Raw genomic sequence first — 144,179 nt, 5'->3', positions numbered from 1 at the left:
CCTAGTCAAGCAGAACAAGCTGTTGGGGCACGCTGGGAATTGTAGTCTTACAAAAGACAGCCTCACCAAGGAGATCAAGACTTCAAGCTGTTCAAAAATTTATTTCTGGGAAAGCTGGGTGACAACTAATATGGCCGCTATTACAACAGGTATCAGACCCTTGGAGATCTACTAAGTTATACAATGATTTGCCACTGTGACGCTTAGTTGTTTTATCCACTTTACCCACTTACTGAACATCTGAACCACGAAGGACACCTGGCCCCTGCTAATCTGCAGAGTATTGGCTGCACTTCCCCGTAAGTAAACTTCTGACACGGAATACGTCTGTCTGCTTGTGTTATCCTCTCATTAAGTGTGTGTAGAAGGTTTCACTCCACTCCATGCCAACTCCTATCTTTGGCACCATAAAGCGTGAGGTGTCATTAGTGCTCACTCTAAGGGAAAGGAGCCAATTGGCACAAGAATGAAGGAAACCACACAATATGAAAATATAATAATGCATGCAAATAATAAGAAAAAAACATAATAAATCCAACCTCCTATCATTACGAGTTTCAGGCCGCATTCACACTTCAGTTAGAATTCCGTCGCCATGTTCCGCTTTTTTGAGCAGAGAAACAGAATAAAAAAGGAAATAAATGTTTCCTTTTTTCCCAGATGATTTCAATGGGTTTAAAAAAGAAAAAAGGGGTGGGGGGGAAGCTTTCAGTTTGCGAACAGAGAGCCAGAAGTAGAACTGGCAGCCCTAACTGGGGTGTGAATGCCTGTGCGGAAACTTCCTTGCGGTGCGGAATTCAAATCCGTAACATGTCAAGTGTATCGCTGTCTTTGCTGCAGAGCTCACCCCCTTTCAATGCACCAAATGAACAGGCATTCCGCAGCTGATCTGCAGCTGGATGTCCGCTGCAGACATTCCACTGAACATTCCGCTGGCAATTCTGCCCTACGGGAACCCAGCCTTCCTCTGCTTTTACGCAGGAAGATCATTGCTAGTGAATGAATGCAGAGTGGGCCAAAGATCGTTCTGGCCAACCCGCCTCCATTCACAGTAAACAGGCAGTCACTCATAGATGAACGACTGCCTGTTTACACGGACCAATTTGTCGTTCAGTTTTTATGCATACAGAAACTGAACAACGAATGACGTTATTGTTGGTCGTTCATTCATGCATGCATTTAGACTGAACAATAATCGCTTAGATTCTCGCTGATTGCAGAAATCAGAATGATTTCTTGGCCCATTGAGAAGGGCGCTAACACACAATTGGGCAAAAAGACAATAAAGTATGTATCTATGGTCACAGCTAGATTGGACTTTGGACGCAAATATTGATCCGCTCAGCTGAGGTAAAATCTCATTCCCATAGAAGGTTACATAGACAGACGAAAAGGTTACTAAGATGACTTGTGGCTCTCCAGCTGTGCAGAATAACAACTCTCAGCACATTGCTGCCAGGATATGCTGGGAGTTGTACTTTTGCAATAGCTTAAGAGGCACATAGGTGGCTATAGGTGTAAGAGGAATACATAGGTATGGATAATAGCATGAGTAAAAGGGGCCTTTTCCCCAGTGTCTTCCCTGTCAGTGGCCACCCCTATGGTCAAAATTACAATTTAGAAGTATCACTGGATGCTATTATTATTTGGGTACTACTTAGTACTGTATGGCACTATTATGTAAGCATCTAATGGCAATATTATGGGCAGTGTGTGGACTATAATTGGCAGTATGTGGCACTGTTATTAGAGCAATGTTATGACAATATTACTCTTAATTACCCACTTTCCAAAACAAAAAAAAAGTTCAGATCCCACATTGTCCTGGGGTCCCTGGGCGATTTGTTAACTGGCACCATTTCGTTGTTAGCATGTAAAGGCACTGCTTCCAATTAAAGGGGCTACATGGATTTGTTCAGTTAGGTTATGTCAATGCACACCAATTCCAATGTGTACCAGTTGTGCAGTTTTAGGGCGTGATGTGGTTGTAACTGAACCAGGACCCAGTCCAAAAAAGTCCATGGGCCCCTCTGCGACATAGGACGACATCAGTATTGTAAGCGGTACATGATGGCCGAGGAAGCCCCTGGCTCTGATTTTGCTTTGGGACCACACTATTTCCCCTTTATATGCTTCTTATAGACAGATCAACTCTTTCACTTACAAGTATATTTGGGTTGGCAGAAGAGGATGAGCCGGATACTCTACTACTTATCTCCTAGAGAAACAGTATGATTGGACAAGAAGGGTTATTGGTGGGTGCTGGGTACGGTCTGGCAGCCCATAATGACATTAGATGCCCACTAGACTCTATGGTCATCCTTATGCAGGGATGTCCCATTTAATAGATGGCTATGACTAGTAACCGTATGTCCCAATTATCTGACCGTGCCGTAAAACCATGTAGCTACAAAATCCAAACCATATCAACTTGAACATCAGTAAATTACGCAGCGAAAAGAGAAACAAATGTTTCTCTTCACAGGGGTGGGAAAATTGGGCGATTTTTGAGCAATGCAAGAGTGTGAGAAAATGCTGAATTATGAAACCCATGCTGTTCAATGACTTCATCTCATCTGTTGTATTTTCTATCATAATTTGATTGTTCTCAGCAAGAGAAACCAAGTAATCTTGTAGATATGATACCTTTTAATGGCCAACAAAAATACATGATGTTATAGCGAGCTTTTGAACCTACTCAGATCCAAAGAGGCATATTTTATATATAACAAGGCACAGATGTTGAGAGTTTTTTAAATCGCAGCATGTCCTATATTTCTGCGTTTTGCTTTTTTTTCTCCTCCATCTTTGCCTATGCAGCCTCCGATTTATCGCATCGCAAAGCACGAACTTGCGATGTTCGTGCGATGCGTTTTTAACAGCAATACCTGCCGTCATCTAACGTGCAAGAAAATCGCAGGCTGCAATGTGATGTGTTCCTAGGAAGAAGCATTGCTGATGCTCAAACATCGCATGAACAAAAATGCAATACTGCCGCGATTTTCTCGCAGCGATAGGGCGCCAGTGTGAAGGAGCCCTCAGAATTACAGAGTGGCAGAATATTACATAAGACAGGGTGAGCATGTTGTGCCGGGTCTGACTGCTCTTTATTCTTTATTTCTCTGCAGTTTTCTTCCTGTTGACTTAAATGTTATTCAGTAACTTCTAGATAGATTGCAGTTCGGCGCGGCGGCCTGTTAGATCTGCCCGTGCTGCTTCCAGCCTGTGAATCTGACTTTTCCCAAGATTACTGAGAGCAGTGATGGCTGGGAGAGGAGAGCGGCGCAGGGCAATAGCGACTGATCCAAAGGCAGACTAAAAATAAACATGTTCCCTGAAGGGCTGGACTCACTTCCAAATCACTGAGCAGAATCCACTCTGCAGGAAGCTATGCATCATACATACTAGAAACACATGGATGGAATGTACACAGCAGTACATGGCATATACACAGAACACTATCTACTAACAACACACTAAAATAATACCCACCACACATCATACACCACAAATCTTTAACCTTTAAGGACCTGGCCTACTTAAAGGATACAGTGGTTTGTTTATTTTCGTCAATGCGAATGAACCTCTCCACCACATCCCATAAATGCTTGATTGGGCTCATGTTGAGCGAGCGTGCAGGTCATACCCTTCATAAGAACTCTCCAGAATGCTCCTTGAACCAATTCTGGGCAACCCATGGCACACAGCATTATCCTGTTGGAGTATCCTATCATTGTGGGGTACATGAAGGGCTGCAAATAGTCATCAAGCAGTGAAATGTAGTGAGCAATAGGTAATGACATGTTTAGACAGACCAGGGGACCCAACCCATGCCATGAGAACACACTTCACACCAGTATGGAACCACCACCAGCCTGCATAGTTGCCAACTGGGGTCCATGGGGTCTGTGCCACATACAAACACTACCATCAGTCCAAAACAACTGGTACCATGAATCATTGGAGCGTGCCACATGTTGCCAGTCATCTTGGGTCCAGTTAGCAATTTCACAAACCCAAGTGAGGCGTTGTGTTTGGTGTCATAGTGTTAACAGAGGCACTCACCACATCCCATGGAAGCTGAATAATGCTGCATTCACCTGCAGGATATGAGTGTGGGACTTCCTGCACTGACCTGCTGGATATGAGTGTGGGACCTCCTGCACTAACCTGCGGGATATGAGTGTGGGACCTCCTGTACTGACCGGCGGGATATGAGTGTGGGACCTCCTGCACTGACCGGCGGGATATGAGTGTGGGACCTCCTGCACTGACTGGCGGGATATGAGTGTGGGACCTCCTGCACTGACTGGCGGGATATGAGTGTGGGACCTCCTGCACTGACCTGCAGTATATGGGTGTGGGACCTCCTGCACTGACCTGCGGGATATGAGTGTGGGACCTCCTGCACTGACCTGCAAGATATGAATGTGGTCCCTCCTGCAAGCTATGAGTGTGGGACCTCCTGCACTGAATGTGGACGTGGTTTCTACCAGAGTTGCTTGTGTGTTCACACAGAAAGTTTTAGCCAGATGTCGCCTATCATAATCATCAACCCTTTGAGGCTTTTGGATGTACATGTACACCCTCCAGCGTTGGGGTTTGTATGCCCCGATTGGCCCCCTGCAATGACATCATGAGGTGCCGTTCAGTTGATATGACAGCCCAGGGCCAATGGGAGAAGATCGCGATCCCCTGCCACTGCTGTGACAGCTGCGGTGGGAGATTCCTTCAGACCTGCAGGGATGCAAAACTGTCACATCCAAGGACTTCCACATGTCTTCAATGTGGCTGGTGGCAGCAGAGCCGGCCCTATTGAAAACAATGGGAGAACACCATGATCTCCTGCCCCGGCTGTGACAGCCGCGGTGGAGATGAAGGGAACCCCCACAGTGATGCGAGGTGGTTTCCTTTTGAAAACGCCTCACACCCAGGGGTTTTCAGAAAAACTGCAAGCGCGATATCGCCCTCGCTAGTGTGCAGGAGCTCTAAGAGGCTAGTTTCACACGGGCGATCACGATATTGCCGCGAGAAAATTGCAGCTTTTTCCCCGCGATTCTTGAGTGTCAGCACTGCTTTTTTCACAAAAACATCGCAGCCACTTGTGATTTTCTTGCACATTTTTTCACGCGATTTTACTGCGATTTTTTTAATAGCAAAATTACATAGGATTTTCTAATGTTAAAAACGCATCGCCTGAAACTCACAAGTTCATGCTTTGCGATGTGATAAAAGGGAGGCTCCATAAAGAAACATAGGAGATAGAGAAAATAATCGCGGCATGCCCTATCTTTCTGCGATGTGCGATTATTTTTTTCTATCTCCCGTGTGTCTCTATGGAGCCTTCTTTTTATCGCATCACAAAACACAAACTTGCGATTTTCATGCAATGCGTTTTTAGTATTAGGAAATCTTATTGACTTTTGCTCTTAAAAAAAAAGAAAAAAGAAATCGCAGCAAAATCGCTCAAAAAAAGCGCTCAAAAATCACAAGTGGCAACGATGTTTTTGTGAAAAAAGGAGCACTGACGCTCAAAAATCGCAAGAAAGAAGTCAATTTTCTCACAGTGATATCGTGATAGCCTGTATGAAGGAGCCCTAAGAATTGGTTGCGGAAGCCCACTCCTGTGATGAGCTGATGTCATTTTCAGAGGTGATGTTTTTTGGGAATTTTGCTTTTTTCAGTTGCCACAGCAAAATGTAAGAAGTCTGTCAAGCTGTTGCATGATTTTAAGGCCGCCTGCACACGGGCGGGTCAGACCCCGAAGGCGGGATTCCCGCAGCAGAGTTCGACCCGGTGCCCGGCTGGTGACCCCTGCGTACCAGTCTGGCGTCTTCTTTCTGTGCTGCATAGAATCATAGAATGGTAGACCCCTCCAGGGTCATCGGGTCCAACCCCCTGCTCAGTGCAGGATCACTAAATCATCCCAGACAGATATTTGTCCAGTCTTCGTTTGAACATTTCCATTGAAGGAGAACTCACCACCTCCTGTGGTAATTCTGTCACGCATGCACAGTAGGCGCGGGCGCTCGGCGATGAAGCGGATCCCGCAACACTTCTGCAGTGCTCACAGCGGAAGTGCCACGGGACGGACGGCTTCCATTGAAGTCAATGGAAGCCGTTTGTGCGTAGCTGCGATTTCTCCTCCGCGAGCGGAAAATCACAATCGATTTCCGCTCGTGGAGAATAAATCCCGTATTTCAATAGCATGCTATGGTGCGGTAATTGCTGCGGAGTCCAGAGGTGGAGGCTCACCTCCGCAATGCAAATCAGGAGGCTTAATACATTTTCTACATTTTGCACTAGTGTAGAGAAAAAGAGCAGAGCAAAAAGTTTGGGTGGAGATAACTGTTGCTGAAGGATGACCTACAGGTTGTTGGATTCAAGAGTTGACGTACTTTCTCTCCCTGCACAGACATGGAGCTTACAACTATTTGTATGCTGTTAGTTTAGATTGCGTTTATCTAGAATTGTCACTTGGATAACAATCAGACCACATTTTATTAGTAATAATACATAAATCCTAGCAATTCCAAAAAGAGCATTAACTTTTTGTTGAAACTTTACATCTTCCCCAATATTTCCTGTGTGTGAAGCCATCTTTACATCGCGGCCGAAAATCGAATGAACAAGAGATAGCTGCAACAAAGTCGTGGCTAAATCTCACGTTTTCTCGCCCATTCACACAGCCTGGTGCGGTGTATATACGTCGCAGCCCGGAATTCTGCCAATCAAGGGGGAGATACTTTAGCAATGCTAAACTCGCCTTCCTCAGTTATAGCTGGGGATACACCTTGTGGTAGCTGTTGGTATGTGCATGGTGTACCAGACAGAGAGACAGAGTGTCTTTTTATAAAACGCTTGTGTGAATAAAGACTTAGGCATTGTGTACTGCTGTTTTGCAATAAGGGCGAAAACACACTGCTGTGGGCGCACCTACTCTCCCAGTATGGAGTATAGTTGCGCCTGAACAAGGAGAATTTCTTCTCCCATGCGGGCAGTTCAAACTCTACACCAGAGCACAGAAGTTTGAAAATAACAGCGGAAGACAACGGATGCCCGATCTACCCCACATGATCCATCCATTACGTGCGGGGAAGATAGAGCAGGTCCTTTCTTTTCTCAGCCGTAGTATTCACGGCCGAGAATTCTCAATAGTGAAAACAAAACCGGTGAACTCCTATAGAGATCAGTGGTTTGGTTTTGTCCTATTATACGGCAGTATAAGGAGAGAAAAGCACGGCCAGCAGCTGTCAGTCCTTACCAGAGGCGGTCAACATACCGCGAAAGACGAGGTGCTGATGGGGGCCTTACGTGGGTGTTCCTTCCCACTCTGGCCAACCAATCCATGTCTCCACCCCTAGTTCCGGTGGAGACATAATACACCAGTACCATTTCAACGTTTAGCCTCTGTCAGTATTCTAAGATTCTAGCAATGCCCTTACCTGCTAGAGTTGCATCGATGGGCTTCTTAAGTGACCCAACGATGCAGAGGAAAGTTGTGGGAGGGCCCCCATACTGAACTTTTACATCTGGGTCCCTGAGCATTTAGCTACGCCTGATTTGGATGCAGCATTTTTTGCCATAAAAAAAAGCCACTGCTTCAAAATGCAGTGGTTTTCCAAAAAAAAAAGACTACTGGGCCAAACTATTAAGACCGGTATGGTTTTAATATGCACCGGAAGATGAGCCTAATATGATAAGAAGTGGATGCCTCTTAGGGTGCGTTTATACTGAGTACCGTAATTAGCCCTTAAAGGAGTGGTCGGGGTTAGAAAAACATGGCTACTTTCTTCCAAACACAGTGCTGCCCTTGTATGTGGGTTGTGTCTGGTATTGCTACTCAGCACCTATTCACATGAATTAGCTGAGCAGCAATACCTCATGCAATCCTATGGACAAGGGTGGCTCTGTGTTTGGAAGAAAGCACCCATGTTTTTCTAACCCTGGACAACACCCTGATATTAGGCGAATCTCGGGCTTCCTGTATAGCCAAATAAATCAAGATCATCAATGACAATTAATTAGAGATGAAAGTCACCACCCTCAACACTAACATTCTGAATATACACTGCAGGAAAAGGGGCTCAGTGATACTGTGGGTTTGGATAGGTGAATCACAGCCTAGCTTCAACTGGAAAGTGATGAGCGTCACAATACAGAAGCTTTAGAATACCTGAACCAATAGCTTATCTTAAAGCAATCATAATTCTGCTGGTTGTCTTAGAAACAGTCAGCAAGCTTGTACAGTATACCGACACCCACTATGAGCTCAGCTGAACTCCTATGATGCAGAAGGGTGCTACAGAACAGTAGACTACTGTATAGTGCCTGCTGCAAAGATGACATCTCCTGTGTCTGCATATATCTTGTTCTGGTCATTTGTATTTAGGAGGAGTTATGTAATGTAACGTATACACAGTGACTCCACCAGCAGAATAGTGAGTGCAGCTCTGGAGTATAAGGGACACAAGATGGAATATTCTGCAGCAGCGTTGCACAATATGTCCTCCTGCACAATATTTAACATCTAAATCTGCACTGCTAATGTGTGGATTTGGATGCAGAATTAGGAATAGCAGAATCCTGACGGCAATTCTGCATCAAAATCCACAATTAGCAGTGAGGATTTTGGCGCAGGATTCCGGGACAGCATATTCCACAACATCATTGAGAACTATTCTGTCCCGTTTACCCGGTCACATAGGGTGGCTTCCCAGCAATGTATGTGCGATTGCGCATACTGCAGCGCAACGCATTAGCGCTATATACGAGGTAGTTTGGCGTGTATCGGCGCATTTTAATGTACAGTTTTTGCGTGTTGGACGTGTTAATTTGCACACGGCAGACAAACACTGATTTAAATGGCTATTTAGTCTAATGAGGTCCAGAAATGTTCTTTTTTTTCATGCACTTGTCATGCAGTCTATTGCGTATCTGTGCACCTCCCATAGACTTCTATGGGGTCATTTGGCGCGCAAATGTGTACAAAAATAGAGCATGCAGTGTTTTTTCCATTCGCGCGAAATGCGCATGTAGAAATTACGCAGGGGCAAGCGTATTGCGATATACACTCGTCTCTTTAACCCCTTATACAGGATGTAACTCAGGATCAGTATAGGATAAGTTATGTATGTACACAGACATTCCACCGCAGAATGCTGAGCAGAATTAGTTGTCCAAAAAGGTGGGATATGCACATGATATATTAATGTGGAGAACGCAAAAGTGAATAAGGAAACAAACAGTGGGGGAACGGGAAATCTGACCCTAACTGCTAACCCAATGTGACTCTACCTAAATGCAGAGCACTCGCCCTAATGAGGGTGACCCCATGTTCTGAACCTTGAGTGCCCCTGATTCTCCATAGTTGGAATACAGGGATACAGAAACTACACAGAATAGGGGGATACAGTTTAGAGGCTTGCACACAAGGATCCTAATGAAATGCAATAGCAATGTAGTCAGGGATTAGAGGACACAGCACCCTAGAATCCTATACACTGAACACACTTCTCTAACAATAGAGCATGAGAGGAGCCACCATTGTGACCAGAAACACCATCATACTAGAGGTATAACTGGCGACCTCCAGGAGGAGGAGCCGGAATAAATGTGTATAGAGAGGAGCTGATTGGCTGGCTAGGACACATCTCCAAACTGACCAATCCGTCCGCACATCCACAGGGAAGAGCTCATGTTAGTGTCTAGCACTGAAATGACACTAAGCATGCGCCAGCATGTGGATCACGTCCCCCTGAACCTGATCGCCACGGTGGCATACGCTGGTTCTCCTGCTCATGACACAACTTGCACAAATCCTTTAATCACCCTACAAATAAACGTTTAATGAATTCTGGATTATTAGGTTTATTTAAAAATATTCTGCTGATCCTTTTCCTATTCAGGCAGCCGGTACCTGCAGTTACTGTATGGTCTGTACCGCCTAGAACAATGGGAACTATTTAGGACAAGCTCCTCCTTGTCACAGACAGACTTTATTGTTACTGGGGACATTCCTACTCCTACTCTCATTCTCCCCTTCCCCCATAGATGCTGGTGCTACAGGTCACTGACTTCTTCAATAGACTTCAAGCCTTGGGGTAACACAGGGAGGCCGCAGACGAAGATGATCACCCCAGTGGAGGTGTCTGCTGACTGCTCCGTGACCTGCAGGCCTAGACTAATGTCAGCTCTGTATTATACAAACATTCCCTATAACCATCCAGGAAACAATACAGGCGTGGAAAAACAACCTAAAACAAACAGACACGGTTGCAGTCACATACAGCAAGCAAGATGGCTGCAGTCACATACAGCAAGCACTCGTCCTGGATGGCATCTGGTTGCTATGGGTTACTGCACATGTATCGGCCTCTAAATAGTTACATTTAAGGGGATTTTTTGTATGATGAAAACTTCTGCAGCTTTCTAATATACTTTGTGTTTCGACTTCTCATCTTTTACAATATCTCTGCTTGCTTTCAGTGAATGAGAAAATTCTTGTCTGCATGCAGAGTGTGAAAACCCTTATAAATCTAGGAGTGGTTTCACACCTGCGTACAAGGTTCCATTTTCCTGCTCCATAGGGGAGCAAGAAAGAGGAGCCCCCTGGCCGAACAACTTTGTCTTAGTACAGAACCGAGTAGTGACAAATGGACCCCATTGACTATAATGGGGTTCATTCACTTTCAGCTCAGCTGACAACTTTTAGCCAGAAGAAAAAGTACCATATGCACAGATGTGAAACTAGCCTTAGGGCTTCTTCACATGACCATGCGGGAAACTCCCAGGCACAATACGCGGAGAATAGAACCCATTGATTTCAGTGGGTTAATTCTCAATTCTTTTATTAGCGCGCAGTTCTCTTGGGCACAAGAAAATAGGACCTGCTCTATAGGGAATCAGAGCCTAGGGATCTATGGGAGGTGCGCAAACAGGCACACTGGCACCTCAATTGGCTTATTAGTCATTTAAATCAGGGCGTGGGTGGTTCTCCCACTTATGTAAACTACCAGTTTCTGCGCAAATACACGCATGCGCAAAGTACCCTCATTCACTGCGCAAAAAAAGTGTGCAGGAAGGAGCGTATTTCGCAATACGCCCCTGTGAAGTCGCCCTTTTACTTCTCTTAGCTGAGGGTTTGCTACAATTGTACCTAGTCTTAACAATCCCTTGTTAGGGTGCTTTCATATGAATATTGTGTAGAACGCTGTGGAATATTTTGCTGTGCAAAAACATCTGCATTAAAATCTGCATGTTTGGGGCTCATTCACATGTGCAAAAAAAAGTGACTATTTGAACCAATGGTTTCATATGGAAAGATTCGGATGAAGGAATTTTTGGTTCACAATAAAAAAAATTTAAAAAGAGAGAAAAAAAACGCACCTAAAAAGATAGCGACTGAAATTCAGTAACTAAAATTCCCTGCTGTGCCAAAATATAGGTTGTGCCCTATCTTTGGTGCGCAGTGTGCAGGAGTGTCCTATGGGAAGAAGTTCTGCCGTGCCACTAAACCCAGAAGCACTGTGTCTCCACATGGATGAAGGGAAGCCCCGTGGCGGGGGAACCCCTTCATCTTCCCAGGTGTTCTCTTCATCAGAGGGAGAGGGGACCCCTCGGGGAGACGAATGGAAGCCCCGGCAGGGATGTAGGCAGTCCCTGGCAGGGTTCCCTTTATCACTCCCGAGGACTCCCTTCATACCCACCAGGGACTAACAGGAGCTTACAGCGGGACATTTAAAAAGTGAAAACGTGCCGTTCCGAGGGACTTCAGGGCTGCTTCTACGATCTCTCTTTCTCGTCCCTGAACAATAGCGTATTTTTCAGTCGCACATCAGTGTTGTTTCAATGCTGATACAGCTCGCGAGTTCATCGCGGAAAAATCATCCATTCATGTGCTTTTTTGCGCAGTTAACTGCGTTTTTATTGCGTGGAGAATTTTTGTGCGATTAGGTCCCTCGTGTGAACGAGCGGGTATGGATATAAAATTGAAAATGGCAGAATTCTGCAAGTATTTCCATTTCAAAATCTGCATTTAGATCTGTCAGGACTGGAAACAGATTTGTCCTGCTGAGGTGTTTATTTCACATATAGTGTATTGGTGAATACATGGAGATTCCTTAAATCAGGCATTCCAATTCAGGATGTCAATCAGGCAAACAACTGGGATGTAATGTGGAATCTCAGGGGACCAGAATCAGAAGACGGAGCAGAGAGCAGCAATCAGTGAGTCTGACACCCCCGCTCTATATGGATGTGGCCCATATTGGTTTTTATTTACTTCTCTAATATACAAATATATTTTTTACAAAAACCATTCCCCTATATTTATCTTAACCCTTTCCTAATCTCCCAATCCCTTCTGTGTCTCGTTCTCTATCAATTTAGTTACAGCTTTACTTATTGACATTTTGAACATCCAGTAAACAATGAAATGGATCCAGGGAATGAACTCTATAACATTTTCCTTATGACAGGATGCAGGATAGGTGTCAGATCTCTGGGGGTCTGCCCACTGAGACCCCCAGCAATCCCAAAATGTGTGGCAGCCAAATCCTCCATGAGTGGAAGCATCTGTGACCACCAGTCCATTCACTTCTATGGGATGGAGGAAAGTAGCACAATGCATCGATCTCCCTCTGTCCCATATGCATTCTCACGGAAGATTCGGAGCGCACAGATTTCAGGATTGCTGGGAGTCTCAGTGGTCGGACCCTCAGCGTTCAGACATTGATCCCCTATCAAGTGGATAGGGAACAGAGCAGGAGAGCGGAACCCCCAATGGAGGTCTGAAAAGGGGTTGCATCCTATTAGAAATCCTAGCTTTGCTAAACATGGCTGTTTTCTTTCAGAAACAGTGCTACACCGGTCTAGGGGTTGCATCTGTTATTGCAGCTTAGAGTGAACAGTGCTAAGCTGCAATACCACAGATAACCTGTAGGCTTGAAAGCGGCCATGTTTTTCTAATCCTAAAGCATAAACGTGCGATTTTTGGGCAATGCATTTTTAACCCTTTTCAATCCAATTTTGGATTCAGGGTTTCCTAAAAGGCTTTCTCTTTTTGCTGTTATACAGCGGTGCCATCTGCTGGCTAAAGCCAGTGTGTGTGCGCCGGAGTGGCTGGGAAAGGACGGTAAGAATACCCTGTTGGACGTCTTCTGACATTGGAGCTGTACAAGCTTTAATTAGAATGTAGGAAGACGTCAGACATTGGATTGGAAAGGGTTAACATTACAAAGTCCTATTGATATTTGCGTTTAAAAAACGCAGTGCTATCGCGATCGCAAGTGTGGAGGCCTCCTTGAGCCCCCAGCCTCATTAGATTACAGCTGCCGATTTTAGTATGAAAGATCAAGCATGTTGAATTTCAACAGCCGATCCTTTCGCCTCCCCTGGACATAAGCTGAGGGGTCTGTCTGCGGCGCTCTTCACACTCGCCATGTAAAACGTGAATGCTTGGGCGAACCAAGCGCTCAGTGTTTGGGGGAGTCGCGGAAAATGGCTGTCAGCCTAGCAAGTGTTCAGCCGACAGCTACTGAAGGCGCAAGACCACCTTTATATATTTTAGACAATTTATACAGGCCTCAGAAAAGTAGCCCAGCACCATATTCTTACGAAAGCTGTCTAAAAGAAAATATTTGTTGCCCATAGCAACCAATCACAAAGCAGCTTTCAATTTACCTCAGCAGTACATCGCTTACTGCACACAGGCAAGAGCAACAACGGGCAAAGACACTCGGCCCAATATGGCACTTGTCAATGTGCGTTCTACCCAACGATGCAAGGCATTTTGTTTTTTTAGGTAAAAACGCCTTGCATCGCTTCTATGAAATTCCAATCCTCTCACGCAAGTTTCACGCGCTATACCGGATTGGAAGCGTTTCCCATTGATTTCAATGAGAAACCTCGTATCGCACGGCCATGTGATGTATTTTAGGTCCCATTGAAATCAATGAGCGATGTGTTCTGAGGAATGCAAAAAATAGAACATGCCACGATTTTTTTCCTGTGAGGGAAAACATCACTTATGTGTATGACGCCATTCAAAAGAGTGGAGTTCATATTCGCGCATCTAGGAATACACAAAACTTGCGCGAGATTAGCGCTCGTGTGATACCGGCCTAGGGAACGGAAGCTGCACTCTGTTGCCCATAGCAACCAATCACAGCACAGCTTTCGTTTTACCTCAGCAGCATAAGAAATGAAAGCTGCTCTGTGATTGGTTGCTATGGGCAACAAAGGCAGATTTTCTTTTAGACAGCTTTCAATGTGGGTCAGTTCACTGTACAAGATAATTAATGGTGTTTCTTAAGACGTCTCCTCTCGTCGGGGTAAAATCTTCATGTCATTGGTCATTTTTTTATGACCCCGAATACTTGCATGTTGCTCGGCGGGCCTATGACCGTTGTCAGGCACCAATAACCTAGGATGGCAGTGCCCCTAAACCCGCCTGTACCACTCGCAAACAACCTCTTTGATGTCTCTAGGAACAATCTGTATAAACCAGACGGCGAGGGTCACGGCCTACTTAACCCTTCACAGCGGGGTGCACACAACACAACGATGGCCTGAAACTACCGGGCAGATTTACTAAGCAAATGTGAGGAAAAAACTGGCATACATGGCGAGCACCGGATTTATTACGCCTTTTTGAGCCTTGAAAAGAGTCCAGAATAGGGACGTGCCTATGAGTTTTGAAAGGTGTCAGATTTATTAATGGTGCCTGCCACAATATTGGCACCAAATACTGGTCTAAAGTACAGTAAGCCAACCAAGAAGTGGCATGAAGAAAAGTACTTAACATGTCAAGGTGTCAAAGATGGGACAAGTCTGTCACGCAGCGGGCAACAACTGTGACAAATTTGGCGCCTCTTCTGCCTGGTCGAGTTTTATGCTGTCTAATTTACAGACAGTAATAATAAATCTGCCCTGAGCGTCCGTCCTTTATGTGTTACTGATGGAGAGCGACCAGTACAAGCATCCACAGCGACGCTATCACTGGGAATGCTGGGTGACTATTACAGCCTCCATTGGGGTTGTCACCAAAATATGGCTTTTCGAGAAATAAATATAACAAAAAAATGATTTAATGGAAATTGTAAGAGTTTGACAGAAGAGGACGACTGCAGCGGTGGAGTAATCTCTGAACTTGGTATTAGGGCTTACTCACACGAACACATTTGCGCAGTGTAATGCACACACCATACGCAGTAAATAGAAGCCTCTGATTTCAATCGGTTCGTTCACATGAGCAGATTTTCCGCGTGCATTTAAGTCGCACATAAAGATATGCATGTTCTAATTTTGTGTGTGTTACACACAAACAGCACATATTAAACTAGCTTAATTGCCCATTGAAGTCAATGGAATCCCGTTTGCATGATTTTTTGCAAAAAAATACAGAAAAACACGTATCGGCATGTGCAAAAACGAAACACTCATCGTGGAAACACACAGCACTAATGCGCTTACGCCAATGTGAAGCTAGCCTTAGGCTGAAGATCACATGATCTCCTTTGACGAGCACCTCCATTATCATTTGCTTCAGGTATTTCAGGAATAACTTCAGGTTTCCTTTTTCAAGGTGTTATAAACTTGTCAGCAGATCCCTGTAAACATGGCGCCCGGGGGAGAAGAAACTTGGCAAGAGGTGACTGACCTCTGTCTGTGCATCTGCCTTAACAATCAGGTAAAAAAACTGTTGTTATCAAGTGTCAGTGGAACTACAACTCCCATCATGGCATAGATAAATACAATATATCTGACTGATTGTGGGACCCATGGCTGAGTTCCCCAGCTTGGTCGTTGGCGCCCCTGGCTCACAAGTGACAGCAAGTTGCAGAAGGAGCTCAGGCTAGAAGTAGATAAGGGACCTTTAAATGGATGAGTATTGTTCAGATAGTCGCTTGTAGCGTACAAACAACATGTATTCATTTGCTTTATACAGAGATGATTGCTCATTAGCTGTTTGCCAAGATATTTTTAATTGAGGGGTTCAAATACGAATGATTGGGACTTTACACCAACTTTTGATCAACAGCGACTATTTTTTTTCGTAAGCTGAAACAACGCGACTTATTGGTGTGGGTGGCCATGTTTACACTGAGCGACTATCGTTTGATTTCACTCTTTGGAAGATTATTTATCAATAATTGCCCTGTGGTAAGGCACTGTTAGATGGCTATAATGTCCCATGTCTATATGTACTATGCTGGGAGTTGGCGCTGCACAGCAGGTTGGGCATAAACTAGTGGAGACCCCCTATGATGGGCAGCTATAGTCCCCCTCAACAGCAAGCATGCCCAACAGCTGACATTCCATTGGGTTCTAAGGGGTGATCAACAAAGTTGTGCAAAACTTATGTAGCCTGACAGGAAGTCGCTCCACATGTGACTGACAGTTCTGAGGCTAAAGAGCTTCTGCAGCAGCAGTGCCCAGTAACAAGACACATTGTAATATTACATGTATTACAGTGAAAAAAAACCCTCTACCCTGTCTTTTGAGGTACTACAACTCCCAGCATGATAAGGTTCCACAGCTGGGGATCCACAGGTGGTCAAAGCATAACAGACCTTATAATGATTAATTAGAGTATTTGTAAGATAATAATAACCCATGAACTGCTAACAAACTGGTTAGAATGTAGGAAGCACCAGAGAAGGGAAGCAGCTGAATGATGAGAATGTGACGAGCTGAGAGTGACGGGATGATTGACGGGTCAGTGCCTGAGGATGTTCTGCAGCAGCTGTACCCATGAGCTGTGGGTAGTAATCTGTATGGTAGTGGTGATGATGATGGCTAACCCCGGTTTCTGTATTGGGGGCGGGATAATGTGAAGCCCCCCACCCCCACCGCAGATTAGGGGGTCTGTACCTTGCAGATTCTGCACCCTGATGTCACTGATCTGTCCTATCAGCTCTTCTCGCTGGAACCAGTCCCATTCGTGCCCGGCCATGGGTGGGGGCAGCTGCTGGGCGCAGGGCAGCGGATCCACCCGCGATGTCCGCAAAGCACCCGGCACAACGATGACTCTCCAGCCGACAAGTTCACCGAGGAAGTGGAGAGACGAGCGGAGGGAGAGCAGCTCCTCCTCCCCAGTCCTGAGTGGGCAGGAGGAGGAGAGATTCCACGTGTGCCCGGCCTCCTCTGCCAGCTGTGCCCGCAACTCTGCGTGCCCCCCTACATGCCCTGGCACAGACCAGTGACCCTCTTATTACCAGGCATCCCACATACCTCTCAGGAAGCTGACCCCATTAGCTTTTAGCTGCATGCCTCCCCTAGACATGTAGTCTGATGAACGGAGAGGGGTGCTGTACATGGCCGGCAGGGCAAGAATTTCACTTCCCAGGAAGAAGCAAGACTGGCTATCGGCAATGGTGTGAGTCACCTGTACATGCCCATAGACACAACGGTACACTATCCTACCAGAAGTAATTGGACACCTGAGTGACAATCAAAAGTAGTATTTATTTCCATATGACAGTACTTAGTGGGTAATATTGTGGCCCTAAGGACATTGCATAGTCTCAGTGGCATGCTTTCTGCTAGCATCTGATACACTTCAGCAGCTCTTTCCCTCCATTCATCCTGCAAAGGTCTGGGGATTCCTTTTAAAGAAGATGCATTGGCCCGTCTACAATGGTGCAAGAGTGTCATCATTGGATAGTTGGAGCTATTAAAGAACTTTCTGTGGAGTGATGAATTGCGTTACTCCATCTTCAAATCAGATGGATGTACCTGGGTTTGGAAGATGCCCGGGGAAGCTTTTTACCTGAGTGTGTTGTGGCGATAGTTAAAGGGAACCTGTCACATCCCCACAGCACCATAAACTAAGTTCTGGGGCTATTAGGGGACGTGACAGGGAGTTAGGTGATGTATTTTGTTATACTCACCTGCTCCCATAATCCAGTGCTGTCACTCAGTGACGTCCGTACGGCGCACGAAAGTCTCTTCTCATATTCCCAAAGACTTGTAAGGAACATGGCGCACACAGGATTTTTAGGAGGATAATGTATAAGATGTGTGTTCAAAAAGTATCCAACCTTAATTTTTTGAGTGTAAACACATAGCATATAGAAATGTAATGGTCACATGGTAAAGTGGGACTACAAAAAAAAGTTTATTAGAGTGTGAAAAATCTAAAAAAAAATTAAAGGGAAAAAAATGACCACCTTCCCTTTATGCATCACATTATTTATGTAAAAAAGTAAAACAAAAAGACACAGTTGGCATCTGTGAAGCGAACTCATTTTTTATCCTGTGTGCTAAATGCAGTAAAAAAAACAAAACAATGGTCAGCATCAGAGTGGCTGTCTTATGGTTACCTTGCCTCCAAAAAAATGAGAAGAAAAGGAGATCAAAAAGCTGTTAGAATCCAAAAATGGCACTAATAAAAGCTGCAGCTCACCCAGCAAACAATAAGCCACCAAACAGCACTATCGATGGAAAAATAAAAAAGATATGGTTCTGTGAATATAGCGATGCAAAAAAAAAAAATTTCTATTAAAAAATGCTTTTACTATGGAGAAGTAGAAAGTAAAAAAAACCAACACTATATACTTTTGGTATTGTGGTAATCCTACTAAGGGAACATGCTATTCATACACAATGGCGTAAAATGTAATATGGAAAAGAAAAAGAAAATTGCTGATATTTTCCATTAAACCATAAAGAGTTAATAAAAGTTAGTCATTAGGTTATAGGTACCCCAAAATGGTGCCACTGACTAACACAACTAATCCCATAAAACCATGCTCTGGTATGGCTGTGTCACTGAAATAATAAAAACGTTACGGCTTTCAGAATGTGACAAAAAAAAAAAAGAAAGCAAAAAGCAGTGCCACGTTGGAAAAGGGGTTTTCTAGGACAAGGTCATCAAGAGTTGATTGTCGGAATCCACCACTAGGGATCCCCCCAGAACAGCTGGTCACCTGACTCGCTGTCAAGCCGGCTGCACACAAATGGATTTGTTGCTGCGGAATCCGTAGTTGGGTTTCCGCATGGAGGACCCGCAGCAAATGCCGTTCAAAGCATGCTATGTAAACGCGCTTATTAATTGCCATTTCCGCAAGCGGAGGAAAAATTGCAGTATGTTCTGCTTTGCTGAGGACTTTGTGCAGACGGCTTCCATTGAAGTCCATTGGAGCTGTCTGATCCGCAGCCCATCCGCAATTCACATTGCAAATAAGCCACGGGTACCCACGTCATCATCTAGCGACAATGCGGGAAAATCAAACATTTTTAAAAAAATCTGTACTGCGCATGACCAACGAAGAGCATTTGCCGTCATCCGTAGTACAGAAGAATCTGGTACGCGGGGTCTCCGGCCAGGTTCATAGCCGGAATCTGCTGCAGAATCCAGCTCTGCCATGTGCATGGGGCATAAGTGTGAACAGAGTCGGAGGCAGACAGCTCTGTCCACACTGCAGTGGCCTGGGTTGGTATTGCTGGCATAGCTCCCAGTGTAAGTCATATGTTGTTATGTGTAGTGCATCATGCAGGCTTACAGCCTATTAAAGGGGTTGTCCAGTTACAAACTGACCATTTAAAATGAGATCCAAATGAGTTAAAACAATACAACTAATGTTATTTACCTTCCCTCAGCCCTAGTGATCCAGCCTGCAGCCCTGTGATCTTCTTGGTCTGTGTTGACAGCAGAAGTCAGGGGACTGCAACCAGCCAATCAGAGGCTGCAGTGTCACTACTCATTATGATGGCATTAGCGCTCATATCCTGGGTACTATGATGCTGCAGCCTTTGATTGGCAGCCAGTGATCAGCTGACCTACTGTTACCAAAAATCAGGAGGATCGCTGGGCTGCAGGCTGGTCGCCAGGGCTGGGGACAGGTAAATACGGTTTGGCTAAAAACTGACTTTTTTTTAAAGTTAAATCCAAATGAGTTAAAACAATAAAAAAGACAACCTCTTTAATGACGCCCATGCTATTAGATCAACAGGTTGTCCTGCACCTTATAGGTGAAGCACACAAAGTGTCTGTCAGATCCCATAGTTTGGGTGTCACTTATAGAATGTAAGCCGCCATCACTACACATATCAGTGGTACAGGCGCCATTTATATGCTTCGTCTGTGTGCAAGTATAACATATGCAGCGTTTTACGCATACCGCTGTGTGAATGGTGCAAGTATAATACTAAGCAGCCAACACCTAATATTTCATAGGCCCAATGTCCACAGGCGGATGTGATCCGCAATTCAAGGCGCCCATGGGGAAGCATTGGCGTCCGCACCTGAATTAGAGCGTGCAGATTTGTTTTGCAGATATTTTGATGCGGCAAACAAATCGCAGCATGCTCCATTTCATTGCAGTTCCCGCAAGGACGGCTTCCATTGAAGTCAATAGAAGCTGTCCGATCTGCAACCCATCCGCAGAACGGGCCGCGGAAAGTGCAGATTTTGAAAAAAAAACAACTGTACTGCGCATGTCCGACAGCGAGCCGTGTGGACCATCCACAGCACAGATGTCCGTGAAGAATAGGGAAACGTATGGACGCAGCCTGCAGACACAGGTACGCAGGGTCGCTGGCCACGGGCAGGGTGGAATCCAACCGCCCGTGGGCATGAGGCTTTAGGTATGTGAGTGGTTGTTCATCAGTGCCATCTCCCCCATATAGCAGGCTGCTGGGAAGTGGTGTTTGTACCTGCCCTTGTATCTCGGTATCAGTATGGCCACCTGCTATGAAACCAGGACAGAACCACATGGATGAATATGATCTCTGTCTCAGGTAGTTTCCATCTTTGTCAGTCTTTTAAGCTGTACAGAAAAGCACTGAGGACGTGCAAAAATATAGACGCCTGCGGTGCCATCTAGGTTCCATCGCTGTGCGGTTTTTCAGGAACTGGATTGTAAATACAGAAGGAGGAGATTTAATAAGACCGCTGTTTCATACAGTGGCCTTACTAGTATCCCTGCTGGCCCACAATGTGCCGAACATACAGAGTTATTAACTATGATCTTCCCAAACACTCATAACTCACGTTTCATGACACTCAGATACATAAGCTTTATATTAGATTTCAGATTGGTTTCCACCTTCATCTGTACAAAACCAACTGAAATCTTTTAGGGTGCAAAAATGCTGGTAATTAAACAAAAACAGAAACAAAACTAAAATAATGTTGTTGTATAAATTTATACATACTAATACTTTGTTGATGAACCCTTTGACTTTATGACAGTCAAAGCATTCTTTCAATTTTTTGGGGTAGGTGTCTATCAACATGGTACAATCTTTGCCCACTCTTCCTTGCAAAAGCGCTCCAAATCTACCAGATTGCAAGGCCATCTCGTGTGTAGTGCCCTCTTCAGGCCAACCCATGGTTTTTGAGATGGATTCCGGTCTGGGCCAATCCAAAACCTTGATTGTCTTCTGGCAAAGCCATGACCAGGGTATGCCAGACTCACCCCTAGCACCTTCCCACTTACGATACCAAAAATTAGACTGGACAATTACGGAGAGAAGGCCCTTGGAGACACAACCAAAAAACTAAGGGTCTGATGCTTTGAAACATAAAACCGGACCTTGTGTCCAAACCGAACTCCCAGCTCGGAGATACCACTAGCCCCCATTCCCCACTGTGAGGCTAGAAAATCAAAATTTGCTCCGGGCCACCCGGGATGGCTTCCCTGGCCTTCCCTAATGCACCAGACCCAACCACGATACCAACAGGGTGGGAATTCTTCTAGGTGAGGCCGCCCCCACCATAATTCCTTCCACCCAATATAAAACCCGCCTCCAAGGACCCCCCCACAGGCTGCTAGGACATTATGAACAATCTTTTAAAACACTTACTGTACCCTTTTAAATTCCTACCTTTACCAAACCCTTATTCATTATTTTATTATAGGGAGGATCGGTGGGACTCTCTCAGATTTCTTTCACAATATAGCACTCCCGCCTAAACTGTCCCGCTTTTAACCCTTTCTCTCCCCTCACCCCATAAGTGCTGCACCAATCCCCCTCTGCCACGTCACCTGGCCACTCCCCTTCACCCTCTTCCCTTCTCCTACACTATTAACCCCTTATTGCCTCTCTTGTCTCCCTGACAACCCTGTCATGCAGGGCCTACACTTATGGGCCTCTTTTTAGGGGCCACGGTTCCAGCCCTGTACTTGACCAGGGTATGCCAGACTCACCAATGGCACCTTCCCACTTACTACGATCCACACACACACACACACTGGGAGGCTAGGAAATCAAATGATTTCACTCATGATTGGTACACATAGCGATATTTAAGAGTGAGTGATATCCACGTTAGTTTTCTGCAATAGTAAGAATGGAACACATCGAATGTGTTCCATGTTATTCTATATTGCAGCGCATGCTGCGTTCCAATATATCATATACACCAATCCCTGGAACCTAAAATTATTTACCCCGGACCCTGTGAGCGCAGAATCTCCTTTTTACTTTGGACCTTATGGGTTTAAATGTGATTGGCCAATTCTGAACAGGACCACATCCCCAAATATAAGAGGGTGTTCACACTTCTGCAACCACATTATTTTTTTTCCACCCTAAAAGATTTAAAATGGTTTTTCAATGGAATTATGCAGATAATGGGTCACATTGAAGATGGCAAAAAATCTGAAATCCCTCTTTGTCAGATGTTTTAACATGACGAGGCGTGGCATTTTACCGGGTGTGTAGACTTTTTATATCCAAGTGTGCATGCGTCTGTCACGCTTTCACTTTTCCTGCGCAGTGTCATTTCACAGAACTGTAGATAAATGAAGAGATAATTCCATGTTTCTGAAATCTGTCATCTTCATCAATGCTCAAGTCGTTAACAAGTAGGAGATGATGGGTATATTTTTGGCAAACAAACTGAAATACCAGGACAGTCCTGCACATTACCAATCCCTCTTATTTATGACTTGGCTCTATGTCACTGGTCTGCCAATTTTGGCTCTCAAGCTGCTGTGAGACTACAACTCTCAGCATGCCCTTATAACCCACTGGCAGAGTATACTCTAGTTTAGCAGCTGCTGGTCAGGTTGCCACAGGTTGCAAACCATTGCTGTATGCTGTGGTTATCGCTATGCCATGCGGCCTAATATTGTATTCCATGTACATAGCTTGACTCCCTCTGATCAGATCATTAATTTATTAGGCTGGGAAGGAGAAGACACCAAAATGCTGAGACTGATAGAAAACAGGAATCATACTTCAGTCCAACACTTAAAGGGTAAGTCCACATTGTCACATTCCGCAATTCAAATCTACATAACTTGATGTATTAGACTCCAGTCATATCCAAAGCTGCATAAAAAAATCCATAGAGTTTCTGTTAGCAGGGTGAACTGCATTGTGGGAGCTAAGATCACAGTTAAGATTTGTAAGATTACAAGTCTCACTAGGTGGCAATAAACCACTGTTTTCAAAGACAAGCAGCATTGTGATTGCAGCTCTGGATGTCATTGGAGTTAAATGGGGTGTACCAAGTTATTTCATGTCTGTAGGATAGGGAATGACTTTACGATTAGGAGAGATCTAGCCACTGGGACCCTAATGATTCCCAAAAACGGGGGGGAGCGGTAGGTCCGCTAGTGAATGGAGTGGAGATCGTGCAGGCGGGTCACCGCCCCATTCACTTCAATGACAGTGCCAAAGATTGTCGAGTTTAAGCGCTCTGGCAATCTTGTAATTCAAGTGAATGGAGCAGCAAGGATCTACCAGGGCTAGCATTTCGGGATTGGTAGGGGTGCCAGCAGCCGGACCCCTACCAATCATAAAGTTATCCCCTATCCGTGGATAACTTTATAACTTGGTACAACCACTTTAACCCTTTGAGGGCCCAGGGACATATTTATCCCACAGTTTATAACTGTTTCAAATTCGATTGAATTACTGTTCTGAAAGAGTTAAAAACTTGATGTAACACAAGATCCATTCAGTGGATTTGCGGTTCATAGCTTCCAAGGTGGTTTAGATTCTTTGTGTGAAGGAATTCTTATCTTGACACTTGCCTTCTTGTCCTTGTTTCTTACTGTATTTAGTAGTGTTGAGCGGCAACCACTAAAGGCCGCCATACAGGGGCGTAACTAAAGGCTCAGGGACCCTGATGCCAAATGTGAGCTGGGGCCCCCCCTCTATCTGCTTCTGCACCCGTACCCATACCTAAACAATACTGCACAGAGACGTAACTTGAAGCTTTTGGGCCTCAATGCAAAACTGTAACAGGGCCCCCAACTATAATGCTTTATTCATAGTACTGGGCTCCCTATATGGAGAGGAGAGACCCTATGGGCCCCCTAAGGCTCCTGGGCCCGGGTGCAACCGCATCCCCTGCACCATCTATAGTTACACCCCTGCCGCCTTAACAGGATTCGTGGGGTTTTCACCCATTTTTCAAGTTGTTGGGTAATATTTCTCTTACTGTCACTAATCGTTCGGCTCAACTGAAGTAAATTTTAGTCTTTTCTTTAATTATTCCATTTGTAAACCAGGAGGCTCTGGATGAACAGCAGTAGAGCCCCCTCCCAAGGACAGATGGAGAACATATTTTTATGAAACCGTAGAATTACCATGAATGCAGTAAACAGTGAAGACCTCCTGGAGTTGTCCTTCCAACAATATTGGTATGCCTATTCTCTTCTCACAGGGTATTCTACTAGGGCAGCTAGAATGAAGAGTTCTCTCCCTGTTCACAGTCAGAATAGTCCGCCGTCATATAAAGACTAAGAGATAAGATTTACGCAGCAACAAGTTTCTAGTGCGATTTCCAGAGTGGCCGTTCGCCTTCCCTCAGCCACTTCTCAGCAGTAATGAAGTCGGCGTTTCTTCATCTTTGCTTAGCATTGCCCCAGGGTATCCATCAGAATGTGAGTTACATTGTCAGGAGAAAAACTGCGATTGCTGGAAATTTACTGTAATGACCTATATAAGAGAAATGCCCCTTATTTCTCATAAAGCAGGTGTAAAGAATAACAATGCTGAGGAGGCTAATTTTTATAGAGTCATTACAGGTACAGACAATATAGATTACATGTTTTCTTGTGTATTCTGATATGGAAATGCTGATATAACCTGGGCATCTTCTGGTATATAAAGATATACGTACAGCTGTTATAGTATGTTATACATCTTGTATATAGTCATATGAACCATGCTGGTATATTCTAGGTGTCATCTATATATAATTATATATGCACAGCTGGTATAAGTTATACATCTAATTGTATATAGTGATATGGAGCATGCTGGTATAACCTGGGAATCTCCTTTACATAATTATATATGTACAGCTGTTATAGTATGTTCTACATCTTGTATATAGTGATAGGAACTATGTTGGTATAACCTGGGTATCTTCTGGTATATAATGGTGTATGTACAGCTATTATAGTATATTATACATTTGTATATAGTGATATGAACCATGCTGGTATAACCTGGGCATCATCTATATATAAATGATATATGTACAGCTGGTAGAAGATATATAGCTAGTTGTATATAGTGATATAGTGCACGCTGGTATATCCTAGATATCTCCTGTATATACAGTAAATATATATGTACAGTGGGTATAATGTATACATTTTCTTGTATACAGTGATATTGACCATGTTGGTATAACCTGGACATCTTTTATATATAATTATATATGTACAGCTGGTATAAGTTCTACATTTACTTGTATATAGTGATATGAACCATACTGGTATAACCTAGGCATCTTCTATCTATTCATATAATTATATGTACAGCTGGTATAAGATCTATATATTTTTGTATATAGTTATATAGACCATGCTGATATAACTTGGGTATCTTCTATACATAATTATATGTGTACAGTTTATATAGGTTCTGTTTCTACTTGTATATAGTGATATGGACCATGCTGGTATAACCTAGGCATCTTCTATCTATGCATATAATTATATGTACAGCTGGTATAAGATCTATATATTTTTGTATATAGTTATATAGACCATGCTGATATAACTTGGGCACCTTCTATACATAATTATATATGTACAGTTGGTATAGGTTCTATATCTACTTGTATATAGTAATATGAAGCATGCTGGTATAACCTGGGCATCTTCTGGTATATATGTACAGCTGGTGTAAAGTAAGCATCATCTACTAATAATAGATAGATGAGACTGTATGCATTATCTTCCTGAAATATATGCACAAGTCTGAAGACCTACAAATAAACAAGAAGAAAGCTCTGACTGCGTCTGCCTTTGAGAAGTGATGAGCGCAGCTGGGAAGTGAGGAAGATGTTATGTCGGCTGAGACGTGTGGACAGATAATATATGTAAATATGCAGATGAGGAGACAACCAGAGGAGTGCAGGGTCAGCAGAATCTGAGGGATCTGCGTGAAGTTCAGGTGAGTACATTTTAGGTATAGGGTGAGCTAGTTGTTATAAGGTGAGTGTATATATACTATATACTGTGTATAGAGCCTCTGAGGCTGCACCAGCAATAAGTTAATATGTAACAAGCAGGTTTCCAGCCAGGAGAGGACCTCACCCCTTATAAATGCCAGGGCCAAGCAGAGCCTCTTTAATAGACATTGGTGCATTTTATTACTTCTAATAAAACCATTATACACAGAAGGTCCCATGTCACCCATTCTGGCCTGTTATAGGGAACTGTCATTGTGGGGCACGTTATATAGTCCATAACATAAGTATTATAATATACCGCATTATGTAACCATCTCCAGGGACAGTGTGATACCTTTTTGCTGTGGCTATGCCACTCATGTGTGATACTGTCCAGGTGTATCTAGGCCTATGATGTGTGATAGACTTTTATGCAATAGATCTGTATCATTTGTACCTTTGTCCTTGCGGATCTAAAGGGCCTTTTACACAGCTTAACAATCGGGCACAGTTTCCTGATCACCAGGCTGTGTAAATGTGCCAACAAATGAGCAAACGCTCAGTCATTGGCTGAACAGCTTGGCTAAGTCCCGCCCCTTCCGATTGCAAGAAGTGGTGAGGGGCGGAGAGGGGGCGGGAGCTCAGTGCACTGCTCCCGGTCCCGCCCGCCTCCTCTCCCCGCAGAGAGACAGCGTATATCGGCCGGGCGTGAAAGCCTGGCTGATATACGCACGTCGGAATAAGCCCAAAAAGAGCGCTCTGTGCGCTTTTTTTGTGCAAACAAACTGCGCAAACGCTTACGTGAACGAACCCATTGAAATCAATGGGTTCTAGTTACTGCATATTACAATTGCAAATTTTTTGTGCGTAATATGTTACGCAAATACTTTGTGTGAAACTAGACTTAGGCTGCGCTCACACGAGCATGTGATAAGATGCTGCGTGTATAAAGCAGCAGTTTACCGCTATGTGAGCTGGCGTATCGCTGCGTATGGCAGCAGTTTTGTATCTCACGCACACTGTCATGTGTAGTCTTCCTTGTTTCATTTTTTGCGTATGCACAGTGTTTATTATGTACATAGAACTCTATTGCATGTAATAAGAAATAAAATAGAACATGCTGCATTCTTTTTACACGCGTATTATACGCAATGAATATACGCAAATGTCCACGGATCAATGAAAATCAATGTACTCTCATTGACTTCATTCACGCGTATAATGTGTACGTATATTGCGCGTGTAATATGCAATGAAATTACACTCATCTGTGCCTGCCCTTAAGCACACGTCGAGGCCTTGTTCACACGAGCGCTGGTTGTGCGCATTAGAGGTACGCACAGAACATGCTTCTATTAGAACCAATGGTTTCCTATAGAAGCGTTCACATGAAGGAATTTTAGATGCGCTAAATACTCACACCAAAGATAGGACGTGCGGCTGCAATGCCCGCATCTAAGGTCCATGCTGCGAGAAAAGAAAGAACCTGACCTATCTTTGGTGCGTGCTTCCCATAGACACCTATGGGAGCTGGAAAACACGCACCACGCAACTCCGACCGTGTGAACTGGCTAATTACAATAGCTGAAATTCACCCGTACACGCGATCTTATTGCAGTATAGCCGTGATCTTTTCATGCGTCTATACTGCGTGCAGACAGCACTCGCGTGAATGAGCCCCAGAGGGGGCCAGTAAATAACATGTCTGGGGATATGCTGCTATCCTGTTTTCTTTCTTGATAATTCCATCTTGTTGTTACTTCTCTCTCCTCTTTGGCTATGGAGCAGTGTAATATGTACTGGTTATGAGGTTAACAGAACTGTAGGTAGCATATGCATTTCCTATTTTTTTCCCCTGATTCTTACATATTGGTGTTACAGTAAACCCTTGAGTAGAATTGCTCTTAAGTAAAGCTGTTTTCAACTAAAGTCGATGTGTCAGGGCAGCGGTGGTCCCTCAAATAAAGTTGCATTCCTCAGATAAGGGCGCCGACCGCTCCATGACCCCGGGCGCAGCTCAGTGAGCGGTCGCACAGCTGATGCCGGTCTCTTCCTGCTTCTCCTGCATCAGTGTGTGCCTACTCCTCCCCCTCCCCTCTTCACAGTGCACAGAGTCGGCTGAACGTTGCTGTGTCTGCCTGCCTCCTGACACAGTACAGCAGCTGAATCCCCAAAGTGCCGGCTGAACGCTGCCTGCCTCCTGAATCCCCACTGTACTGCAAAATGTAAGTACAGTACAGTAAAGAAACGTTTGCAAATAAATTCTGCAGTCCTATGTCAAAGCACAGATAATACAGTGATAAGTACTGCTATAATGATGTTCCTGCAGTCCTATGTCAAAGCACTATATGCTAAAACCTGTTAAATGTTAATTTATTCTTTACAGTTGTGTTTTATATTCATTCGGTATTGTTATTGTTTTTGGTATTAAAGACCAGAGTTATTCTCTATTAAACGGGGTTTGGTGTGTTTTTTGGAAAGTCTAGAACCAATTAATTGGATTTACATTAATTCCTATGGAAATAATGTCATCAACTAACATTGATTTCTACTAAAGTCCATTGCTTCTGGACGGATTAATGACGTTAGATGAGGTTCTACCGTATTTATTTTCAAACTGTTTACATATATGGATTTACTAGCTGATATACCCGGTTTCGCCCGAGTTAATTTGGTACTGGTGTTTATCTGGTGTTCACACGGAAAATCTTATGAAGCCGTGGTTACTTTAGAGATACCGGAAAAACATATGTTCACCATTTTGCATGGTTCTTTGCGTTACCCAGGAAACACCATGTGGAGGTAACCATGCAACGTTTCCTTTATATAAAATGACATTGGGAAGTGAGAGAATTAGATTCCGTACGTAAAATTTGGATGCTAATTCTTTTGCGCTTAGAATTGAATAATCGAGTTGGAACCCATTAACTTTTCCAATGTATGACATAATCAATGCCTGTGCCAAATTTCAAGTTTCTATGACACCAGAAAGTGAGAGAATTAGATTCCGTACGTAAAATTTGGACGCTAGTTCTTTTGCACTTGAATTGCATAATCGAGTTGGGACCCATCAACTTTTTTTTATTTATGACATAATCAATGCCCGTGCCAAATTTCACGTTTCTATGACACCGGGAAGTGAGAGAATAAGATTCCATACGTAAAATTTGGACGCTAATTCTTTTGCGCTTAGAATTGAATAATTGAGTTGGGACCCATTAGCTTTTCATATTTATGACACAATCAATGCCCGTGCCAAATCTCCAGTTTCTATTATACCAAGAAGTGAGAGAATTAGATTACGTACGTAAAATGTGGACGCTAATTCTTTTGCGCTTAGAATTGAACAATCAAGTTGGGACCCATTAACATTTCCTATTTATGACATAATCAATGCTCGTGCCAAATTTCAATTTTTTATGACATAGGGAAGTGAGAGAATTAGATTACGTACGTAAAATTTGGACACTAATTATTTTCCGCTTAGAATTGAATAATCGAGTTGGGACCCATTAGCTTTTCCTATTTATGACATAATAATCAATGCTTGTGCCAAATTTCAAGTGAGAGAATTAGATTACGTACGTAAAATTTGGATGCAAATTCTTTTGCGCATAGAATTGAATTATCGAGTTAGGACCCAATAACTTTTCTAATTTATGACACAATCAATGCTCGTGCCAAATTTTGAGTTTCTATGACACCGGGAAGGGAGAGAATTAGATTCCGTACGTAAAATTTGGATGCTAATTCTTTTGCACTTAGAATTAAATAATCGAGTTGGGACCCATTAGCTTTTCCTCTTTATGGCATAATCATTGTCCGTTCCAAATTTTGAGTTTCTATGACACCGGAAAGTGAGAGAATTACATTCCGTACACAAAATTTGGACGCTAATTCTTTTGCGCTTAGAATTGAATAATCGACTTGGGACCCATTAGCTTTTCCTATTTATGACACAATCAAGGCTTGTGGCAAATTTCAACTTTCTATTACACCAAGAAGTGAGAGAATTAGATTCCGTACGTAAAATTTGGATGCTAATTCTTTTGCACTAGAATTAAATAATCGAGTTGGGACCCATTAGCTTTTCCCCTTTATGACATAATCAATGCCTGTTCCAAATTCCACGTTTCTATGACACTGGAAAGTGAAAGAATTACATTCCATATGTAAAATTTGGACGCTAATTCTTTTGCACTTAGAATTGAATAATCAAGTTGGGACCCATTAGCTTTTCCTATTCATGATACAATCAATGCTCGTGCCAAATTTGGAGTTTCTATGACACCGGGAAGAGAGAGAATTAGATTTCGTACGTAAAAGTTGGACGCTAATTCTTTTGCTCTTAGAATTGAACAATCGAATTGGGAGCCATTAACTTTTCTTATTTATGACATAATCAATGCCCGTGCCAAATTTCAAATTTCTATAACATTGGGAAGTTGGAGAATTAGATTCCGTACGTAAAATTTAGACGCTAATTCTTTTGTGCTTAGAATTAAATAATCGAGTTGGGACCCAATAGCTTTTCCTATTTATGACACAATTAATGCTCGTGCCAAATTTTAAGTTTCTATGACATTGGGAAGTGAGAGATTTAGATTATGTACGTAAAATTTGGACGCTAATTCTTTTGCGCTTAGAATTGAATTATCGAGTTGGGACCTCTTTACTTTTCCTATTTTGGACATAATCTATGCTCTTAGCAAAATTTCATGTTTCTACGACATCGGGAAGTTGGAGAATTAGTTGCGAGTCAGTCAGTGAATCAGTGAGGGCTTTCATCTTTATATATATAGGTTTATTTATTGACTGGTATTTTATGTGTATTTATGTATTCAAAGCATTATATGTTTATTATTGCTTGAAAGCGCTGCGGAATAAGTTGGTGCTATACAATTAAAGATTATTATTATTACTTTTTGGTAATTGCTGTGATGACATTTTCTGTCTCTAGCATTTTTTTTTTGAGAGACCTTGTGTTTGGGATTCATTATGTGGTTTAAAATTTTCGTGTAATAAAGATTTACATTATTTATCAGTTAGGTCTCCTGCCCATGGCCGCGTCGGATTCTGCCTGCAAAATCTCGCAGGAGAATCAGACTCTGCCCCCCCCCAGAGACCCTATACTCACCTGTCCAGATCCGTGGTGAGAGTCTTGTCCTGTGAGCCGGCACGCATTCGCAGTGCATGACATGCTGGCGCTGGGCTGTAACGCGGATTCTCGCGATACTTTAGCAGTGCTCACAGCGGAAGAATCGCGGGATGGACGGCTTACATTGACTGCATAGAAGCCGCCTGTGCGATTTTTTCCAGACAAAATAAAACATGCTGCAATTCTCTCCCGCGAGCGGAAAATCACAGTTGATTTCCGCTCGTGGGCAGGGGAGAATTGTTTAACATGGCATGTCTGCCAGCGAATTTCGCAGCGATAATCCGTCCGTGGGCATTCGGCCTTATGGTGTTCAGTTCTTTGTAGGTAGATAAAAATGTCTGTATGTCAAATTCAGCAGATATCAGTTGTGGCCAGGGTAAAAAATCATGGCGGTCTGGGCTGGATGAAAAAGTCGGGAGAAGTGAACAACTCCAGTCAGAGGGGATGCCACCTGTGATCACTGAATACAGTGGTACTGCAAACACTTATAAAGTCTGTAGAGCACAGCTGTAGAACTAGTGTCAATCACTATGTAGTCACTATATGGGGAAATACTAGTCTGTGTATAGTGTATTTATGTAGTCATGGTGTGGGGTATTATTTGGACCTCATAGTATTATTATCGGTAATATTGATCTTTGTAGTTGTCTGTATTCAGTAACAGTATGGAGGTAATATGAATGGTGATATTTGAACTTTGTATATATATATATATATATATATATATATATATACTTTATATAGTATGCAATTTAATTTGGGGCTCTGGTCTGGGGTTTGAATGAATTTAGGTAAGATGTTAGTGCACTGCTGTAAAGGCCCATTTAGACGGGACGAGTGTTGGGCACACGATGCCCGACACTCGTCCCTGCACATACTCGCTCCTGTGCTGCTGTACAGGAGCTAGTATCACTGGCTCACAGCTCCTCACGCTCCCTCGCCTCTAGTCCATTGGCTTAACATAGCGGCTGTTCAGTACTGAATGGCTGCTATTTTCACTGAGTGATCAGCTCATTATCTATCGTTTGCACCATTCAGGGGGATGTTGAAGGGCAGCGGGAGGGGGGGGGGGGGAGAGATCTCTCTCACTCCCCCCCCTCCCCCCGCATGGTGCTTGGTCGAGTAATCAGTTACTTAAACGAGCGTGCTCGCTCATCTCTAATAGTAAATCTCTAATAGTTCCTATAGAAGCACTTTCTATGCGCAGCTATACTACGCACCAACAGCGCTCGTGTGAACAAGCCCTTATGGTTAGCAGACATCTAGTAATGGGGGTCCCATGTCTGTTTTGGCTGTGGGGCCCCCACAGTTATATGAATAATTCTAAGGAGCCCCACTTAGTAGGTCTGGTAAGAAGAAGAAGTTTTATGATAATTCTGAGAGTATATGTCAATGTAGGATGAAGGGGCTGCGGATGTCAAGCTAAAATTGTTATACAAGGTACCATGCCAAGCCTCTTAACATACACAAGATGCATCTATACATATTTATATTCACCTCACAGAAGGAGGACGTATCCAAGAAAATCACTGCCAGCAGCCGTACTTACTAATATACTGCTACAAAGTAGCAGGGCAGCTGTAGAACCACATCCCTCAGCATGCCGACAGCCAAATTGCATTACGGAGGAGCGTTGCACAGGTGCAAAATACTGATGAGCAACCACTCACATACCTACAATGTATCAGTTGGTCTGGCACCCTTTGTATGCCTTATCTATGTGCAAGTATAATACTAACAATATCTGCTCGGTATGTGAGTGGCTGATCATGAGTATTTTGCACCTATGCAATGCTCCTGCATATGCAATTTGGCTGTCTGCATGCAGAGGGATGTGGTTCTGCACCTGCCCTGGTCCTTTGTATTAGTTTATCAGTAAGTATGGCCGCTAGCAGTGGTATACATATTTCTAGGAGTAAGGGTGCGGGCAGACGAGCGTAGGCGTATTTACGTTCGCACGAGCGCAACGTATAATCGCCCGAGCGATCGTTTTTCACCGATCACGACCAGAGCTAGAAAGCGTATTTTCGTTTGTTCCTACTTTGCAAACGGTCTTTTCGGCGATCGAATATGCGTTGGCGCGTATTTCGGTCACATATGTTCCGTTTTTTTTCGAATTGCCGTTTTTACGCGCCGTAAAATCGCCCATGTGAATGAATACATTCAAAACCATTGCCTCAGATGGCCACGTATATACGTTTGGTCGCAAAAACGCGCCGTTTATGCGCTCGTCTGCCCGCACCCTAATAAAGAGACAGCAGTATCTGGATCCAGGACTGATTTGGGGACAGGGAATTGGTTTTTATCCGTTTTACATTACATCCCTTTAAATGAGTGTATGCTGCTGTTCTCATTATAGGGCAATGTGACCATATTGTGGCTTTGTGTCTATTCCTAGATACTTCTTTTCTTACAGTCTCGTTCCACTGCACAAACACTTTACATGTGCGGAATGCAAAGAGCAGAAGATGCAAAGCAATCGTTACTGACTGAAATCACAGATAAATGGCCACAACGCCAGGATAATCCAACTAATAGATGGGAACAATTTTCTTCGTGTTCTGTAAAGTCATAATTCTCTGTTGCTGCTGCAAACATAAAAATACAAGATAATTAATGGTAATTATTAATCTGTAATGTAATATAGATGGTATCACTGCAATAATTAGTGCAATTATGAGAAAAGAAGCAGCGACAAAAAGGAATGTCCATCATGTAAGACAAAATGACATGTAGCTTTAATATTACCAATTACAAAAATATACGGGAAAAAGGGAAAAATATAACAAAAATTTAGTGCAATTATATTCGTATCCATAGGAGGCCTGCTACAGTAGTTTAATTCCTATCCACATGGGAGACAGCATTATAGTAGTTATATTCGTGTACATAGAGGGCAGCATTACGCTTGGTACAAGTAGTTTGCACAACCGGAAGTGACAAGTTACAGAGAAACAGACAAGATCGGACCAGTAAATGATAATAAATGATCAGAATTTATGCCAACCAAGAGATTTTTTCACTAATACGTCACACGACGAGAAAATTATCATTAAGCTCGGGAGTTGATCGTGGCTTTTCATTCATGCAATTTTCACCCATGCATGACAAAGACCGCTCTCTCAGTCGAAACGTTGCATGTATTTTATTTTACAAAATTCTCTGATTGAGGCTGCATTCACACGAACGTATATCGGCTTGGTTTTCACGCCGAGCCGATATACGTTGTCCTCATGTGCAGGGGGGAGAGGATGAAAGAGCCAGGAGCAGTACTCTGAGCTCCCGCCCCCTCTCTGCCTCTTCTCCACCCCTCTGCACTATTTGCAATGGAAGGAGGTGAGTGGGGGTGGGGCTAAGTTCTGAGAATTAGCCCCGCCCTGCCTCTCCCCATTGCAAATAGTGCAGAGGGGCGAAAAGGAGGCAGAGAGGGGGCGGGAGCTCAGTTCCTGCTCCTTGCTCTTCCATCCTCCACCCTCTGCACATGAGGACGACGTTTATCGGCTCAGCGTGAAAACCAAGCCGATATACGTTCATGGGAATGCAGCCCACGTTCCTGAGTGCTGCACCTATCTACATGATTGGACGCGATTTCCGCCCGCATGAAAACACAAACGCTTGTGTGAAAAAGGCCTTAATCTAATAATTCACAGCAAAATTGGATGTTAAGAGCTGGGACATTCAATTGGGTATCATGTGACATAGTAACATAGTATGGAAGGCCACAAAAAAAACATAAGTCCATTCATTTCAACCTATTACCCCCTCTCCACCCCTCCCCTCCCCCAATGTTGATCCAGAGGAAGGCAAAAAAAAACAATGAGGTAGAAGCCAATTCTCCCCATTTAAGAGAAAAGTTTCCTTCCCAACTCCAATCTTGCCATCGGAATAATCCCCAGATCAGCAAACCTTCTGAAGTAATTGGTGACTATAACCTGTAATATTGTATCACGCAAGGAAGACGTCCCGGCCCTCTTGAACTTTTTTAGTGAGTCCCCCATCACCATGTCCTCAGGCAGAGAATTCCATAGTCTCACTGCTCTTACAGTAAAGAACTCCCTTCTATGTTCAATGTAGAAACCTTCTTTCCTCTAGACGCAGAGGGCGCCCCCTTGTTACAGTCCTGGGTATAAACAGATCAAGTGAGAGATCGCTGTATTGTCCTCTGCTATATTTGTACATCGTTATTAGGTCGCCATTCAGCTGTTTTTTTAGTAAACTAAATAACGCCAATTTTGATAACCTCTTTGGGTATTGTAGTCCGCCCGTTCCATTTATTACTTTAGTTGCCTGCCTTTTTACCCGTTCAACCTCTGATATGTCCTTCTTGAGTACCAGTGCCCAAAACTGTCCACAATATTCCATGTGTGGTCTGACCAGTGACTTGTAAAGAGGAAGAACAATGTTCTTGTCATGTGCCTCATGACCTCTTTTGATGCACTCCATGATCCTATTTGCCTTAGCAGTAGCTGCCTGACACTGGTTGCTCCAGTTAAGCTTCCAGTTAACTAACATCGCCAAGTCGTTTTCCATGGCTGTTTTGCCCAGTGGTTTTCCCATTTAGTGTTTAATGGTGACATGTATTTCCCTGCCCATGTGCAGAACCTTACATTTATTTACCATTTACCACTTTTCTGCCCAAGACCCCAACTTATCCAGATTCATTTGCAACCACATTCTGTCCTCTTGTGTTAATTACTTTACATAGTTTTGTGTCATCTGTAAATATTGCTATTTTATTGCACAATCCTACCAGGTCATTAACCCTTTCCAATCCAATTTGTATCCTGGTTTTCCTAGGGGGCTTACTCTTTTTTTGCAGTTACAGAACAGCGCTATATGCTGGCTAAAGCCAGTACTGCATGAGGTGACACACTGGATAGGCTCCAACAGCAGAGAGGCTGGCAATATACAGTAAAAGAACCCCGACGGACGTCTTCCAACATCGGAGCTGTACAGCCTTAAATCATCATGTCTTTAGAGGTCAGACAGTGGATCGGAAAGGGTTAATAAATATATTAATAAGAATAGGGCTCAATGCTGACCCCTGTGGTACCCCACCAGTAACGGGGACCCAATCAGAGTATGTATCATTTATAATCCACCTCGTTTTTTTATCACTAAGCCAGTTATTTACCCACTTACACATATTCTCCCCCAGACCAAGTATTCTCATTTTATACACCAACCTTGTATGCAGCACAGTATCACACACTTTGGAAAAGTCCAGATACACAAGATCCAATGACTCTCCCCGGTCCAGTCTAAAACTTACCTCCGCATAGAAGCTGATCAGGTTGGTGTGACAGGAGTGATCTCTCATAAACCCATCCTGATATGGAGTTATACAGCTATTTTCCTTGAGGTCCTCCAGGACAGCATCTCTTAGAAACCCCTCAAACATTTTACCCACAATAGAAGTAAGACCTACCGGTCTGTAGTTTCCAGGTTCACTTTTTGAACTCTTTTTGAATATCGCCACCATATTGGCTATGCACCAATGACCACTGCCTAAACTCAGTAACCCTTTACTGGTCCTTTATCCTGCCAGAGAGTATGAATTTTACTTTTGGCTTAGGTTAAATGATCACGATCATCATAAAATAATCCCGAAAAGCGAAAAAATGATCAACTGAGGTTAATGCTGCTGAAGTGGGGGTATGGGAGAAAGCCAGGCTTGAGGATCCCCCCGTAATGCTTCATTTACATGGGCGAGCGTGATATCAGGCAACGAAACTTGGCCCGGCATTGTGCTTGCCAATGTGCGTTTCACACGCTGATGCGAGATGTTTTTTATTCAAAAATTCCTCAGATCACTTCTGTGAAATTGAGAACCTTAGGCGCGTGTTTCACAGGCATCAGAGGATCGCAAGTGTTTCCCACTGTTTTCAATGGGAAACATCACAAAGCACTCACATGCACACTGTACAGAACGCCAGTACATGCGATGTCTTTAAAGGTTCCATTGAAAACAATGTGCGAGGTGTTCCTAGAGAACGCCAAAAAAATAGGACATGCAGCAACTTTTAAACTCGCAGCATCGCTGTGAAGGAAAAAATTGTTCATATTTGCGTGTCTTGCAACACACAACTCACGTGAGATTCGCATTTGTGTGCATGTAGCCTAACTGAGATAATTAATTCCACCCCCTGGGCATTATCTTCTGATGATAGTGGGTTTTAACCTAAAGTAAAGCGTACAGGACTACCGGAATGTCACAAAGCCCTGATGCTTCCCAGAAAAGCAATCCGGGGGATCCCTGGAGATGGTACTGGTCAACCTAGATGGCACTGATTGAGAAAGCTTACTATTTAATACCCACCACTTCAATAGTTAAAGCTTGTAATTACTTGGCTAACACTTGGATTGGATCCATAGCCAAACAATGACTTTTGTTATGGCCGATTATAATATCACATCTGGTAAGAGTAGTTTGCACAATTGGAGGTGACAGGTTACGGAGAAGCAGAAAAGTTGGCACTAGTAACTGAGTACCCAGGTCTTTTATAGCTAACGTAGCATATCAGGATTAAGTATTGCCAAATATAGAGAACAATACACATAAGTTTGCCAGAACTACCCGTACCAAACCAATCCATCAAGCAGAGCACTCGCCTTAAAAAGGGCGACCCCCCCCCCCCCCACTACAGGAGAGAGATCAGTCCTGGAGACGCAACTGGCAACTACTGAACTGAACACTAAATCTCTGATCCTAGCTGACCAGAACTAACCAGAAGAAATAAACTGACTAAAACCCTAAAAACTGAGTACTAGAAAAACAGAACTTTTAATGCCAAATTATCTGGCACAGCAAATGGCCAGCATACAAACAATATAACCGTCACTCTTAGAACCAAGGGGCAGGTTCATGTACACTACAATAACAATTGATAGGCTGGAAGACAACCCAGCCAGCCTATCAGTACTGGGATCAGATGAAGATGTTACTCCCTCACTGTCTAGGGCTAAATAACAGCACACATGTGCTGCGTGTAGCATAACATGGTTCGGGGCAACATGCTGACGCCGCCCTGAACCCCGTCTGTGAACCTGGAAGTCACGGTGCATTGGGTGTCATCACAATATTCTTGTGTATAGGGGACAATATTAACCCCTACACCCTGCAATCAGTTTTGACCTTCCTGACCAGGTGATTCCTGACCAGGACCTTCCTGACATGATGATTTAAAATCTGACACGTGTCACTTTAAGTGGTAATAACTTTGGAATGCTTTTATTTATGCAAGTGATTCTGAGCTTCTTTTTCCACGACACATTGTACTTGTTAGTGGTGAATTTTGGCCATTATGTTTTGTGTTTAGTTCTAAAAATCCTAAATTTACAGAAATGTTTGAAAAATTCGCAATTTTCAAACATTGAATTGTTCTGCTTATAAAAGTGCCTACCCTGTAGCGATATTTTTTCTAGCGAACGAGAGCGACTGCCTCGCAGTGCAGAGAAAACTCTGCATCATCCCTCATTGTCTGTACAATGGGGCCGGCGGCAGCAGCACCAGCCCCATTGAAAATATAGGGAGTACATTGCGGACCTCTGCCACAGCTGTGACAGCTATGGCAGGGGATTCCTTCATCTCTGCCACAGCTATCACAGCTGCGGCAGAAGTCTGTGATGCTATCCCATTGCTTTCAATTGGGTCGGCACTGCTGCGGCCCCATTGAAAGCAGTGGGTTGCAAGCAAATCCCCAAAGCGATGGTTTTCGGTGAAGGGCTTGAAATACAAGCCCTTCCCTGAAAATCATCCCTTGCTGTAAAAAAAAGTAAAAAAAAAAAAAAAATTACACTCACCCAGAAGAGCCGTCTGGCTCTTTTCTATGGTGCCGGCTGTCTTCTTCTGTGTTCTAGAGGCTGGGGATTGAAAAATCCCCGCCTCCAGAAAGCGCTGGGCTCATTCGCTGAGTGCTCAGCCAATCACAGGCAGCGCTCAACCATTGAATGACAGCTGAGTGCTGCCTGTAATTGGCTGAGCGCTGTGACCAATGACAGGCAGCACTCAGCTACCATTCAATGGCTGAGCGCTGCCTGTGATTGGCTGAGTGCTCAGCCAATGAGACCAGGGCTTTCTGCGGGTGGGGTTTTTACAATCCCCAGCCTCTAGAACACAGAAGAATACAGCTGGGGCCGTAGAGAAGAGCCGGACGGCTCTTCTGGGTGAGTATAATTTTTTTTTCACAGCTATGGATGATTTTCAGGGAAGGGCTTATATTTGCGGGGGTTGTCTTCAGCCCATTGCTTTCAATGGGGCAGCAGTGCCGACCCATCAAAAGAAATTGGATAGCATTGCAGACTTTTGCCACAGCTGTGACAGCTGTGGCAAAAGTCCGCAATGTAATCCCTATGTTTTCAATGGGGCTGGCGATGCTGCTGCCAGCCCCATTAAAAACACTGAGCGATATCACCGATTTTTTTCTCTGTGCTTTTTTTCTCAAGGCTTGAGAGTAAAAATCGCAAATAAGTATGAAGCAATTGAAAATCATTGGTTTCATAATCAGCGCTCTCGCATCGCATGAAAAAAATCGCTAGTGGGTAGGCACCCGTAGGCAGATATTCATGCCATGCAAAATAGCTAATAACTCACAATTACCGTATGTGCACTGTATGCTGGTACCATTTTAAAAGTGTCCTTTTATTTATTTTGGATATCAGGAAGCGTTGCTTTTGTGGCTTCCCTCTTATTGGGACATTTTTTTATTCCTCTATTCAGAGAACCATAATTTTTTTATTTTTCCATCTATGATGCTATGTGAGGCCTTTTTTTTTTGCGGGATAAGCCAACATTTTTATTGGTACCATTCTGGGGTGCAGACATTTTTTGATCAGTTTTTATTACGCTTTTAGTAGACAAGCTTATTAGACGCAATTTACCATTATTTTTAAATCTTTTTTGGAATCCGTTGACCGTGCGGTATAAAGTGATGTTATCCATATTTTGCAGGTCAGTCTAGTTGTAGCAATACCAAATTTATATATTTTACTACTTACACACAATAAAGGCATTTTCTATAAATTTCTCTCCTCGCACTGCCATATCCAGAGACACATAACTTAAAATTTTTTTATCTGCAGAACTGCATGAGGGCTTGTTTTTTGTGGGACTAGGTAACATGTTCATTGGTACAGTTTGGGGTGCACCCCATGACCAGCTCACGGAAGTTTCGAGGGAGTAAAGCAGAGATCCCTCTCCCTCGCCTCCCTCTAGATGCCACTGAATGCATTGACAGCAGCATCTAAAAGGTTAAATCACTGAGATCGTAGCTCAGCTCCATCCCAGTTGTTGCAGTGGAACTGTGGCTGTTAAGGCCCATTTACCTGCAACGATTATTGCTTAAAATTCATTAAAACAATGTCATAAGAGCGATAATCGTTGAGTGTAAATGCTACCATCATGCACTTTTCGTCTGAACGATGATTTTTAGGTGAGTTTAAAAACCATTGTTCAGACCGCACGCTGTGTTCTCCACGGGAGCTACAGATAACATTGTATTCTCTCTGCAGTCCATGCCACAACAATGCAGCTGATTGCAGAGCTCAGGAAACCTGCTGAGTTCCTGCAAGCAGCTCCAGGAGGCTCATTTACACACAAATGAAGCTGATAAAGTACTAATGGGCATTAGTGTCCATTAATACTTTATGCAAAACAATCATTAAAACTTTCAATTGTTTGAAAGATTATCTTTGCAATTAGCCATGTTACAGTTGTGATCCCAGTCCAGTTACTGGGGACTGAGCTTCTGAGCCTACTGGTAATGAGCTCTGTACATAATAATTATAATAATAATCTTTATTTGTATAGTGCCAACTTATTCTGCAGCGCTTAGTACATGTACTGCATGTGTCAGGGAGGGGTTATAGTATTTGTATTCTTGTTTGTATTGGCGATATTATAGTAGATATGTTCATGTACATAAGAGCATTATTATACAAATTATGTATATTCTTCTAGATGGGGGGCAATATTATAGTAGTTATATTCTAGAGGGGGGGGCAGTATTATAGTAGTTATGTTCTTGTAATAGGGGGCAGTATTATAGTAGTTATATTCTTGTACATAGGTGGCAGTATTATAGTAGTTATATTATTGTACATAGGAGGCGGTATCACAGTAGTTATATTCCTGTATATAGCAGTCAGTATTATAGTAGTTATATTCTTCTACATAGGGGGCAGTATTATAGTAGTTATATTCTTGTACATAGGGTGCAGTATTATAGTAGTTATATTCTTGTACATAGGAGGCAGTATTATAGTAGTTATATTCTTGTACATAGGGGGCACTATTATAGTAGTTATATTCTTGTACATAGGGGCAGTATTATAGTAGTTATATTCTTGTACATAGGGGCAGTATTATAGTAGTTATATTCTTGTACATAGGGGCAGTATTATAGCAGTTTTATTCTTTGGACATAGTGGACAGTATTATAGTAGTTATATTCTTGTACATAGGGGCAGTATTAAAGTAGTTATATTCTTGTACATAGGGGGCAGTATTATAGTAGTTATATTCTTGTACATAGGGGTGGTATTATAGTAGTTATATTCTTGTACATAGGGGGCAGTATTATAGTAGTTATATTCTTGTATATAGGGCGCAGTATTATAATAGCTATATTCTTGTACATAGAGGGCAGTATTATAATAGATATATTCTTGTACATAGGGGGCAGTATTATAGTAGTTATATTCTTGTACATAGGGAGGCAGTATTATAGTACTTATGTACAAGAATATAACTCATATAATACTGCACCCCTATGTGCAAGAATATAACCACTATAATATTGCCTTCTATGTACAACAATATAACTACTATAATACTTCACCCTATGTACAATAATATAAATACTATAATACTGCACCCCTATGTACAAGAATATAACCACTATAATATTGCCTTCTATGTACAAGAATATAACTACTATAATACTTCACCCTATGTACAATAATATAACTACTATAATACTGCCCCCTATGTACAAGAATATAACCACTATAATATTGCCTTCTATGTACAAGAATATAACTACTATAATACTGTCCCCTATGTACAAGAATATAACTACTGTAATACTGCTCCCTATATACAAGAATATAACTACAATACCAATGTCTCCTATGTACAAGAGTATAACTACTATCATACTGCCCCCTATGTACAAGAATATAACTACCGTATTTTCCGGCGTATAAGACGACTAGGCGTATAAGACGACCCCCCAACTGTCGACTTATACGCCGGGAATACAGTGTAGGAAAAAAAAACAATACTCACCTCCTGACGCCACTTGAGTTAGCCAATCACAGCCAATCAATGATGTCATTGAATGGCTGTGATTGGCTAATGCAGCTCCAGCTTTCATTGGCTGAGGATGGCCTGAATTAGCCAATCAGAGCATTAGCTTTCTGGAGGCGGCGATATAAAGCCCCACATCCAGAAAGCAATGCTCTGTCGCAAGGAGGAGGGAGCGACAGCCTGCAGCAGCGCCGGGAAACGCTGCGGTAGGTGAGTATTGTTTTTTTTGTCCTACACTGTATTCCCGGCATGTAAGTCGATAGCCGGCTTTTATACGCCCAGTCGTCTTATACGCCAGAAAATACAGTAGTTACTGTATATTCTTGTACATAGGGGGCAGTATTATAGTAGATATAATCTTGTACATAGGAGACATTGGTATAGTAGTAATCTTGTACATAGGGAGCAGTATTACAGTAGTTGTATTCTTGTACATAGAAGGCAATATTATAGTAGTTATATTCTTGTACATAGAGAGCAGTATTATAGTAGTTATAGTCTTGTACATAGGGGCAATATTATAGTAGTTATATTCTTGTACATAGGGGGCAGTATTATAGTAGTCATATTCTTGTACATAGGGGGCAGTATTCTAGTAGTTATATTCTTGTACATAGGGGGCAGTATTATAGTAGTTATATTCTTGTACATAGAGGGCAGTATTATAGTAGTTATATTCTTGTACATAGGGGGCAGTATTATAACAGTTATATTCTTGTACATAGGGAGCAGTATTCTAGTAGTTATATTCTTGTACATAGGGGGCAGTATTATAGTAGTTATATTCTTGTACATAGGGGGCAGTATTATAGTAGTTATATTCTTGTACATAGAGGGCAGTATTATAATAGTTATATTCTTGTACATAGGGGGCAGTATTATAACAGTTATATTCTTGTACATAGGGAGCAGTATTATAGTAGTTATATTCTTGTACTTAGGAGGCAGTATTATAATAGATATATTCTTGTACATAGGAGGCAGTATTATAATATTTATATTCTTGTACAAAGGAGGCATTATTATAGTAGTTATATTCTTGTACATAGGGGGCAGTATTATAGTAGTTATATTCTTGTACATAGGAGGCAGTATTATATTAATTATACTCTTGTACATAAGGGGCAGTTTTACATTAATTATACTCTTGTACCTAAGGGGCAGTATTATAGTATATTCTTGTACTTAGGGAACAGTATTATAGTAGTTATATTCTTGTACATAGGGGGCAGTATTATTGTAGTTATATTCTTGTACATAGGGGGCAGTATTATATTAATTACTAGCGTACCCGTCGCACGTTGCTGCGAAGACAGACATACATACATACTTCGTAATTGCTTTCATGATTGTGTCATATACAATGCGTTGTTCTGGAACCAATTTTGGAAGATTCTTTTCAACAAATGTACCCAAATCATCGACATCGAAGTGTGTTTCACGTTGCAAATCACAATCATAAGCGTTATTTGCAGCTCGATTCGGTGCACACATTCCCAACTGCACCAATCCATTGTTAGCGATTGCCAAACATATATCCTCGATCGAAACTAACGCCTCATTATACACGTTTGTTGTGAATTGCATGTCCGGATTCGTTGCTCGCAAACGACGTAGGATGTCTTCACTCATGTAATCTTTGTATTTTTCCCAAAGATCTTTCGGATTGGATGGGAAACACGTTGTCAATATTATCGCAAATAACGTGCGTATTTGCTGTGGTTGAGCAGTATTCGATGCATCATTGAGTGCTGTGTCCCAATGGGCATCGTTTTCAATAAGCTTTAATTGTTGGCAAGCTTCTCGATAGGTCGCACATACTTCACCATTTACTGTTTCGGTCCACGCACCCGTCGCGCGTTGCTGCGAAGACAGACATACATACATACATTCGTTTTTATATATCTAGATGATGGCAGCAGCGACCACTGAGGTTTTGTAGGCCGCTGCTTCCCCCTTGCAGGCTGAATAAAATAGCCGTTGTGTGGAACATCCAATTTATCCGGCTGCTGTGGCTTCTTGGGAAGATATCCTAGTACTTGTTTACCCACTTCCAACTCCAATGGTAATTGGCTGGCGTGCTCTAGTGGTTCCAAGCTGTACGTGTCATAATAGAGCCTTAATGACATCACAATGCAGCTTTATAGAACATGTTGGACGCTAATTCTTTTGCGCATAGAATTGAATAATCGAGTTGGGACCCATTAGCGTTTCCTATTTATGACATATTCAATGCCCGTGCCAAATTTCAAGTTTCTATGTGAGAAAATTACATTCCGTACGTAAAATTTGGAGCCTAATTGTTTTCTCGAATAATCGAGTTGGGACCCATTAGCGTTTCCTAGAGGAGGAGGTCGTCTGTTTAATATATTAGTATATGAGCAGGAGGTCTCACAATGCAGCTTTATAGAACATGTTGGGGCATGTTCAAGGGCGTCCGATGTTGATGACATCAGTGATGACATCACAATAGCAGGTGGCTTACTTATTCGATCTACGTGGGGGGGGTCGTAACTTTCGACGACGCTCGCGAGCCATTTATCGTAGGATATTTGTACTATGCCTATAATCTTCCCAGGAGTGTACTCAGCAACTTCCCAAAGTTTCATGGCGATCGGATGAATGGTGTAGTAGCGCATAAAGGACAAACAGACACGCAGACACGCACGCAGACAGACATACATTCAATTTTATATATATAGATACTCTTGTATATAAGGGGCAGTATAAGGCCTCAGTCAGACGGGCGTTTTTTCGCGCGTTTTGTGCATCGCATGTCGGATGCGCATGCGCAAATCGCGTGACCGGAGGCGAAAAATCGCGGGAAAAATCTGCACCTACCCGCGTTTATCGTCGCTGCAAAACGCCCGTCTGACCGGAGAAAAATCACCGTGCGCATCAAAATGCGCATGAAACTTCGTCTGACCGGCGAAAAAAATGATTTTGGTGCGCACATAAAACGGGCGAACGCAGATAGGCGCGATTTGCGAATCGTCGTGTCCTATAATTTTTCGCAAAAGCGGACATGTGACCGATATCATAGCGAACTATTGGTTCTATATATGCGCGAAACGCATGCGCATGCGCAAAACGCGCGAAAAAACGCCCGTCTGACTGAGGCCTTATAGTAGCTATATTCTTGTACATATGAGGCAGTATTGTAGTAGTTATATTCTTGTACACAGGAGGCAGTATTCTAGTAGTTATATTCTTGTACATAGAGGGCAGTATTATAGTAGTAATATTTTTGTACATGGGGGGCAGTGTTATAGTAGTTATATTCTTGTACATAGGAGGCAGTATTATTGTAGTTATATTCTTGTACATAGGGGGCAGTATTATATTAATTATACTCTTGTACATAAGGGGCAGTATTATAGTATGTTCTTGTACTTAGGGGGTAGTATTACAGTATTTATTTACCCATAAAGTATACTTAGCTTATTGTTCTATTAGTTCATCATCAGTTTATCAGTGTAAATATTTTCTGTTGTGAATCTTCATACTCCTACAATGATTTTGATCTTTTCTCCAGTAATGCTGGTACTTTGGTTGTCAGTAAAGTTATTTAAAACATATTTTCAAAAAGCTGTAACTTTATTTATATAAGTGCCTATTCACTATATGTCAGATATTTATTTTCCTTACAGCTGAGGTTCACAGTAATACTAGAGAAATCTCAAATTTCCGTTTTTTTCTCTCTGCAGTTGTTTGATTTTCCACTTATTGAGAAAAGGAAGTGATTTTGTCCCATGTCACCTGATCAGGTTTATTTTCTACCCCTCTGCAGACCATAAAATCATCCATTTGGGTCGTAACATTTACTTTGTGGCAACTTTCAGCCTGATCTATAGGATTACAAGGGCATAAAATGTTTAATGTACGGTGCACAGAATTATGTCAAAACATTTAAATACGGCCACAAAAAAACGAGCAATCAGGGTAATCCCGACCTTAATAATATTTGTAATACATGGCCGTAAAGATGTCACGTCTTAGTCTGGAAACAGAAGATTGAATTTAACGTGCGCTCGGGTTATTTCATCCTCCGTGAGGCTCGCTGAGCTCAAACAATGCACAATGTGGTGATTATTGGAATGATTGAGTTATGGCACAAAACCTCCATTCACCGCCAATCACACACCATCTAAAAATGACTAAAAAGCAATGTAAATTTTACGAGTCCCAATTCCATCTGCATTTGTAACATGCCACACGTTGCCAGTAACGCAGCCTACACAAATACTCAATGCTTGTCCATCTAAGAACACAGAAATTTCTACTTTATCAGATGAATGCTACAATATACTGTATATATAACATAAAAATAATAAAGTACTACCCCACATATACAAGATTATAACTACATGCATCCTGAGCCCTATTTACAAGAATAATGCTAATATATTACTGCCACTATGTACAAGAATATACCTACTATAATACTGTACCCTATGTACAAGAATATAACTACTATAATACTGCCTCCTATGTACAAGAATATAACTGCTATAATACTGCCCTGTATGTACAAGAATATAACTGCTATAATACTGCTCCCTATGTACAACAATATAACTACTATAATACTGTCTCTATGTACAAGAATATAACTACTATAATACTATCTCTATGTAGAAGAATATAACTACTATAATACTGCCCCTATGTACAAGAATATAACTACTATAATTCTGCCCCCTATGTACAAGAATATAACCACTATAATACTGCCCCTATGTACAAGAATATAATTACTATAATACTGCCCCCTATGTACAAGAATATAACTTCTATAATACTATCCTCTATGTACAAGAATGTAACTACTATAAAACTGCCCTCTATGTACAAGAATATAACTACTATAATACTGCTCCTATGTACTAGAATATAACTAATATAATGCTGCCCCCTATGTACAAGAATATAACCTCTATAATAGTGCCTCCTATGTACAAGTATATAACCACTATAATACTGCCCCCTATCTACAAGAAAATAACTACTATAATACATCTCCTATGTACAAGAATATAACTACTATAATATTCCCTCCTATGTACAAGAATATAACTTCTATAATACTGCTCCTATGTACAAGAATATAACTACTATAATACTGTCCCTATGTACAAGAATATAACTACTATAATACTGCCTCCTATGTACAAGAATATAACTACTAAAATACTGCCTCCTATTTACAAGAATATAACTACTATAATACTGCCCCTATCTACAAGAATATAATTACTATAATACTGCCCCCTATGTACAAGAATATAACTTCTATAATACTATCCCCTATGTACAAGAATGTAACTACTATAAAACTGCCCTCTATGTACAAGAATATAACTACTATAATACTGCTCCCTATGTACAAGAATATAACTACTATAATACTGACCCCTATGTACAAGAATATAACCTCTATAATAGTGCCTCCTATGTACAAGTATATAACTGCTATAATATTACCTCCTATGTACAAGAATATAACTTCTATAATACTGCCCCTATGTGCAAGAATATAACTACTATAATACTGTCCCTATGTACAAGAATATAACTACTATAATACTGCCTCCTATGTACAAGAATATAACTACTAAAATACTGCCCCCTATGTACAAGAATATAACTACTATAATACTGCTCCCTATGTACAAGAATATAATTACTATAATACTGCCCTCTATGTACAAGAATATAACTACTATAATACTGCTCCTATGTACTAGAATATAACTAATATAATGCTGCCCCCATATGTACAAGAATATAACCTCTATAATAGTGCCTCCTATGTACAAGTATATAACTACTATAATACTGCTCCCTATGTACAAGAATATAACTTCTATAATACTATCCTCTATGTACAAGAATATAACTACTATAAAACTGCCCTCTATGTACAAGAATATAACTACTATAATACTGCCCCTATGTACAAGAATATAACTACTATAATACTGTCCCTATGTACAAGAATATAACTACTATAATACTGCCTCCTATGTACAAGAATATAACTACTAAAATACTGCCTCCTATGTACAAGAATATAACTACTATAATACTGCCCCCTATGTACAAGAATATAACTACTATAATACTGCTCCCTATGTACAAGAATATAACTACTATAATACTGCCTCCTATGTACAAGAATATAACTACTATAATACTGCCTCCTATGTACAAGAATATAACTACTATAATACTGCCCCCTATGTACAAGAATATAACTACTATAATACTGCTCCCTATGTACAAGAATATAACTACTATAATACTGCCCCCTATGTACAAGAATATATCTACTACAATATTGCCCCCTATGCACAAGAATATAACTGCTATAATACTGCCTCCCTATGTACAAGAATATAGCTACTATAATACTGCCCCCTATGTACAAGAATATAACTACTATAATACGGCCTCCTATGTACAAGAATATAACTACTATAATACTGCCCCCTATGTACAAGACTATAACTTCTATAATACTGCCTTCTATGTACAAGAATATAACTTCTATAATACTGCCTTCTATGTACATGAATATAACTACTATAATATTGCCTCCTTATGTACAAGAATATAAATACTATAATACTGTCTCCTATGTACAAGAATATAACTACTATAATACTGCCTCCCTATGTACAAGAATATAACTTCTATAATACTGCCTTCTATGTACAAGAATATAACTACTATAATATTGCCTCCTTATGTACAAGAATATAACTACTGTAATACTACCTCCTATGTACAAGAATATAACTGCTATAATACTGCCTCCCTATGTACAAGAATATAACTACTATAATACTACCTCCTATGTACAAGAATATAACTGCTATAATACTGCCTCCCTATGTACAAGAATATAACTACTATAATACTGCCCCCTATGTACAAGAATATAACTACTATAATACTGCCCCCTATGTACAAGAATATAACTACTATAATACCAGCCCCTATGTACAAGAATATAACTGCTATAATACTGCTCCCTATGTACAAGAATATAACTGCTATAATACTGCCACCTATGTACAAGAATATGACTACTATAATACTGTGCCCTATGTACAAGAATATAACTACTATAATACTGTCCCCTATGTATAAGAATATAACTACTATAATACTGCTCCCTATGTACAAGAATATAACTACTATAATACTGCCACCTATGTACAAGAATATGACTACTATAATACTGTGCCCTATGTACAAGAATATAACTACTATAATACTGTCCCCTATGTATAAGAATATAACTACTATAATACTGCTCCCTATGTACAAGAATATAAATACTATAATACTGCCACCTATGTACAAGAATATGACTACTATAATACTGTGCCCTATGTACAAGAATATAACTACTATAATACTGTCCCCTATGTATAAGAATATAACTACTATAATACTGCTCCCTATGTACAAGAATATAACTACTATAATACTGCCTCCTATGTACAAGAATATAACTACTATAATACTGCCTCCTATGTACAAGAATATAACTACTATAATACTGCCCTCTATGTACAAGAATATAACTACTATAATACTGCCTCCCTATGTACAAGAATATAACTACTATAATACTGCTCCCTATGTACAAGAATATAACTACTATAATACCAGCCCCTATGTACAAGAATATAACAACTATAATACTGCTCCCTATGTACAAGAATATAACTACTATAATACTGCTCCCTATGTAAAAGAATATAACTGCTATAATACTGCTGCTATGTACAAGAATATAACTACTATAATACTGCCTCCCTATGTACAAGAATATAACTACTATAATACTGCCCCCTATGTACAAGAATATAACTACTATAACACTGCTCCTATATACAAGAATATAACTACTATAATACTGCTCCCTATGTACAAGAATATAACTACTATAACACTGCTCCTATGTACAAGAATATAACTACTATAATACTGCTCCCTATGTACAAGAATATAACTACTATAATACTGCCCCCTATGTACAGGAATATAACTACTATAATACTGCCCCCTATGTACAAGAATATAACTACTATAATACTGCCTCTTATGTACAAGAATATAACTACTATAATACTGCCTCCTATGTACAAGAATATAACTACTATAATACTGCCTCCTATGTACAAGAATATAACTACTATAATACTGTCCCTATGTACAAGAATATAACTACTATAATACTGCCCCCTATGTACAAGAATATAACTATTATAATACTGCTCCCTATGTACAAGAATTTAACTACTATAATACTGCCCTCCTATGTACAAGAATATAACTACTATAATACTGCTCCTATGTACAAGAATATAACTACTATAATACTGCTCCTATGTACAAGAATATAACTGCTATAATACTGCCTCCCTATGTACAAGAATATAACTACTATAATACTGCCCCCTATGTACAAGAATATAACTACTATAATACTGTCCCCTAAGTATAAGAATATAACTACTATAATACTATCCTCTATGTACAAGAATATAACTACTATAATACTGCCCCCTATGTGCAAGAATATAACTTCTATAATACTGCCTCCTATGTACAAGAATATAACTATTATAATACTGCCCCCTATGTACAAGGATATAACTACTATAATACTGTCCCCTATGTACAAGAATATAACTACTATAATACTGCCCCCTATGTACAAGAATATAACTTCTATAATACTGCCTCCTATGTACAAGAATATAACTACTATAATACTGCCCCCTATGTACAAGAATATAACTACTATAATACTGCTCCTTATGTACAAGAATATAGGTATAGATCAGGTCTTGGTGCTTCAGCAATGTCTTCCAGTATGTTGGTCATTCAGGTCAGAGGTCGGGATCTTTTCTTCCTGGATTATTATTAGTAGCTGAGATCAGAATGTATACTCAGTTTCCAGTTGAACAGCTTTCTATTTATACCAATTTTGCACATTACGGGCCTCTCCCTCCGTGTTTAAATAGAGCTGGATGTTCCGGTATTGTCATGTTACTGAGAAAACTGTTTAAAAACACTCACTGGAGGAGAAGATCTTGCTGTACAAGTCTGAAAGGTGGCTATGTCTGATTATTCCTACAAGGATATTTCGACTCCACTTCTTTCAACGTTGTTAGAGCACAAGAATGTTGCTAAATCTAGTTATACATACTGTATATGGCGACCTTGATTACTTCATGACTATGACCAGGTGGGAGCATGCACCACCTGTAAGGGGTAGAGGAACCCACTGGTGTTCTGTGCTGTAATGCCAGCATTGTACTTAAATTTGTGGCGAGATTCCTATAAAGGTTCTGCTTTATTTTATAGTGAAGCATGATGACCCTCTGGTATGACAGGTGGTGGATGAACCAACATGGCACTAAGAAAGTCCAAGCGTAAATGCCATAGGTGTTGGGGGCCAGTTGCTCATAGGCCCCGAATAGCACAAGTGTGCTCTTGTGCAGTTGCACTGCTTCTCACATGGAACATGTGGCATAACTCTATATAAAGGACAGCTTTTCCAACTGGTAGGAGAGTATTGGGGGTGCTGGTTCACCGGCCATACTAGTGTCCAGCGCTGTCAACTATAATCATCTGCACCAAAATCTGCATCAAATTAGTAACATGTGAATGCACCCCTAGGGTGGGATGTTGGGATGCAGCATTTTAGATTGTGTACCTCTCTGTTAAGACGTTCACCATGAATCTGTTGACTTCACCCTATGAGTCTGCATGTTATTCTGCTGAGACTATCTGGGAAAGTTACTGCAAAGAATTTGCTGGTGCCACCTGTTTGACCTGCCCAGTCACCAGCCACAACTTTACGCTTGGCACAAATCATACAGAACAGAAACTGCAAAACTGTGATTATGCAATACCCCCCAAAACAACCAGAGGGTGAAGTGGACTGACAAGTGGTGACAGAGTTACTAGGAATGCGACTAGAGGAGCAGGACCAGAGGGCAGGGTTGCCACTCAGAGATGGCAGAAGTATCGACTCCGTAGGAGAGAATGTGTGATCGGAGGAAAGCAGATTAGTTTTTTAGTGGGGCTGGCTGCAGAGAATTCTAAGGCCAAATAGAAGGCCCACTAGTCTGCTTTGATGTCATGTGTGGCTATGGGTTTCCTGAGCAGGACATCAGTAGAGATCATTGGAGATCGGCGAAATGGGCTTCATAATGTAAAGAGCGAATTGAATATACCTATTTCCAAGAACCTTGAAGATGGTGGGCCGCATGTGTGATTAGGCTATCTTAGCCCGTGGGGGGCTGTTTGGAGCTTCTAGGGTCGCTGGAATGATACAAAAGGCCTTTGTGAACCGGGTTGAATGAGCAGCGGTACCAGTGTCTGGACCATGACCTGACCACATGCTGATGGTACAGTATCAGCAGCTGCAGAATGAGCTCAGCCATCCTCCTAGTTTTCATTCATTGTCCCTTTAAATGCTGCCATCTACTGGTAAAACCCTGAACTGCACACATTACATCAAGGACAGAAATGTTCTACTTGTTCTCTACCGTGGCTTGCATCATTTATCTATTCAGTTACTCAGTGTAATTGATTCGTTGATATATGCTACTCATGTCCTTCATCTCCCATCATCCTTCAGACTCCCAACCTCCATGTATTGTGATGCACCAGAGCAGAGGCGTAACTAGAAGCTCTTGTGTGATTGAATACAGCCGAAACATGTACTCTAATGGGCAATTGTGACCCGTAAAAAACTCTCAAACTTTACATACGATTTTTGCAATTTTCAGGCACAGTTTCCATCGGTTTTGCATCCGTTTTTCATGTGCATAAAAACATATATATATATATATATATATATATATATATAGGCTCTGAATTTCCTGGTTCTACTAATGTTCTTTAATGGTCCCCATGGTTTCATGTGTGAAAGATGGACTGAACTAATCCGTTGTGTTTTTTTAAAAATGCAGCCATAACTTCAATGGCCAATTTTCATCAGAAAATGAGACAAAAATAGGACATTCTTCTTTTTTTTCTACTCAGACGGCGCAGTGCATTATTTATTTATTTATTTTAAATCTCCTGCTTTCCCACAGATCCGCAGCACATCCACAGTGTTAGCTGCAGGTGTGCCACGGATCGGTCAGCTTCAATTGACTTCAGTGGAAGCCGTTCGTGCAAGAATCCACAGAAAATGGAGCATGCTGCGATTTTTATTTTTTTTTACCGCACGTGACATCCGCAAATCAGGAAAAAAATGACATTCGCAGGTATTTAATTACTTGCGGATGCCCAATGATTGTCTGTGGGCTGATTGAACTGCAGATCACATGTGCGGGTGACACACGCGTATTCCGCAATTCAATTCTGCCCGTGGACATGAGGCCTAAGGCTCATTCACACTAGTGTTTAGCCTGCAATCAGGATTTCCTTCTCTCTGTTCCGTTTTTGGAGCAGACAGACAAAATCCAAATGAAATTCAATCTTTACTGCCATTGGTTTCAGTGTGCTATTTGTTCTGTTAAAAAATGGAAACTTTGCAGAACGGAAGCTTCCATTTTTTAAAAAAACCCATTAAAATCAATGGTAGTAACAATTGAACCATGTCAATTGACTTTAATTCTGTCTCTCTGCTCCAAAAATGGAACAAAGGGAAGGAAAACCTAAATGCAGGCTAAACACAAGCGTGAATGAGCCCTAAGCTGACAGCAAGACTATAAACGTATGCCAGAAGCAAGTGTGTTCTCATTCATTGACAGCAAGCAGAGGTCTTCTTTTTTTGAAAAATTTACAATGACTGCATTTTCTTTCTAACTTCTTGACGTTGCTGTCATATGCCACCCTATATGTGACATCACATTCTGTAGGATATGTACTGATATACGATATGTCATGCTCTCCTATGTGATTACCGAAGATATGCTCGTTAAAGGGCCTCAGATAGTGCGACGCTCACCCTTGTTGTGCTTGTCGAGGCACAACGCTTGGAGAGTTTGTAGCAAGGAAGAGTCCTGCTGCGTCCAGCGATGCCGAGGCTACCAGTTGGATCGGTTATAGCGCTAGTAGTCTGAGTTAGCGCCTGCCAGTGTTTAGTAGAAGGCTGGATTCACCCAAGCATATATGTATTTGCATGCACATTTGTGCCATCTTTTTCTACATTGCGTATTTGCATGGATACCACAATTTTTTTTTGATTGCTCTTTTTGCAAGTTATGCGCAATTGCGTGCGCAAAATAACAGGCCCCAACGCTCTCAGCCATTGAAATTGCCAATTAGTGTAATGAGTTCCAGATGTGTTTCTTTCCTGCAGGAAAATATAAGATGCTGCATATTTTTTGCGCAATTGAATTGTGCACGCCCAGTAGGCGCAGATGAACGAACCTGCTAAAATCAGTGGGTCCTATTTTCTGCTTATTTTTTGTGTGCAAATATGCGTAAAAATGTATTCGTGTCAATCCGGCCTAAAACTGCGTTTGGCTTTGTCGCATCCCCGTCATCTCTCCACGAGTCAGCGCTTGCCGGCTTTGACTGCTCTTCTATTAATGCTCTCCTAACTCAGAGCCTATGAGCCGTCCGCAAATAGGGGCCCAACTGTGAGTGCAGCCACGTGCTGCCCCCCTGACCCTGAAGAGGTTAATGCTGGCCTGTAGTCGGTGGCTCTGCATATGTGTGTCGTACATAGTACTGTACATTTGCACTCCATCCCGCTAGTATTGTCACCTTTTACAGGTTTGCGCTGGGGGCCTTGTAAAACTTTTAGTGCGGGCGTGATGACTTCCCCTGGTGCGGCTCCTCTGCGCTCGCTTTATGTGAGCTCTCAGTCCTCTCCTTCCTGTTCATTGTAGATGTTGGTTTTTTCGTTACCTGCATCTCCCATGTGACACGTCGCCGCCTTTATTGGCATGAGTGCGGCCGCGCTCCGGCTTTTTGGTCTTGATGTTTATTTTTCTCGGAGACTAAGCCTCTCGCCTGTCCCCTTCCCATTTGATTGGAGCAGCATTTTATTGGCCACGGGCTGAGCCGCTGGGAGCCCCAGCTATTTGTTCTCTGACTTTTATTGGATTTCCTATAAATTTGGGGGCCCTCAGGGGGTTCCCAATGTGTTTTTCCAGCCTGTTTTATTGCGCTGCTGCCTCGCTCTATATGTATATGCTAAGAGGTTAATGTTTCATTTTTCTTGGGCAATCTGGTACTGCTTAGGAAACTCCTCGGGGTTCGGTGACGTGTTTTATTTGGCCTCGATGAGTCTTCTGAATCAGATGTCGGAGGTGGTTAATACTAAACTGTTTTATATACACTAAAATTCCTTTAATCCGGTATCAAGGATACCAAGTCGATGCTGGATTATCAGATATTCTGGATTACTGGACTGTTATAGAAATTTATATAAAACTTTTATTTAAAAGTAGAAACATTTGCATTTACGTAAAGTTCTGAATAAGCAGACTTTCTGGATTATCAGATAGGATTGAAAAAAAAAATGACACTGATTGAAAAGATGGGTCCATCTGAATAACGGTGGTTTCACATGGGCGATTTTCGCACAAGAGTGAGTAAAAACGTAGAATTCTGAATCCAATGATTTTCTATGGTTTCCTTCACATTTGCAATGTTTTCACTCAAGCGATATTGCGAAAAAAATTAGTGAGGCATGCTCTATCTTTCTGTGATGTGCGATATATATATATATTTTTTTTTAAATCTCCCATGTTTCCCCATTGAGCCTTCATTTTAGCGCATCGCAAAGCATAAAGTTGAGATTTGCGTACGCTTTTTTTTTTTTAACATTAGAAAGTCCTATTGACTTTCACGATAAAAAATTGCGTGAGAAAATCGCAAGCGGTGTTGATATTTTTGTGAGAAAAAGCAGAGCTGATACTCAAAGATCACAGGAAAAAAGACGGGACTTTGCCTCAATTTTACTTTGAGCGATATCGCGATCGCCCCATGTGAAACTACCATTTGTTTATGAGCTCTGTGACAATTTTCTTTATCTGGAGCCCCGAACATGTGCTCTTCTGTATGCGTTACGCCATTAGATGCAGCGCTGATAATATCGGTGTAGCAGAGCTGAGTATGTCTTTTGGCCCATACTTTGCAGATATAACTTACATAGGACTGTCATCTGGAATTATCTAGTGTTAAGAGGAGCAGTTCACTGACAAGTTCAGCTCTGCTACATGGGAGCTGCATCTGTGGTATGTACATACAAAGTTTATATGCCAAGTGTAATAAATAAGGACTACTTAGATTGTGGGGATCACAGATCAGCAACCGCCTACTATACAGGATTTTGGGAAGTGCACATTTCTTCCACATACAGGAGATTCCAGCTGAGCGACCATCCATCCAGCCATGAATCGCCATATTGAATTAGCGCCGGAGACTGATAACGTGCATTAGTTAAACATTCCCTTCCTGTTACTAAACCAATATCACAAGTCACTGGTCGGAAATAAGACTGCATCGCTTAAAAAAAATCCAGGTCTCATATAGATTAGATTGGGGGGTTGGAGAACCCTAGGCTGTCATCCAGCTTTCCCTGAATCCTGAATGACTAATCTGCATAGTGTGATGCATCCCGCACTCCCCTTTACATTCACTATTCAGGAGCCTGGAGAAGCTTGGTGAGCCCCCTTGTAGGAGCATTGACATCTGGACTGAAGGCTTTGTTCACATCGGAGTCGGAGCCCGTAATAACTCTACAGCTGTTAGTTGTATCTGGTCCTGGGAAAGCTGGGTGATGAGACAGTGACCCAATAATGTGCTAAATATCTATTCCATCCATAAGACTAGGAAAGCTGGGTGACATTGCACATAGGGCCTGTAATGGCTGCCATATTGGTTGACACCCAACTTTTTCAGAAAGCAGGACTGTTTTTCTAAGTTGAAAGCAAGGGGTTTAGGACTATTATTCCACTGGGGGGTCGGGGCGCCTGCGGGGCTTTCTTGGGGTTAGTAAACCTGCAATGTTATTTGCCGCAAGATCAGAGAGATGATTTCTGCTGATTACAAGTCTGCGCTGGTGTGGAAACAATTACAGGCAATGTCCTAACATGGTCCAACTACATAAACACTCATTATTACATTAACCCGTCGCTTGCCAGATGCACAGCTCTGCCATTAACCCCTTTGTAACCTTTCTCCTATGAATACAACCAGTTCATAAAGGCGGTTCCCACATTTAGGAAAGTTGGGTGACAACTAGAGATGAGCGAACGTGTCCGTTACGGACACATCCGCACCCGGACACCGGCTTTGGCGAACACTGCAGTGTTCGCGCGTAAGTGTCCGGGTGCCGCCGGGGGGCGGGGAGATGCGCGGCGGCGCGGGCGGCAGTAGCGGGGAACAGGGGGGAGCCCTCTCTCTCTCCCTCTCCCCCCCACTCCCCGCCGCACCCCCCCGCGCTGCCACGGCGGCCCCCGAACTTTTTCGCCCGAACACTGAAGTGTTCGCCAAGTTCGGTGTTCGGGCGAAAAAGGGGCGGGGCCGAACGTGTTCGCTCATCTCTACTGACAACCAATATGGCCTCATTACAGCGGCAGTGAACTTATGTAGCTATGTGAGTGTGAAAGGATATATAAGTGAATGACTAGGTAACTCTATCATTCAGGAGTCTAAGAAAGCTGGGTGCCAACTAATCTGGCCATTATTGCATATAGCGAATCTGTCTAGTTATGTAGATATATGAGAGTGGGGAATCCTGGAATTAGGGTGGTTTCACATCTGCGGCAGGGATTTCGCTTTCCTGCTCCGTTGGGGGAACAAGAAAGGGGATTCCTCATGGCCGAAAAGTTCCGGCTCTGGATGCAACCGAATAGTGCCGGACGGACCCCATTGACTATAATGGGGTCAGCCCCCTTTTCCGCAACGTTTTTCTTTCCGGTATTTTCGGCCGGATCTGCGACGGAACGTCCAGCCAGAGTTTCCGATGTAGATGCGAAACCGGACTTACTGGCTTTCTGAGTGGCTTTGCTATTCAGGAGTGTAAAAATCTGGGAGACCAACGATATTGCTACCAGCAAATCTGCGTAGTTCTGCAGCTACATGAGAGTACGGGAAAGTAGTGGCACTACACATCTGAGCAGCTTTGCTATCCGGGAGTCTGAAGACCCTTTTACACGGCAAGATAAATTGGAACGAGCATGCAGCGGCGACGTAGCGATCGCATATTGTTCGCTTGGCATGTATTTACAATGAACAATAATTGGGTAGTTTCGATTGTTCATTGGAACATAATTGCCCCTCTAGTCAACCCACTGCTTTCTATCTGACAGATTGTACGGCACCTGTTTACACCAATGGATTTGCAGCAGACAAGCAGTGATTTTTAGGTCCACATAAAAAAATCCAATCAGCGATAATCTAACAATTTGTCACTGAATTGTCATTTCCACCTAACAATTGTCATGTAAAGCACCTGATCCAATGATTGTGCCGTGTAAAAGAGCCTTCAGAAAGTTGAGCCAATATAGCCATCAGTACAGTCCATACAGATGTCTTTATGCAGCTTTTCTACCAAATCTGCACTCCTAGTAGAGTAACAGACGGGTCAATAGGCTGCTTTACCATTCTAGAACGCAGCAGAGACCCGCGGAAGCCAAGGTGGCGTAACTACGTGACTTGGAGAACCAGACTGAATGGACAACCATACTATGTAGCTATAGGAAAGCTGGGTGACACCCCCGGAGGTACAGTCATCATGGTAGTTACCCAGCATTTTGCATAGACTTTTCTATGTATAAGGTCATTCAGGATATGAAAGGGTTAAGACAAGATTGGCGCAAAGGCCCCATGTGTTTGCGTTGAGCCGTCACACAAACTGACAGTTTATTACATTATAATACCAAACACGTACAATCGCGGCGACTTTCATCCCTCAGTTTTGTTAAAGATTACAGACATTTGACTGCGCAGCTGTTTATTTATTCCATACAAATATGTCCGTCATTCTGCGTTTAATACAGAGATTAGTGGCGCTTGTGTTTGCTTTTCTAGGGAAGCTGACAGCGCACGGAGCGGCGCAGTAATGCGTTACAGATGTGCGCGGAGACGACTGACGATTTATAGACTGATGTCCCACCGTGGGAGCTGTACACAGAGGTCCGCCGCCCGATAACATCTGCTAGGATCGTTCTTTGGAGAGGATTAGGGGCCAATCCGCGGTAATTCTGCGAATGATGTAGTAAAACCGGATGAAGCTGCAGTGGACGCAGTGCTGGGAAGGAGGGTTTATCACTGTGTCTGGGAGCTGGAATCTCACAGATTATAAACTCAATCCTCAGGGTCAACTGCGACATCAGCGTCAATTTATGGGGCAGGTTTAAAAGTACAGAAGCATAGAAGGAGCAGCAGTAATAATTCTATCTATCTGTCTATCTTATATCTATCTATCTATCTAGCATCTATCTCATATCTATCTCACTATCTAGTTTCTATCTATCTCATATCTATCTATGATCTATCTCATATCTATATCTATCTATCGCATATCTATCTATGATCCATCTCATATCTATCTATCTATCTATCATCTATCTCATATCTATCTATCTCATATATAATATCTTTCTATCTATCTATATCTATCTATCTATCTATCTATCTATCTATCTATCTATCATCTATCTCATATCTATCTATCATCTATCTCTCTCATATCCCATACCTATCTATCCATCCATCTATCTCTATCTATCTCTCTTTCTCTCGTATCTATCTGATATCTATCTATCTATCTGATATCTATATATATCTATCTATCTGATATCTATCTCTCTCTCATATCTTTCTCTCTTGTATCTATCTATCTATCTAATATCTATCTATCCTATATCTATATCTATCAATCTATCTGATCTATCTATCCGTCTATCTATCTATCGCTCTCTTTCATATCTTTCTCTCTCTCGTATCTATCTATCTGATATCTCTATCTATCTCGCTCATATTGTTCTCTCTTGTATCTATATGAGATAGATAATCTCATATCTATCTATCTATCTATCATCTATCTATCAAATATCTATATCTATCTATCTGATCTATCTATCTCTCTTTCATATCTTTCTCTCTCTCTCTCGTATCTATCTGATATCTATCTATCTCTATCTATCTGATCCATCTATCTATCCGTTTATCTCTATCTATCTCTCTCATATCTTTCTCTCTCTCTCTCGTATCTATCTATCTATCTATCTATCTATCTATCTATCTATCTATCTATCTATCTATCTATCTGATATCTATATCTATCTACCTGATATCTCTATCTATCTATCTATCTATCTATCTATCTATCTATCTGATATCTCTATCTATCTCTCTCATATCTTTCTCTCTTGTATCTATCTATCTATCTATCTATCTATCTATATCTCCTTCCTTCTCAGGACTGTATGTATCATGGAGTTATCAAACAGTGGTTGGTACTGTGTAGAAACCAGACTGTAACATTGAGTCTTGTTTGAGAAGGCTATACAGACAATTGGAGGAAGGTGAGGATCATTTCTGACTACAATCATGTTTGTGGGTGAGTGACAAGCAATATAGTGACTATTACTTCTGCTATAGAGGATGTCACCCAGCTTTACTAATGTCCTGAACAGCAAATCTGCCTATTCTTAGGATCATTACATAACTAGGTCCATTTTCCCTAAAGAAGTCATAAAGCTGAGTGACAGCCCCAATGAAAGCTGTAATGGTGACCATATTGGCCGTCACCCAACTTTCTCAGACATAGAAATATTAAGGAAAAAGCTGAATAAAATCTCACACTAATGATTATTATCTGCTTGTGAGATTATACACAGAAAATTTATTAACTGCATAGACGTTGCCTCAAAATCAGGTGTCCTCTCCCCCCACCACACATGCTAAGGCAATCACTGGAGTCTGAGCATCAATCTTACACCAAGTTACCTAATATACAATATGGAAAAGTAGTTGCGTGGAGTATGTAAAATACAAGGTGACTCCATAATGACTGGGGTGATATATATGTGTATAGACGAGGCCTTGTTCCAGGTCGAGCGCATTCACGGTAGCGACCTGTGAGATTTACAAGGGTCTGGTACCGAAAATGTAAGTTTGTGCCCCTCCAGGGGGAATGAGGTGTGTTTCTAATTTACCATTTACCTGCAGTGCTATATTTTTGGGAGCCCGTGACCTGATTTAAGGAAGCGTTGTCTATAATTTCATTCACCGCTGGGTTGGCCACGCTTTCAACCAGGATGATCTATGACTTACTCAATCAATCAGTACAATGTAAAAGTGCAGGGAGAGGCCATAATAGACGGAAAGTGGGGGTGATTTATCGATTCTGCATATGCTGCTGCCTCTTATTCCCGTCTACTGCCACAGATAAGAACCAATGAACATAAAGAAAAATTATGTTACAAAGCAATGATTTATACTCCACGGTGCTGTACAGCCTGAACATGTAGACTGTGGCAGCCATCTCTGCAGGAGAGGGTCATTAGTTTGCTTCCTGTTTTAGGTACTGTAATTTTACTGTACTATGAAAGTTTTTCAACTTTCTAATAAACTTTGGCCCACATTTATCAATGTGCTTGTGCCTTTTCTTGCTTACTTTACTCCAAAACAGGGTCTACACTTTTATTATTACCATCCATATTGGTTTTTAAAAGTGGATGGGACACGCTGCTTGGCCAGGATTTTGAGATATTTAGAAAATGCAACTTTTTAAAAAGTTGCAATATTTTTGCACAATTGGGTAGATGGGTGGGGTAGAAACTGTAGGAACATATCTAGAAATACCTAGGGAGGAACTTATCACTACTGCTAATGATAAATTAGTTGCATTTTTATATATGTGGAACCTCTTTATATGCCACCCAGCTACTGAAGTGAGATCGTGACAAATTTTGTGACTTTTTTGTGTGTACATGAGGAATAACACTATTTCTGGCCAATATATAACTTACATCCTGTATTTAGCACCATTTCCGCCTCTGCAGGCTGTATCTCTAATTCTCAGTTCTCCCTGAACTGGTGGGAGGAGCCTGGCTGCAGTGTTGTGTTGTACAGACTGTAGATTCTATTCCATGTTTGTATCCCCACGGCTGAACGGTTCCGTCTTAGGATGCAACCGAACAGTAACAGGCGGACTCCATTGACTATTATGGGATCTGTTCGTTTTCTTTTCAGCTGCCTGGCTTTTAGCAGTAAGAAAAAAAATGCAATCATCTCACACAGTAGTTCCAATGAAGTATGGATAAACGACAGTCAAGCTTCTGGGTAGCAATAAATCCAACTGTCTCCTGCTGCTATATCCTCCACTGCCAGAAGTCAGGTAACCACTGTGGCCAATCGGACACTGCAGTGAACTCCCAGCATCGTGACACCCAGAATATGAGCGCTGATGCCAGGAGTTCAGATGGTGACGCTGTAGCCTTTGATTGGCCATAGCGATCACCTGACTTCTGGATAGGGAAGAGGACTGGGCAACGGGAGTGGCTCAGCTGGGTCTCAAGACAGGTAAGTATATTGTCTTTTTTATTTTATCATCTGCCCAAGCTTTGGAAAACAAAATTGCTGTACACCCCCTTTTAAGAAAGCAGGCTGATCACCATTGTGGGAGCTGTAATGGTGGCCTTATAGATTACCACCCAGGGTTCCCATAGGACTCAGTAGAGGTAGTGTCAAGACATTGAATATTTCACCCTACAAGCATCACACCCCAGGAACTGACAGAATTAATAACAAACCACCAGATATAACGTTTTCAGGTATCTTTATTTATACCTTGTCAATGTAGAAAGTTAATTTACAATTAAAATAGATCAAGTAATACATAGAAAAGTACAGGAATCATGAGCCCCTGCTCCACAGAGCTTACACTCTACATCATATTGATGATATATTATAGGGATTGGGTTATAGAGTGGAGGTGTTAGTGAGGGCTGCCATTTCACAAAACTATGGAAAAAGATGAGGTTATGAGGTTAGATGTGGGTGATAATAATGGTTGGTAGGGAAAAGGAAGAGTTACATTTACTAACACTGCAACAAAAGGACACATGAACGCAGCATAATTATATATAATATACAAACGTGTGTTTGTTGTGGTACACAGGGGTGTACATAAAGGGAAGGGCCACCATCTTATGGTGTTGGTGCAAGCCCTACACAACCCCATCCTTGGACTCGCTTCCTATGAAGCGATGGGAAGCACTTGAAGTTATAGGAAGAGATTCTATAATGTATTTCAATTACACTAATCACTATAGTTATTCTAGATTAAGGCTATGGGTCTGACATCTCTTGAGGCTTTGATCCAAAGATATTACATTTTAAGTACCAGAGTTGAGTGTGATCCCCATTTAGAAAAGAGCTGGGGGCGCTGTTGCATGGGTGTTTATAGAAAATGTTTGCCAATCACAATGGTGAAAAGTGGTACTGCAAGTTACATTAAAAGAGGTTTTAAAAGGAAAGAACTCATTCATCAGCAATGAGAAATGAAAAATATTGTGTATAAAAGACATTCAGCCAATAAATTATTTTAGGTTACACACAATTTCTAAACTGTAAATCACACCTCTATCACAGTTTTCTCTTATCAAATCTGCAACTTTAAACAGTCCCTTCAGAATAATCTGTCTCTCTGAGGTCATGAGCTGTCTCCATCATAATAAAATCCTGAACCCTCTTTATCACCACTAGATTTCAAGCAGTCTCCATGCTGCAATATCTTCTCTCAGACTCCCAATTCCCTTATTCCCTCAGATCCTCTGCTGTCTGAATCCTCATAAGATCCTGCAATGTCTCTGCTTCCAAACTGTCTTGTATGTCTAAACTCAGACTTATAAGGCCAAGAGAAATGGGCAGGTTCTCTACGATTGTAAGACGTACGGAACTCACGTGTTATATTAACCAATTGTTTACTACTTTATTATTATGTATCAATGCTGTGAGAGAAAAAGATCGCAACATGTCCAATTGTTTAGGCGTTAAGTTGCATGCAGGTGCAATTTTCATCATTGCTAGTGCAATGCAATTTTTTTTTTCACATGCATGAAAATCTCATGTGCAAAGATATTGGTCGGAGTTTCTCAGATCGATATTGCCTGTGTAAATGCAGCCTGACTGTCTCTTGTAGATTCTGTACTGTTTTAATGCCAAGCTGTCTCTCTGTCCTCACTCAGACCCATTTCTAGTAAGGCCTCATGCCCACGGCCGTGACGGACTCCGCCAGCGGAATATCGCAGCGGAGTCCGTCAGGGCGCCCCCCAAGGACCCCATACTCACCTCTGGGATCCGCCGCGTGAATTCTGTCTGCTGGGCCTGTGCGCATGCGCAGTACAGAGCATGACGCGCCGGCAGTGGCTGATGACGCGCCGGCAGTGGCTGGAGACGCGTAATCGTGCGATACTTCCGCTGTGCTCACAGCAGAAATCTAGAGTGACAGCCGGCTTCCATTGACTACAATGGAAGCCAGCCGCATGGTTTTCCGCAGCAAATAGAGTATGCTGTGGATTCTTTCACGCTGTGGAATTCCGCAGCGTGAACTTTCAGCTACTAGGTTCCATAGAACCTAATAGCTGCGGGACAACGCAGCGGATTTCTGCCGCGTAAGACGCTGCAGAAATCTGTCCGTGGGCATTAGCTCAAAATCTTAGACTGTCCCTACCAGACTCTGAAGTTCCGCCATAACATCCCAAGCTCATACCCCATATGTCCCCGCTCATACCCCTCAGAGCTCTAGCAGATCTTGACCAGTCTCAACCAGGGTTCTCTCTACCTCAATAAGATGCCGAACTGCCTCTATCTCAATGAGGTCTCCAGCTTACAATGGGGCCTGTTTATTAGTTGGACACCAGAATTCTGGCGCATGAAAGTCGCAGTTTTGGCAGTCATTCACCCGTCAGTGCGTGGAGCCTGAATTTAGGGGATGGCGCCACGTGCACCCTGTAACTTTTACTATTCGCTACACCAGAGTCTAGCGTAGATTATACCAAGAAAGCCAACTCCAGCACCTATATGGTGTAGGTTTTTCATCTGGTGCATGGAGATACCTGGTAGAAAGGCACAGAGTTTACATGTAAAACGCCGGTCTAAGTAAATATGCTCTAATGTCCCTTCTCACTTTCTCTAGCAAGTCTTGAAAAGTGCCATCCAGATGGTGACCTCTCCTCCTTTATTCCAGCTTGTACTCTATTATATCTTGAACTGTCTCCTTCTCCATAACATCTTGATCAGTTTCTATCAGATTCTAAAGTGTCTCCATCACATCAGAACCAAACTGTCCATACTGAGATCCATAACTTTCTTTTGCAGATCTTGAATATTCTCCATTTATCTGAAGTTTCTCTCCCTGAGTAGGACTCAGGAAAGTATGTTTCTGATGTCTCCCACCTCAGATCTTGTACTGCCTCTCAGGTTCTTAAGTGTCTCCATAAGATCTTGGACTGTCTATCTCCTTCACATACCGAGCTCTCCCAAAACTACATCTCAACTCCCTCTATACCCATCTCTTCCAGGTTCTGGACTGTCTCTAACTTGACTTGTCTCTAGTTTAACGTCTTACATTCCAGCGACCGTGTACTGTACAGTAACCTCAGACTAATGTCTGCATCAGGGCAGATTTATTAAACGTAATTTCCTGAGTTTATTTTTCAATTCTTCCCCAACCTCATGGATCAGGGACAGGAAACCCTGAACTCATCTGTACCACCAAATCTACTCTCTGCTATGAACTAAACAGCCACATATCTGCTAGTTTTTTTAAAGGGGTTACACCAACTTATAATCTGCAATTAAACATGCTGTAGAGCTCCTATTACTAATTGCACATATGTATCTGATATTTCTGGGGGGCTGTTCAACCCATTGATATTGCATTCCAAGGATCAGGGATATGGTATAAGTAAATATATTGTGGGTGGACATCAGGCAATGGAAAGCAGCCATAGAGAATAGTTAAGCTTGGAGAGGACTGGCCTATAGGGTATCTAAGAATGGATAGAATTGGAATTCTGGGTGGGGGCGCTGTTGCAATGTCAAATACATTATGGAAATAGTACTGCTGAAAAATGGTACCGGACTGTGAAAAGATGTGGATTTTAAGTCCCATTGATGTCACGTTTCAGTTTTAGGTCATTTTAGGGAAACATGCGGCACTCAGGGAATAAGCCGCCAGCTGTAATTAAATTTCCAGGACGCGTCATGAATGCTTTTTTTTTTTTTTCTCGGTAGTTACTCAAGTTACCTAAAATAATAAAGTCAAACTATTCACCAGGCCGTCCAACAGTTACTTGTCTTACAAATGAGCAAACTTTTATCTCACTTCTCCGCTGTCCCCAAACTATTTTGTGATTATTTATATCTCAGGCTATTAAATAAGCTAACGCCGCAATAACCGGCGCATTAAGCTGCAGCTTTACTTCAGCAAGAGGATTATGTGGCCTAAAATGCTTTATCAAGTCTCCACAAATTAAAAAGCGACAGAACAAACAGTAACTACAAGTTATCCAGTATTTCCAAGGTCCAGGAAATTCTAAAACTTCTATTTGTGTATGGCAAAGCTGGGTGCCAACCAATATGGCTGCCAGTACAGCTCCTATAGGAGTTATCTCCCAGTCTTATCAGGCTTCTGCTAGATATACATAATCTTATGCCATAAAAATGGAGAACCATCAGGGGTATGGGAAAGCTGAGTGATAAGTCTTGTCTTTTTATACTCTGCTTTCTCAGAAAAGGCTAAACTACAAAACAATTAGAATTGCTAACAAGTTGATAGAAGACGTTGACTGATATTTACATAGAAGTCAACAAAGTTCTTGAAACTCGAATGGAAGCCCTCTGGCAAGGAGAAGATGAAATGAAGCCAAGCTTCCTGGTCCTGAATGTCAGCACCATGAAAAAAGGAATGAAACGCCATTGTATTTAATTGCTCCAATGCAGAATGGATCCAAGCATCGATACATTGTCGGAAGAATTGCATTTTATCGCCACCTGAGCAGCAAGCAGCTTCTAGCTTGCCAAGCACATGCCAGTACAACTTGCTGGGATTTGTAGTGCAGATAAAGGAGAGGACACTCTGTAGGGAGAATCCAGAACTCAAATCAAGTTGGGCTAAACAATGAAAGGAGTCAAGGTATTGGAACTTTCATTATTTTTGTTACCTGAATGACCAGCAGGTGGCGATCTAAGAATGTAATGACATGGGAGACCTGGCTGCTTCCACGTAATAGGATATATTAATACAAAATTACAAATTTCAGCTAAAAGCATATTAAAAGCAACAACACATTTATTTCTTATATATTTGCATAGTCCCTTGTGTCAGATTATTACCCACGTCTCTAATATAGAGGGCAAACTGGATGCAAAAATACCTGCATATACAAAACATTCCATATGAAAATCCAAATGTTGCTTATTTGCATAGGAAGGTGGAACTATGCTGTAACATATATAAAGCAGGGGCGGTCCTAAAAAGACTTAAAGGGAAACTTCACCTAAAATTAAAAATCTTTTTTCTTATTGGCAGTGCTACTGCTATGTGAAAACACAAGAGAGCTGGGGTGATTAGCAGGGGCTTCAGGGGGCTAATACAAATTGTACCCAAACCAAACTGTATGTATTAAAGGAGATGATGATATCAGTGAGAAGCCTACTTAGATTCTTTAATACAAATCCACAGGGTGAAATACCATGAAGGAATCCCTAACCAGCATGGAGGAGGTTTGGCCACTTTACTTCCATGGTCTGAGTATTGGTGGTGGCCCTGCTCGGGGACTATTGAGCAGTAGGTGGAATACCCTTTAAGCTTGTGTTTTGCACTGTCCAGCATATGCACTTCTATATGACGCTCAAAGAGGTTGTCCAGGGTTAGAAAAACCTGTTCATGTGTTCCATCTACCATTGCGGCTCCATTGAAGTGAATGGGGCTGAGCTGCAATACCACACAAAACCCATGGGCAGGTGTGGCGCTGTTTTTGGAAGTAAGAAGCCATGCTTTTCTGACCCTGGACATCTCCTTTCATATCCAAGATTCCCACAGTTATTTGTGATTGTCCATAGCAAAACATAAAAACGATATACAAATATTTATATTTACATAAAAAAGCGCGTATAAACCATAAATAGTCATACAGCGTATAAAAAATAGAACACGCTACAGTGCAATTTTATATACATCACGGCTATATACAGTGTGGCTAACCCCATCATTGCTGGTACAAGGCAGTGCTAGGGTTAATCGTCTGGTAATTGTCAAAGTACTATATACAAGATGTAGGTATAGCTGCCATACAGTGATTACAGTATATTCTGGAGTCTTGGAGACAAGAGCTCTAGGTTGGAGGAGGCCCATCATACTTAAGCATCAGGTTAAAGGAACGTGCAAAATTGTTGGACAGGGCGCAGTTCTTGGTGTCATGTAGAAGAGGGAGAAGAAACGCCAAAAAGAGGAGAAGCAGCAGGAGTAACTGCAAAGGCAGCGCAGCACAACACACCCGGTGCAGGAAAGAGCAGATTCCCCCAGATTTCTGGAAAAAACACAATATACATCAGTTACAATCAGCATTAATACACAGACGATGGATAGGCTGCATTCTGAGTGATGTCACCGCTGCTCTCTAGTGACTGGATAGGCTGCATTGTCACATTCTCAGTGATGTCACCGCTGCTCTTTGGTGACTGTATAGACTGCATTGTCAGTGATGTCACCGCTGATCTCTAGTGAATGGATAGGCTGCATTCTCAGTGCTGTCACTGCTGCCCTCAAGTCAATGGCAGGCTGCATTCTCATTGATGTCACTGCTGCTCTCTAGTGACTGGATAGGGTGCATTCTCAGTGACATCATCGCTGCTCTCTAAAGAATGGATAGGCTGCATTCTCAGTGATGTCACCGTTGCTCTCTAATGAATGGTTAGGCTGCATTCTCAGTGATGTCACTGCTGCTCTCTAGTGAATGGATAGGCTGCATTCTCAGTGATGTCACCACTCTCTAGTGAATGGAAAGCCTGCATTCTCAGTGATGTCACTGCTGATCTCTAGTGAATGAATAGGCTACATTCTCAGTGATGCTACTGGTCTCTTGCAATCTCTCTTCTACTACTTTTAACCTAACCTGTATTGATATTGCATTATTTTAACACTGTATGGCATTTTAGGATTTGAGGGTGCATGAGTAGGGTCCCAACCCCATAGATACATAACAAAGTACTGCACATTCCAATACAATTCTGCTTTGATGTTTTATATTAAAACGTGTATTCATTGGATTGCCTTTAAAATAAAACATAGCAACAGAACTGTGTTGGAGTGCGGATTACTTTTACTAGTCTTACCTTGTTTGCTCCTCTGGGCTCTTCTACTATTTTCATATTCTGTAAAAGAAAATATGCAGATATGAGATTATCACACAAAACATCTATATTTCCTAAAAATAGACTTTCCCTTAACCCCTTGAGTGGCGGGTTTCTTACCACCCTGTCGTGCCCACCAGGGCAGGTTTTTTAAAATGGTCTAATCATTGAATTTCAACTAATTTTGCAGTTGCGTCTCAAGAGCCATAACTTTTTCATTTTTCCATTGACATGGCCATATGAGGGCTTGTTTTTTGCGGGACAAGTTGTGATTTTTTAAACAGGAGGGAGGAAAAAAAGAAATGGGGAAAAAAGAAAAAAAGGGGCCATGTCATTAAGGGGTTAAATAATGCATTAACTTCCTTCTCTGGGTCATTACGACGCATGGATACCACATGTGTGATTGTATTTTTGATTTTTTTACAAAGTAAAGGGAGACAAGTGTTTTTATTATTTTTTTAATAATTTTTTAACTTTTTATTTTTTTAATTTTTTTATTTTTTTTGTCCCTTTAGGGGACTTCCAGAGGGACCCATCAGGACCCCTGATCACATTCTAGGGGTCCGATGGTGACAACCCTTTACATGCTGCAGTGACAGCCCTTTACATGCTGCAGTCACATAGACTGCAGCATGTAAGGGGTTAACACAGCAGAGATCGGAGGTTTTCTCTGATCTCTGCTGTAAGAGCTGGTACCTAGCTGTCCTCTCACAGCTAACAACCAGCTCTCCCTGCCACAGAGACCATCGGCTTGCTTCTGACAAGCCGATGGTCTCTATGGCAACCTGTAAACAAAGCAGGAGATTGCCGACATATCGGCAATATCTTCTGCTGGTTTTTCAAAGCCCTTGCTTTGTTCTCTCTAGGTCTGTGCAGGCAGAGCACAGTGTCGCTTTGTTCTCTCTAGGTCTGTACAGGCAGAGCACAGTGTCACAGCTTGTGGCATTGTGCTCTGCAGCTCCCATAGTGATACATAGCCCGGAAATCTTCCGGGCTATGTTGCTATGAGCAGTGGAGCTCGTCACGGAAATTTTCCGGGCGTGCCACTCAAGGGGTTAAAGGGAACCTGTTACTAGGTATGAGCATCATAAACTAAGTTATGGTGCTCAGACGGCAGGTTCCCTGGAGTCCAGGGAGGTATTTCTTATACTTTGCTGGTTCCCCAGATCCAGCACTGTCACCCCTGAAAGCCAGCGCAGACTATGTAGCCATTGACGGCTATCAGAGATTGCATGCACAGGGTGCACACAGGGGTCCAGCTGCCTGGTCAATGCTGACTTTCAGGAGGGCAGCGCTGGATCGGGCGCCTGGTAAGTTCGGTCTTTGTAAAAAAAAAAAAGAAAAAAAATCAAGATATTATTATAATTTAATATCAGACTGTCAGTAATGACCTGAGTTTACAAGTTACGGATAGAACCAATTGTCTGTCTCGGTATAGCTAACCATCGCTGATTTAAATCATCAGTGATACTAGTTGTGGACACTATTATATCATCTATTGTGATAGACCACTACTGATCAAGTCTGTATCTGATGAACTCCTTTTGTTCTTGTTTTTAGTTTTGTGTGACCGAGGTCACAATAGAAATCGATTAGCACGCCTTTTTAATATTTCAACATAATAAAAGTTAAGTTTTATAATTTGTGGTCCTTTTGGTGACAGTTCTGCCAAGAACAATGCACATAAGACGCGATCAGCTGATGAACAAATGTTAGGTCATGTGTAGATGCCTCCGATCAGCCGGCAAATGAGCAGTCAGGAGAACGAGCATTCATATAAAACGGTTGTCCTCTATTGTCAGCCAGTGTAAAAGGGCTGCAAATAAGATCAGTGAAGATGCAGTTCCTCATGAGTCCTGGATCTTCTGGTAGGTCTAATATATCAGCAGAAGACAACGATAGCTCTTACCGTATGTTTCCCAGAATCCCGGAGCTTGGATTTGTACAGCATCCAGAGATAGCGGAGCTCTTCCAATTTGAGGTCCTCAGTTAGTGTCATGGATGATCTGCAGCCTAGAAGAGACTCAAACAGTTTTTGGCCTTGAGGGACATGTGACCGCAAAACCTGCAGACATGGAAATCATGATTAGTAGTTATTTGTGGACCAAATTCCTAGCTGAAAACATACACAGTGAGTAGAAGCCAGGCCGTCTCCATCATGTCTTACAATTTATATTTAAACATAATCATATAGTCTACTTAAAAGATTGAGTGAAGTTACATGTCTACATGATATTACCTAAGGCCCCCTTTCATGGGCCAACAATCAGTGCCCCATATAAACAGGGTAAAGATCAGCTGACAAACAGGCAAATACTTGTTCATCGTCTGTTTTGGGCAGCACATGTTCCCATGTGAAGGGGGATATGCTGCTGACAGCAATGAAAGTGCTTGGGGGACGTACAATCATTTGTCCTCATAGAGTGTTGATTAGCCTTTATAAAGGCTAAGTAGGCAAGCACCGATCGGCGCTCATCAAACACCTGCGTAAAAATGATCCTGAGTTACATACGGTATTATAATCCAGAGCTGTACTCACTACTCTGCTAGTTAAATCACTGTGTAGAATAGTGAGTGCAGCTCTGGAATATAATACAGGACGTAACTCCGGATCAGTACAGGATAAGTAATGTAATGTATGTACACAGTGACTCCACCAGCAGAATAGTGAGTACAGCTCTGGAGTATAATACAGGATGTAACTCAGGATCAGTACTGGATAGGTAATGTAATGTATGTACACAGTGACTCCACCAGCAGAATAGTGAGTGCAGCTCTAGAGTATAATACAGGATGTAAATCAGAATCAGTACATAAGTAATGTAATGTATGTACACAGTGACTCCACCAGCAGGATAGTGAGTGCAGCTCTGGAGTATAATACAGGATATAACTCGTGATCAGTACAGGATAAGTAATGTAATGTATGTACACAGCGACTCCACTAGCAGAATAGTGAGTGCAGCTCTGGAGTATAATGCAGGATGTAACTCAGGATCAGTACAGGATAAGTAATGTAATGTATGTACACAGTGACTCCACCAGCAGAATAAGGAGTGCAGCTCTGGAGAATAATACAGGATGTAACTCAGGATCAGTATAGGATAAGTAATGTAATGTATGTACACAGCGACTCCATTAGCAGAATAGTGAGTGTAGCTCTGGAGTATAATACAGGATATAACTCGTGATCAGTACAGGATAAGTAATATAATGTATGTACACAGTGACTCCACCAGCAGAATAGTGAGTACAGCTCTGGAGTATAATGCAGGATGTAACTCAGGACCAGTGCAGGATAAGTAATGTAATGTATGTACACAGTGACTCCACCAGCAGAATAGTGAGTGCAGCTCTAGAGTATAATACAGTATGTAACTCAGGATCAGTACATAAGTAATGTAATGTATGTACACAGTGACTCCACTAGCAGAATAGTTAGTGTAGCTCTGGAGTATAATACAGGATATAACTCGTGATCAGTACAGGATAAGTAATATAATGTATTTACACAGTGACTCCACCAGCAGAATAGTGAGCACAGCTCTGGAGTATAATGCAGGATGTAACTCAGAATCAGTACAGGATAAGTAATATAATGTATGTACACAGTGACTCCACCAGCAGAATAGTGAGTACAGCTCTGGAGTATAATGCAGGATGTAACTCAGGATCAGTACAGGATAAGTAATATAATGTATGTACACAGTGACTCCACCAGCAGAATAGTGAGTACAGCTCTGGAGTATAATACAGAATGTAACTCAGGATCAGTACAGGATAAGTAATGTGATGTATGTACACAATGACTCCACCAGCAGAATAGTGAGTGCAGCTCTGGAGTATAGTACAGGATGTCATTCAGAATCAGTGAATTATTCAGAAGATAAGTAATGTGTATGTATATAGTGACTCCACTGGCCTCTTCTACTGTATTTGTATATTATACCTTGAGTTGATTCTGATGCGTTTTTATTCCTCGGCTGCAAGAGACGTGCGCTGCACAAATCCGATTCAGTTTTGAACTTTCTGCCTGCAGCCACTGCTCAAACTCCAACAACAGCTTCATGTGATCATCATCTGCCTGGAGCACAAGACAGGAAAACAGCAGTAACTTATAATATCCCACATATGGGAAGCCAAGAGCCTGCGTGTCATTGTGGGGTCCGTGTGTCATTATCCTGTACCCCAAGTGTCACTGTGGGTCCATCATATATCTTATATGAATATTTACCTTATTTCCCGCAGTTCTCTGTGCGCTGGGAGAATCCACAATATCTACAGACTCGGCCAAGGACACAAACCTCTGATTCCTCCTTGATGTGCCAGGGTTACTGGGATATTTTCCTTTCATATTCTCCTCTGCAACAAAACTTTCCAACAGAGAAGACCCGATCATTCTTGTGTATAAAGTAGGATTATTTCTATGTATGAAAGGTACATTTGCACAAGCCAGATCTGTTGAGGAAACTTCTGCAACAGAAAATCTGCTCCATACAGGTGGCTTTTCTGCAAGCTTCATTCAGATGAATGAGATCAGTCCTGGAAAGTTCAGCAACAAATCCGCCACATATGAAATCATCCTAAATCCCTACAGGGTACAATGGCAGTTCTTTACTTACCCAGAAGCGATCTGTAATTTACCCGGGCTAATCTGAAACCCAGGTCTACCGTGATGCTCGTCCTTCTGAAGGCTGGTCCTGCTTGGAAATGTTAAATATTGGATCATGACCGCATGCCAATTCACAACAACCAATGAATGTAGACCAGCACACCAATATACCAACCTCGACGTCAGATCTCCTCTGACCGCTGCGGGACTCTTGTAAGGCTTTGATGGTGTATAAGGAGGACTCGTTCTATGGCCCTGACTGGGAAATCTAAACAAGAGTAGAATATGGGCGGTCTTGTTCCAGTGTAACCATAAATACACATTAACGCCTTTGTGCCATCCGGTGTACATGCACATTCACTGTGTGCAGAGCTTGTATGGAATGAACTCCATACCTGGTAGGTGCCAGCTGTTAAACAGCTGACACCAACAGCAGTGGCCAGGATCAGCGGAAATTCTAATCCCAGCCATTTAACCATTTAGATGCAGTGGGCACTGTTGACAGTGGCATTTGAAAGGGGTTTCCCAGGGCATAAAAAATTTAAAAGGGCTTCAAATTAAGAAAACCCAAGAAAGTGACCACTAAGCAACTCACAGGCTTCAGTGGTGATTCATAAGAAGCAAAACAAAAGGTCCCACCTTATCTTCATGTGCTGCAAACCTCAGTCCCGCAGGCAAGTATACTCACAAGCTGTTGCCATCCGGCTACTTCTGGCTTTGATAAAACGAAAAACAATCCAATTGCAGGAATACAGCTTATTGTGGAAAAACTTGCTTTTTATTTTCTTTTTGGTGCTTGAATAATACAGAGAACGCGTTTCGAGGTGAACAAGGTTTCATAACCGAAACGCGTTCTCTGTATTATTCAAGCACCAAAAAGAAAATAAAAAGCAAGTTTTTCCACAATAAGCTGTATTCCTGCAATTGGATTGTTTTTCGTTCAGTGGTGATTCAGCTGTTGACACCTGTGAGTGTCCGAGCAGTCCTGTGTATAATAAATGCCACATGACCACTTACCGCTTCTCCTGGGTCCCGTGGGCTGCAGTGCTAAAGAGGAAGCCACCGGCATATGTGAGTATTCAATTTTTCTTAGTTTTAAGCCCTTTTAACTTTTATTTTTTTATGATCTGGAAAACCTCTTTACCCCTTTCCAATCGAATTTTGGATTCAGGGTTTCTAAAAAAAAGGCTTTTTCTTTTTGCTGTTACACAATGGTGCCATCTGCTGGCTAAAGCCAGCATGTGCACGTTAGAGAGGCTCCGACAGCAGAGTGGCTGGTAGTAGATGGTAAGAATACCCCGTTGGACATCTTCTGACATTAGAGCTGTACAAGCTTCAATCAGAATGTAGAAAGACGTCAGACAGTGGATTGGAAAGGGTTAAATGGCTGTCCTGAGGGAGTGGGCTCCCTCTCAAGTGGGCCCGCTCCTCACAACAAGATTGGGGGTGTTGTTTGGCTGCCATAGCGGCCTGGGGCCCAGCAAATTCTCCCATGCTTGCCAGGAATTTTAGCCGATTAAACTCTTCCCTCTGCACCCCTTTCTTGTTTTTCATTTCTCTATCCCCACTTACATTGCTACATAAGGGCTTGTTTTTCTTGTGGGACAAGGTATGTGTTTCAATGGTACCATTAAATGTATCACACAATTTCTAAATGGAGTGAAATGTAAAAAAAAAAATCTATTTTTTTTTCTATGGGGTTCATTATGGGGTTCAATATGATTACTGCGATACCACAATACCAAATTAATATAGTTTATGTTTTTTGATCACTCTTCATTCAATTTTTTTGTTTTCTGCTGCCGTTCATATTGTGCGATAAGTAATGTAATATTTTAATAATGTGGACTTTTACAGACACTGCAATACAGTTTTTTAGGTGACAACTAGGAAAGAGGTTTTCTAATAATTTGTAAATTTACTAATAAATAAACTTTATTAATCCTATCTTACTCTTAGTCCTCATAAGGGAATCAAATTGGTGATCATTTCATTGCATGTACAATATACTGCAATATTTCAGTATTGTAGTATATTGTAGTTTTATAGGCATCTTAATAAGCCCTGTCACAGGAGGAAATCTATGACAGGCCTATCAGGCTTTACAAGGCCCCAGGCTGCCTTTGTAACCGAATGGCATTCTTTGATCCCATTACAAGACAGACTGCTCAGATGACACAGGGAGCCCCCCCTTCTGGGACATTTAAAAAGTTCATGGCAGACATTAGAGGTCATCTCTGATCCCCGCTGTTGCGGCCATGTGCCAGGTGTCAAAGACAGACAACCCCAACTGTGTATAAAGCAGGATTGGCCACAGATGCTACTCTATACAATGACACCTGAATATTGCAGTATGTTGTACAAGTGATGAGACAATTAGTATAAGTCCCATATGGGGTCTAAAAATAAAATTTTAATAAATAACTTTTTAAATATTACAAAAAATATTCCACTTTTTAACAAAAACAAACACAGTTGGTATTGCCAAATACATAAATGTCTAATCTTAAAATATTGCATTATCTATCCCGCATGGTGAACCCCATGACTTAATGGAATGAGTGATGACTAAGGATATTCCCCACAAAAGTGGAATTCCAATGAATTACAACTGACCTGACCGAGCCATCGTGGCGTCCATGTCCTAGACCGTCATCCTCTCCAAAATCATCGAGTCCATTAACTTCTTGATCTCTGCTGACAATAAAGTGGGATATGAATTAGAACATGTACCGGTAATGTAGAAACTTAGAAACTTTTATAGCTGCAGTCATACACCAAGCTTACCAGCCACATGTAATAAAGGGGAAATACACCTTAAAAATGATCTTCTGACAGACAACAGGAATGTGTCATGATATGACTGGCCATCCTTGAGCAAAGACCTTCATGAATTCCTTAACATAATCAGCACTGCATCAATTTAGAGATAGCCAGAGATTTCTACACAATCCTTACACTATGGTACCAGTCGCTTGTTTTTATAACACATCTCTGCAGGTGTTAGAGCGGTTGTTCAGGGTCAAGAAAAAATGGCCAATGGGGAAAAACGGCATAAAATAATGAAAGACCCTAACTTACCAATTAAATCCTGAGCTGTGCTGGTACACCCCGCCAGTCTTTCTTTACTGTACTGCAGTGATGATATCATGGCGGCACACAGGACTCCTGGTGCCAATGATTGGCTTCAGTGGTCTTGTGGTGTACACCACTGAGTGACTGCAGTGGTCATGTGTGTTGATGTAACGTCATTGCCACAGCACTGTGAAAAACAGACTAATGGGGAACACCAGAGCAGGTGTACTGGAGCAGCGGGGGATTTAATAGGTAATTGGATCTTTTATTACTTTATGCCATTATTCCTCTTGGCCTATTTTTTCTTGGTCTTCGACATTCTCTTCAAGGTAGTCAGATGACTCATACTTTCTTTGTTCACTTTACATTGTATTCGGACCTTTGGGGTATGTTTACACGGGGCAAAAACGCTGCGGAATTTCTGCATCTGAAAATTCAACGGCAAATTCCACATTACATACAGAGTCAAATTCCGCACAATTGGTTCAGATTTCGACTCCAAATCAGCTGCATATCCACAACTGATTTTAGCAGATACAGCGCTCTGCTCAGCTAACAATTCTTGAGCTGTCAGCCTCTAGTGAGCACCAAGCCGCTGGTCAGGTGATGTCACTTCCACCACACCTGACCGGTGGCTCAGCTGCCGGGGTACCTTGACAGTGCAAGTATTGTGAGGTGAGGGGAGCGCTGTATCTGCTGAAATAGGCTGCGGATACGCGGCTGATTTCAAGTCAAAATCCGAACGAATGGTGCAGATTTTGACTGTTTTGGATGAGACAATGCTCTGGAATTTTCCACCGTGGACATTCCGCGCATTTCCTCCCCATGTGAACATATCCATGAGCAGTTTTCAGGGATTAAATTTGATTGGTGGGGGTTATTTCAATGCTCAAACTACATTTACTGCATAGTAAACAAATTTGCAGAATCAGCCTAGGTCATTCTTCATTCTATTAGAATTTTACCTTGCAATCTCTCCAAATCCTCGGGTGCTGGAAATATTCTTCTTACTATTGTCAGTGTTACCTATACTTCTGAATGAGAACCCATCATTGTCGGCACTGGAAATATAGACAATGTATACTGAAATATCAGATTTCATACTTACACAAAACACGTCAAATTCATGGATTTACTGGCTTTACTAGCAGCTGCCTGACATGAGGGTTCTTTGCATGTAGTAACTTAATACAGAAGTTCCCTGATCATGTGGCATTCATACTACTGCTGTTCCCTTAAGGCTCCTGCACACTTGTGTTTTTTTCACACGTTATAGCTGCCTTTTTTCACGCGCTATTGCTGCTTTTTTTCACGTGATTGTCAATGGGACCCTCTAATGTTAAGAATGCTTTGCAAGGTGGTGCATTTTTAACATTAGAAATTCCCATTGACAATCGCGTGAAAAAAAAGGCAAGCTGTAATGCGTGAAAAAAATGTAAGTGTGCAGGAGCCCCTAGGTGTTACATGGACTTTAAATCCACGTTTGGCATCAGGGCCGGGCAAAACAGCAACTTCTACACCCCAACTTTCCATCTGGATATGTAAATGTTTTGGTGGGGGGCGGGGTTCAGCTTTCAACATATTTGATATAACAAAGGTGCAGAGAAATTTCTGTGCCACCTCATACATCTCATTGGAAAACTTTACACTTGGCTTTCCTTTTCAGCATGAGTGGCAGACAACAGGGAGCATATAGCTCACATTCACTCTGTCAGTCCCATAATCTACAATATTTCATAAACCAGTGCTGGCTGATCCTAATTTAAAAGTATTGATGGGTATTTATCATCAGGGGAATTTTTGATGCCAGCTGTCTGAGAACGGCATCCCTTCTCCAGTTTAAGAGCTTATTCAGATGACCGTATATCGGCTGCGTTTTCACGCTGAGCCGATATACGGTGTCCTTGTCTGTGGGGGGGAAGGGGGGGGGAGGGGTGTTGGGGGGGTGGAAGAGTTAAGAGCAGGAACTGAGCTCCCGCCCCTTGCCACTATTTGCAATGGGAGGGCCGGGATGGGGGTGGAGCTAAGCGGCATCGCTTAGCTCTGCCCCCTCCTATTGCAAATAGTGGCAAAGGATAAAGAGGGGGCGGGAGCTCAGTTCCTGCTCCTGGCTCTTCTATCCTCACCCCCCTGTGGACGAGGACACCGTATATCGGCTCGGCGTGAAAACCCAGCCGATATACGGTTGTCTGAATAAGCCCTAAGGATGCAACAAATTAATCAAATATCATACTATATTAATAAGTTTGTTGCAGCTTTAAATATGCCTATAGATGTGCAGTCACTTTGTACGCCATTTATCAATGTGAGTGACGCTGCAACAAACTTTAAAACTTTTTAAAAAGTTGCATGTTATAAATGCTTCCACATCCTGGTCAAGCAGCAGGCTATACCCACTTTTCTAAAATCTTTTGAAAAGTGGAGTGAGAGGTGTAACATGCGTTCTTTTTGACACAAATCAATCATACATTTATCTAAACTGCTTTGCGGCAAGAAAGGCGCAACTTACTGCAGAATTCTAGCGCGACACTAGTAATAAGTGTGCCTCATTTTGTGTACATTTTCTGTATATTACCTGCCAGGCCCTTCAGATATTTCATCTTCTTGGCTTCCATCACCTTGGTTGATAGCTTTGAATTCGTAGCTGCTGTGGTCAATGCTGAAGGACACAATAAAGTTCAATATCTCAGTACCAAAGCTGCCCCCAGTGTGGAGATTTACGGTGTTCTATGGATTTGTATGACAATAAGAATATGACAATAGACGACCAGTGACTCTTATGCCCTGTGACTAACCTGAAAGCCCCGTCTATCCTCTTCACGGCTGCACTTTTGTTTCTTGATTTGTTTGATTTCCCCTTAGAACTGCTTCCATTATCAGAGCCAGAGATCCTGCTAAACAGAAAAGATACAATATTTATATTATAGTATATTATTACATTATATTAAAATACAGTGAATTACATAACATCTTGTCACATTTTATTACATTATATTAAGTTACATTGCATTATATGGCTCTGTTATGATATACTACATTACATCTACTTTTTCCAAACAGAGGAGGGGCAGAAGTATTACAGAGAAGTGCTATATAAAGCAAACATAAGGGCTCCTACCCACTGGCGATAGGTTTTCTTGCGATGCAAGAGTAAGTGAAAACGCATGATTATGAAACCAATGATTTTCAATGGTTTCATACTCATTTGCGTTGTGTGCACTCAGGTCTCGTAGTGTTAAGTGACACCTGCGCTATCGCCCATTGTTTTCAATGGGTCCAGTGGCAGCAGCACTGGCCCCATTGAAAACATAGGGAGTACATCGCGCTCCCCTGACACAGCTGTGACAGCTATGGCAGGGAATTCCTTCATCCCCGTGGGGACTGCGGGGATGAAGGAATCCCCTGCCACAGCTGTAGCAGAGCTCCACAATGCTATCCCACAGCTTTCAATGGGGCCAGCTCTGCTGCCGCCCCACTGAAAGCAATTGGTTGCAGGCAACCCTCACAGCACTGATTTTCAGAGAGGGGCCTAAAATATAAGCCCTTCCCTGAAAACCATCCCTAGCTGTAAAGTTAAAAAAAAAAATTTACTCACCTAGAAGAGCCGGAACGGCTTTTCTCTCCAGCCCCAGCAGTCGTCTTTTGTCTTATGGAGGCCGGGGATTGAAAAATCACCACCTCCAGAAAGCGCTGCCTCTGATTGGCTCAGCATTGTGACCAATCAGAGGCAGCGCCCAGCCTTCATTGAATAACAGCTGAGCGCTGCCTGTAAGTGGTCACAGCGTTCAGCCAATCAGAGGCAGCACTTTCTGGAGGCGAGGATTTTTCAATCCCCGGCCTCTAAAAGACGACTGCCGGGGCTGCAGAGAAGAGCCAGAGGGCTCTTCTAGGTAAGAATTTTTTTTTAGAGCTTATATTTCAAGCCCCTCTCTGAAAAGCATAGCTGTGGGGAATAGCATCGCGGACCTCTGCCACAGCTGTGTCAGGGGAGAGTGATGTAATCCCCATGTTTTCAATGAGGCCAGCGCTGCTGCAGCTGGACCCAATGACGGCAATGGGCGATAGCGCAGGTTTTTCGTAACGCTGTGAGGCTTGAGTATATACAATGCAAATGAGTATGAAACCATTGAAAATCATTGGTTACATAATCATGCGTTTTCACTCACTCTCGCATCGCAAGAAAACTTATCGCTAGCAGGTTGGAGCCCTAAGTGAGCGTGAGGGATGAGTGTGCGTGGCTGTATTCTGAGTGTGCTGTCTCTTAAGTGTGTGACTTGGGATTAGTGTCTTTGGATTTAGGGACTTTGGAAGAGTCACTTGTATTTAATTACTGATATCTATTTGAATTTTTGCCTCATAATTGACAATGCCATCCAGTGTACATCTTGTGCCATGTATACAGTCCTTGAACAGCCATTAGAGGCTGCATACTGCTGTACGAAATGTTAGCGTGTTGCACATTTGGAAGCCCAAATGCTGCATCTAAATGCACAGTTTACAACACTGAGATCCATTGGCACTGTGGAAAAGGGGTTTCCTGCTCACTAAGCTGGTGCTCGCTGGGGTAGATGTGGGGGTGGAGAGTAGTATGGGAGTGCAGGATGAGCAGGTAGCCAGCTGGTTGACAGGAAGATAGGTAGAGGGAAGAGATCCAGGGAGGCTCGTTCTGAACTGGCACACCCTAACAAGTTTGGAATGTTGTCAGATGAGTGGAATGCCATTACAAGGTTAGCACTGCTGCAGCACAATATGGCCTCTGACCACCAGGAGAATGTCTGCTCTAATAAGAAGGGGAATAGGAGTGCAGGGCAGGCTAGACAGGGCCTGGTAGTAGGGGACTCAATTATCTGTTGAATAGTGTGTTGTCTTCCTGGCACTCAAGTTTGACACATTGTGGATTGGGTTGACATTACTGGGAGGGGCTGGTGAGGATCCAGCAGTCAAAGGACACATTGGCACAAATGACAAAATTAGAGCAAGGACCTCCAAAATGTGTATTTTCTGAAATACTGTCTGCACCACATGCCACGCCAGAAAGGAAGAGGAAGAGTGGAAAGTAAACAAGTGGTTCCACAGTTAGTGTAAGAAGGAGGCGTTTGGGTTCCTAGAGGACTGGGCTGACTTTGCTGTTGGCTACTGGTTCTACTGTAGGGACGGGCTGCATCTCAATGGTGAGGGTGCAGCTGTGCTGGGGGAGAAGATGGCTAGAAGGTTGGAGGAATGTTTAAACTATGGACCGGAGGAAAGGCAACCAGAAAGATAGGGAGAAAGACAGTGTAAATAGTGACCTGGGACTAATCTCCCATTTACACGGGACGATAGTCCCCTAAATGACAGCACGAGGGCTGATGACACAGCTTGGTTGTTAGCGCTTGTGCAGAGTGTTTAGACAAGCAGGTCACCATTGTGTTCTTGCTGGCTTCTCGCTCAGAGTTCCAGATTCTTTGCAAAGCGGGAGCATTTACACTCAACGAAAAGTCAGCGATGACTTTCATCGACTAATAAGCGACCAATGAACTGTAAACGAATTGTGCACAATGGCTGTGCATTTAGATGCAACGATTATTGTGCAAATTCCTTCTTTTAAATGCATTTTGTGCAATAATCGTCCCTTGTAAAGGGCCCTTAAGTAATTAAAATGGCGGTGGAGAGGTGGAAGGGGTTAGTACAGTTAGAACTGCCAGAAGAGTTAATACGGATACACTTAAAATAAAAAAGAAACAAAACCTTCTAAACTGGCTGGTGACTGGAAGTGATAATGTTTGAGGAAAACTGTAACATAGTGGGAAGAACGGAGACCTAGTTGGATGAAAGCTGTGACTGGGCAGTGAACTTACATTTTGTTTAGAATGGATCGGGAAGATATATGAGACGTGGAGTCTCATGAAATACATGGAGGAAAAAACAATAATAAAATCCCTATAGGGGTTCTCCACAGGCCCCCAAATATAACAGAAGCCACTGAAAATCTATTACTGAGGCAAAGAGATGAAGCAGCAAATCACAATGAGGTAATTATAATGCGGGACATTAACTATCCAGAAATAAAGTGGAAAGCTGAAACCTGTGGATCTCATTAAAGTAACAAGTTTCTGTCAATTCGTAAAGATAATTACCTTACCCAACTTGTACAGGACCTAACTAGAGGGACGGCCATTTTGGGATTAATATTAACCAACTGACCTGACACAATAACAGGGGTGCAGGTTGGGGGGCACCTGGGAAATAGTGACCATAATAGAATACATTTCAAGTTGTCTTTCAAAAGGGAGTTTTATAGGGAAGCAACGAAAATAGTTTGATCAGTTCAGAGATACTCTTAGCCTTATTGATTAGGACAACATCTTCAGAAATAAGAGTACAGACAATAAATGGGACATTTTTTAAAACATCTTAAATGCTTACTGTGAGAGGTTCATACCTTACAGGAATAAAAGACTTAAGGTCTATTTAGACACAACGATCATCGGTCAAAAGCCATCTTTTGAGCGATAATCATTCAGAGTGAATGCGCATCCATCGTGCACTTTTCGTACACCATTTATTCATCGCTGACTTTAAGCAATCTTCAAGTCAGCGATGAGCCTTATCAGCGACGCATGCTGAGTTCTCAGCAGGATATCGCTGATAGTATTCTTTCAGCTGGTATGCTGCTTGGAGTTCTCAGCGAGATGCCGCTGACAGCTCCGAGAACAAAGATGTTTAACAATGCTCCTGCTGTCATCTGCATACAGCAGGAGCCTTCATTTATACACTAATAGACTCTAAAGTAGCTAATTAGCTACTTTAGAGTTTATGCAAAGTGATCGCTTAAAACTGTTACTCAAACTGCCGTTTGAGCAAATTTTGAGCGACCATCTTTCAGTGTAAATGGGCCTTTAGCAATGGGAGAAAACCAATGTGGCTAAATAAAGTTGTAAAGGGGGCAATAAACAATAAAAAAAGAAAGTGTTTAAACTTCTAAAACAAGAAGGCAACAAGGAAATACTAAAAACCTATAAGGCAAAGATTAAACTACATAAAAATCAGATAAAAGCAGCAAAGATGGAGACAGAGAGACTAATTGCCAAGGAGAATAAAACTAACCCTAAACTGTTGTTTCACTATATAAATAGTAAAAAATATTATACTGAAAGTGTTGGCCCTTTAATAAATAATGTAGGAAGAATTATTGAGGGCGATGAAGAGAAAACAAATCTTGATAAAGACCGGAAAGGTTGAAACGTTGCCTACACATCTGTCTATGGAATAATAAAGGCTTCTTTATGTAGACAGTTGTCTGCATCATTTATGCTGCCATGCTTTATATTTTATACATCTGGCTGAAATTTGGGCTGATGGTCCACAACCCTGGCATCTGGCTTTGCATTGAATAATGTGATTCATTGCTCCCCCACATGAAGTGGGTTAACTAATTGAGTGCTGCTGGACTTATTTTCTCTATAAGGTTCTGTGGGGGAAATACATGTCACCATTACACACTAAATGGGAAACCACTGGGAAATACTGATATGGAAAAGGACTTTAGAGGTTTTAGTTAACGGTAAGCTTAACTGGAGCAACCAGTGTCAGGCAGCTGCTGCCAAGGTAAATAGTCTAATGGGGTGCAACAAGAGAGATCTAAGGGCACTGTCAGGGAACTGGGGTCCAGGTAACTGGAAATCCCTGAAACTACACGCAACCCCTGTCCCTACCTACTTGCCCCCCTAGGCTAAGCCCTAGGGTGACAACTGGGCGACAGTCTCTAGACTTACTAGGGATGCGGGGCAGGAGTCAGACTCACAGACAAATACTGAGGGACAAACAAACAAAAAAGCAGGTCAGGCAATCCGGGTCGGCAACAGGAGAAGGCGAGGTACAAAGGGCCAGGCAAAAGCAAGGTCAGATCCAAGGCAAGCAAGTAAAAGCTGGGAATCAAATGCGGGAAACGCGGGTGTAGTTGGCAACCTCCAAAGGAAATAGAGCAGTTTAAATGCTGTCAGAACTCCTGCCCGGAAGCTGATTGGGGCGGGGAGCCTGCCAGCAGCAAGACCCAGACATAAAGCAGCGAGTCCAGAGCAAAAATCCAGACATCAGGCATCAAGAGCACCCGGGCATCATGGCAACAGGGCCGCGATGCGGGACGGTAACCGCTGCGTCCGCAGCAACCCGACTAACTAGACGCGCGCCCCCTAGCGCACGGGAGCGCGCGCCCGGAGCCGGCGTACCAATCACAGTGGCTGGGATAGGTCACAAAGTCAATGACTCCATGACAAGCAGGAGGACTGGCCTCGTTGATCATCATTTACATCAGGCCAGAAAAATGTCGCGCATCAGAAGGTTGTCACTGTGAATAAAGTCATCCTTACACTCCTTACATATTAAACTCAGACTCAGTTTATAAAGGCTTTCAATAGGAACAGTGAGGCATTTACCTATTTGTGTCAGCTGTTTCCAAAGATCACCAAAAAAATCAAGGGGGACACTTATTTGTCCCCAAATCAGACCGCTTCAAAAGGATCAGAAATTTGAGTTGGTTGAAGGTTTTCAAAATTTTGAAAAGTTCCATCAGCTTGCGGATGAACTTTTAAAAGTATATGAGAAAGTCAGCTGCCTAATGTCTGTGAAACCGCATATCATCTATTCCCAATTACATGTATTCTATACTGCAGCAGAACTTGTAGATTTTGAGGTCAAGAGCAAAAAAAGCTGAGTGACAACCATTATATCTGCCACCCAGCTTTTATAAATGTCAAATGTGGCCGTAATAAGGCTGTGGAAACAGGAAGAATTGCTATTCAGGACTATAGTAAAGCTGGGTGACAATCCCCATTATACGTTATAATGGTATTCCACAATGGTATTTGCCCAGCTTTCCCAAAAACAGATATAACTACGTAGAGAATAGACTGGTTTACTGGGAATTGTTATTATGTCATCGGTGGTCCTCTATAAAATAAGCAGATTATCGTCAGCTATGTAATACCTGCGTGAGTTTTCCTTATTACCCAGTACTTGAGATGGTTTATTATAACCAGGGTGATCATCTTCCAGTTCTGTAATACTGTTAGTCATGACTTTATGGCTGGATCTACAAAGAGAAAAATGTATCACCTTCTACAAGTCTGTAATCCCCCAACACATATTTATACATTCCTCCCAAATGCTCCTTGCCTAAGTAGGTAGCCCCAATCTTGCTTTTCCATCTTCTTCTTCAGTTGTGAGAGCCATCTTCTTAAATGAAGATTTTGTATAGTATATCTCATATACATCATTGAAAATAGCAAACAATTATTTACCCGGACGAGCCCCCAATTTGTTGAAATCCTCTGTTTCTCGGAGAGTCATTGGTGCTGATGTCATCTAGTGGATTAATGTGGATGACTTGTCTATCTTGGCTGATACTGTTCAACAAGAAAATATCAAACATGTAACATGTAATTAATCTGTTCAACATGAAGATATTAAATATATAATAAATGTCTGTGAAGGTGTATATTACATGATGAGGATGGGGGGGGGGGGGGGTAAAGATACATAAGACTATGTAAAGGGACACTGCAGCCACTATGGTCTGCCTTTTCTGTAATGCTCATAGAGTTTGAATACAACAACCACCACTCCACTCCAAATCCACAGCGTTGGGGGGTGAGGGGGAACGACATTCTGAACATCTATGGGGTCAAACCACTCGGTTTAATCTAACACTTATCACCTATTCAGTGGTACCTAGATGGAATACTCCTTTAGGCCACTTTCATATGAGTGTATTTCGGCTCCATATTTTGCGGACCCTAATATGGAACTAATGTGAATATTTGTATCTATTCACATGACCACATTTTTCATGGCCATTTTTTTTAAGTTGCATGATCTATTTTTTCCATCTTTCCCTCTGTATTGCTATTATTTTCTACTGGGTATATATGGATCAGTATTTGCCCAGTAGAAAGTAAAGTATATGGAGACAGATACTGATGACATACGGTTGTAATGTCATGTGTAACACCTCTGTAATGCGGATCTGTATTACAGACATGTTACAATACGCTCATGTGAACCCAGCCTTAGGGTATGCTTACACGTAGATTCCGCAGCATTTCCGCAACAGACTCAAGGGTCAGAATCTGCACCATTGCTGTGGATGTTGACTCGAAATCGGCTGCATATCCGCAGCTGATTTCAGAAGATACCGCACTTCAGTCTCATGCTTGAAGTCCCAGTGAAGGAAGACTTCGATGGTGAAAGGGAGCGCGGTAACTTCTGAAATCAGCTGTTGACGCAAGGCAGATTTTAAGACCAAAATACACACAAATGGTGCAAATTTGCTTCACTATGGGAAAGTAAGCAGTGATCTTGTAAAAAATTGTGAAAAAGTCTACATGGTCAAATTTATGGTTCTATTTGGAAGACTCCTTGCAGCCCTAAACCGTAAAGCGCAGCATTAAGTTTACACACAAGTAGTTGTGGAAATGGCACAACTTTGTGGTTCGGATAAGCTGATGTGCGGCACACATTGTGCAGGTGAATGATAAGATACAGATTGCAGAACTTGTACTTTTTTTGTTGTAGGTCAGGCTACTGTCTCTATGCAGAAAGTCAACTCTATCCAGTTGTGACATGAACCTAAGCGTGCATTCACACAGGCGAGTGCGATTTCTCAGCGAATGCGATGTGGTATAAAAAACGCATCCCATCGTTCTACATGAGATTTTCACTATGTGAAAAAATTAGCATGTGTTTCCAATAGTTAAAATAGTAAAAAATTACATTGCACTCGCATGCAAATTACATCTACATGTGTGTGCAATGCTAATTTTTTCTTTATTTCAAAGAAATTAGTGGGCGATTTTTAAGTGATAGGACATGCTGCAATTTTACAGCATCAGGGTGCATTCAGACGACCGTATATTCACGCCAGCCGATATACGGCGTCTCTCTCTGCAGGAGGAAGAGGCTCGAAGAGCCAGGAGCAGTGCACTGAGCTCCTGCCCCCTCTCCACCCCCCTGCACTATTTTCAATAAGGAGAGGCGGGACAGGGGCGGAGCTAATTCCCGAAACTTTGCCCGCCCCCTCTCATTGCAAATAGTGCAGAGGGGCGGAGAGGAGGCAGGAGCTCAGTGCACTGCTCCTGGCTCTTCGAGCCTCTTCCCCCTGCAGAGAGAGACGCCGTATATCGGCTGGTGTGAATAGAGAGGGGGCGGGAGCTCAGAGCACTGCTCCTGGCTCTTCCAGCCTCCTATACAGTCGTCTGAATGCTCCCTCAATGCGAGAGAAAAATTGCCCATGTTAGATGGACCCATTGCAGATGGGCTTTATTTTCTTGTGCATTTTGTGCATCTTACAATGCGCAAGAAACTCACCTGTGTGAATGCACCTTAAGAGAAAATCTATGCTTCCTCTGTTCTCTGTTGTCAGCACAATCCCAATCCAGCTTTTCTCATATCTGACAATCCGGTTGCTAGGAATACAACGTCTACTAACCACAGTATATATATGGGGTTGTCAGACAGATGGCCCCTAGCAGAAAGGCTGTCTTGTCTATTTGGATCTTCAGCAAAAGACTTACAGAAGGAGCACAAAGACTGGCAGCGATCACACCATCTCCGCCATATCATATATAATCATATAGGCTTGGTAGGTCCACAAATGATGCTACCTCCATTGTGTCATGTATTTGCCCCACACATACCCTAATTGTGAGGGAATTATCAAAATGTCATTGCAAATAAGGGACAGAAAAAGAGAAGCTATATAGTTATGGAGAGAAAACAATGGGGTCTGTACTGCGCTAAAACAGCATTCACCTGGAAGTCGGATTCATTGTGATGTCTTTGGGTTTCCTTAGAGATTTGGGACTAGATTTGTGTTTTTCTCTCTCCTCCACGCCCCTGTCAAAAGTGATAAGCATGTAGGGGTTACAAACACCTCCTCTGGATCGCACCTTATTCATTGGCCAAACACGACAGATATAGACACAATATATAAATGCAGAAAACATATATATATATATATATATATATATATATATATCAAAAGGTATGGAAACAGTAAATCTGAATCTGATCCCAACCTACTGATGCCTAACAGACCCTGCCTATTAGCGGAGCACCCTGCCTGATGAGAATGACCCTACAGCAGGAACCCGAGACAAGTCTGACTTTCTCTAGTTGGAAACAGGGATAATGGTTGCAGCAATGAATAACAATATATGCAAAGTTAGATGTTACTTGAGCACACAATAATTCAGCTAATATACCAATGCAATAAATGGCAATTAGGTGACAGATGTTACAACACCCCAGATAACACTAATGCCAAACAGCAAATGGACTTCTCTGAACTGTGGAGTGAGACAGGAGTGGCGCTACGTGACCAGAAACGCCTTCAAACAGGAAGTATAACCGGCATCCTTATTGAGGAGGAGCCGGATTAAATGTATACAGACAAGTGCCGATTAGCTGGCTGGGAAACATGTCTACCAGCCAACCAATCTATCCACACGCCAAGTGTTCATGTCGGCAACCAATGCTGCAATGACAACAAGCATGCATGCTGGTGTGTGGATCACAAGGACCAAGGCTGATGCTGTGATGTCACTGATCAGATACGGCTGGTGAGCCGTGACAAAGACATAGTCTAAGGCAGTGGTCTGCAATCTATGGCCCTCCAACTATGGTAAAACTATCAAGACATGATGGACGTTGTAGTTTTAGGACCACTGGAGAGTTTACAGGTTGCAGAAGACAGAGATTAACCATTGGTAACAAAGCTAAGAAGGAATTTTTGGTCACTCAACATGGGATCCCTTCACCTCAGGTTGCTTCTGTAACACAACATGAGCTACATACAGAATTCCTCACCTGGCCATGTGCTCACACAGCTGCTGTAAAGATTTCCAAGACTCAATCAGTTGCTTGAGTTCAGTCTGGACAAGAGCGGCGCCCTCTGGTGAGGAGTTATCAATCACCTTCTGACCCTGAGCTTCCACCAGATGGCACTGTATTTCCCTTTCTGACAATTCAGCCTTCAGTGCCTGAGTATAGAAAGCAGAGGGGAAGCCTCATTAAAATAACATTAGATGCAGTAAATAACAAAATACTAAATGCCTGGAATACTCCAGAGCTGCACTCATAATTCTGCTAGTTGAAACGGCAAACAATCAGTTAACTTGTCATCTAATGCAGGGACTAGTTTCTACAAAACATACTGTACAGTGACTAGTGAAAAGACAACACTTCCCAGAATGCAAATCAGCAGGGAAGCTCTGTGCAGACCCCTGTAGGAAATGCTGGGAAATTTCTGCTCTGAAACCTCCAGACATTGACAGTGCAGCTATACAGTATAATACAGGATGTAACTCAGGATCAGTACAGGATAAGTAATGTATGTACACAGTGAGTCCACCAGCAGAATAGTAAGTACAGCTCTGGAGTATAATACAGGATGTAACTCCGGATCAGTATAGGATAAGTAATGTATATACACAGTGACTCCACCAGCAGAATAGTGAGTACAGCTCTGGAGTATAATACAGGATGTAACTCCGGATCAGTATAGGATAAGTAATGTATATACACAGTGACTCCTCCAGCAGAATAATATAATAATAATAATAATCTTTATTTGTATAGCGCCAACATATTCCGCAGCGCTTACATAGACAGGGGGGAATACAGAAAGACAAAATACAAACATTACAGAATAGTGAGTGCAGCTCTGAAGTATAATACAGGATGTAACTCAGGATCAGTGCATGATAAGTAATGTATGTACACAGTGATTCCACCAGCATAATAGTGAGTGCAGCTCTGGAGTATAATACAGGATATAACCCAGGATCAGTACTGTAATATATGTGCACAGTGACTCCACCAGCAGAATAGTGGGTGCAGCTCTGGAGTATAATACAGGATGTAACTCAGGTTCAGTGCAGGATAAGTAATGTAATGTATGTACACAGTGACTCCACCAGCAGACTAGTGATTACAGCTCTGGAGTATAATACAGGATGTAACTCAGGATAAGTAATGTAATGTATGTACTCAGCGACTTTATTAGCAGAATAATGATTGCAGCTCTGCATTATAATATAGTGTGTAACAGGATCTCTGGGGTGGACATGGCACTTACCATAACAGAACACACTGCTTGGCTCATTGTCATTGATTTAATATAATAACCTCCCCCCATGAACCATCTAAGACCTAAAATCTGCTCTACATAATCCAGACATCACCTTTACCTCAATATCCCTCTTGCTCCAATTCTTGCCCCCATTTTGGTATGATTCCAGCTGCTGGCGAGTGACCATGATCCAGTGTTGGAGATCTCGTAGATTCTGACTGAACAGACGGTGGTTACTGATATTCTCTTTGCTTTTCCGTATTTTGTTCTAGAAGGTGAGTAATTAACAAAATTAATTTTATTTCTACAGACATGACCATGGCAGGAGCTGTATGTCATCTCTACGTGACGACAGAGGATGAGATCAACAAGGAGATTACCTCCAGAGACCTCTGTAACGTTAGATAATCTGAGTTCAGCTGCTCAGCTCTGTGTGCGTGGGTCGAGTGCGATTTGGTCATGGAAATTAACTCTTGAATGGGGGAATAGAGGCTCATTAAGTCTTCCAGCAGTATCTGCAAAAGATAGTCACAAATCAATTTGATTATTTCCAATGCTTTTTAATTAAGAAGAGGTTCCTGCTGGGTCTAAACAGAATGTTAGTCCTACATTGCAATATACCAGTTTCCCAGCAGGGGGCACTGCAGCATTGATGGTTCACCACAGTCCTTCGGGTTGAAGCTCAAATCAACTGACCTGCAGTCTTTGAATTTGTGCCTCTTTCCCAATAATATCCGGCTGCAGCTCATTTTCTTTCATGCTTTTTACTCGGATCGCAGATATTTTATGGTGTAAGGTTTTGAACGCAGAATCAAACTCTTTTCTCTGCTCAGCCGAACTCTGAATGTGAAGAAAAATCACATTATATGATAAATATGCCAAAGAAAATAGCATTTAATATAGGAAAGCATCATTTTACACATCATCAATACATACAACTAAAAATGTGATATAAATGTTTTACTAATATGTAGCTAGAATTTGCGGTGTTGGTAATTCTTCCTGATTGCCACCAGGTGGCAGTATTACCCTGTCCAGCCACATGTAGCACAGACCCTGCACATCATAAAACTTGGGTTGTTACCTGTAGACTCTTCTTCCTCTGTAGGAGATCTTGATGAAGGCCTTCTCTCTCCTTTTCGGCGGCAGCAATATCTTGCAGGAGCCTCCTGGTTTTGTCTTCACCGAGGACAAGGTGTATTCGCTCTCTCTTCTTCCCTAGAGCAGCCAGCTTGTCTTTAATTGTGCAGCTTTCCTCAAGCAACCTCTACATAAAATAATGTGAGCAGGTTATAGTCACACTCAAGTAGGAAAGCAACAGATTCACAGCAGGGCTCACCAAACTGTGGCTTTCCAATAGTTGTGAAACTAAAACTCCCAGCATGCGATAGCCAAAGGCTCAAGAGCCACAGGTGGAAGACTACTGATCTGTATATATAATAACCCTCATCTCAGTAGACAGTGTGCCCTAACATCTCACCTCTATATTGTCCAGGGCGTCATGATTCATGGCGCCATCATTCATTGGGACTGAAGTGGCGTCCAGGACACTCTCGGTGATTGGTTTCCAGTAGAGGAATTCCCGTAGAGGGTTCTGAAACAGCTGCTTCAGTTCAGACTCCGTGTCAGTGCTCAGCTTGAAGGCTTTACTTTTGGCCCTGCAAAGATTCAACACAAAACACAAGAAAGCAAATTGATGTCAATGATATCATTGAATGGCTGTGATTGGTTAACCCAGCACCGGCTTTCATTGGTTAATCCAGCGCTGCGTCAGCCAATCAGAGCATTAGCTTGCTGGAGGCGGGGAATTCAAGCCCTGCTTCCAGGAAGAAATGCTCTGACGGCATGTAGGAGGACGTGGTGGCAGCAGCAGGACGAGCACGCTGCGGTGAGGAGGAAGAAGCAGGAGCAGCAGAAGGAGGAGGAAGAAGGAAGAAGCAGGAGCAGCAGGAGGAGGAGGAAGCGGGAGCAGCAGGAGGAGGAGGAGGAAGCATGAGCAGCAGGAGGAGGAGGAGGAGGAGGTCGAGGAGGCAGCAACAAAAGCAGGAGAACAAGGACGCAGGAGCAGCAGAGCAGGAGGAGGACGCAGCAGGAGCAGCAACAGCAGGTGGAAGACGAGGACGCAGAAGCAGCAGGAGGAAGACGAGGACGCAGCAGGAGGAGGACGCAGCAGCAGCAGGAGAAGGACGAGAACGAGGACGCAGCAGCAACAGGAGGAGCAGCAAGAGAATGAGGACGTAGCAGCAGCATCCCGCGCGGGGGCCAGAACACCGGCGGTAGGTGAATATTGACGTTTGTTTTTTTACATGTAGTGTAGTTGATAGGGGGAACACTTAGTGCTCATTAGGACTAGAGGATACTGTGTATAGATACCTCTGATAGTCACGCATGGCTGAGATGACTCCGTCAGATAATGGCTGAACATCCTTGGAGAATTTGAAGAGATCTCTCAGCTGCACCTTTACCCGTTCTGCTTTGGCTTCTTCAGCTGCTAGTGCAGACTTAGTGGCCTAGACAGTAGTAAAACAGTCTTGTTATTCTACAGCATTTTATATGCAGAATGACTGTATGTACAGTACGTGGCAAAAACAATGATACTGGAAAAATGGTTGTGGCTGTGAGAACCCCTCAATATTCCCAGCAGTGTAATGCCAAGTAGCATTTTATTGCTGGGAATAGGGTCTTTTTTCCAATATCTCCTGTGCGCCAGTTCATACCCGCTGAACACCAATTTCAGTGGGTATGAACTATGTATATATTCTAACCCAGTAAATATCAATAAATGCTCACAGCAACAAAGAACATTTCAGGAGTTCCATATTTACAAAAAAGATGTTACATTAGCAAATGTCAAAGGATTGAGTAGTATATGGCTTGTTGAAGGAGATCCTTTAACCTTGATTAAACAAACATCTGAGGCTCACATTCATTGTCTTCCATAAGGCTATTAAGTCATCTTCGCTTTTGACCCGCTCCCCGGACTGCAGACTGTCCTCTAGCCTCTGTGTGGCCTTACGAAATTCATTGATGTTGGCTTCGAGCTGCCGGGCTAGCAGAAGGAAGGCGCTATCCGAGTTGTGCATTTTCAGCAGCGTTTCCTCCTCTTCATCGTTCATCTGTTTTAACTCTTTCAGGGTTTTGCGCAATTCCTCCAGTTCCTTGCAGATCTTCTCAGCTCCCAGAGGAGACGTGTTCTTAATTATCTGCACTGATTTCACTTCTAGGACTTCTAACTGTTTATTACCGTTGTCCACATCTTTACTGATGTCCTGCAAAAAGAGAGAAGAAGGGAGAGAGACCCTAAATAAGGGAATAATGCACTCTCCCCCCAAACAATCAACACAGTGGTTAATAACCAAAATGGCTTCCATAACCACTCAGATCCTTGTAATATATTGTAATACACTCCTAGACAGATTAACTCTTTCAGGGTCTGGTAAGCCGGGTGCTCACTCTTGTAGAAGCTCTAATGGCAGCTGCTGAATTATATGCTGTAGTCTTCCACAAGTCAGTGGCTGTATGTACTCCTCCTGTCCATTGCTCCGAACACAACCCATTAAAATGTAGAAATAAAGTGAACAGCCGCACTCCACTAAAAAGATACAACACATGTGACTCGCCTATACTAAAAAGACAGCGTAATATTAACTGTCCATATACAATACTGCCAATAGTAACATGGCAGAATATATGACCCTTGTACACCAAGAATTGTTACTTGTATACAACCAAATCTTCAGTCAGCTGTAATCAGTGCTATTCTCTCTCTGCTGTAGTATAGAGATAGATTAGAAGGATGTGACCAAATGGTGTAGCCTGATCTCAGTCCTAAAGAGCTGTTAGTCAAGCTTGTGTCATAGTGCACAGCCGCCGCAGCTCACCTGTCACTGGATCCACGGTTGGGGCCACCGTTCCTCTTACCATGCTCTGTCCACTCTCTGCTTCCACTGCTCACTCCCTGGTCTCTTCCGGTAGGACTCACGTGTGCTCCTGCCCTATGTTTTAAAGGGTCAGTGAGCTCTTCCTAAACCTGCCCCCCTCTAATCCTATCCCTGCAACTGCTATGTTAGACAACCACACCCTAAGGTGAATGCCTAAGCAAATGGTCTTATTAGTCATTGTTGCAAAGCCCTTGTTAGACGTGTATTCCAATTCTGACTCCAGCTTGATTCTTGACAATTCTGACTTCTACCGTGTTTCCCCGAAAATAAGACAGTGTCTTATATACATTTTTGTTCAAAAGGCTTTAACTTTTTTACATGTATAGCTGCCTGGACACTATTTAAATTGACTTTTTTAATTAATTGTTATCAGGGCTTAATTTTGGAGTAGGGCTTATATTTCAAGCATCCTCAAAAAGCCTGAAAAATCATTTTGCATCCTCAAAAATTCTGGAAAATCATGCTATGTCTTATTTTCAGGGTATGTCTTATTTTTAGGGAAACATGCTCCCTGACTACAGCCTCATTTAATGGACTACATTTTCGCTCACTGCCTGTCCTGACCTTCGTTACTGCTCCTGGGCCATCTGTTCACACCATCAGTTACTGCACCTCGGCCCTGTGCAGCGTCAGCAGCTACACAGCCTGGACTATCTGTGTGAAAAACGGGTTCTGTAGCAAAGACCATTTCCCACTTACAGGGGTCAAGGGTAAACAACAGGGTTCCCCAAGTGCTGCCTCCTCATTTAGCCCAAAGGCAGACCAGTAGGTAGCAGGTTGGGTGGATCCACATCTGCCTGCCTGACTGCTTGATACTCTGAGAACACAGCTGGTAGCACTCCCTACTTCCATGTCCACAGTAACAGGAATGTCTGTGCAACATCACATTCTAGGCATGGTGGCTGAAATGGACCAAACACCAACGCATTTCGGAAATCACTCTTTTCCTTTGCCCTGTAGTAGCCTGTACGTTTCTTCTATAGAGTCCTGATGTGACACGTGGTCAAGCATCAGCTGACGAGACTTACAGCTTTTTTAGGGACGGAGATTAGGCTACAGCATTTGGTCACAACCTTCTGCTCTACTTCTACGCTGCAACAGTAGGAGAGAATAGCACTGACTGCAGCGGACTGAAGATTCAGTTGTATACATATATCATAGAATCCAAGAAATTGCAACCCCTTGGAAGGAAGATAATTTGTTGTACAGCCAACCCTTATCGTGAATCACTGAGGTCACTGCTATACAGTATCAGGATCAAACAAGGAGGGAGAACACACAGACATACTTATTGCTATGTCTTCTCTGGTCTCTCCCTTCTGGATATCTAGTTACCTTAGTTAATAAAAGTTATGTATATCCTGATATTGTATAGCAGTGACTTCTGTGATTCCGTTGTATACAAGTAACTACTTCCCTTATTTGGCAGGTTGCTCGGTAGGGAGGGGACATATATTCATTTTGCTATGGGCAGTATTGTACAAGGGCAATCAATAGCACACTGCGTGTTTTTATTACAGGAGGTTTAAATATGACGTGGCGTTTCAGTGAGGCGTGGCTGTTCAATCTATTTCTGCATTTTAATTGCTGAAGTATTCCTATTATTATATTACTACTGTCTCCTTCACAAGATGAAGTTTCCTAATTACCTCTGTTTCTGGGAAAGCTGGGTGACAACCAGGACAGCTATTACTGCAGAAATATAGGATCCAGACTGTAGGTTGTGCTCTATATAGTCAGGGGTGGGCCAGCGATATTAAAGAGATATTTTTGTGAATTTTTTCTTCAAAAAATTGGGAAGCAACATGTGCTTATTATTTGCATTTTTTTTTTAATGGGTGGCTCATTTTTGAGATAAGTTTTAAAGTCACTCCATGTAAACTAATTCTAGTCTTGTGTCTTTAACTTTCTCTTTGTGCGAACTGTGCATGGAAGAGAGGATTTACTTAACACTCACTTTTTGGGGTCTTGACTCAATTAGAGCAGCAGACCGCCCCAGGACTTTTCCAACTTGTAGTAAAGTGTAAGAAGACCTTTAGGGCTCCTTACTAGAGATGAGCGAGTATACTCGCTAAGGCACTACTCGCTCGAGTAATGTGCCTTAGCCGAGTATCTTCCCGCTCGTCCATAAAGATTCGGGGGCCGCCGCAGCTGACAGGTGAGTTGCGGCGGGGAGCGGGGCAGAGCGGGCGCTCCGTTCCTCCCTGCTCTCCCCCGCAGCTCCCCGCCCCGCGGCGGCACCCGAACCTTTCGGGACGAGCGGGGAGATACTCGGCTAAGGCACATTACTCGAGCGAGTAGTGCCTTAGCGAGTATACTCGCTCATCTCTACTCCTTACTAATCTATCTCTTAGAGAGCCTCTCAAGGTGCAGTGTATTAGATTAGTATAATATAAGAAGAACTCATTACACAGCAAAGTGACCCCACTTGAACACCAACCAAGAGCAGACCACAGCAAGACATTAGAAGCTGGGTTACAGCTTAGTGGTGATACATTCAAAGACCACTGCTAAGACTGGAAAAGCTGGGTTATAGCCCAGTGATGACACATTCCTGGCATAGTGATTGCTCCATTTAGCCAACGGAGTGTCCCTTCGTCTTCTGTTGGGACAGTATATATTGGTATACCTTTAAGTAGCATGGAAGGTATACAGTAAAAAAAAAGTATGCGGTGTGGAACATTCTTCTTCTCTTTCATTTTTCCATTTGTCTTTTTCCCTGTTGGCCTAGGCCATATTTATCTAGGCTTATCAAGAGAACAATCGGTCAGTCATTATGTCACTCCAATCCTCCAGCAACTATTATATTGTGATTAACCTAGAGCATCAGTAAACTTACAAAATTTCTTCTGGTATTCAGGAGTCTTAAGGGTGGCCATGCACATTAAATAGCTGTCAGCCGAACTGCTACCTTACCTGACAGCACCATACTCATGAAAACTAGACTCGGCTGAGTATGCATGTGTTCTGAAAGCACAGAAGAGAAAGACACTGCCAAACATCTCCGGCAGTGGTTTATCTCCCTGACTGGATCTTTATCTCTCTCATCATCTGTAGTCGAGGGGAGAGTCGAGAGTTCCCCATAAATGTTAGATGATCAGCCAGAACCACTAAAATTGTCAGGTTTGACCCATATACATCTAATGTGTATGCCGACGCTAAGCCTGTTTATAGAAGTACAATAATTCTAAAAAATTACCCCTTTCTGGTTTAAGTGTCCTTTAAGTTACACAATGATCATGCAGATATATCTGCAAATATATTGGTGAAGGCAGAGAACTCCTCGGGGGTGGGATCAAGATAACCTCGCCTCTGCCTACTGCGGAACATTTAGTTACTTGTTTAATTTAGGACTCATTGGTATGATTTTGATTCCTTTAGTAGATTTAGTTACCAGCAGAGGGATGGCAAAAAATATATGAAGGAACATAGACAAAACTTACAACACTGGACTGTCCTGAATATTTATTGGCCCCACAACTCCTCCTATACCCTCTTCTAGGAAATGTTCCTGTACATAAGAGGAAACTAACACTATGGATGTTACCATTTCTTCTATTTTTGGGAGGAGTCACTTATTTATATTAATGTTCCTATCAGGACACTTAAACAGAACAGGTCACTGTCACTTTAAAGCAAAAGGAGGATTGTGAGGAACTAACTGTCGGAGCTCAGGAATGTTCCATGATGACAAGGAGCGAGCAGAGTTCACACTAACCAGCAATAAGCTGTGACACTGTACATCCTGTCATAGTATATACAGTGTAATGCTGTAAAGTATCTATCTATCTATCTGTCTGTCTGTCCATCCGTTCATTTATCCTAGTTTTCCTCTTTGTGTATTCTTGAATACCTGCAGCATGTCCAGTCTATTTTCTATGGAATCGGATGCTGCTCCAACATAAAACTTCAGTTTTTCAATCACACTATTCAGCCAAGTTTTAAAGCCGCTGACATCCCCTTCATAGGCCTCATGCTCCTTCCAGATTTTTTCAAGATGTTCCACACGCTCCTAAAAAAGAGAAAAACAATTTATCTGCATCCAACATAAGAAAGAACGAGGAAAGTGAAATTGCTACAATATGGTCATACTATTAGTTGTGATCTCTATGGCATGAAGTTTGGCATGGAGTTTGTATGTTCTTCCTATGTTTGTGCGGGTTTCCTGCCACACTCCAAAAACATACAGATAGATGAACAGATTGTGAGCCCCAATGGAGACAGAACCCAATATCAGGTGATGTACAGTGCTGCGTTATAAGCATGCACTATATAAATAAAGGTGATTATATGGAGACCTTGCCTGTTATTAGATCTTGATCTCCGCATGAAGAAATTACTAAGTATGGGAGAGGGATGAGAAAGGACATGGATTGAGAGAAGGGGTATTGGTAAAAGTTGCTAATTTCTTTCCCTCTACTGTTCTAGTTGATTTATAGTATGGCTCAATGCCGTTAAGGTCTTGACCAGGAAATGGTTAACCTCTCTTACACTTTGTAGCCTGTAGTTTAGTACAATGGTGGGACAATATGCACAAGAGTCTCATAGAATCACTAAACTAAATCCAAACAAACACTAAACTGAGCAAACAGTCTCAACAAGGGATTGAACCAAGGCCAAAAATCAAGCAACCTGACTGGCACCAATGCCAGCCAGAGCTGTAATCACATCCTCAGATGAAAGGGAGAACCAGAAGACAGCTCAGGTATCATCAGGTGCTCATAATACAAGTTCGGATGAGATTTCATCTCATCTTCCGTATCAGGGTCCAGGAAAACAAACGGAAATCTGGAATTTTTGTAGACGTCTGTCAAAAATCATGGAATGAACAGAGATCTTATGTCTATGATTGTGGAAATGCTCACTGCAAGATTAGCCTGGCACAGTCCACCGGGCACATGTGTTAAAAAAAACCCATACAATCAACTATAGGTCACCAGATCACCACCCATAGTTTACCATATCATCAACCATTTGCCACCATATCACTACTAATAGGTTAACTTCTAATCAACCACAAGACACCAGGGAAGAAGAGGGGGCGCACAGGGGAAAGTCAGTGGTTTTAAGTATTTTTATAAAGTGCCTGCATTCTGTAAAATAAAAACTTAAACTACAGTCACCATTTTTGGTTCCTGACATGACATCTGGGCAGGTGACTACTACGGCAAAACACTGGCCTCAGTGGTAAAAACGCTAGGTTCAGGAAGCAGCTGCCAGGATGCCCGCTGAGACCAGCTGGGCCGCGACCACAGTAGCGGGAGAGCAAAATAGGCGAATATAGTTTACTTTGTTTTTTATTTTACAGCATTCAGGCACTTAAAAAAAATATTTAGAGTCACTGGACAACCCCTTCCCAGCAAGGGCGGCTAATTACTTGTGGGTCAGAGAGGGGTCTAAATACTGTGGGGGCACAAAGTGGGCTAATCACTGTGGGGGCAACAAAAGAGAATAGTTACTATGGGGCAACTGAGGAGGGCTTACTACTACGTGGGTCACAAAGGGAGGCTTATTACTGTTGGGGCTACAAAGGAGGCCTTATTACTATGGGGGTCACGAAGGGAGGCATATTGCTGTGACAGCTAAAAACGGTGGTATGGCCTGTGAAAAAGGGTATGACCTACACACAGTTTTTGTGGCATGTTAAGTGCACCGCTCTCTCCCTGAAGGTTTATAGAACTTAGTAAATATGCAATATCATCATGCATATTTCACCAAATTATCGTCTACAGGTCACCAGATCACATTTCTCAGCTTACCGCATGGCCATATCACTACCTACAGGTCACCAGCCACTGTCATTATTCACGCTATTACCATGTATCTAGCTATAAATCATCAGTTCACTGTCCACAGGAGAAAATACTGTAAATCCTCAGATCACCTCATCATCCATATTTCACCAAACTGTCATCTATATAGTAGATCATTAGTCCTTTTTTTAAGTTTCCAGATCTGCATTACACATTGGTCACCGGGTCACTACTCATCATATAAAAAACACCAGCAGTTATTATAACGCATAGGTCACCATATTATCATCCACAGGTCATTAGATCACCACCTACATTTCACCAGGTCATCACCTATAGGTCAGAACATATATACAGTCATATATCATCCATAATTCACTAGGTCACCATATTGTCATTTTGTTCCAACGCTGAATAACAACTTGGCTTGTATTCCAGTTTCGACCAAAGCTGCATTCACAGTGGTGCTAGTTGTTCTGGAAACAAACAGTTTCACTCCAGATATTTGTTGGAATAGCTTTGTTCTAACTGCATAATTGCCATCTGAGCTCCCACAATGCTCTGCTAAGAGAAAATCGGCAGAATTCTGAATGCAGCTCTGGATATGATTAGAGAAGAAAACATTGTGTGACTTAAGTTGGGAAGTATTTACAAATGTACTCATGACTTTCAGTATATTTTAGCAGCGGATTTTCCTTTAAGGTGTTTGCTATAACCTTTAAGATAACCCAATTACCATAGCAACAACCACAGACCTGAGCCTTTTTCTTGACCTGTACGTATTCGGCCATAATCGCACCCTGGACGCTCTCATCCACACTGGGGTCCCCGATCCGGTTGTACAGGGATGCAGCTTCCTCCAGCAGCCTTTCCATGAGCCGTGACTGATTCAGGACGTCCTTCATGAGGACCTGGGCTTGTTCGTACTGCCAGCGTTTCTCCTTCAGGCCAAGCTGCAGCTCCACGTCTGGCTCCAGGGTCAGGGTGATGTTGTGAACCCAAAGTGTAAACTCATCTCGCGCCTTCAGGTACTCGTTCCAATGCAGCCAGACCCATTCAATGCGGCTGAGGAAAACATTACACTTGATGAGAATGGTAATAAGCAGTAACGAGCTGTGCACCCAACAAAGGATTCCTGCCTCTGGATGTATATAAGAAGTATATGGAAAGTACCCGGGTCCGCCTTATCAGAGCAATCACGCGTATAATGACAGATGGTAGCGCACAGAGAAATCTCTCACCTGTGACAGTGAATCATATATGTAGTGGTTTCATCAAATAAGCCTTTGATTTTGGCCAGCTTAACGAGGATGTCATGCCTCTCCTCCTCACTGCTCTCACTCAGCAGAACATCGGCTTTCATCAGGACTTTATCCACCAGCAGCTTCCCATCCGCTTCCAGGGAGCAGATTTTCTGTAGAGAAAGCAACCACTCAGTTAGATCTATTGTAGTATAATAGAATATAACATAATGTAAGCATGTTATCCTGCAAGTTTTGCACATTAAAACTCACACCAAAATAGAACTCATTATTCACATGGGTCTATTTACATGTGCGAGTTTTCTCTCACAGTGATGCTGCGAAATAGAAAAATTGAAGCATGACTTTTTTGTGGGGGCAATATCATCCATTATTATCTATGGGAGGGAAAGAGATAACCGCATCACATTTACATGTCATGCGAGTGCAATGCGATGTTCATCATTAACCCCTTCATGACGCGGCCCTCTTTTTTTCCCCCATTTTCGTTTTTTCCTCCCCCCCTTTAAAGAAATCATAACTCCTTTATTTATCCATTGACGTCGCTGTATGAGGGCTTGTTTTTTGAGGGACGAGTTTGAAAAACGTTTACAAAATTCTAAGTGGAGTAAAATGAAAAAAAAATGACATTCTGCCATCTTTCAGTACGTCTTGTTTCTACGGCACACAAACTGCAACAAAAACAACATGATAGCTTTATTCTATGAGTCAGTACAATTACCACGATACCAAACTTGTATGTTTTTTTTTTTTTACTGTACTACTAGAGATGAGCGAGCGTACTCGGAAAAGCACTACTCGCTCGAGTAATTTGCTTTATCCGAGTATCGCTGTGCTCGTCCCTGAAGATTCGGGTGCCGCTGCGGCTGACAGGTGAGTCGCAGCTGGGAGCTGCAGGGGAGAGCGGGTGGGAGAGAGGGAGAGAAAGATCTCCCCTCCGTTCCTCCCCGCTCTCCCCTGCAGCTCCCCGCTCCGTGCCGGCACCCGAATCTTCAGACCCGAGCACAGCGATACTCGGATAAAGCAAATTACTCGAGCGAGTAGTGCTTTTCCGAGTACGCTCGCTCATCCCTATGTACTACTCTTTTTTTTAAAAAAAAGACATTTAATTTTATTCAATTATTTTCTGTGGTCATCTTGTGCGCGCAATAATTCTTTTATTTTTCCGTTGTTCAGTGAGGGCTCATTTTTTGCAGGATGTCCTGTATTTTCTGTTAGTACTAATTTTGAATACATACGACTTTTTGATCGCTTTTTATTGTGTTTTTTTCTGGGGGACAGAGTGACTGAAAAAGTGCATTTCTTGTGTTTTTTATTTTATTTTTCGGGCGACGTTCACCGTTCGGAGCAAATAATGTGCTGCTTTGATAGATCAGACTTTTACGGACGCGGCGATACCAAATATGCATTTTTATTTTATGATTTAGAATTTTTAATTACATATATGGCAAAAGGGGGGTGATTTGAACTTTTAATACTTTTTTCTTTTTTACAAATAAAAGAACTTTATTATCTTTTTTTTACTTAACTTTTAAGTCCTCCTGGGGGACTACAATATGTGATGCTTTGATCGCTCCTGCAGTATGATGTAATGCTATAGCACCCCACAGAGATGGCTTGATAGGCAGTCTCTCAAGGCAGCCCCTGGGGCCTTTCAGAAGGCCCCCGACAGCCATGACACCTGCACGGCTCCCCCGATCTAACCGCTGAGGGGGCCGTACAGGACCCTTGTTAAATGCCGCTGTCAGAATTGACAGCGGCATTTAAAGGGTTATGCCTGCGCTATATGCAGAGAGGTCGCCCCGCGACCTCTCTGCATACATACCCTGACGCTCCAGGATGTAAATATACGTACTTGAGCGGGAAGGGGTTAAAAGTACTGGAGCAACATGCAATTTTTGTTCTTGGCACGCACAGCAATGCGATGCGTTTCTCTTGCAAAATGCATTTCGTTCGCAGAAAAATTGCATGCTTGCAAATGTGATATCGGTCTGAATTTTCAAAATTCTCAAACTCGCCCATGTAAATACAGCCTTGTACTGTTGTGAGGGAATGAGCTGGGGATCACCCGGGATAGGCATCGCAGGTCACACCTTCACTGCAAGCAGCCGGGACACGGATCGTCCAGACTCAAAGGGATGGTTAATTCTTAGAATATGAGGTACAGCTATACAGACATCAGTCACTCGCAGTGCCTTTACAGAAAATGGACCTAACGGCAGACTGGTGGACTACCCCTCCAAGCCTAACCACATAAGCAACACATGGGGTTCATATTTGTGCATCTCGCAACCTACAAATCTTGCGCGATTTTCTCCCCTGTGTGAAGGCGGCCTAAAATAGTTTATTTTTTCAGACATAACGTGGATGTTTTGTTTTTTTAACGCAAGTTTTCATCTAGCCTTATGCTATAGCTCCACCTGTTCTGATTGGCTGTTGTGTGTAATAGCAAGCTCCGCGGTAGATGAAGAGCTGATTTCTATTATAGCAAGGACTGAGTAAGAATAAGAGAATATAACGAGGGGTCCGAGCCTTAACAGCGGTGCGGGGCTGGAAATCCGCTTTATGACATTTTTTGCTACCAGAAATCTATCAGATAGACGTAATGTAACAATGGAGGATCGATCTCCGTCCTGGAAGCCTGATGACAGACAATAATAAAGCTGCTGCGCTGCAGAGACTGGGGCTTTATTCCACAGTCCTGACAAGGTCAGGAGGCATCGGTGACATTCAGTGACAAGCCAGACAGGGGGATCGATCTCTGCCCGCCGGCCTGACAGCACAGACACTGCTGTGACCCCGTAGTCAGGTTATGACAGGGATCATGGCGGAGCGGCAGCGTATGACCTGGGATGTCAGGGGTCTGGCAGGGTCCCGGGAACCTGACCACCTCACAAATGACTCCACGAAGGGCGTTACAAGAGGGCGGCATACAGGGCAGTCTGTATTATTGACATGTAGTATATATGAATGTTTATACGTGGGGATCGATATTTCATCCGGTATGACTTTAGCACTATGTTCGCTCGATGGACGCAGTCTCTCTTTTTAAGTATATTTATATATTGGTTGGGTATTGAAATAAAGATGCAATTATTATTTCTACTTTGTTCTGGTGTTATTGCTTCTCTTTGGTGTATCAAGACAAGACATCAAGGAGCCTCCCGATATCCATGGCTAGAACGCATGTTGACATGTGCCATACTATGCCAAGTTTCTCAGCCTGATAACGTGCTTCCCTGGTGAATGGGAAAGTTGGGTGACATCTAATATGGCCGCTCCCTTGCGGCGTATTATGAGGCTCTTGCTCATACATGGTTAATATGAGGGGGGATATTAATAATTACTGTATATTTTTGCAGATTAGCCATTCAGAAGACTGGGAAAGCTGTGTGACAAAAGCATAGACTTCAAAGTAACTGTTGTTACCATGGCTAAAATAGATTTCACTTGAATCACTATTTAATGACATTTTGTAAAACACGAGGAACCTCTATGCAGCTTTGTGCGCTGCTTCTGTGACCTCGTAAAACCTCTCAATTTCTTGCACCATATGACTGTCACACGAAACAAATAATGTTTCATATTACTGACGATCACACCAAGCAGTACGCTGCGCCCCCTGGCGCTAATGATGCCGCAAGTCACAAGTGCTGCACTATAGGAACCACCCGCTGGGTTAATCCAATCATTAACCCTTTGCAATCCAACTTTGGATTCAGGGTTTCCTAGGGGGCTTTCTCTTTCTGCCATTATACAATGGTGCCATCTGCTGGCTAGAGCAAGTACTGGTGTATGGGACATGCTGGAGAGGCCCCCGACAACAGAGCGGCCAGTAATCTACAGTAAGAATACCCTGCCGGGCGTCTTCCGACATCGGAGCTGTACAGCCTTCAATCAGAATGTCTTTAGACGTCAGACAGTGGATTGGAAAGGGTTAACTCTGTATATCAGACACCGGTATGTCCCCTCCGCCATCTTGGATGCTGACATACTGGATTCAATAGAAAAAAAATAAGTTGCCAGTGAGTCTGGCCTCACCTCTGTCTCCCTGAGCCGGGTCTCAAGTGCTGACCGGGGGCCTTGGGTATTGTCATTCTCCTTCAGCCGCTCGTGGATCTCCTTCATCCATGCTTCTGCCTTCTCCAGAGACGTCTCAAACTGATCATGTGGCAGCTGAGTCATCGCATGAGAAAAACTGTAAGACAAGACAGAGGGGGCACTTATTTACCAACATTGGAATCCAATATTGATGGAAGTTTGCAAGTCCCGCTCCATTCCCCATGCAAATATCCCCAAACTGATTTACATAAACCCCACCCCTTTTCATGTTCCAATTCGCTGGACAGTTCTTTACAATAGTATAAGACATGATGGTTACTGATAATCTAGAGAAAATGTATGTGACACGCACAAGTCTTGCACAAATATGAACCCCATTCTTGTGATTGGGGTCATACACATGAGCGATGTTTTCCCGCATGACACTGTGATGCGATGCTATGCAGGAAACAAATGGCAGCATGTTCTATCTTTCTGCGTGCTGTCGCATTGCCCATTGTCTTCAATGGGGTCATCGGCAGCATCGCACTACGTGATAGGTGCACACGATGCAATGTGAGGTCTCCTATTAAAAACAATAGAGAAACTCTGCAAACCTCTGCTGATCAACTGATTGACGAGGCCAGGGTGGTGTGCCAGCACCGCAGTCTCTTCAATGTTGACATCTGAGCACAAACTTGTTTATACTCAAACACCATATTATAAATGGTGACCATACTGAGTACTACAGTCTTGTCCCATTCATTCCATTGGGCAAGCCAGTAACACGCAGAACAGCCGCTATAAACAATATGGTGTTCTGTGTACAGACAGGTTTATGCTCAGATGTAAAAACTGAAAAGGCTACTGTGCTGGCAAAAGCGCCAAAGCCCCTTCAAACAGCTGGTTGGTAGGGATCCTGAGTGGCAGATCCTCACTGATCAGATATTGACGGCCTATTGTTTGGATAACCCATAGCAGCTCCAACTGTTATCTGCCATCCAGAGACAGGTGGCACCATCATTACAGGGTCCTATGTCTGTCAGAACCATTTCTAGGCACTTGGCTGAAGACATTTGATCACATGGCGCCCATTACATGTACTGCCTTTGAAACCCAGTCGCCTTCCTCTGCAGTGGTGTCGTGAATGACGAAACTAGACTGCTATGGAGTGGAACCGATTTGTCTTCAGCAACAAATCCAGGTTTAGTTTGGGCACTGATGACGACCGTGTTCGTGTCTTGAGGCCTAGGGGTGAGCAGCTCAATCCTGCCTGTGGAGCAGCACACTGCCCACTGCTGGTGTGATGAACTCGGGGAGCCCATCGCATATAACAGTCGGTCACCCCTGGTTGTGGTACGAGGGACAATGACAGCTCAGCGATATGTTCAGGACATCCTGCAGCCACATGTGTTCCTCTCATGGTGGCTTCCAAGAGGCATTTTCCAGAAGGTGTCACAGGACTGTCTCAACAACATGGTCACACTTCCATGGCCTGCCTAGTCACCACATTTATCACCAATAGAACATGTATGGGACCATCTGGAATGTCAACTTCAACAGCCTACGAGTTTGCACGATCTAGAGCCTCACGTTACAGCAACTGTGGACTGATATGCTGCAGGATACCATACAGAACCTGTATACCTCCATGCCCGTCCGTATGACATCTTGTATCCAAGCTAGAGGTGGCCCAACAGGGTACTAGAGTTAGAACCAGAGGAAGATGTAGTTCCAACTGCCTTGATTCTATCCTCGAAGCCTCAACATGGGGTATGGAAGCCAGGTGGGTACAGAAAAGGTACCCTAGCATGTCCGGAGATAGCTGACAACAGTTTTGTTGATTATCTTTCCAATTGCCTTTCACATACACCTTTGTGGAGCCATAATCTAGTCAGCAGCACCTCCTATCAAACTCCCATTTAAATGGCCCTTATAATCCCTCTTGGGCCGGAACGATTACAGGGGTTTTGCGCCATCCATTCTTCTATTCTGCACCTATTTGTAGTCTATAATCATGGAGAAATGTACGGTTGGTCTAAAGAGTAACTGTATACACAAAATGATTTTAATCAAGAGTATCGGCAAAGTAGATTTCTTTTTTGTATTTTAGATGCATATAGGCATTTAAAAAAACTTAACTTACTCCTTAATGACAAAAGGATGTCTTTTTTTTAGCATTGAAGAAATCACTTTGCTCTTTGAAGTTAGGGACAGCGGCGTGGTACAGACAAGGTTAAACCTTTCTCCTTAAAGTCTTGCTGCCCTCCAGGATGATTCTGCACAAGGGATAGCTCAATTCAATCCAAAAGTAAGCAAAGGAAAATGTTTTCTGGCGTGTAACCATTGGGAGAACCGCCAGTTTGGTAATTAATTTTTGCTGAGATTTTCATTGCTCCTCCTTCTGGTTTTTTAGAGTGTGAGCAAAGAAATTCCCAAGGAATTCCTTGCCCGACTATTCTAGTAACCTCTATGAATATGAAGGTCATACCTGTTGCCAGTCTAGGACACTAATGGCTGTTCCTGGCACTAGAAGTGCTGTGGGACCTATAAATCCTGGCAGATGGCGTCCCTCACCGGGGCCTCAAATAACGGTTGCCGCCCTGCAGTTTGTGCCCTCCAGTTGTTGAGTCTTGTGATTCTACTGTTAATAACCTCAGATTTTCCATCTTGTGGTTCAGTTGGGAATTTCTTGGAGGTTTGGATGAAATATTGTAAAAGAAATGTTGAAGATATTAAAATATTTTTTCTTTTAGTCACAGAATTACAGAACTGAACTGAAGCCACAAAGCACTTTTCTGAAAGGGTCACACAGTTTTCCAACTGTTCTTGTTATTATTACAATGCATCTTATATAAAAATGAAGGTCGTTCATCAACAGTCTTCATTATGTTTATCCATTTTGTGTATACGGCTTCTTAGCTATGGAGACTATGGGAAGTAAATCTTCATAGGGAAATGTTTAACCTCTTCATGTGAATAAATCCCCCTCCTTTCTCCTCCTAAGCACTGCTAAATATATGGGCACTATATAAAGATTATTATTTTTCCTTTAGGGATGTGTATAGCTTTGCAAACAATTTACTATTTCTCTGTTGCATTTACAATAAAACACGTTAAGCAGTTTCGCAAAGAATCTTGATTACAAACCTACAATTTGTCCATATTGTTCCCATGCAGACCTAAAATTCTCTATGGTTCTAGACTACAAACAAACCCCATGTTGTCTGATCCTGCAGTTATGAATTAAGGCTCCCATATACATTAGTGTTTAGTTGCCCGATAATAGCAGAGCTGGATGACTCTTTAATGTGTATGAGAACGACTCCACTTTCCCAGATGATGAAGGGGAAATAAGGAACAGGGGCGTTGAATTTCTGTAAGTTATCAAGAAGGGGACAGCAGAAGGAGTGGAATAACATGACTGCAGAATCTGACTACACAGGGTTTGTTTGTAGTCTGTAACTATGGAGATGTATAGTGCTGTATACTCAAATGTTAGGGTAGTTTTAATCAAAACTATTTGCAACGTTGATTCATATTTGATTTTGCATGCAGTAAACTGCATGGCCACTGCTGCTTCAATGTTCGGCAAGCTAAGCCCTGCTCCCTGCCAGTGCAGCAAACCGGGAGAGAGGTACTGTAAAGGCTCTGTGAGTGCCATCTAACCTAACATCGGTGGTGACGTGACTAGCTTGCCACCATCCACAAGAACAGGCCCTGCAATAGGTAAGTAATGGACAGAGCTAAGACACCCTCAAATTCGCTCAAATGTTCTAGGTGCCGAGTGAGTGCCATATGGAGATATAAAAGGGACAGCCAGTGACGTAGCACAAGCAGTCCTATTCAGCCAGTTTACTGAAGTGACGGAGGCCTGCTACAACTCATAGGGGTGGCTATATCCCCATGTGGAGAACAGTCAGAGACTGATAAGAGGGGCTGAGTTATCGAAGGGTGGCAAACTAAGAGATGGTACAGAGAGACAAAGGGGTCGAAGATGGAGCATGCAACATGTGAGAAAAAAAGGAGTATCTCTCCCCACTGATTCGTGGACGCCGAGAGACAGCAAGCGTTATAAGTCTGCACAGTGGCTGCTATGCAAACAAAGAGATAGTGAGTCATGTCAAGCAGAGAAATGGTGAGTGCGCCAATGCATTTTAGAGTAAGCAGAGAGTTGTAAAGAAACCTCCAGTGATTTAAGACGATATTCTGGGGGCCAGCGTATGCTTGTTGGCAATTGCTTCGGGTGAGAGAGAAAGAGTTTTCAAGTTCAGTTACTGCAGTCAGGATGAGATGGTAACAAAAAAGGAAGGGAGACTGAAGTTGTGGCTGAGATGCTGAGTCATGTGGCAGCACAAGAGGAGACACTTCCATGCGTTACCGAAACGGAGTGGTTGAGTATAGTGAAGGGTAAGGAGATGCTCCCACAGTCCAAAAGGGAGACTGATGTGACTAATTAAGGACCTATCCAAAGGAGAGACATGACCAAGAGAAACATGGTCTAAGGGGAAAAAACATCAAGTCGAAACTAATGCCTGGTTTAGGTGCAATGATTCTCAATCAAAATTCACTCAAAAGACTTCTTTTGAGCGATAATCGTTGTGTGCATTTACAGGGCAAGGTGATCGCTCAAACGGCAGTTTGATTGATAGTTTTGAGCGATCACTTTGCGCTCCGAGTGGGGTATGCAGAAGACAAGCGGGGCCGCTTGTCTTCTCCATCCACTTGTTCTCTTTTCGGAGTGTTTAGCTTTTATACAGCTGAGTGCTCCGAGCGTGGTATGCAGAACACAGCTGGACCGCTCTGTTCTTCATATCCCGGCTGTGTTCACGGAGCGGGATACAGCTGAAACAATAGTATCAGCTGTATCCCGCTGTGAATCCCTGATAAGGCTGATCATTGTCTTTCAGCATGCTGAAAGACAACGATCAGAGACTGGTTAATGAAAACTGCACGATGTCAGTGCAGCCAGACCCAACGATTATCGCTCAAAAGACAGCTTATAGTGATTTTTAAGTGAGAATCGTTGTGTCTAAACCAGCCTTAAAGGGGTTGTCCCGAGGCAGCAAGTGGGTCTATACACTTCTGTATGGCCATAATAATGCACTTTGTAATGTACATTGTGCATTAATTATGAGCCATACAGAAGTTATAAAAAGTTTTATACTTACCTGCTCCGTTGCTGGCGTCCTCGTCTCCATGGTGCCGACTAATTTTCGCCCTCCGATGGCCAAATTAGCCGCGCTTGCGCAGTCCGGGTCTCCTTCTTTTCTGAATGGGGCTCCGTGTAGCTCCGCCCCGTCACGTGCCGATTCCAGCCAATCAGGAGGCTGGAATCGGCAATGGACCGCACAGAAGCCCTGCGGTCCATGGAGACAGAGGATCCCGGCGGCCATCTTCAGCAGGTGAGTATGAAGACGCCGGACCGCCGGGATTCAGGTAAGCGCTGTGCGGGTTGTTTTTTTAACCCCTGCAGCGGGGTTGTCTCGCGCCGAACGGGGGGGGGGGGGTTTAAAAAAAAAAAAAAACCCGTTTCGGCGCGGGACAACCCCTTTAAGGCAGCTTTCACATCTGCATTGGGAATCCTGTTTTCCTTCTCTGTTCGGGGAGCAAGAAAGGGGAATTCCCTGGCCAAGTGTGATCCCTATTATGACAGAACAGAACCAAAGGGAGTCGAATGACTATAATGGGGTCCGTTTGGTTTCCGCTCAGCTGTCCGTCATTATACCGGCCAAAAACATCGCTGCATGCAGCGCTATTTCTTCCAGCATTTTGAGCTGGAACGTCCGAACGAAGGTTCCAATTCACATATGAAAGTGGTCTAAGAGACCAAATTACTGTTCTAGCAAAGACCTATCCTTTTGGGCTAAAAGCCCAGGTAAAAATGACTGCAGGGTGGAAGTTTGGTCCACGTGTGTTTAATTGTAGATATCTGATTCTGTAAGAGACCGCTTGAGAGTAATCTCGAAACCTGCGGTACCGCGGAGACTAGTAGAGAGAGATTATGAGGCAGATTGCCTATAGGACAGTGGCTGAAACTGCCACTTGCTCCATGCTGAAAGTTGTTTAATGTAATGTTTAACTATTGAGAAACATCCAGTTACGCAACATTTCAGTACTGACCCTCCTGTAGAGTGCTGCCGGGTGAATAATATTGTCTTTTTAATAAAGTTTATTTTGCTGAATTGAAACTGCCTCCGCCTCGGTCTGTCACCGCCGTCCTATCATGCATATCACAGGAGCAATAAAAATAGTGCAAAAGTCTACATATCCTTTAAGGGTTAAAATCTGTGGCATTAGTGCATTTATGACTGATAGTTGAAGTATTTCTCAATCACACTGAACATAATGGTCCCGGGTAGGAAGCGTGGCTGTCTCTCCAGGATGTAGCTGCAAAAACTTGCCATTGTTTCTGGCCGATGATTCTGGGGTATTGCAGTTCTCTGCAGTGTTACAGTCCATCATCACAGACATTTACCTGACCGCCACATGACAAGTGACATCTCACCATGTAACTTTAGCCAGTTCCAATAGAGATAATGGACGTAAGCCGGGATCAGACTAACTTTCACAGATCACACACCTGGAGATTGCAAAGGAAGGAATTTGCTGCTGCAGAAATTAGTACTGAATGTCTAAATATGGATTTTGATGAGGAATTGTTGGCAGAATTAAGCCATTCTCAATTCTGCATGGAAATATGCACATTAGACATGTGGATTTTGGCGCAGAATTTTCTGAACTACGGCAAAAGCTGCTGCCAATTCCGTCCCATGTGAAAGGTCCCTTAAAAAGTCACACTGCAGGTTCTCAGTTTCCAAAACATGCTGTCCTCAGAGATAGAGGGAATCCCTCCCTGCCAGCGCTGCTTCCTATGACTCAGTTGTGCCGCGCAGCAGCGGTTTCCTTTCATTAGTCATAGGCACAAGGATGCAGTTAGAAGTACATCTGGACTTTATTAACAGAAGACAAACAACTTCTCTCCAGAAAACATTGTTTACAAGAACAAGAAATGCACCTTATACTCACAAAGCATTAGATTTAAAGAGAATCATAAAAGTTATATTAGCTTCTGGGAGATCTGGGCAATAACCAATATGGCCGCCATTACAGGTCTCATAGATTTTCTGTGCCACAGAACATTAAATCTGGCTACTTAAAGGGGATATCCATTTTTGACAATCCCATTTTGTTTGAGGGGTCTTCTAGTGATAAGATGACCACAGGCCGGGACCCTCAGTGATCAGGTGTACTCTATGTGGGAAACATGTAAGTAGTATAATTTGAGTATGGGGCTGACATTGCTGCTGCCCACCCCATAGGAAACAATGGGAGAAGAACAGTATCTCCTGCTGTGGCTGCCCATGTAATGTACGGATGTACCTGGTTTTTCAGAACACAAGGATCTTTGTAGCCGTTCTCCTCTTCAGAATGGAGAATCCCCGTCTTTTAACCCAGGATTCCCTAGTAGGGTATTTGCAAAGGGGTTTTCTAAAACAGAGAATTCCTTTAACCCATTAGAGACCACAATATAACTTTTTAATGACCTCACTTAAAACTGTACATACATCTTATTAAGGCGGTGGCTTGGCCAGCTGCTTACAGCCAGGCTTTTGCTCTAGTAGCCAGTAGCAGAGAAACCTCAGATCGTTGCAGTTTAACCTCTTGCATGCCACAGTCAATAGCAATGGCAGCATGTAAGCAGATGACAGGGGGAAGGGGCTCCTTCTGTCCCCCATCAGTATCCCTCAGGCCGCCTGCACACGGGCGGAAATTCTGTGGCGGGATTTCCCGCAGAATTTCTGCCCCTGGACCCCTGCATAGGATTGCATTGCAAAACGCATTCTTATGCAGACGGACGCGATTTGTCCGCGTGAAAATACACGCGGAAAACAAATCGCAGCATGCTCAATTTCTGTGCGGGTCTCGCAGAGGTCTGTACAGAAATGTCTCTCCCAGCACCCTGGCTTCGCTCTGTGCGTGCACCGGCATGCCGGCACATCAAAGAGCCAGAGCCGCGGGAGAGGTGAGCGCCGCCTTGGTCCCAGCAGGGGCTCGGGTTGTGTCCTGGTGCGAGAATTCTCGCAGCGGGATCCGACCCGGCCGTCTGCGGGTGGCCTTAAGGTGTTCGCAAAGTACCAATGAGTTCCTATAACAGCTAGAAGCCTGACAAAGGCCTCCATGTTTGCCATGTAACTCAGCCTATTAGGCTCCGCCTCCTGCGCTGCCATGACTTAGTGGGGGAAAAAATGTTGACATCATGTAGGTTTTGTGTTTTTTTGCACACAGTGAATACTGATGTAGTGCATGTAAAAAAAAAAAAAAGATTCTCATCAAGAACACATTAAATACGCATATACAAACACAGGCGAAAATGGTGACATTTTCGCTCACGAAAATTGCATATGCTCGTGTGTGTGATCCCTAACGTGTTCTAGCAGCTATTGCTGGCACATGCATCTTCCCAACAAGGCTTCCTGCAGACAAGTGTGACGTAATTGCGCTTACGAAAGCATGACATAATTGTGCTCCGAATGTAGAACCAGCACGTCCTCTTGGGAGCGTAACCACACTTCCTTACTGTACTTTTATGCGATTCTGGGCCTGTTCACATCGGCGCAGGACAACCGCGCCATGTTCGAACAGGCAGGCCAGCCTAATTACTCCCCGATGTTATTGATTAACATTGCAAAATTGCGCCGTTCAGAGAACGATTTCGTTTGGGCCAAGTGCGCATTTACATGCCCCATAAATTCGTACAGCATGACGCGTATTTGTTCGCCCAACGTAAATGTGGGCGCAAATACACTCAATGTGAGGGAACCCATTGAAACCGATGGGTTTTAATTAGAGATGAGCGAACGTGCTCGGCCACGCCCCTTTTTCGCCTGAATACCGCGATTTTCGAGTACTTCCGTACTCGGGCGAAAAAATTCGGGGGTCGCCGTGGCGGCGCGGGGGGTTGCAGCGGGGAGTGGGGGGGTGAGGGAGAGAGAGAGGGCTCCCCCCTGTTCCCCGCTGCTACCCCCCACGCCGCCACGCCTCTCCCCGCCCCCCGGCGCACCCGAGTACTTTTCACCCGAGTAGTGAAGTACTCGGAAATCGCGGTATTCGGGCGAAAAAGGGGCGTGGCCGAGCACGTTCGCTCATCTCTAGTTTTAATGTTTGCAAATTACAATTTTCTGCGCTAAAACCCGCGCACTTCAGGAGGCCTAATTGCCAGGCTGCACTTGCAAGTTCAAATGGAGCCCGGCAATTAGTGTTACTGCATGAGCATTAGCAGCGCTCATGTAATAGCCTCCTTACAGAACAATCCTGCAAAATCTAAGTCTGAGAGCAACACGTGGCCGGGCAGCTGCAGGAGGAACAATCTTAGCTGTCGGGGAATGACCTATCAATTACTATCCTGTAGGATCTTACTATGCAGTAATGTCACTAAGCAGGATCCAGTCTGGATCTCATGATGCTCCGCAGCAGCTGCAGGCTGTCAGATGACATGTTTCGTCACACGACAGTCACACCCGGAACAGCCTGTGACATGTGCCACCAGATAGTACAACAACAAGCACTACAGCCAAATTCTTAGGAGGCCCCACACATGGCAGCTACAGGCACGGTAATTACTTGGCTTTCCTTCACCTGACTCAGGTCACTGCCCTAGTTCTGTATCTAAAAATGGCCAACACAGAAACCCTGCCAGCTGTCCCCCAACTGGACACAGATGCAGCACTGCTTACTAAAGTACTCGCTTTGTATGAATTGTCTGAATGTACATAAGAATGTTCCATTCACTGACAGCAAACAGAAATATTGAAGATATGAGAAACTAAAACCCAAAGCAAGAGTGGGGTGAACTATAAATTTGTAACCAAGGTCATTGTCCATAAAAAACTTTGTAATACCAAGTTCCTGCAAGACAAAATCTAACCCCCCATAGCCTGGACTCCCCTCCCCACTACCGCCTGGACCCCATCTGCTGCTAACATAATCCAAATTACAAACGCCAAAGGTGATTGGACGATCTGCCTGCGCCCGCTCCTTAGCCCACAATTTGTAATGGTTCAAGAAAAGATAAAAAACAAAGCTCTTAATGTGCACATAAACAATGTAAGTCAGAGATTAGTGTCGTCATATTGTCTCATCCTGCATATATTGTACATTTTCCATTACCTCCTCCTCCCAGTATCTGCGCCATTTCTTATGACAGAATCAATTAGGGTTTTATCCTAATCAGGGGGATTACAGCAGCTTTTTCTAGGATGTGGGTGAGACCAGACAGCTCATACTTGTGAGACTGGTTAACACCATAATTGCTATCCCTGGAGGAAGTAACACACATCTGTGATACAGAAAATACATACAAAGAAGATACAAAACAGATGCAAAATACACAACAGATACATAAAGCAAACAGAGCTGAGACACAACAGCTAAACAAGACATACACACAAGGCATAGGAGACAACAGGCAGAAAACACATACAAGAAACACAAAACAGATACATAAGGCAAATACAACTGAAACCCAACAAATAAACAAGACACACACCATCAAAGCAAGAGAGATACAAAATAGACACACAAAGCATACACAGCAGATACAAACATCGCAGCAAATACATGGCAGATACAAAAATAACACTGTGTTACAAGGTTATATTTTCCTGTGTAGAAATCAGTGTTCTACCTATATTCGGGGTGCAGAATCCAAATACAGCAACCAAAAGTGTTTGTCAGCGAAGATAATGAGGCTCTAGACATCATAAGAAAGTAGGATATTCAATATCGTACAATCCTGTTACAGTATATTGACCATTAAACCATGAACCTCATTAATCAACCCTGTCTAACAGTACTTCCCGGGGGATGCAGTGACAGTCAAAATCTGAGCACAAATTTGGTATCTGCACCGAAAACTCTAAGGCTGCGTATCCACGGCCATGACGGAATATTGCTAGCGATATTCCGCCACGGGGGAGGAGGGGGGAGCACTGACAGGTCTCTGCGATGAGCCTATCTAATAGATAAGCTTGCTGTGAAAACCACTGCAAATCGCAGCATGCCACGATTTTAATCCCGCGAGTGGAGAATCGCTATGATTCTCCACTTGTGGATGTCAGGCTGCGCTTTCCATAGTTAGCCTATGGAAAGCTTTTCATAGCGTGATCCACGGGCGATTTATCATCTGTGGACAGGCAGCCTAAGAAACGTAAAACTTTTATCCAGAAAAAGCACAAAACATTTTTGTGTAACACACAAAGCAAACACTATAGATAAACAACAGGTGCAAAACAGATACACAACATATACACCGCAGAAACACAACAATGTTGTAACAGACACACATCATATGCAACAGATAAGCAGCATATACGGTACAAAACATAGGGCTGGCCCCAATTTTACATGGGCCCTTAGGCGATAAAGTCACATTGGGCACCCTTAGTAATTTATAGACTTCACTGTGGCCCTGAGTCATTTATAGGCCCTGTGGGGCTTCTGAGTCACTTACAGGTCTACTGCGCCCCTAAGCAACTAGGCCGCTTTCAAACGGGTGACAAAACTTTCCCGCGATGTGACAGTGCTACAAATCGCATGTATGTGAAGCCCATGCTTTCCAATGGGTTCCTTCACATTGGCCATGTTTTGTAGGCTGTTGCAATGCAAGAAAAAAATCGTGACATGCTCTAGACAGCAGTGATTTGCGATGCTCTGAAGCCCATGTTTCCCTATGGAGCTTTCTTTTGTGCTGCACTGCACAAAATCATGGTTTTCGTGCAGTGCAGCTTTTACAGTAGGAAGTCCTACTGTTTATTCCTTAAGTAACCCCTAGCTACATTAGAAAAAAACAATACATTACCTAACAGGCGCTGTCTGCTCCACGGCACTTCCCCTTCCGAAGCTCCGCAACACTTGTCTGTAGTCTTCAGCCAACACTTCCTGGTCAGGGGGTTCAAAAATCCCGCCTCCAGGAAGCGCTGGCTCTGATTGGTTCTCGAGCACCATGGCTCAGCTAATCGCTGCAGCGTTTGATGAGCCAATCACAACTATCACATTGAATGGCTGTGATTGGTTTATCGAGAGCTGCAGTGATTGATTCTTGAGCCCCATGACTCAGCCAATCAGAGCCAGCGCTTTCTGGAGGCGGTATTTTTGAATCCCCTGGCCAGGAAGCACTGGCTGAAGACTACAGACAAGTAAAATCTGGAAATCTTGGCAAAAGAGCGAAAATCGCGATATCGCACAGAACACACCTGCGATATTGCTGCAATTTTCTCACGATGAGATCACTGTCGCCCATGCGAAAGAGAGCTTAAGACCCCACTGTACCCCGTGAGCAACTAGTAAGGCCCCACTGTGCTTCCTGAGCAAATAGTAAGGCCCCACTGTGTTCCCTTAAGTCACTTATAGGTCCCACTGTGCCACTGGGCAATTATTAAAGCCCCACCATGCCCTGTCAAAAAATAATGAATTCACTTCCATCATGCTCCCACAGAGTTTTTCATCCTCTGCCTTGGCCAAAGTGTTTAGCATCCTGCAGTGCTGCTGTCATCATCAGTTGTATCCGCTTCTTAAAGACATGGATACAGCTGATTTCAAAGAAAGAGGATCGGATCAATCCTACCCCTGTGCGGGCACCCCCCAGGAACAGTGGGTACCAGCACCTGCTCATGTTTGCTGAGTGCAGACGCCCAGACATAGATAAACAAGGCATACAATAAAGGTATAAAACTGCATACATAATACACACAATAGAACAACACCTGTGCAGCGCCACCTATTGGAAGGCAGCATTCCTGCAAGTCAATGTTAGACCTTTTGAACAAGTCTTGTAACAATGACTGGGAATTGTAAGCCAAAGCCAGAAATTATACACGGACAGCGTCTTGGAATGACTGCCCCTCATCAGTGCAGGAATGCTGCCTTCCAATAGGTGGTGCTGTAGAGGCATTGTTGCATCTTTCTATTTGCATATTTCCCAGAGTAGCATGGATGGCGTTATAAGTTTCCTCACACCTTTTAGATGCACAAAGCACATGCAACAGCCACACACAAGGCATACATAACGGGTACACCCTGGGTACACCCCACTGCCCACCCCTTTATATTTATATCAGACTATCACCTGCTGTAGCACAGCATGAAAGGAGTCCCCGCCAGGTGTGTTCTGCGGAATTACTCAGTGTATGGTCCACAGAGGTCAGACCGCTGACAGCGCACTTACAGGGTGTTTGCTGAATCAATCCCTTCTGAGGAAATAACTTATCATGTACAGATCCTGAGTAAGGCCGGCTTCACATGGGCGTATTTGAACGTGCAAAATCTGCGTGCGCAATACAATACACAGTGAATAGAACACATTGATTTCAATAGATTCGTTTACATGCACATATTTTTCCTGTGCATTTCTGTGGCACAAAAAAAGACGCAGCACACTCTACTTCCTGCGCATTTTGCATCAAAAATCCCCATAGAAGTCAATTGGGATGTGCAAATGCACGTGCAATACACTTGGAGATCAGTGGAACACTGCGTAATGGTGCAGGAAGGAGACCACATCCTGAACTCATTAGACTAATTAACCATTTCAAGGGCTGGGAGCATTGGTGTGTGTTTTTTTTGGCGTGCAAAAATATACATGCCTTGAGTGTACAAAAAGTACAGTAAAATACACTGACGCGTGTTAAAAAACGCAATGTTCATTCTGCAAAAATGCTCATGCACCCGCAAATATGCATACACCTATGTGAAACTGGCCTCAAATATAAATATATAAGCCCTCCCCTGAAAATAAGCCCTAGCTACACGGCATGTAAAAAAAACCAAAAACAATACTCACCTAGCAGCCAGCATTCGGGTCCCTCGCATTGGTCTCTGGCGCTGCTGCAGGGTTCCGTGTCCTCCTGCCCACCGACAGAGCAGTTCTTTCTGGTAGCAAGGCTTGAATACCCCGCCTCCAGCAAACTAATGCTCTGATTGGTTTAATCGAGTGCCACGTCATCCAACGAAAGCTGGCACTCGCTTAACCAATAGCAGCCATTCAATGATGTCATTTAATGTAAGTAATGTAATGTATGTACACAGTGACTCCAGCAGCAGAATAGTGAGTGCAGCACTGGAGTATAATAAAGGATGTAACTCAGGATCAGTACAGGATAAGTAATGTAATGTATGTACACAGTGACTCCACCAGCAGAATAGTGAGTACAGCTCTTGAGTATAATACAGGATGTAACTCAGGATCAGTACAGGATAAGTAATGTATGTACACAGTGACTCCACCAGCAGAATAGTGAGTGCAGCTCTGCAGTGTAATACAGGATGTAACTCAGGATCAGTACAGGATAAGTAATGTAATGTATGTACACAGTGACTCCAGCAGCAGAATAGCGATTGCAGTTCTGGAGTATAATACAAAATACAACGCAGTACAATATGAATGATGTCATGTATTAATGAAGCTACTCAACTTTTAATGTGGAAGTGCTGAAAGGTAAGCACTACTGAGTATGTCTTTTGCCCGGGAGATATTCAGCTCTCCAGCTGTAAAATGATCTGCAGACTTTGATTCCAGAACGTACGGGAGAAGATTTACCAGTCGGCTGGACAGTAAAGTAAATGACAGAGCGGTACACTTAACGAGGACTTATCAGAGCTAGTATTCATCTCATAGTAATAATTAACTGTCACACAGAAGCCCGGCCAGATACTTAGTAACTGAGAAGGTTAGAAGGGTCCATACAGACAGAGCGGATAGTTGTCTTCTAGTATTTACTTGCCACTTTAGTGGATAATTCGGTGGTTAGACACAATCATGGCAGACACTGGCATGACTATTTGCCAGTTAAAAAAAGCTGTCCTTGATGGACCAGGCGAGAGTTGATCCATAAGGTGACCCAGAGTCGGCAATGGCTGAATGGTTAATCATCATCATAGTGGATAGAGCCCCAGACCAATGATATGCCAATGGGGGAAACTCTATACAAGCTATTCAGTGTAGACAGAAGACTCCTATCAGACAGCTAAGAAAGTGCATACTTGCTACAGCATCTAATGCCAGTGATCACATAACACAAGCTACATGACTCCACCGAGGACTTCTGCCACAGCTGTCACAGCTATGGCAGAGGATTCCTTCATCCCTGCGGCGCTGAGCGATATTGCAGTTTTATCTGCGCTGCGAGACACTCGCTCTCGCAACGCAAGAAAATATATCGCTAGTGGGTAGGCACCCTAAGGCGGCTTCAGATGAGCGTCTGCTCAAACAGACTCGCCTCAGCACAGCGAGGTTTGATGAGGTAGATTTGCAAGTGTATCAGTACATAGTACTGTATTTCTGAGCACGAAGGGCCAGTTCATACGCAAGCGTGACAAACCCCTTCCGTGGGTTTAAAAGGCCATTCAGCCTAATAAGGCCCCGATGTGTTTTGTATTTCATGGAATTGTGCAGCGTATTGCGCATTTGTGCATATATTTAGAGCGTATTTGTGCACCTCCCAAGGAATTCTATGGGGCCTTTGGTGTGTAAATACGCAGAAAAGTAGAGCAGGACCTATTTTTGCGCATGCACATAAAATGGGTGCAAAACACACTCATGAGAATGAACCCATTGACATTAATAGGTTCTATTCTCTGCATAATACACATGTATATTTTACGTGCGCAAAAGCACACGAAAATACAGTCCTTTGAAAACGAACTAAGGACTTCTTCACACGGGCTTTAGCACAACTATGCTTGCCGCTACAGAACGTAGTTGCGCATGAATTAGGTAAAAATCTTTTTTTTTACCTTTCAAACTCTGCACTATTCTGCGCAAGTTTGAATAAAAGATAGGTCCGGACTAGGCGTAACTATAGAGGATGCAGGGGATTCGGTTGCACCCGGGCCCAGGAGCCTTAGGGGGCCCATAAGGCCTCTCTTCTCCATATAGGGAGCCCAGTACTATGAATAAAGCATTATAGTTGGGGGCCCTGTTACAGGTTTTGCATCAGGGCCCAGGAGCTTCAAGTTACGCCTCTGGGTCCGGCCCTGTCCATCTTTATCGCCAATATTATTAATGGGCCAGAATACTGCCAGTGAAAATGAAACCATTGAGATCTACGGTTTGGTTTTGTCCTGTTACGCGGCCGCGATTATTACGGCTGCATTATGGGACAAGATCATGCCCATGTGTTTAAGGCCTGAGGCTGGTTGCACACGGTCATAAGTAGATTTACAAGCGTGCTTGTGCAATGAGCGTTGCGTATTTGCGTACACAAGTGCGTGCTTTACTGTACTTTATGCATGTGCAAATCAGTGTGTTCCAAATGTACCAGAATATTCCGAATGATGCTTCAGAATATCCCACTGTCAGAATCCACACCAAAATCTGCATTCCAGATACGGATTGAGACATGAGGGTTTTTCTGTATGACGGGAATTCTGCATAATTGCGGAAAAAGTCCAGTACATGTGAAGGCGCAAATTAGGTTGCTTTCAAGAAGCCAAACTAAATCCTTTATCTACAGGCCGCAGATACCACGTGTAACACTGCTGAGCGCGAGCCTCGTAGATTCGTATGAACCCACTTCCTGTGTTACTCAGAGAAACATTTATCGTCATGGAAATAGATGTAAATATTATAATATCACACAGCCACAAGTATAATAATGCATGGATTTCCACATCAAAAATTGTGCGCGCGGTACGCAGTGAATACAACCCATTAAAAAGGGTTCATGCACATATTTTGCGCACACATTCCGTTCGTGCAAACAAATATGCAGCGTGCTCTATGTTTCTGTGCACTGCGCATATTGAACTAATTACACTAAATGCCCATTGCAATCAATAGGAGCATGGTTACAGGCTTTTTTGCGGGCACAGATATGCACGCGCAAAAAATACATGAAAGCCCGCAGAGGCGGACGCAAAAACGCAACGCTCATCACACAAATGTGCACGCATAAGTGTGCTTATGCCCGTGTGAAGCCGGCCTTACGATTGTAAGCGTATTTGCATGCATTTTTGCGTAATGAGCGCTGCATATAATCGATGTACTTTAGGGCGGTCTCACAAGGGTGTATTGTCAGCATACAACAGGCAATACCAATTACCAATTCATTTTTATTGGGCCAGTCATACCTGCAATTTTTTTTGCGTGTATTACTTTTGCGTGCGTTCTCTTTTGGCGTGTATTACGCACACATACATTTTAAGATGGGGATTGCGGCATACAGTATGTACGCATGTCATTGCGTACTTGCTGCCTTCTCGTGCGCGTGTGACTCGTGTGTGACGCACAGTTCTGAACAGCCAAGTGAGCCTGGCCTTATAGTTCTTTTTGCGCACGCACAATAAAATAAATAAATACACAAAAAATGTATATTGTTTAGTGTCAAAATATAGTAAAAAAAAGTGTTACAGAATTCTATAATTCCATACTCTTCCCTACAGCCCCCCCCCCCCATGCAAAATCCAGATCATCTGTCCAATTTCCAAATTCCAGCTCACACATGCACATACCAGCAGCGGCGCCCTCCCTCCTCGCACCCTCTGTGCACCGCCGTCCTCTGCAGACAGGATTACATTTTCCGTTTGTTCCTCTCCTCTAAAATTTGGTGACTTTTTTTGTTGTTATTTGATTAACATGAATGTAAAATGCAAAATACATAGAGAGGGAGGGGACAGTGGAAGGGGAGGGGCCAGGGAGGGGTTGGGTCCGAGAAATGTTGATAAACATGATGTAGAATTTAATTGCTCATCAATGAAATCACATTATACATGGCTGTGTGCAAGTATTCCAGGCACGTCCCTCGTAAAATGACTAACGCAATGTAAAAAAAGAATGTAAATACAAAATTAACCCTCAAAATGTTCACGGGCAATTTTTTTTTTTACAACTTTTTTCTTTCTACAGAACAATGAAGTAGCCGAAGCCAATAAACCCTCCCAGCAGTTAGGGAGTTCCTGTGGCATTTTGGGCATGGTGGATGATGCCAGCAGATGAAATACCAAACCTCCCACAAAAACCCACATTAAAAGGACAACCGCCACAGTCCCAGACAAAAACATCGCAGTCTGCCAACTCGCTCACTGCGCTGGTTTTAAAGAGACAGTACGCAATATTAAGGACCAGTCACCAATAAAGACGTGTACAGATCAGACTAGAGACTACTACATGCTGGGTCTTCTGACCAAGAACAGACAAGCCCCCCAACGATTGATTCTCATGACAGCTGCTACATTTTTAGCTGTAGATACTGTATCATTGACAGATCCTCGGCTCATATTATCCAGCACAAGCGCAGACAAACTGCAGCTGATTACAGGAACTAGTTTGAAGTTTTTAGTTGTCAGGCAGCTTTCACACTCAGTAGAAAATGCAATAGAAAAAAAGTTTAAAAACTTAGGCGCCACCCGCGATTCTCTGGGCGCACTGGGTACTATGGATTTGCCAGTCCTGATCTGCAACTTTTCCCATTTTCCCACATGGGAAGAAACAATAGAACTTTCTCTCCACTCTTCTATATTGTCATAACCATCCTGAGGGGTGCAGTTAGAGAGGGTGCAGAGGAAGTAGTCACACTAGGACTTGGAATCAAAGGGGCACCGAAGGACCCCTTGCCACATACAAAGACACCGATATTATAAATGGCACATGACAGGTGGGGCCTGGTGTAGAATGAAAGTTGGGAGCCTCCAGTTACATCCTTGGCAACCATACATGACAAGAGAGCTAATCAAGGCCCCTTTTATATATTCCGCACTACAAGTCATGTAAATTTGGCACCAAAACCAGCACGGCTCCACACGGATTCTGATGCGGAATTCTGCAACAGAAAATTCTACTGCATCGCAGGAGAAATATTCCGACTGTATGAAAAGGCCCTAAGGCCACCTTCACACATGACGTCCGAGCCGTGTAAAGTCTGCTGCAGAATTTGCTGTGATTTAATAGATGTATCCGGTTTTCATGTGCGTTTTTTTTTTTTTTACAGAAAGTGCTGTTTCTGTGCTGTGATAGTTGGAGTTCACACCAGGGGCGTAACTATAGGGGGTGCAGGGGATGCGGTTGCACCCGGGCCCAGGAGCCTTAGGGGGCCCATAAGGCCTCTCTTCTCCATATAGGGAACCCAGTACTATGAATAAAGCATTATAGTTGGAGACCCTGTTACAGATTTTGCATTGGGGCCCAGAAGCTTCAAGTTATGTCTCTGTGCAGCATGGCTTAGGTATGGGTACAGGTACAGATACAGATAGAGGGGGGCCCTAGCTCACCTTTTGCATCCGGGCCCCTGAGCCTTTAGTTACGCCCCTGGTTCACACCGTTCAGAAATGCTTCAAAATCACCAACAAAAGTGTATTTGCGGATTTTGGTGCAGTTTTTATGTTCTCCATTGATCTACATTTCCACAACATAAATGGACATGCTGTAGATTCGTAATCCACTGCGGTTTTTACATTTCTGCGTTTCTGCAGAAGAAGAAATCTGCATTGTGTGAAGGAGATTTACTTGGCTTAGGGCTTCTTCATATGGGCGTGATTGGACGAAACAACCATTGATTTCAATGGTTTCATTTTCATTAGCGGTATTCTCACTCATTAATTGTACGGGCGAGACCAGATAGGACTTTCTTGCATGTAGAAAGGGCAGGACCTATCTTCCTACACTTTTTTTCAAACTTGTGCACTATAGCGTGGAGTTCGAATGGCGTGCTCCGTAGCAGCGAACGTAGTTGCGCATACGCCCATGTGTTTTTGCCCTTAATTCTGCATGTGTGAAGGTAGCCTAGGGGTACTTTTGCATGAGATAACTGTACCGTAGCTGCTGTGATTTGACACAGCAACGATAATTGTTCCGAGAATAGAGGCAGCATGCGCTGGAGATCTCTTCCTGCCAGCCGCCTCCATTCACAGCGAACAGGCAGTTGTTTATAGATCAACAACAGCCTGTTTATACTGAGTGACAAGCTGCTCATTAGACGGTTCCTTTCAGTGAGCTGAAACGAAGAGACTAGCAGCTAATCAGCAATTTCTCATTCAGTACCGCCGCTTTTACACAAAATGACTATTAGTCAAAATCGCTCATTTGAGTGATTTTGTTGGCTGGTAGTCGGTCCATGTAAAAGTACCCTATGGCAAGGAGCACAATACTGTGTTTTAGTCGCTGTTTTGCATTTGTAATAGGGAAGTGTGTCCTGGCTTGACGACGGGTCTCCTAATCCAGGCTTCGAGTATCAGTTTGGGCATAATGGATGAGGTGTGACACACTTCTGTATTACAGGCACAAGTTGTGATGCATAATAATAACACATAATTGCAAAGAGCCAAACCACCTTCATCAGCAGGAGGTTTAAATGACCCCAGCTTTAGGGATTGCTCTCAATTGCGTTTTTATTTTCCATTGTTCAGCATTGTCCTAAGAGCCGAACAATGGCAAAAGCAGAAATGTTGGACTCGAACAACACTGGACAGAACCCATTGACTGTAATACATGCAGTGCTATTGTGAGCTGGATTTTCGTGGTGAACAAAGCCTTATTCTATTTCCTCCTGCCATAAAATATCTCTTAGGTTATATTAGAATCATACAATAGTAGAGTTGGAAGGGACCTCCAGGGTCATCTGATCCACCTCCCTGCTCACTGCAGGATTCACTAAATCATCCCAGACAGATATTTGTCCAGCCTTTGTCTGAAGACTTCCATTAAAGGAGAACTCACCATGTCCCGTGGTAACCTGTTCCACTCATTGATCACCCTCACTGTCAGAAAGTTTTTTCTAATATCGAATCCGTGCCTCCTCCCTTTCTGTTTCATCCCATGGCTTCTAGTCTTTCCTTGTACAAATGAGACTAGGGATGATCCCTCTGCAGTGTGACAGCCCTTCAGATATTTGTAGACCGCTATTAAGTCTCCTCTCAGCCTTCTTTTTTACAAGCTAAACATTCCCAGATCCTCTAACTGTTCTTCATAGGACATGATTTGCAGACCGCTCACCATCCTGGTAACTCTTCTCTGAACTTCCTCCAGTTTGTCTATGTCTTTTTTAAATTGGGGTGCCTAGAACTGCACACAGTATTCCAGATGGGATATGACTAAGGCCTCTTTCACATGACCGTGGGCGTTTTTACGAGCGCCCGCGGGCGCCATAAAGACGTGTGAACGGGTGCACAAATCTAATGATCGTGTGCCAATTCAGATGGCATGGGCTTTGGCGCATATACTCAGAGGCCGCAATGCCGTTGCCTCCCCTTCCCTCCCTCTCGCTGGCTTACCTCCTCTTTCCTTCCCTCCGGCTGTTTGCAGTGGGAGTGGGCGGGATGGGGGCAGAGCTAAGCACCCACCCCTTGTCCACTGCCAGCAATGAGAGGGGACGGAGTGAAGCTCAGCTCCGCCCCCTCCCACAGCAAACAATCGGAGCGGAGGAGAGAAGAGGGAGGGAGTTTAGAAGTCACACTGCTAAACTACTTCCCACCTCCCTTTTCCGGACGCTGTCATTGGCTCCCATAAGAGCCCATGCAGTGGTCGACATATTCCGGCCAGAAAGATAGTTCCAGGACTATCTTTTTGGCCCAGCGTAAAATTGTCGGCACTATATTGGCCCGGCTGGGCACTTTTATGCTCCGGGAATACGGCCATGTGATCTGATGAATTGGAATCCATTGCATCAGATCGTAGCATATATTGGCCGGCCGTGAAAATGGCGGCCGATATACACTAGTGTGAAAAAGCCCTAAGAAAGAGTAAAGGGGGATAATTACCTCACGTGATCTAGACTGTATGCTTCTCTTAATACATCCCAGAATTGTGTTCGCCTTTTTTTTCTGCTGCATCACCCTCTTGCCTCATGTTCAGTCTGTGATCTATTAGTATACCCAAGTCTTTTGCACTGCTGCTGCTTAGCCCTAATCCTTCCATTCTGTATGTGGTTCGTATTTTATTTTTCTTGCCCATTTTTCTCCCTGTTAAATACCAATCTGAACATTTTGGAAAGTGGCAAGCCAATCAGTGGCATCTTATCACCTATATCATTATCTACAGGAACACTAGATTATTTAAAATAATAATAGTGTTTACATACTTTTACTGCTCCTTTAATAACAGGCTGTTTTACCAGCTATATAAACTACGCTGGAATCTATGGCCATTGGCAGTTGAATAAATGACAATTTCACGGCCATTGTTTGCACGCTATAATCATGTGACTCGTCTTGTGAACGCAGTTCAGATGGTGCTCATTATGTTGTGAAGGGATCTGAGAGGTGACAGCTGCTACCTACATGGCTAATTAAATGCACATGAATTATTAATTCACCTGCAATCAGGGCAGGCACAAGAGGCATAATACAGACCGCGACACAGCTTGGCGCTATCTGTGTGTCTAATAAGACTGGAATAAAAGGCAAAAACAGACGGTTTATTTAGCGTTTCCATAATAATGCACCATGATGTTACTGTAAGTCAAATACTCCAGAAGGAATATATTGTGAAAACAAATGTGCAGTATGGAGCGAATGGAACAAGTATATTTACTGCCCCCATAGATTATAATGACACGTAGCACAAAACAAAATAGGACATGCTGCGTTATTTTTTTCACCTGCAAATACGCACGTGTCAAAAATGCAGGTCTGAATGGCCCAATGTAAATCAATAAGCTTTTAGTACTGTGTGTTATATGCACTAACAATATGCACATAATACGCTCGTGTGAGTGAGGCCTTAAACAGGGGCGTAACTATAGAGGGTGCAGGGGATGCAGTTGCACCTGGGCCCAGGAGCCTTAGGGGGTCCATAAGGCCTCTCTTCTCCATATAGAGAGCCCAGTACTATGGATAAAGCATTATAGTTGGGGCCCCGTTTTGCATTGGGGCCCAGGAGCTTCAAGTTACGCCTCTGGCCTTAAAGGTAACTAAAGATAGTAATGCAGTATTATAAGAAGTGCAGCTGATATCAGTCACACCTATGGATGGAAATGGCTCTGGAGGGTCCCACAACATGTGACATAAAGCAGAGGTGCTTTTAGATGGCACAATTATTCATTAAAAAAAATCGTTCAAACGAGTGAAAGTGAATGATAATTATTCGGTCTAAACGCAGCCAATGGCTAAATGACGAAGAATAATTGTTCACTTTCCATTCATTTTATGCAAGTGTAAAAATCATCGTTGGCTCATTCACTTATCGTCCGGTTTAAACAGCGGTCATTCAGTCATAGAATCATAGAATGGTAGAGCTGGAAGGAACCTCCAGGGTCATCAGGTCCAACCTCCTGCTCAGTGTAGGATTCAGTGCATTGAAGGAGAACTCACCACCTTCCGTGGTAACCTGTTCCACTCGTTGATCACCCTCACTGTCAGAAAGTTTTTTCTAATATCTAATCTGTGTCTCCTCCCTTTCAGTTTCATCCTATTGCTTCTAGTCTTTCCTTGGACAAATGGTAGTTTGGGAAAGCAGGATCACTAAAGGCCCATTTAGACACAACGATAATCGCTCAAAAGATGTCTATTAAGCGACTTTTGAGCAATCATCGTTGTGTCATTTACAGCGCAAGATGATCGCTCAAGATGAGCGATCACCTTGCAATGCCAGCGGAGGATGCAGAAGACAAGCGGGGTGTCCTCGTTTGTCTTCTGCATACAGCTGTTTACCCGCTTCATGCGCCGGATGCAGAGGACAAGCGGGGTATTCCCCGCATACAGCTGTTTCCGCTCCGTGCGCCCGGCTGTCACAGCCGAGCGCTCCGTGCAGAGGATGCAGAAGACAAGCGGGGTGTCCCCGCTTGTCTTCTACATCCAGATGCTTTCTGCACGGAGCCCCTGGCTGTTATACAGCCGAGCACTCCATGCCGGGTATGGAGAACACAGCTGGACCATTCTGTTCTTCATACCCCGCCTGTGATCAGGGAGCAGGATACAGATGAAACAATAGTATCAACTGTATCCCGCTGTGAATCCCTGATAAGACTCATCGTTGTCTTTCAGCACGCTGAAACACAACGATGAGCGACAGGGTAACGAAAACTGCAAGATGTAAGTGCAGTTACACACAACGATTATCGCTCAAAAGGCGGTTTTTGAGCGATAATCGTTGCGTATAAATGGGCCTTAAATCATCCCAGACAGATATTTGTCCAGCCTTTGTTTGAACACTTCCATTGAAGGAGAACTCACCACCTCCCGTGGTAACCTGTTCCACTCACTGATCACCCTCACTGTCAGAAAGTTTTTTCTGATATCTAAATTGTTTCTCCTCCCTTTCAGTTTCATCCCATTGCTTCTAGTCTTTCCTTGTGCAAATGAGAATAGGGCTGATCCTTATACAGCGACTGAACGATTCTCGTTTGAATGAGCCAACGATGCTTATGTCTGTCTAAACAGGCTGCACGAGTGCGAACAAGTTTGTGGTGATGTCACTCACTTGCTTAAATGATAATTGGCTTGTATGAAAGAACCCTAAGGTGAGGTTCACACAGGGTGAAACTTTCGTGCGGACCACATGCTGCGGAAATAACACGAACAAAACCCGTGCGGAAATTGACTTGCAGTGCAGAATTCAGTTTCGAAGCATGTCAATTTTATCGCTGTCTCCACTGCAGAATTCACTGCTCCTCAATGAGGGGGTGAATTCCACACAGGAATTCACGATAAAATCCGCAAGTTTTCAGGCAAGCTTTCTGGGGCTGATCTGCAGCAGAATGCTTGCTGCAGACATTCCACTGGAAATCAGCCCAGTGTGGACCCGGCCTAATGATCATGGAAGGTTCCTACATTTCCTGTCAGTCATCCTATTGATAAACTCTCCCTAGCTGGAAATGGTTGGTAACAGGGGGCAATAAGTTGCATTAATTTGTCCTATACTCAGCCTAAAATGGATGATAACAGCGAACAATAGACTGTATTTACCTGTTATACAATCAGCCTCTCCATCTGAAATGGCTGATGACAGGGAACAATAGGTGATATCTATATGTACAGAAATGGAGATCAAATAGACTTTAGGGTTATTGTTCCTTTAACATATTGTAACCAGCAACCCCAGTAGTGATACAAGGTTATTCTGCCTCTGCTTTACTAAACCTGTTTTGTTCATCCCCTCCCAAGTCTTCAGCACATTGAAAGTAAATCTATCAGACTTGACATCCTGTCATATTCTCTCTAGGCAAGAACACATCCTCCCCTGGAAGGTGACACACCTCATCAATGGTGGCCGCTGTCCTCTGCGGAGGATATATCCCGGGCACCATTGTGCATCCTTTCTAACGTTCACACTTGGCATACAAAGAGTTAAAAGGGTTGACGATCAGGGTTTTTCCTTAATAAATTCCGTATTCTTTTAGTTTCACTTATCTAGAAATCATTTTGATCCAACGATTAGAATTTCACAAGTGGGATCCCCCCATTAACCCCAGTGGTTCAGTCCAAGGCGTCAGTCGTTGACAGAGATGAAAAGACTTTTGTTTCTGGGAACTCGTGCTTCTTTTTGGTATTTTTCGGTTTCTGTAGTGATTAATATGCAGTGTGGATGAATGGAGCGTCTTACTTTATAACTAACCAGAAGCCTCCGAGCAGGCAGAGGGGCAGATGATACAAAATGAACACAAACTATCCAGACTGTAACTATCTCATGCACTAATTGTATCACTCAGCATCTATTTATAAATATGGGTAGATGATGACAAATAACAATAAATGCCCCCATTCCAGTGCCTACCAGATCTGCATTCAAGAATTCTGCTGGCTCATACAATGCTCTGTGGAAAGAGCAAGCCAGCAGAATTAGCAATGCTGCTCTGGATGTGACTGGAGTACAAGACAGGTTGTGACTCAGGAGAACGAGCGGGGACGCTGCAGCAGTCACCAGACTTCTAGTGACAACGGCTGTCACAGCAAGCATTGGGACCACAGCGGAGCTGAGGGGTAAATATAGCTCTCTTCATTATTTTACTATAGACAGCTCTCGTATTAAAGGGATGTAACCGTATAACCCCTTTAACGCTAGGGACTCACAGCGGATATGAAGTGTTGGAGCACAAGCCACTGTCCAGCAAAAGTAAAAATACCAAGAATGCAGCTTCTGCAGAAGTCGTGAGAGCAAGGGCGCCCACTGCATCTAGCATACTTTTCATTAGGACGGGTGCCACTAAGTGCTTTATGGTATTTTAGATACCTGTAAAATGTGTGGGTAGCGGATTCCCTCTTCCAAGTTGCGGGTCATAGAAGGAAAGAGCCGAGGGCCCCAATACATGCTAAAGGGTCACTAGGAAGGTCTTATAACAAATCCCTCACTTAGCTGCTGCAGAACAATGAGCCTTGGAGAGGAGCAGAGATCAATGCATCTTTATCTACAAAGACTCTACACAATGGTGGCTGCTGATAGTGACCTGCTGATAGTATATCATCTCTCTAAGATACCTATATCTCTCCCATATAACATTTGACCTTATGGATTCAATCCCTTTTTTTTTAGCAATTTGTAGCCTAGACATAGAAGTAACACTCATCATCAGCACCACAATAAAGATTTTCTGATGTCCATGGGCAGAAAACCAATGATTTACTAATAAAGAGTACTAAAAGCCTTAAAAAGCAGATGTCGGGGTGCAATAACCTCTGGGCTCCTGGGGTCTGACTACTACTATGGTGTTAAAATAATTTGTTTTGAGCATGAGTAGACTGATCATCTTAATTAGCCACCCACAGCCCTCCCACACACAATTCATTGGACCAAAAGCAAAGCTCCAGCACATACATCGTTGATCAACCTGCTCCAAACAAGTGGACAACCCAGTTTAATGCATAGTTAATAAAAATTCTAATAGCCTCCAAAGACCTTACACCCAATCACAGAGGCTCCAGTGACTCACTGGAATTGTCATGCCTGCACTGAATCATCCTTAATACAATTCATCATATATACAGTAGTTACATCTTGCATAGAACTACAAGTCCTTGTGTCACTTCCTAGGGTGGGACAGGTACGGACTAACTACTTCCATGGCCATTTCCTCTTGCCCCTATTGGCACTGATGAAGAATTGCGTGGACTGAGTTGCACAGATATTGGGTTACTTTGGATCTGCAATCCTGTGTAGTTCTACAAATTGCTCTCTCCTCAAACAAAAGCAGGAGCACAACTCTCAGCTGACATGACACTCAGGAATGCTGCTTATTTTGCCCACAGCATGGCAGACAATTCGCGTCTCTATTTAAAGTGGAGGGGTGTGAGCAGACAGCTGGATTCCTCCACATCACCACAAAGCCACAATGTCCCGCTGCAGTCAGGCTACAACTACGCACAACTCGCTGCAACTTCACAAGTACTCAACAACTTAGTGCACCCCTGTACCCCACAGACATGAGAGCCGCCCCCCTCCCGTAAAGTTGCATGACCTGAATAAGACAATTAAATATTAAAGCACAATAAAATATTAACCCTGGTGCTCAGGTCCTGATGCCAGGGAGATCACATATTAGTGCAGGGTTCAGTTGGATGAAGAGGTTCTGCAGCAGATTCAAACTGTAACACTGTTTAGAAAAAAGTTCAATTTTTTTCCTCATTGTGAATATAAGTACAGGACTTATTCTGGATAAAGGTCCTATAAAGGGCAAAGTATCCAGTCCAGTGACCCAATTACACCCTGTATATTACCCCAATTACAGTCTATGAATACATGTACTACGGTACAGCCCAGCACACGCCAAATATACATGTATTACAGCTTCAGCACACCTATGTACCTGTATTACAGTCACAGCACATCCTATATATAGCTATATTTCACCCTCAGTATACCCTATACTTCCCATATACCTGTACCACACTGTGAGTATACTTTATAAACTTTCAGCTTCAATACACCCTACATATGTTTGTATTACAGCCTCCGTATATCCCATCCACCCTACATATAACTGTACTACAACTTCAGTACACCCCATCTACCCTACATATGACTGTTCTAAACCCTCAATACACCGCATACACCTTATATATGGTTGTGCTACAGCCTCAATACACCCCATACACCCTACATATATATATGACTGTACTAAAGCCTCAATACACTCCATACATCCTACATAGAACTGTTCTAAAGCTTCAGTACATCCCATACACCTTATATATGGCTGTACTAGTCTCTATAACCCCCATAGACCTTATACATGACTGTACTAGTCTCTATACACCTCATAACCCTATATATGACTGTACTTGTGTCAATACACCTTATATATGACTGTACTGCAGCCTCAACACACCCCATACATCCTACACATAACTGTACTACAGCTTCAGCACACCCTATTCTCCCATACGCCTGTACCACAGTGAGTATACTCTGTACACTTTCAGTTGCAGTACACCCCATACATCCTACATATAGCTGTACTAAGCCCCAGCAAGCCTCATACATCTTATATATACCAGTACTATAGGCTGTATGGGTGTACAAAGGGTACTCAGGCTAAGTACACCCCATAGATCACACATTACAGTGTCATACCTGTAGTAAAGCCCAGTACACACCATACCTCCTACTCACACCTGTACTATATAGCCCCAGTGCACCCCATACCTCCTACTTACACCTGTACTATATAGCCCCAGTACACCCCATAGACCCACACACCCCTAGTACATTACATCCAGTACGTCAGCCCCGTATTGTACCCAACCTATAGTCATCATATTGCCCCAGCAGTGTACAAGACATGTACTACAGTCACCCAGCATACTGTATATTACACCCCATGTATCAGTACCCCTCTATATCCCGCAGCACTATGCAGCACTGTCCCTCCAGCACCCCGCAGTCCCCGTCCTGCATACCTGGAGGCTCCGGGTTCGCTGCAGCACGGACCGGATTTGAGCGGCGGCGCAGACAGGAACCTCCCGTCCTCCTGACACTGAGGCGGTGACTGCTATATAAGGGCACGGCGCCAGCGGGCAGCGGCGGGCAGGAGATGCGCGTCACGTGATGCCAGCTGGCTATTATACTCTATTGTTGTTATTATGCCCTGTTTGTGGAATAACTTGGGTCTGTTCGCCGGAGTCCTGCAGATTACAGCACGCCGCAGTGTATTATTAAGCCGAGCTATTGTTGGGCTTTGTTGTACACACGACTGGATTTAGCTCACAGAGCATTGCCTGCACTGTGCGGGGTCTGCGAGAGGGTCGTGATCAGGGGCCGCCACCTGCCTCTAGAATTAAACTAGAATGTTCCCATTCACTGACAGCAAGCAGACTTCTTGAAATGGTGAGAAATTGAAATAAAGTTTAATAGAATACTGCACAACTTTTCCACCTACAGCAGTGCAGCCCCTTCATTCTCGGAATCCGTGGAGGTGCCAGGGGTCTGAGATGGCATAGCCTACCCACAGGGCATGGCATTATGAGATGGGCTTCTTCAGATAGGTGTATGCACAACTACTCTCACCACTACGGAGCGTAATAACGCATGAACTGTTCTTTTTGGGTTTTTTCCCCTCAAACTATTCAAAGTCCGTGCTAGTGTGCGCAAATTTGAAAGAAAACAGGAAGAAAGGTCCTGCCCTATCTCTCCCGCACAGTATTAACTACCTGCGAGAAAGATAGGACAAGTCGTATCTTTTCTCAGCCGTGGTATTAACGTCCGTGAATCCCAATAATGGAAACAAAACCATTAACATCAATGGGTTTGTTTCCTCCCATTATGTGGCCGTGATTATCAGTCGCATAACGGGACAAAATCACGCCCATGCGAAGTGGCAAGGGTAGTTGTGCATATGCCATCTGAAGAAGCCCATATTTACACGGACAATTTCCTGACGCGAGTTCTGTCCGATTTCAATATGAAAGGAGCGCGTGAAAAACGACCCATTATGTGCTTTTCGGGCAATATTGACAATTATTTTCTATGTGAGCAAAATAAATAAAAATGACATCGCACTTCCATGCAGATGGGATGTTATCGCGTGTGGGATGCGATTTTTTATTTTTCCGATTGAAACAACATGCGATTTTCACACACGTGAAGCTCATATGTGCAGTGATGCGTTTTTTATCGCAAAACGCATCATACAGGAAAACCAGTGTGATACTGTACTCAGTCATGTAAATACGGCCTAAGGGCTCTTCTACACTTGTATTTTTCTTGCACGTTTTTTTACGCGACATCGCTGCGTTTTCTTAAGGCGAATGTCAATGGGACTTTCTAATGTTAAAAATGCATTGCAAGTTCGTGCTGTGCGATTTTTGTGTGATGCGTTTTAAACATTAAGCATGGGTTCTCACATGCCGGATTCCCAGCGGAAATCTCGCGGTTTGGCCACAGCGAAAAACCGCGAGATTTCCGCTGGGAGAAGCGCTGCTTCAAAACCCCCAGCACTTAGCCGCGGGTTTTGAAGCGGCCCGGCCGCTTGCTCTTTCGCTGTTGCCGGCGCTCCCATAGAGGAGAGCGCGGACGCAGCGGAGGGAGAAAAAGAATGAGCATGCTGCGGCCGGCTAATCCGCACCACAGTGCCGGCTTCTGTCGACTTTGCCGCAGCAGATTTGCCATCCCGTGTGGAGGAGATTTCTGAGAAATCTTGTCCACATGGCTGGCTAACCCCAGGATTAGCGGCCGCAGGCAGATTTGCCGCTACGAAATTCTGGATGGAATTTCCGCGGCAAATCCGCCCCGTGTGAACCCAGCCTAAAAAGTCTAATTGACATTTAAAAAACGCAAGTGTGTGGGAGGGCGCCTTCAAACTGGCGAAAAAAATCGTGCGATTTTTTCGCAATGTGAGAATGAGCGAAAACGCCTGATTATGAAACCAATGATTTTCAATGATTTCTTTCTCATTGGAGATGTTTTCACTCCTGCGATGCTGCGTGAAAAAAAGAAATTGCAGCATCTCCTTTCTTTTTGCGATATCGCCCATTGTTCTCAATGGGGCAGGCGGCAGTTGTGCCGACCCCATTGAAAACAGTGGGAGAACATCGCAATCCCCTGCTATGGCGGATATGAAGGGAACCCCCGCAGTGATGCCAGGCTGTTTCCATGTGAAAATGCCTTGCATCCTGGGGTTTTTAGAAGGATTGGGCGCACGATATTGGGCTGTGAATCACTGCCCGATGTCGCTCTTACAAGTTTGCAGGAACCCTCACTGTGGTACAGGTGTATGGGAAGAACAGGGTGTGCGGACGCTGTAGTACGGTTATATGTAGGATGTTTGGAGTGTATTGAGGTTTTCTTACAGTCGTATATATGTAGCGTTTATGGGGTATACTAAAGCTTTAGTACACTCCTACAGCTAAACGTCAATCCTAAGCACAGATAAATGGGGAGGGGTGGAGAAAGCAATGGCAAACTACTCCACTATTTCTGCCAAAATACTTCATGGATCACAGACGGACAAGAATAGGAAAGCAAGGAGAGCGATGATCCATAAGGTGACCCAAGGTTGGCCTTGACTGAACGGTTAATCATCATTATGTAAGATGTATGGAGTATATTGAGGCTTTAGTGCAGTTATATATATGTAGGGTGTACTGAGGCTGTAGTACCGTCATATATAAGGTGCGACAGCTGAGGCAGGAGATTCTGTCAGCTCCTCAGGGATGTGAGGCTGTCATATCCAGGGGCTTCTACATGTTTTCAATGGGGCTGACGGCAACAGTGCTGGCCCCATTGAAAACAGTAGGAGAACATCATGATCTCCTGCCGTGACAGGGATGAAGGGTACACCCGCAGGGATGCGAGGCTGTTTCCATGCAAAACCACCTCGCATCCAGGGGATTTCAGAAGGATTACGAGGTGATATCAGTCCGTGAATCACGGCCCGATATCGCCCTCACCAGTCTGAAGGCGCCCTTAGGGTGCATTCACGCATAGTGGATTTTGTGCTGATCTTGGTGTATGTTCACACAGCGGAATTCACTGCAGAATCTACCTCATGAATTCTACCTCTAAGGGTGACTACCAACTACAGTTTTTTTTCTGCAGGGGTCTATGGGACTTGTAATGTTAAAATTCCGATTGCACAAAATCACGATTTTGCGGTAAATTGCGATTTTAATATTACAAGTCCCATAGACCCCTGCAGAAAAAAAAAACGCTGCGAATTTCGCAGTGAAAAAAAACTGTAGTAGGTAGTCACCCTAAAAACAGTGTTAAAATCCGTATTTTCCTCATATGTTTTTTGCCATAGATCCATGTGTAGATCAGCTCTGTCAATGGGCAAAATCTGTGCATGGATTTCCTATGCAGAAAATTGTGTTTCCGTGTCAAGCGGTGACATGTCAGAATTTAGCATGTGGATTTTACTCATTAACAGCGTTAAATCCGTGTGCATAGTTGCATAAAAAAGCACTGCAGTAACCTGCGGATTTTGACATGGTTTTTACAGGGGAAATTCACATGGAAAATGCTCTGGTGAATTTTGCTGTCTCAACAGTGTTTCGTCCAAACTGCACACTGGCATCACCAGGAGCCAGACCTAAGAAGAGCCCACGTGGGTAAAGGGAATAACCCCTCTCCTCCCGCTAGAAACAGTTATTGGGTCCACGGCAGCAGAGCCCGCCGCCAGCCCTGCTTTCATCCCATGACAGTTCCTCTTTAAGCCTCATTTGCATAAGACTAGAACATGCATTTGTAGAGGAAGAGACGGCGCACGTGTGGTTGGACATGTGTCGCTGCAACTTCCTGATATATAGACAGCATGTGCTTATCAATCCAACATTCATGCACCAAAATGTAACACAAAAAGTAATACCCACCAATGTCCACAAAGCTGTACTCAGACAATGACCGCGCTATATGGCTTTTGTTCTGTTGTTCTGGACTGGGGGGGGGGGGGGGGGGGGTACAGTACATCCAGTAGTTTTATTTCACGCAGGACAGAGTTGTCAGCAGGACACCATGCAGATTGTGTTGCATCTTTAATTGCGTATGCGTTCTGCAGAACATCTTACAGGATTTCTTGTGTATTTTTCCAGTCTTGAATTGCAGAATTACATATCCTGTATGTTAGAAATCTGCAGTAACAATTCCGCAAGACGTCCGTAATGCCGCAGCAGAAAAGACTCACGGATTTTAACAGGTGCAGAATTCACACCCCATAGGGATAACATTGTGACACAGAAATGTCCACAGACTTGTTTCATCTCATGTGAAAGATGCCAACAGCTGGACCACCCCTTTAAAATCGGAATCGGTGAAGATGTCCTAAGGAGTCACTGTTGTTCTGGGAATGGTTCAGAGGACTGATGGAGCGGAGCTGCCAGGTACAGGTCATTAACGGATGGGCACATTATATGCCAGTGCCCTGTTTGAGACTATGAGGCTTTGGCTGGGTACAACTGCATCTATTGGTTTAGCTTTCTCGCTAACCTTGAAAAATGAAGCTTTTGTAACAGCTCTAATATGGAAGTAAAAAAACAAGAACATACATGTCAGTGCTGGGGTACAGATACAGGGCTTAGAGCATGAAGAGTGACATGTAACAGCACAGTCCCTAGAAGATGTGGGACAACTGGCAGCCCAGGTATAGGGTCTACCTTAGGACCAACTTCTGTGTCGGCCAGAAGCGCTGGGTCTTGGCAATCCATGTTGTCACCAATGACTACATCTAGGATGTGTGCTGCCCCCTATAAATAAGATACAGTAGCAATAAACACAAGCCGCACACAGAGCTGGGATTATGTGCTGTGATACCAGATACTTCATTAGAGCTGCCAGGAACTACCATGGCACAGACGTCCACCACCCAACTACACCTGTTACAGGTCCCCGCTCATGCCACAGATGAGAGATTGTAGGCGCCTATTGTGGCTTCTTTAAAGGGGGTTCTGATATAAAATTCATTGGTGGCAGTGGGGGGAAGTATATTAAAAAAACAAAACCAGATACTTGCTTTTCCGTTGCTGCGCTGCTTCCCCGCCACTGCTGCAGTCGTTTATTTGCTTGGTCTGCAGCAGTTATGGGAGTTGTTTATCCACATGACTACCATAATAAGGCTGGCTGCACACGACCGGGTCGGACTCCGCATGCTGCAGCCCGCAGTGGAATCCGGCTCTGACCCCGGTCAGCGACCCTGGGCACCTTCTCTCCTCTGTATTGCGGATGACCACAGATTAGTGATGAGTGAGCATACTCACTAAGGACAATTGCTCGAGTGAGCATTGTCCTTAGCGAGTATCTCCCCGCTCGGAAGAAAAGGTTTGGGTGTTGGCGCGGGTGAGAGGTGAGGTGCGGGAGTGAGCGGGGGAGAGAGATCTCCCCTCCGTTCCCCCCTGCTCTCCCCCGCCGCTACCCGAACCTTTTCTTCCGAGCGGGCAGGTACTCGCTAAGGACAATGCTCACTCATCTCTACCACAGATGCTTACCATCGGTCATGTACAGCACTACTTTTTAAAAAATTTTTAAATCTTTGTTTTTTTCACGCCATCGCCAGACGAGGACGCAGTAACCCATGGCCTATCCGCAATGTCAATTTTGAATGGGCTGTGGGTCGAACGGCGTCTATTGACTTCAATGGAAGTGGTCCATGCAGATAACAGTGAAAAATAGAACATGCTGCGATTTAAAATCCACTCGCAGAAATCACAATCGCTGTCCGCTCACGTGAGTGGACATGTGAATATTTTATTCTTTTGATGTGTGCGGAATACCGCGGTTCGTCCGCACGGGTGATGATCATGGATTCTGCAATTTAAATCCTTGCCGTGTGCAACCGGCCTTAATAGGAGCCCAGCCACAGGACGTCATCAGTGACTTACGGTAAAGCTGCCAGGGCTTCTACATTAAAAGCCCACGTGACAGATTTATGGGATGTTACGGGTTAGATGCCACGGCACGGATAAGTATAGTGCTTTTATATAGTTTTGGGCCCAGGGGGTAGCCCATTTAAAGTGACAGCATCGATTAGGCCATGAAAAAAGCTATGCAAAATTCTCTCCCTCTCCGTTTGCCAGCTGATCACGGTAATAGAAACTCCCATAGAAGCCTATGGGAGCTTCCGGCAAAGGGAGGGGGAAGGAGTTTAGAAGCGCTAGCCGCTGCTAAAGTCCCTCCTCCTCATCCCTCTGGCGGCAGCTCCCTTAGATGTCTACGGGAGCAGCCAGCTAATTGCGGCCAAAAGACAGGGCAAGACCTATCTTTTCAGGATGCATGTAAAAGCGGCTGACTGGAATCAGCAGCATATGTACTATGCGGCTGGGTGATTTTACGCAAATCCAATACTTCAGATGGCCACGATTTTCGGCTGACGTTTGATAAAACCTTTGTGTAAATAAGGCCCAAGCCAGACTCCTTTATCGTGTTGCAGTAGACCTAAAAGCACAGTGACCGCTGAGGGGTAATTTATTTAAATTGACGCTCAATAAACCTATATTGCACTGTGAACACACAGACATGGCTGACAGTGACCTGAACAGCTCACACTCCATTGGAGCTGGACTCCCAGCATATGCTTAACCATACAGAGATATAGAGGTAGGGACTGCAGCCAGCTGCCATTCAGGATTCTTGGAAAGCTGGGTGACCACTTCTGCTTGCTGGGATTATTAGAACACAAACCTGAAATCATCGCTATGAATAGGACTACAGCGTGGCTGCTAGACCCACATCATAGATGGAGCGAGACCCAACACACGCTCCGGCTCTAGACAATCACGGGGTGAAAGTGATGAGTGTGACAGACGACAGATGTCCCCCCTCCCTCCCCGTATCCTGACCCATCGCTAATGCTACAGGTCCAACCCAATTCGACAAGACGTCCATATGTTTACATGACTCATCCCATGGATCGGGTCAAAGGGTTGTGCCTGTTTTATGTGAAATAAAAGGTTTGTTCAATTATAATGACAATTCTGCATTTTCATGTGAACTTTACATTTTTCACCCTAAGATAAATGCTTGTTGTTAAAGAACCGGAGAATTATTGTCTAGAGGACCTTTTACACGCAACAATTATCGTTCACAAAATCGTTCAAAGAAGCGAAAGTGAATAATAATTATTCGTTGTAAATTCAGCCAACGACCGAACGATGAATCGCTTACGTTTTGTGCGTGTTTTATTTTGCGCAGGCATAGAATCACGGTTGGCTCGTTCACTTATCATTTAGTCGTTCTCAGTCACTTATACAGCAAATGTGAACTGAACGATTTTGCGTTTGAACGCGCCAAAGACGTATCTGTCTGTATAACCAGGCTGCCCAAGCGAACTCTGGCGTCATTCAAGCAAGAAATCGGCATGTCTAAAAGCCCCTTAAGGTGAGATTCACGCCAGTGTAGGACCGCTGTGTATTGGCAGAATGAACGATGCTTTTTAGTAGTGGATTGGCGTATTTTACTGTCCTTTTTCCGCATCAGGGCATTTTTATTCTTGCGTGAAAAAACCATGCATCATGGAAATAGCTAATTAGTTGTGTTTCGGATGTACTCTTTCTCACACAACTACGCAGTGTTTCACGCATCTCCTAGTGTATTGTGTATACATTTGCGCATCCCCACTGACTTCTATAGGAAGTTTAGGTGCGCAAAAGCGCAGGAACGTAGAGCAGGCTGTGTATTTTTTTGCGCGACTGAAATGCACAGGAAAAGTACATGCATGTGAACGAACCTATTGAAATCAATGTGTTCTATTGACTGCATATTATACACGCAAATACACTCGTGTGAATATGGCCTTAGGTGGGACAATTATTACCATATATACTCGAGTATAAGCCTAGCTTTTCAGCACATTTTTTTGTGCTGAAAAAGCCCCCCTCGGCTTATACTCGAGTCAGGAAAGGGTTAAAAAAAAAACCCTCCATACTCACCTCCCAGCCGGCATCGGTGTCCCCAGCGGTGGTGCGGCAAGCTGCTTGAATTCCTGTGTTCCCAGTGGCGATGTGGCAAGCTGCTGGAAATCTCCCCGCTGCCCTCTCTGCTCGGCTCTGTCATCCCCCACTGTCAATACTGTAATTGGATCGAGCGCTAGCCAATCACAGCCAGTGTTCGATCATTCACAGCCAGTTGCAAGCTGCTGTCATCTCCCTGCTTGGCTTTCAAATCCCCCGCCGTCAGCGCTGTGTAAGTAAGCACTGTGATTGGATCGAGTTCCGGCTGTGATTGGCTGGTGCTCAATCCAATCACAGCGCTTACTTACACAGCGGTGACAGAGATGACAGAGCCGAGCAGAGAGGACGGCAGGGATAACAGCTGGGGGAATTCACACAGGTTGCCGC

At 43.2% G+C, this 144,179-nt stretch overlaps 2 protein-coding genes across 7 annotated transcripts in view; both read right to left on the bottom strand.

Moving 5' to 3' along the window:
- The window catches only part of CLMN (calmin), a 101,747-nt gene extending 84,706 nt beyond the window's left edge, over positions 1-17,041 (bottom strand). The window contains exon 1 of the mRNA XM_066607500.1: positions 16,876-17,041. Coding sequence (XP_066463597.1) covers positions 16,876-16,957 — 82 coding nt within the window. The 5' untranslated portion in view covers positions 16,958-17,041. The remainder of the gene's footprint in view (positions 1-16,875) is intronic.
- A 46,567-nt stretch (positions 17,042-63,608) lies between these two features.
- Positions 63,609-135,897, bottom strand: SYNE3 (spectrin repeat containing nuclear envelope family member 3). 6 transcript variants are annotated; one of them, XR_010793180.1, is made up of 28 exons: positions 135,816-135,897; positions 106,998-107,154; positions 102,936-103,108; positions 102,450-102,759; positions 99,795-99,953; positions 94,925-95,269; positions 94,374-94,510; positions 93,481-93,658; positions 93,085-93,267; positions 92,697-92,840; positions 92,381-92,515; positions 92,119-92,268; positions 90,737-90,909; positions 89,681-89,764; positions 87,172-87,276; positions 86,859-86,963; positions 80,689-80,787; positions 80,469-80,552; positions 78,859-78,954; positions 77,435-77,515; positions 74,994-75,086; positions 74,829-74,909; positions 74,441-74,579; positions 74,156-74,290; positions 72,116-72,271; positions 70,189-70,227; positions 68,016-69,383; positions 63,609-67,930 (listed from the first exon to the last, which is right to left on the bottom strand). XR_010793180.1 is itself a non-coding variant. In XM_066607495.1 (27 exons), the coding sequence occupies exons 2-27, from the start codon at positions 107,139-107,141 to the stop codon at positions 69,189-69,191; spliced, it is 3,723 nt and encodes a 1,240-aa protein (XP_066463592.1). In that variant the 5' UTR covers positions 107,142-107,154; positions 135,816-135,897; the 3' UTR covers positions 63,609-69,188. The 6 variants fall into 6 exon arrangements, 5 of the variants coding, with proteins under 5 accessions (XP_066463592.1, XP_066463594.1, XP_066463595.1 ...); XM_066607495.1 differs by having other exon boundaries at positions 63,609-69,383; XM_066607497.1 differs by having other exon boundaries at positions 63,609-69,383; positions 74,829-74,906.
- Between the last annotated feature and the right edge of the window lie 8,282 nt (positions 135,898-144,179).

Source organism: Eleutherodactylus coqui, chromosome 6, assembly GCF_035609145.1.
Source record: "Eleutherodactylus coqui strain aEleCoq1 chromosome 6, aEleCoq1.hap1, whole genome shotgun sequence".
NCBI lineage: Eukaryota > Metazoa > Chordata > Amphibia > Anura > Eleutherodactylidae > Eleutherodactylus > Eleutherodactylus coqui.
This window is presented reverse-complemented; position numbering and strand designations above follow the sequence as displayed.

Bases quoted from the DNA above. Each gene is read 5' to 3' on its own strand.
- SYNE3 (XM_066607495.1), bottom strand. From the start codon at position 107,141: ATGACTCAGCTGCCACATGATCAGTTTGAGACGTCTCTGGAGAAGGCA. The intron at 80,788-86,858 runs GTATTACATAGC...TTTTCTGTTTAG, and splicing joins AATAAGGAAAACTCACGCAG to CAGGATCTCTGGCTCTGATA. The intron at 75,087-77,434 runs GTCAGTTGTAAT...ACTCTTGTTTAG, and splicing joins CGCCACGATGGCTCGGTCAG to ATTTCCCAGTCAGGGCCATA.